Source organism: Notolabrus celidotus, chromosome 24 (genome assembly GCF_009762535.1).
Source record: "Notolabrus celidotus isolate fNotCel1 chromosome 24, fNotCel1.pri, whole genome shotgun sequence".
In the NCBI taxonomy this organism is placed as follows: domain Eukaryota; kingdom Metazoa; phylum Chordata; class Actinopteri; order Labriformes; family Labridae; genus Notolabrus; species Notolabrus celidotus.
Window position 1 is genome coordinate 6,103,652 of NC_048295.1, and position 105,348 is coordinate 6,208,999.

The 105,348-nt window shown below is 44.1% G+C and overlaps 15 protein-coding genes and 1 non-coding gene across 32 annotated transcripts in view; 10 read left to right on the top strand and 6 right to left on the bottom strand.

The window, feature by feature from the left end:
- The window catches only part of LOC117808239 (T-cell surface antigen CD2-like), a 4,786-nt gene extending 821 nt beyond the window's left edge, over nucleotides 1-3,965 (top strand). Inside the window, exons 2-8 of the mRNA XM_034677861.1 lie at nucleotides 1,630-1,914; nucleotides 2,082-2,155; nucleotides 2,253-2,424; nucleotides 2,528-2,590; nucleotides 2,701-2,778; nucleotides 2,990-3,282; nucleotides 3,555-3,965. Of these exons, the coding sequence (XP_034533752.1) occupies nucleotides 1,630-1,914; nucleotides 2,082-2,155; nucleotides 2,253-2,424; nucleotides 2,528-2,590; nucleotides 2,701-2,778; nucleotides 2,990-3,282; nucleotides 3,555-3,629 (1,040 nt within the window). The 3' untranslated portion in view covers nucleotides 3,630-3,965. The remainder of the gene's footprint in view (nucleotides 1-1,629; nucleotides 1,915-2,081; nucleotides 2,156-2,252; nucleotides 2,425-2,527; nucleotides 2,591-2,700; nucleotides 2,779-2,989; nucleotides 3,283-3,554) is intronic.
- Nucleotides 3,966-5,512: 1,547 nt separating this feature from the next.
- On the top strand, nucleotides 5,513-31,929 carry si:ch211-132g1.7 (prostaglandin F2 receptor negative regulator). The gene is made up of 15 exons (XM_034677588.1): nucleotides 5,513-5,986; nucleotides 8,744-8,856; nucleotides 9,007-9,262; nucleotides 13,137-13,544; nucleotides 14,255-14,692; nucleotides 18,739-18,885; nucleotides 18,966-19,126; nucleotides 19,226-19,346; nucleotides 19,894-20,113; nucleotides 20,202-20,389; nucleotides 22,420-22,527; nucleotides 27,529-27,715; nucleotides 27,804-27,922; nucleotides 28,931-28,981; nucleotides 29,179-31,929. Exons 1-15 carry the CDS (start codon nucleotides 5,944-5,946, stop codon nucleotides 29,289-29,291), a joined length of 2,673 nt encoding a protein of 890 aa, XP_034533479.1. The 5' UTR covers nucleotides 5,513-5,943; the 3' UTR covers nucleotides 29,292-31,929.
- A 5,226-nt stretch (nucleotides 31,930-37,155) lies between these two features.
- On the top strand, nucleotides 37,156-42,019 carry LOC117808400 (sodium/myo-inositol cotransporter-like). Its single transcript, XM_034678129.1, has 6 exons — nucleotides 37,156-37,232; nucleotides 38,403-39,157; nucleotides 39,250-39,445; nucleotides 39,575-39,702; nucleotides 39,968-41,196; nucleotides 41,455-42,019. Exons 2-5 carry the CDS (start codon nucleotides 38,524-38,526, stop codon nucleotides 41,146-41,148), a joined length of 2,139 nt encoding a protein of 712 aa, XP_034534020.1. The 5' UTR covers nucleotides 37,156-37,232; nucleotides 38,403-38,523; the 3' UTR covers nucleotides 41,149-41,196; nucleotides 41,455-42,019.
- Nucleotides 42,020-43,675: 1,656 nt separating this feature from the next.
- Nucleotides 43,676-58,217, top strand: LOC117808072 (ATP-dependent RNA helicase DDX3X-like). Of its 8 annotated transcripts, none has more exons than XM_034677520.1 (20): nucleotides 43,676-44,060; nucleotides 45,353-45,404; nucleotides 45,733-45,780; nucleotides 46,105-46,164; nucleotides 46,733-46,936; nucleotides 47,019-47,121; nucleotides 47,440-47,550; nucleotides 47,768-47,867; nucleotides 47,958-48,093; nucleotides 48,176-48,273; nucleotides 48,403-48,501; nucleotides 48,622-48,782; nucleotides 48,877-49,021; nucleotides 49,123-49,267; nucleotides 49,777-49,827; nucleotides 51,400-51,581; nucleotides 51,671-51,788; nucleotides 51,869-52,022; nucleotides 52,115-52,239; nucleotides 52,349-58,217. In XM_034677520.1, exons 1-20 carry the CDS (start codon nucleotides 44,016-44,018, stop codon nucleotides 52,426-52,428), a joined length of 2,217 nt encoding a protein of 738 aa, XP_034533411.1. In that variant the 5' UTR covers nucleotides 43,676-44,015; the 3' UTR covers nucleotides 52,429-58,217. The 8 variants fall into 8 exon arrangements, with proteins under 8 accessions (XP_034533411.1, XP_034533412.1, XP_034533413.1 ...); XM_034677521.1 differs by having other exon boundaries at nucleotides 46,108-46,164; XM_034677522.1 differs by lacking the exon at nucleotides 45,733-45,780 and having other exon boundaries at nucleotides 43,677-44,060.
- A 53-nt stretch (nucleotides 58,218-58,270) lies between these two features.
- Nucleotides 58,271-61,675, bottom strand: LOC117808074 (dTDP-D-glucose 4,6-dehydratase-like). The gene is made up of 12 exons (XM_034677531.1): nucleotides 61,374-61,675; nucleotides 60,474-60,540; nucleotides 60,285-60,353; nucleotides 60,090-60,180; nucleotides 59,825-59,973; nucleotides 59,657-59,755; nucleotides 59,495-59,554; nucleotides 59,324-59,367; nucleotides 59,065-59,230; nucleotides 58,925-58,980; nucleotides 58,747-58,844; nucleotides 58,271-58,626 (listed from the first exon to the last, which is right to left on the bottom strand). The coding sequence occupies exons 1-12, from the start codon at nucleotides 61,418-61,420 to the stop codon at nucleotides 58,538-58,540; spliced, it is 1,035 nt and encodes a 344-aa protein (XP_034533422.1). The 5' UTR covers nucleotides 61,421-61,675; the 3' UTR covers nucleotides 58,271-58,537.
- On the top strand, nucleotides 59,606-65,140 carry gpr180 (G protein-coupled receptor 180). Of its 2 annotated transcripts, XM_034677530.1 has the most exons (11): nucleotides 59,606-59,999; nucleotides 62,118-62,207; nucleotides 62,742-62,885; nucleotides 63,007-63,101; nucleotides 63,215-63,320; nucleotides 63,415-63,595; nucleotides 63,678-63,727; nucleotides 63,844-64,001; nucleotides 64,088-64,279; nucleotides 64,366-64,443; nucleotides 64,536-65,140. In XM_034677530.1, exons 2-11 carry the CDS (start codon nucleotides 62,198-62,200, stop codon nucleotides 64,689-64,691), a joined length of 1,170 nt encoding a protein of 389 aa, XP_034533421.1. In that variant the 5' UTR covers nucleotides 59,606-59,999; nucleotides 62,118-62,197; the 3' UTR covers nucleotides 64,692-65,140. The 2 variants fall into 2 exon arrangements, with proteins under 2 accessions (XP_034533421.1, XP_034533420.1); XM_034677529.1 differs by lacking the exon at nucleotides 59,606-59,999 and having other exon boundaries at nucleotides 61,968-62,207; nucleotides 64,536-65,135.
- Nucleotides 65,002-69,726, top strand: LOC117808077 (gamma-crystallin M2-like). The gene is made up of 4 exons (XM_034677539.1): nucleotides 65,002-65,068; nucleotides 68,189-68,267; nucleotides 68,367-68,609; nucleotides 69,369-69,726. The coding sequence occupies exons 2-4, from the start codon at nucleotides 68,259-68,261 to the stop codon at nucleotides 69,642-69,644; spliced, it is 528 nt and encodes a 175-aa protein (XP_034533430.1). The 5' UTR covers nucleotides 65,002-65,068; nucleotides 68,189-68,258; the 3' UTR covers nucleotides 69,645-69,726.
- On the bottom strand, nucleotides 65,293-65,374 carry trnas-cga. The gene has a single exon. It is a non-coding gene; the product is annotated as a tRNA-Ser (tRNA).
- A 217-nt stretch (nucleotides 69,727-69,943) lies between the features above and the next one.
- On the bottom strand, nucleotides 69,944-70,813 carry LOC117808079 (gamma-crystallin 2-like). Its single transcript, XM_034677541.1, has 3 exons — nucleotides 70,672-70,813; nucleotides 70,308-70,550; nucleotides 69,944-70,232 (listed from the first exon to the last, which is right to left on the bottom strand). Exons 1-3 carry the CDS (start codon nucleotides 70,678-70,680, stop codon nucleotides 69,963-69,965), a joined length of 522 nt encoding a protein of 173 aa, XP_034533432.1. The 5' UTR covers nucleotides 70,681-70,813; the 3' UTR covers nucleotides 69,944-69,962.
- Nucleotides 70,814-71,703: 890 nt separating this feature from the next.
- LOC117808076 (gamma-crystallin M3-like) lies at nucleotides 71,704-75,640 on the top strand. Of its 2 annotated transcripts, XM_034677538.1 has the most exons (4): nucleotides 71,704-71,713; nucleotides 71,914-71,978; nucleotides 74,439-74,687; nucleotides 75,323-75,640. In XM_034677538.1, exons 2-4 carry the CDS (start codon nucleotides 71,976-71,978, stop codon nucleotides 75,599-75,601), a joined length of 531 nt encoding a protein of 176 aa, XP_034533429.1. In that variant the 5' UTR covers nucleotides 71,704-71,713; nucleotides 71,914-71,975; the 3' UTR covers nucleotides 75,602-75,640. The 2 variants fall into 2 exon arrangements, with proteins under 2 accessions (XP_034533429.1, XP_034533428.1); XM_034677537.1 differs by lacking the exons at nucleotides 71,704-71,713; nucleotides 71,914-71,978 and adding an exon at nucleotides 73,442-74,350.
- On the bottom strand, nucleotides 72,973-76,390 carry LOC117808075 (gamma-crystallin M3-like). Of its 4 annotated transcripts, none has more exons than XM_034677533.1 (4): nucleotides 75,650-76,390; nucleotides 73,761-74,633; nucleotides 73,398-73,664; nucleotides 73,034-73,312 (listed from the first exon to the last, which is right to left on the bottom strand). In XM_034677533.1, exons 2-4 carry the CDS (start codon nucleotides 73,767-73,769, stop codon nucleotides 73,034-73,036), a joined length of 555 nt encoding a protein of 184 aa, XP_034533424.1. In that variant the 5' UTR covers nucleotides 73,770-74,633; nucleotides 75,650-76,390. The 4 variants fall into 4 exon arrangements, with proteins under 4 accessions (XP_034533425.1, XP_034533424.1, XP_034533423.1 ...); XM_034677532.1 differs by having other exon boundaries at nucleotides 73,761-73,854; nucleotides 74,510-76,390; XM_034677534.1 differs by having other exon boundaries at nucleotides 72,973-73,312; nucleotides 73,761-76,390.
- On the top strand, nucleotides 75,651-77,472 carry LOC117808078 (gamma-crystallin M2-like). Its single transcript, XM_034677540.1, has 3 exons — nucleotides 75,651-75,962; nucleotides 76,053-76,295; nucleotides 77,118-77,472. The coding sequence occupies exons 1-3, from the start codon at nucleotides 75,954-75,956 to the stop codon at nucleotides 77,391-77,393; spliced, it is 528 nt and encodes a 175-aa protein (XP_034533431.1). The 5' UTR covers nucleotides 75,651-75,953; the 3' UTR covers nucleotides 77,394-77,472.
- A 188-nt stretch (nucleotides 77,473-77,660) lies between these two features.
- On the bottom strand, nucleotides 77,661-79,682 carry LOC117808266 (acyl-CoA-binding domain-containing protein 7-like). The gene is made up of 4 exons (XM_034677904.1): nucleotides 79,553-79,682; nucleotides 79,201-79,318; nucleotides 78,113-78,178; nucleotides 77,661-77,928 (listed from the first exon to the last, which is right to left on the bottom strand). The coding sequence occupies exons 1-4, from the start codon at nucleotides 79,556-79,558 to the stop codon at nucleotides 77,861-77,863; spliced, it is 258 nt and encodes an 85-aa protein (XP_034533795.1). The 5' UTR covers nucleotides 79,559-79,682; the 3' UTR covers nucleotides 77,661-77,860.
- Nucleotides 79,683-80,301: 619 nt separating this feature from the next.
- On the bottom strand, nucleotides 80,302-83,991 carry LOC117808265 (metalloreductase STEAP3-like). 4 transcript variants are annotated; one of them, XM_034677901.1, is made up of 8 exons: nucleotides 83,902-83,990; nucleotides 83,715-83,794; nucleotides 83,044-83,096; nucleotides 82,714-82,955; nucleotides 82,257-82,523; nucleotides 81,599-82,126; nucleotides 81,353-81,517; nucleotides 80,302-80,767 (listed from the first exon to the last, which is right to left on the bottom strand). In XM_034677901.1, the coding sequence occupies exons 4-8, from the start codon at nucleotides 82,939-82,941 to the stop codon at nucleotides 80,480-80,482; spliced, it is 1,476 nt and encodes a 491-aa protein (XP_034533792.1). In that variant the 5' UTR covers nucleotides 82,942-82,955; nucleotides 83,044-83,096; nucleotides 83,715-83,794; nucleotides 83,902-83,990; the 3' UTR covers nucleotides 80,302-80,479. The 4 variants fall into 4 exon arrangements, with proteins under 4 accessions (XP_034533792.1, XP_034533791.1, XP_034533794.1 ...); XM_034677900.1 differs by having other exon boundaries at nucleotides 83,744-83,794; nucleotides 83,902-83,984; XM_034677903.1 differs by having other exon boundaries at nucleotides 80,480-80,767; nucleotides 83,729-83,794; nucleotides 83,902-83,991.
- A 4,526-nt stretch (nucleotides 83,992-88,517) lies between these two features.
- Nucleotides 88,518-90,856, top strand: LOC117808237 (complement C1q-like protein 2). The gene is made up of 2 exons (XM_034677859.1): nucleotides 88,518-89,448; nucleotides 89,811-90,856. Exons 1-2 carry the CDS (start codon nucleotides 88,858-88,860, stop codon nucleotides 89,988-89,990), a joined length of 771 nt encoding a protein of 256 aa, XP_034533750.1. The 5' UTR covers nucleotides 88,518-88,857; the 3' UTR covers nucleotides 89,991-90,856.
- An 8,573-nt stretch (nucleotides 90,857-99,429) lies between these two features.
- en1b (engrailed homeobox 1b) lies at nucleotides 99,430-103,763 on the top strand. 2 transcript variants are annotated; one of them, XM_034677763.1, is made up of 2 exons: nucleotides 99,430-100,325; nucleotides 103,029-103,763. In XM_034677763.1, the coding sequence occupies exons 1-2, from the start codon at nucleotides 99,767-99,769 to the stop codon at nucleotides 103,358-103,360; spliced, it is 891 nt and encodes a 296-aa protein (XP_034533654.1). In that variant the 5' UTR covers nucleotides 99,430-99,766; the 3' UTR covers nucleotides 103,361-103,763. The 2 variants fall into 2 exon arrangements, with proteins under 2 accessions (XP_034533654.1, XP_034533656.1); XM_034677765.1 differs by having other exon boundaries at nucleotides 99,432-100,325; nucleotides 103,041-103,763.
- Nucleotides 103,764-105,348: the final 1,585 nt, after the last annotated feature.

Here is a 105,348-nt window from a genome sequence, read left to right on the forward strand (position 1 = left end):
CTGCAGGCGCTTAAATCAAACACACCACCCTTTGTCTGATTATCAGGAGTTCAATATTCATATTTTATTTCATCTAAAGTTCTTGAAGGGATGTTTCATAAATTTAAGTGTGACTTATTTAAAGTTTGTGGATAACACATACTTTAAGAGACACTGTAAAGAAAAAAAGGATTAGAATAAGGAACACTTAGTAGAGGGAAGATGAGTTCTGGATGAATGAAAATTTGAGATCCAGGTGCAGAGATTTCATATGTTATGGTTAAGATATTGGGTTCTATTAAAGAAAAGTTTCAGATTGCAGAGAAACCAGAAACATATTTTTACCCTCAGACAAAAAAACTGATCATGCAACATGAGCTGTGAGCGGAAACCTCAGTCTGAATCCAGGTTAACAACCAGGAAGTTGCAAAACCCACATCAACACAGCAACTACACAATATCTACACAGAACAGCTTTCTACTGGTTCTCGAACTCTGTACTGGAGGTGACGGTGACGGTGAGAGAGAGTTGAAGGTCTTGAGAAGACTTCACTGAGCAGAGAGACGAAAACATGAACAGCTGTTCTCCTGAATGCAGAGACGGACCAAGAACTCAGAGGTGTGAGGATGAGTCTGCTGACATCCGTCTGCTGCTTCCTGGAACAAAACTCACTCTGCTGTGTGTGTGTGTGTGTTTGTGTGTGTGTGTGTGTGTGTGTGTGTGTGTGTGTGTGTGTGTGTGTGTGTGTGTGTGTGTGTGTGTGTGCGTGTGCGTGTGTGTGTGTTTGTGTAGGAATCAATAAAAAGCAATGTTATTCATTTAAATGTATAGATCAGATGAACCGACAAACAGACTATAATCTGGAGTACAGAGACTTTAATCCTCGCCCCCGTACGCTCACCATTTTATGGAAAATATGACTCACCGTGAGATTTCCTGTTTCGAACTAAGGGAAACTTTGATAAATGTTCTTATTCGAAAACATTCCAGCCTTCATAGAAACGTCTTAATGTGTGAAGTTTAGTTTAAATCGTAGAGTCAGCATCTTAAAACTGAAGACGCACTCTCTTGTGTGTGCATGTGTGCATGTGTGCATGCATGCGTGCATGCGTGGGTGACTTTCTGTGTGTGCGTGCATGTTAACAGGATATACCATACATGGGGGATGAGACCTCAGAGAGTGAGGTGTGAGATGGGCTGCAGGACGCTGCAGAGTTGAAACGTGTGAAAACGAAGCAGCAGGTTAAACAGGCCACCAGCAGGAAATGTGACTGAAATCAGCAAGACAGCAGAATAAAAAAAAAACATAATCTGAACAAGAACCCTCGAGAACAGGTCTCCTCTCAGTCAGACCACTGAGGACTTGTCTACTGGGGAATCTGTGTTCTGATCTTCTTTACCCAGCATGCACCTGCAGCAAATTCTTTCACCTTTAGAGTGTTCTTGAACCTTCAGGATCTTCTTTAACCTGCAGAATGGTCTTTAATCTGCAGGCTGTTCTTTAACCTGCAGAGTGTTCTTTATTTGAAGTATGTTTCTGTTGTTGCATACGATTTTAAATTTTGTTCCTCAGAGTGTTCCTCCTGTTTTGTGTTCAGTCCGTCACTATAAAGTGTTCTACTAGTCATTATGTCTGTCTCTCTCCACAGATCCTGCCTGTGACCTCTATGCCCTTGTAGGGGGCGACTTCACGCTGCCCCTGCAGCTCAAAGTGGATGGAAATGGAAGACTGAAGTGGAAACGTAACGAGGACGTCCTTTTCAACCGGGTGTCTGGAACTATTCGTTTCGGGAAAAAGGGGGATGTCGCTGAGGACGGATCTCTGAAGCTAAGAAAAGTGGAGAAAGTGAATGAGGGGATGTACAGCGCTGAGGTTCACGATGAAAGCGGAAAATCATCAGGAAAATTCAATCCTGTCAAATTATGTGTGCAGGGTACGTAACATTACAGTGACTGGATGTTTGTCAGATTCTTACAGTGCAAAGTCCTGAGACCAGAGAACAATAACATTATAAGAATAAGAGTTACTGTCAGATCTCTGCAGCTCTCTTCATTCATCATCACAGAGAGTTTATCATACAGGTTCTTCTTCTCCCTTCAGACCCCGTCCAGAAGCCCACTGTGTCAATTGAGTGTAAACTATTATCAGTCAAGTTTACCTGCACTGGTGCTAAGGTGAGCTGTTTTTATGTGCAGATGTGTGATCACATACTTGATAATGTCTCTGATAATGTTGATAACACTTGAATGTGTTTTATTTTGGCGGGGGCAGGCGAAGGATGTGACGGTTGAGTGGCAAAAGAATGGCAAAGTGATAAAAGAGAAAGGTGAGTCTGTGACCGATGTTGCTGAAGAGGTGCAGACAGACAGGTTCACCTGCATGGTGTTTAACAAAGTGAGCAACAAGACCAGTGAGGCCAAGACACAGAGCTGCTACACCCCAGGTGAGCTTCATTCACACCTGTGTTCACTTTAACTCCCATGTAAAGCCATATTCAAACATATTCAATCAGTCCCTCTTCCTCCTCCTCTTCTTCTTGGTTTCAGGGATTTCTTTCCCTGATGAGATCTTTGGAATAAACTCCTGGATTGTTGTGGGCACTGGAGGAGGTTTGTCTGCTCTCCATTTATCGATAAATTCAAACATTAGATTAGATGATGTAATCCCTGATTACAGCTAAATTAGGCGGATTATCTTTATGACACTTTGTTGTTTTCAGGAATCGTTCTGCTGTTGATGATCATCGTCATAGTTTGCTGCTTGAGGACCAAACGTAGAAAGCGCATGCATGTAAAGGGTAAGGTTCTTCTTCTGCTTTCTTGATAAAAAGCATCCTCTGGTGTTGATTGATGACGCTATCAATATAGTCCCTAAACCAGCAGTTCCTCCAGTGTCCACTAGGGTGTGTCCTGCAGTGAGTCAGTCCCCATAGAGCGTCATGTTAAAATGCTACAACAGAAATAAACATGTTTACAGCCTGCTAATCCTTTAATCGTTTCTTTGAACAGACGCGGAGGAGTTTCGTTTGGGCTGGACCAATCCTAACCAACAACAACAACAACAACAACAACAACAACAACAACATCAACATCATCATCGTCATCCTCCCAATCAACGACACCACCATCATCACCATGAACACCAGCAGCTGCAGCCACAGCAGCAGCAGCACCAGCACCAGAGGCAGCAGCCGGCCGGGCACACCGGACCCCGCCCACATCGCCCCAAACAGCAGCGTCACAAAGACCAGCCTGACCCGCCCGGCACTCACCCTCAGCCCAGCCCCCGTAGACCTGCACAGGTAAGAGGCTAGCAGCGACCTCAGGTGATACAACATGGGGAAGAAATCGCAGCTAAATGAAAGTGTAGACCTGCAGTTCCTCCAGTGTCCACTAGAGTGTGTCTCCTGCTGTGAGTCAGCCCCCATAGAGCCCCATGTTAAAATGTCACAGCTGAAATAAACATGTTTGCACCCTGGTCTAAAAAAGAGTTTGGGTCCTGGTGCAGGTGTGAAACAGTCCCAGTAGGTTCATGGTCTTCTCTCAGGTATGATTTCCTCTCTGTCCCCCTCAGGCCCCCCGACCAGCTGATGAAGAGCAGCCCCCTCCTCTTCCTCAGCCCAGGAAGAAGGCTCCTAAAAGAGTGTGACCTTCACTCCTTCATTCCTCCTCCCTGCTCCTCTCTTTCTGTTCGACTGAGGACGATAAAGATGAAGATCAGACTCCTCATCTGAGAGTTTGTTATTTAAACCTTTTATTTTGAACTCTTTAGGACACTTGATATCAGAGACCTCACGTGTTTTGGCCCAACTGAAGGCAGACCGGGTCATGTGATCACTGATTTCTTCGTTTAGTCTTAAAGGGAATGTAATGTGATGTTTTAATGTGACATATTGTTTGACCTCCCAGCTCAGGGACCTCAGATGTAATTTAGCAGCTGTGTTGTTCCTGTCTGATAAACAAATAAACTGAAGCTGTCTGTGAACTGATTGTAGAAAATGAATCTGCTAATGAGAGACTTCTGACTTCTGCACCCTGTCTCTCTGCTCTGTGGTTCAGTTTTGCTTCCTCTGAGTTTGTGTCACTGAATGAGCCAAAGACCTGAACAGGATTTTCAGTATGTAATGAGCCCTGTTGTCCAGCAGAGTGTACTGTAGCTCCATGCACTCAGAAACATACACTACTATATTGAATGGCAAGAGTTGTCTTCTTCTTTAGAGTGGGATCAATTAAGGTTAGTTGGATTGGAGGGACAAGTGTGTCTAAAGTGTAGGTGGGTCAGGGTTCGGGTTAGCCAGCAGGGGGCACCTAAGCCTGGCGTGTTGTCAGGTTTGAAGTGTGTGTGTGTGAGAAAGAGACAGACTTTGAACAGATGTGTGAGTAACAGATACTGCTGTGGGTCATGGACTCTTCTCTCTGCCCCTCACACACACACACACACACACACACACACACACACACACACACACACACACACACACACACACACACACACACACACTCACTGTATATATAGCTCAGTCAAATGTATCACAGCAGATCACCCAAGGAGCTGTGAACTTTGACCCTGCAGTTCTTCCTCTGAGCTGTGAACTTTGGCCTGCCTGGTGGCCCAGTGTAAATACACAGCATGACTATGACCTCAGACAGCCTGTAGACACACACACACACACACACACACACACACACACACACACACACACACAGACACACAAACACGCAAACACACACAGTGTACATTGATGTAACTGGGTCACATTTCAGTGATGAGTAATGAGTTTAAACCGTCTTAATATTTATACATTATATTTAAATTATAATGTATATATTCATATCATAAAGTATATACTTATATTACAATCTACATAATAATTTTATCTATAAATACATAACACATATATATATATATGTATGTATATATACTGTACATGCTTGGTATTTATATATTTATCAGTATATAGACATATATTCTATATATGTATGTATATATATACATATATATAAAAACACAGCATATTTATAGGAACATATATATTACTTTAATCTATATATTTATATTGTAATATCTATTTATCCTATAATTTATAGACTTATATTAAAATCTATGTTACTATTTCATTGTATATGTTTATATTATTATTTCAATATTTATATTAGCATTTACATTTCTAAATATTTAAACAGACATGTCTATATACTTATATAAATATATATACATATATGCTATGTATTCATATATATATAAAATGCTAATATAAATGTTACAATAATAATATAAACATATATGATTATATATATATTTATATATATATATATATATATATATATATATATCAAGGCATATTTATATTTATATTGAAGCAGCAGGACTACAGCTGATTGGACAGCATATGACGTCATATTATATAATTATCAGTAATATAACTTGACCAGTGACAGGTAAACATGTGAGTGTCTCCCTCCTCACCTGGGACCTCCCCTCCCACACTCCCCTCCTCCTCCTTCTCCTCCCCGACACCTAACTTCCGGCCAATCTATCCCTCCCTCTCCCTCCCTCCCTCCTTCCCTCTCTCTCTCTCTCTCTCTCTCTCTCTCTCTCTCATTCCCATACACACTCATACACACATGCACACACACACACCAAACCGGTTCAGTGTCAGTGAGATTGTGTGTGGACGCGTAAACGGGCTCCGGTTCTCTTGGATTTGGATCCTCGGTGTGTGTCGGTGTGTGTCAGTGTGTGTTCAGTGTGTGTCTCGGTTTGCTGCGCGGCTCCGCCCGGTGTGCGGGGTGTGCGTGTGTGTGTCAGTGTGTGTGGGGCTCCTCCAACATCTGAGAGTTTTCTTGGACTGCCCGGCAGAGAGCGGCGGGAGAAGCACCGCTGTGAGCCCGCACACAGGACAAAGAAGCCCGGGGGAAATTAAAGGTCTGATCCGGGGAGAGTGGAGGAAAAGCGGAGGAAGATGAACCGTCTCCTTGCTCTCGTGTCTGCTGTCTTCATGCTCGGTAAGATCCGATCTCTGATTCACTCTGATAGATAATTAACTCCCATACATGTCGGCGTCCTCCAGCGAGGGCAGCCAGATCCGGAACCCCGTTTGGAAACGTGCCAATTGAACCTCTACCTCCTCTCCTGCAAACACACACACCTTTAAAATAAATCTGTCTTCACATTCAGTGTGTGTGACATCTTCTGCATCATTCGGCTCATCCAACATGTTACCAGCACTTCATCTCAATGCAATCTGACCCTTTCACTGCTTTGCTCTGAAAGCTCATTAATGAAACAAATTCACCCCCCCCCCCCCCCCCCCCCCCCAAAAAAAAAGATGCAAGAAGTTGTGATTTAAGTTGAAAAGAGGAGTGCTTTGGTTTCTCACAGGGAGCCGAAATGTAGGGTGAGTCACAGTAAAATGAAAGAATGAAGTGAGCCACTTCCTCATAGAGGTGTGCATGTGGAGACAAGCAGAAAATGTGACAATGCTGTGTTGTTTAAGGGAGTCTGGCACCATGGTTTCTCCCTGGAGGGGGGGAAGTTGAGGCTCTGAGCAGCCTTTAAATCAATGTATGGGGACTTTAATGATCCCTGATCCCTGATTGGTGAATTAAGGGGACTTTAACGATCACTGATCACTGACTGGTGAATATATGGATTCATTTCTAAGAGAGGATCATGTTGCATTTTTAAGAAGCATAGTTATCTGAGTCTGATTAATGTGATTAAAATCAGTCTCAGTTTGGTGTGACTGCTCCTCCCTGAGGCCAGCCTGAGCTAACCCGCTCTGACAGAGTCCCATTAGTCCACCCACAGGTCAACCCCAGCTATTATCATGATTAGCCTGGTCTCCATACCCGAGTCCACCCAGGCTGACTAACAACCAGTCCGTGCTTAGTCATCCTCAAACCTGGAGCCGCTCTCCAGCCCAGCTCAGGGCCAAACCAGGCTAAACAGGGAGTGTGCCATATGTCTATCTATGTGTGTGTGTGTGTGTGTGTGTTCAGGGGACTTGGCTTAAATTAGTGCAGTGTAAGATGATCAAATGTCGCCAGCTCTCCTGTGGAGTGTGTTTCTGTCGCTGCGTGCGTGCGTGTGTGTGTGTGTACAGTATATTTCCCTCTCTGTTTATGGATCACTTGCTGAACTGAAACCGGTAACAGATGTATTTGGTATCTGCTCAGAGACCTCAGGTGTTCCCTGCTGGGTCTGCAGGCTCACTCACGTGGTTGTCTCAGTGAAGTTGAGTCTGACCACAGACAGTTTATTTGGTTTGGATGTTTACAGTTGACTGTGACGCTCAATGCTTTGTGGTCTCTTTGTTTTTAATTTAGAGGAAGTACATTTATCTTTCCAGTTCCCCAAACTCAAACATCACATAACAACAAGAGCTGATATAAAGACAACATGAATCGATGAAACTCAGGGACCCTAACACCCAACCCCAGGCTTTACCCAGACTTTACCCAGACCTTACCCAGACTATACCCAGACTGTACCCAGACTATACCCTCACTTTACCAAGACTATACCCAGACTTAACCTTCACTTTACCCAGGACCAATACACCTCCATAGTTTAGTATCCTGGAGATGCATCAGACGTGTTCTACAGACTGATCCAGGGTTCGGTTCTGACCGATTCTGATCCAGATCAGACATCAGACTTTGTTTAATGTCTCCTGTAGATCCTGGTCTTGATTCTGAAAGTCTGCTTGGTCAGCAGTTCTGTTCGGGAGGGACTGAAAAGATGAGTCAGCACTTTGACTGTTTCACTGTCTTATTTTACAGATGAATCAGCTGTCAAACACACACACACGCACGCACACACACACGCACACACACACAAGACTCTGTAGAGGACTCTGTAGAGGACTCTGCACAGGACTCTGTAGAGGATTCTGTGCAGGATTGAGGACCAGCTGAGGAGAGTTAGAACTGATCCAGGATCAGATCTGTGTCAGGAGGAGGAACACCTGCTTTAGTCTCTTTGTTCTGCTCTGTGAACAGTCCGGTTCTTTTTTTATTGAAGACTTAGAAAAGATCTGCGTTCCTTTATTGTTGCTAGGAAACAACAGATTCCCAGGTCCTAAATGAAGTCTCCAAAATCTGAGTCCAGCTCTGGTTCCCCTCCAGGCTAATCTAGAACAAGAACACTTCCTGTTTGTCCTCTGCTAGCTGTTAAACACCTATACTGAAGCCCTGCCTGATGGGTAAGACAGAGAACTGTGAGCACTGCCAACGTCTGACAGGGTCCACACACGTCTTGGTCTCGAGGAGTGGCTGTGATCAGGACGGAGGATCAGGTTTCTCTCTCTTCATGAAGTCTAAAATAAACACTCTGAGATCAGCTGCGGTTTGTGTTTCTCCACCCACTCTGCTGCAGCTCAGCTGATCTCAGGTCAGAGGTGAGAGCAGGAATGTCAACAGGAAGTACAGAGCGAGGAGAACACCTGGTCTGACCTGGGCTGAAACCACCTCAGACATCTCAGCTGCTCTCTGTACATCTGTTCATCTCACACACACATACACACACACACACACACACACACACACACACACACACACACACACACACACACACCCCATCACCATGAGTCCACTGTGCTCGGGTTGAGGCAGGCCCGGTCCTCAGGCTGGAATCTGTTGAGTTGTGAGACGTTCATGGTCAGTGTGAGAGTAGGAATATTCAGCTCTCACCTGTCAATGTAGGTGTTCATAATGTAATATTAAAGTTCTGACCTTTGAACCTTCTCTCTGTCCCTGCAGGAGGCAGCTCGGCCCGGGTGGTGAAGGTGTCTCCTGGCCCGTTGATCCGGGTGGAGGGTCAGCCTGTCTCCATCAGGTGTGACGTCAGTGAATATGAAGGACCCAGAGAGCAGGTGAGCCGCCCTCACTGGTATTTACCTGCAGGATTCAGGGTGTGTGTCCCTGTCCTGTCTAACACACTGCAGGTTTCCTTACCTTGTCCTCACTGTGAGGGCTGACCGGTCTGCAGTCAGACAGTGCGTAATGATGTCTTTCTCCTGCAGGACTTTGAATGGATGATCTCTCAGGAAGGTAGCTCCAGGACAAAGATCATCTCCTCGTTTGACCCGGGGTATTCCGCCGCGTCCCTGAGTAAGCGCGTGGCATCCGGCGACATCTCCGTGGTGCGTCTGCAGGACAATGAGGTGGAGCTTAAGGTCGCAGAGGTCAAGTCGACGGACGCCGGGTTCTACTGGTGCCAGACACCGAGCACGGACTCGGTGTTCAGCGGGAACTACGAGGAGAAGGTCCAACTCATCGGTAAGAGCCAGAGAGACGACTGCTGGTCTGAGATGATGCTGTAATGACATCATCACTGCTTTAATGACATCATCACTGCATTAAGGACATCACTGCTTTAATGACATCACTGCTTTAATGACTTCATCACTGCTTTAATGACGCCATTGCTACATTAATGACATCACTGCTTTAAAGACATCATTACTGCTTTAATGATGTCTTCACTGCATTAATGACATCACTGCTGTAATGATGTCATCACTACATTAATGATATCACTGCTTTAATGACATCTTCACTACTGTAATGACATCACTGCCGTAGTGACACCATCACTGCATTAATGACATCATCCCCGCTTTAATGACATCATCACTGCTTTAATGATGTCATAACTGTGAGTGTTGTGCAGACAGCGTTGGTGTGTTGACCCTGTTAAGACACTGTGAGCTTTGAGACTTCGTTCTTCACACTGCAGAAAGTTTAGTGTTTGTTTATTTGTTGTTGATGTTATTTAAACAGCACAATGGCTGCAGGACGTTATGTCTTCATGATGTTGTTTAAATTGAGTAGTGTTGACGTCAGTACGTTGTATTTAATGACTGCTCGGACGGGGGGAAGATGGCGATCAGGCTGCAGGATGTTGTTGCGTCATCTATTTGAAGTTGATTTAAATCTGAAAACTGTGATCTGAGTTAGAGGAGATAAACTGATCTCAGACACTCGGAGACATGACAGCAGAGTCAGATAAAAGAAGGAGCACACAGGATCAGAATCTGTCTTTAAATATAGGATTCAATAATAATCAGATGACATGTCAGAGCATTTTCACACAGTGACCCGCTGAAGGAGTCTCAGTGCTCTAACCTGGTTCACAGAGGTCTCCAGTGTGACTCATGTGAACAGATGACGGTGTAACGCTGGGGGCAGATGTGAAGTGGGAGTTGTTGGCTGCTGTCTGGCGAATGGTCTCCAGTATCAAACGCTCTTCTCCGTGAGTCACCAGCGTGTTGCTAATAATTGGTGTAATTCCTCATTAATCTGTGGGAGGACTCTGCGTGTCTGTATTTAGCTTTGTTCTGCAGAGCTGCAGGATCAGAGCTCTGCTGGGTGAACACCTGATCGGGGGGGGGGCACGCTGTCAGACGACGGTCTTCACACAGCACGCTCTGTCAGGGGAGTACAAACACGACAGATCTGTTAGTTTAACTCTGCGTGTGTTTCTTAAAACACAAAGTAACCTGTGAACACAATGAGGCGCATTACAGCCAGGAAGCACGCTCAGAGTGCCAGTCCTGTCTGCAGAAGGAGGGCGGCGGGTTTAATGGAGCTCTGCTTTATCGTGTCAGTGATGTGTTTTTCGGTGTGTGTAATGGTTTTCCCACAAGCTGCGTTCACACATGCTGCAAACTCCTGAAAATTCTGCCTGTGTGAACGCAAACAGCCGGCGCTTCACCCTGACGCTTCACCCCATATCTGTGTCCAGGTTTCTACTGTGATCAGTCAGGTGTGTGTGTGTGTGTCTTCACTCTGCTGGTTTCCCTGCACACTGTTTTTATTGGTGTGCACATTTTTAACACAGAAACTAAACGACACCATCAGCATTTTTTATTTCAGTTTAATGAGCTTTGTACTGCTCACACACACACAAACACACACTGTTTGTTTTAAATCTTAATGTAACTCACACACACACACACACACACACAGCAGGTTAGAGATGTCACACACAGGTACAGGTATGTCTTCGGAGTGTGTGACAGCAGGTGAGCGAGTGTGAACGCAGCCCCACGTCCCCAGACGGCTCGTTAAATTTAGAGCTGCGTTCACCAGCAGCACTGTTTGTCTGCAGCATATGTACCAGTGTTTGTTCTGTTTGAAGGCTGTTTGTGTCAGAGATAGGGAGATTACACACACACACACACACACACTCTCACACACACACACACTCCCTCTCTTTCTTTGGTTATGTAAGCAGCAGTGAAGTTCAGGTCGCTGAGGGTTTGAAACTCTTTCAGGCTGATTTTAATTGATGGAGCAAAACACAGATTATTGGTACTGCCTTCATTATCTCACACACACACACACACACACACACACACACACACACACACACACACACACACACACACACACACACACACACTGTCAGACGTCACACACTCTACAGTAGCGTGTGTCGTGAACGTAGCCTCTGTGACATCACTCATTGGTTCACCTGCAGCCTCATTGCTTGACCATATTTGGTCACTTCCGTCATACCGGTGCATTATTCATCAGCCGCCTGACTGTAGCTCCGCCCCCCTCGTCCATATACGGTCACTTCTGGCTCCAGAAAAGCGCCGCCGCAGCCTCCACGAAGACGCCGCAGCCCCGGACTTCAAAGATCCTCTGAGCGACATGTCAGTCAGATCTGTGAGCAGCTCTGAATATTTTACAGGCGTCGTTGTATTTCTGTTTGTTGAAGCGGAGCTGCAGCTTTGTGTTCTACCCTCACACTGTACATGGAGAGGAGTGTTTCCTGCTGGTTCACACAGCCTCTGCGTCTGTCCAACCTGCTGCAGGAATCACGTCCTGACTCGGAGGCGGTTAAATCTTTTACGTCTTCACCGATTCACACGCAGAATAGACATGATAAAGCTTTCAAACACATTCCTCCTTTATCTTCATGATTAACTTTTATTCCCAGTCTCTCACTGAGATAAACACTTTCTCCCTCCCAACATTTAGAAACTCATTTCTCCCACAGGACTTGAACGTGTCCAACCATCTGCTGCCTCCTGGACTCGTTTTAAACACGACGAGAGCAGAAAAAAAATCCCCTTTCATGTGAGGTATTCTGGGAGAAACTGGAGTCAGTTCAGAGCTGAGGTGTTTCTAACCAGATCAGTGATTGAATAACACTCTCACGCCCAGCGCTCACTTCCTGTTTCTGCAGCCATTTTGTGTTTTTAGGAGTTTAATGAAAACAGCAGCAGAGATCATTAACCCCCTGAGTCTGCGGCAGAGACACATCAGTCACAGCAGCGCACCATGCCTCTGTGAGGACCCGCACATTCTTCTTCTTCTTCTCCTCCTTTTCGGAGTTCAGAACAATCCCAGCAGGAAATCCATTTTTAATTTCCTCTTGCAGTGACTCAGCAGATTTTAGTCACGAGTCATGACGAGGAGAAGAGATGAGTTGTGTAACACCTGCTCGGTGTGTTTGCAGCGCTTCCTGATCAGATCAGACCGCAGAGAGAGAGAGAGAGAGAGTCACCTGAGCACGTCACACACCTGTACCAACACGGCCCTGGGTGTGTCTCTCTGCACATTAATCATTAGCAGTTTTATGTGTTTGTTCTTTAACGGTTTACCTGCAGCTTGACGTCCTACAGTCTGGTGGCTCAGGTGTGACACAGCCTTTGTTCTGATCATGTCTTCATGTGATCCCTCTCTGTCGTTCTGCTCCTCTCACCCTGTGAATCAGACGCTCCTCTCACTGCGGCCTTCATGTCTCTGGTTGATCTATGATTCAAGATGAATCTCACAGAAAGCTGTGATGAAGACAGGATGTTGAACTCCACAATAAAAGTGATCACTGTCATAGGGATGTTCAGGGTGTTGTATTTATCCTCCATGTTGATTAGCATGCTAACGTTTTTACCACAGTGTCAACAGGCAGAGGGGTCATGTGACCGACTCCTGTCTATGGTTGTTTAGGTGTGATCAGGTTGTTGTATTATTCACCGTAATTGACCAATCAGCATCAAGCATTTAAAACAGCCAATAATAATCTTTCGTGGCTCTTTAAGTTTTTGACTAAATCACGTTAAATAACTAACTCATCTTAACTTACTCATGTTAGTAACTCTGACTCATACACATGTTCTTTGTCTTTCTCTCATCCCAGTCATCCCAAATACCCTCCGAGTCGCCTCTCAGGCTCCGCCCCCTGTCGTCGCTGAAGGTAGTGACATCACACTGTCCTGTAACGTGACCCGGGAGCTGACCCAGCCCACCTACCTGTCTGTCACCTGGTCCGTGAAGAGGGGGACGTCCTCTGAGGAGATCCTGGCGTTTGGACCTCAGGGAGATGTTGTGGTGGGGTCAAAGTTCGTCCGGCGGTATGCCGACGGAGGAATCCGATTGGTCCCTGGGAGGAACGGTGTGTTTGAGCTGGTGGTAACCAGGGTGACGACGTCTGATGACGGGATATATGAGTGTAACGGGACGGAGTGGACGCACGAGGACGGAGGACGATGGGTTAAGATCGTGGAGAGCAAGAAGGAGATTGGGACGCTGTCTGTCACCCCGACAGGTGAGAGGATGTCAGCATGTTTGCATGTAGCTCAGAACACATCAGTACTAACAGTAACAGGCCTCCCCTCAGACTCCCCTCAGGGTCCACAGACTGGCTCCACAGACTATCTGTGATCAGAACTGAGATGAGGGAGGGATCGTCAGTCTGAAGCGGTCTTTGAGAGAGGGGGAGAGAGAGGGGTTGAGAGAGGGGGAGGACGTGGGAGAGGTCTCTGTCTCTCTGTTCTCTGCCTGTCTTTCCCTCGCCCTGTGACCCCCTCTGTCTGTCTGTCTGCTCTCACAGTCCGTCTGATTGCTGTAGTCCCTCTCTCTCTCTCTCTCTCTCTCCCTCTCCCTCCCCCTCCCTCCCCCTCCCTCTCCTCTGGGCCGTTTCTTTGTGTCTCTTCATATTGACTGTGTGCCTTCGGTAAAGAGGATGAGAGAAGTCAAACAGAGCAGGCTTTGTGTCTTTTGTCCTCTGTGAGACACCATCCACAGGGAGAGACGGCGTCCACAGGGAGGGACGGCGTCCACAGTGGGGTTGTTCCTGGAGACGGAGTGAAACCTGAGCTTTAATATAAACAGAGAGAGGGACAGTTTAGTAAACAGTCCTGCAGAGTCTCTCAGCTGGTTTTAAAGGTCAGGTTTAAGATGAACTGAGAGAACCCAGCCAATCAGAGTCCAGTACTCCCTCAGACTCTAACACCTGTTGTTTGTGTCTCTCCTCAGGTCAGTCCCTCAGTGTGAAGGTCTCCCCCTCCTCCCCTCTGGTCCTCATCCCCGGAAACACCCTCACCCTCCTCTGCTCCGTCTCCGCCGACAACCTACCCGCCCTCGCTCTGGAGGTCACCTGGCTGGCAGACGGTCGTGACATCATCACCATGGAGCGCAGCGGCGTGGTCATTTCCAACTCGTCTTCCTCCTCCTCCTCCTCCTCAAGTGGGGGAGGAGCACAGGGGAGGAAGGGGAAGGCGAGCCTGGAGCGGACCGGAGCAGGGGAGTACAGGCTGGGGGTGAGGGGGGTGAGCGGGGAGGACGGGGGAGCGTACACCTGCAGGGTCAGAGCCTTCGTGGAGAAAGGCGGGAGGAGCTCTGGAGGAGGGGGGAGGTGGCACATGGCGGCGGAGAAGACGTCGGCCGCGGTGACGGTGAAGGTGACGACGATCAGTGAGTACAAGTTTTTAACTGTTTTAGTCAGCGTTCAAACAGGAGTGATGTCAGCATCCAGGAGTTTAGATCTTAGGGGTGGAAACGTCTCTGCTCTCAGGTCCTGCAGACTGACCCCTCAGGTCCTGAATCCTCAATCTGCTGGTTTTGGAGTAGTGAGGGTGCGTTTGCTTTACTTTAATCCCTCATGCTGATAAAGCCTGCTGTGGGGATGGCGGCGGTGTCGTGTAAAGTTGAAAAACGCTTTAAAAAGTGTTAAAGCAGACGTGTCGCTGCTCTTCTTCTGTGGTTTCCTGCAATGTTGATATGTAACAGAGCGGCGGTGTCACAGCTGAATCTGAGTCTCAAAGAGAAACTCTGTAATCCTCTGCTCGGCCTGTCGACTCGTGCTGCGAGGACGATTGATTAGTAATGCCTGTCCTACCTCTGGCTCTGCTCTGAGTGTGTGTGTGTTTGGCTCTGAGTGTGTGTGTGTGTGTGTGTGTGTGTGTGTGTGTGTGTGTGTGTGTGTGTGTGTGTGTGTGTGTGTGTGTGTGTGTGTGTGTGTGTGTGTGTGTGTGTGTGTGTGTGTGTGTGTGTGTGTGTGTGTGTGTGTGTGTGTGTGTGTGTGTGTGTGTGTGTGCGCGTGTGTGTGTGAGAGAGATGTTGTGAATGTGTGTGTCTGTGTTTGGTGTGTGAAGCCTCTAAAGAGCAGAGCTGTCAAACACAGTTGACTCAGCGATCAGTTTGACATGGTGGGAGGTCTCTGTGTCCATCTGTCTCTTCTTCTCTCAGTCTCTGTCCCTCCCTCGCTGCTGTTTAAACTTGATATCATGTCTCTCTCTCTGTCTCATGGAGAGCAGCTTTCTCATAATCTGATGCACTGAGCGGGGATCTGATCTCGTTGTGTCCTGTCTTTACATCAGGATGCTCAGTGCTGCTTCTTCAGTCTGATGAGTCTGACCTGCTCTGATTTAATGTGCTTAAAGTCGGCTGATCCAATAATCCACATATTCCTACAGTGAACTCCCTCTGAGGTTTGATTTGAGCTAAAAGGCAGTTAAGATGGAGCAGACTGGTACAGGAGGTGAGCTGTGGTTCATCACACCATAGCTTCAGTGGATACACAACAAACAACAAGCTGCAGAGGTTTAAAAACAAGCTGCAGGTTTAAAACAAGCTGCAGGTTTAAAAACAAGCTGCAGGTTTATGTTTGAAAACAAGCTGCAGGTTTAAAACAAGCTCACAAGAACAGGGTCAAAGGTCATGGAGGTCCCTGTTTGACTGGCAGACTGTTATCGGCTCTCTACATCTCTGAGCTTTATTTTGGTGACTTTCTGTCACTTCCTGTCGTTGTGTTGGCAGTAACGTCCTGTCCTGTGTTCTCCGCACTGTGACAAAAATGTTCCTGGTTATTTTTAAAGTTCCTGGAACCAGAAAAACAACAACAGGACTCCTCAAATGATCTTAACGTGGAACACAAGTTAAGATTACACAAATATGAAAAGATGACCCTGACCCTGATCTGTGATCCTCTTTAATCCACCAACTGGAGGCGTCAATCTCAGAGGCTGACTAATCGATCCCTGATATCAGATCACTGATCAGAGATTCCCTGAAGGAGAATCTTTCACGCTGACATGGTTGTTTTAGAGATTGAAAGCATGTTTACTGCTCAGTGTGTGTGTGTGTGTGTAGGTGTGTGTTTGTGTGTCTTATAAGTGTGTGAGTGAAAGTAGGTTTGTCGAAGTCTTTCACCACAGGGACCAAAAGCTTCAAAAACTGTCTTTGTGTGTGTGTGTGTGTGTGTGTGTGTGTGTGTGTGTGTGTGTGTGTGTGTGTGTGTGTGTGTGTGTGTGTGTGTGTGTGTGTGTGTGTGTGTGTGTGTGAGAAGGAATGCGTATCCCCAGGCTAAACTGTAGGAGTTCCACAGTGAGAACAGCCTCATCCTCTCAGTATGTGGGACACACACACACACACACACACACACACACACACTTCAAATTGACTATAGCTCACATATTTCATCCTCCTTCAACTCCAGTATAAGCTTCAAATTTGTGTTTGGTGTGTGTGTGTGTGTCAGCTCCTATTGTATTGATGTGCGGCCTTGAGGTTGCCCGCTCTTCCCACGATGCTTTGCTACCAGCAGGAAGCACAAACAGAGTCCGAGAAAAAGTTGTTGTGGAGTTCTTCAAGGCAGGAACAGACACACACACACACACACACACACACACACGCACACACACACACACACACACACACACACACACACACACACACACACACACACACACACACACACACAAGTTCACTCTCGGCCAATCATACCCTGTGTGTGTGTGAGTGTGTGAGTTTGTCAGAGCTGGACTTGTTTCCGTGGAGACCTATCTCTCAAAGACTGGAACCAGGGAAAGCTAGCATGCTGAAGTGGTCTGGTCCTCCTATTTGATGGGGCTGGTTTTAGGGGCTTTTGGACTGCAAGAGCTACCCCCAGGAACCAGGGACCTTTTTGAAGAACCGAGTCCAGATTTAGTGCTGTCCCCTCTCCAGCCTGCATTGGCCTGCTGTTAGCATGTTTATGTCTCAGTCCTGCTGGACAGATTTGTCCACGTTGGCTTATTTTTCACTCTGACTCATACACACACTTGAACACACACACACACATGAACACACACATCCAAAGAGCTGCAGGGCTCTTATTTACTGTAGCATTGTGTATGTGTTTTGTTTCAGCTCAACGGTCCAACATATTGTGCTGCAGTCTTCAGAGACACACAGGGTGTTTACAGACACACACACACTCTCTCCTTGTGTGATGGGGGTCAGAGGATCACCTTCGTCTCTATCTGAGACACTCATGATGGTGATTTGAGCATTTAAGGACAAGGAGATCTGTGTGTCTGAACACACACTCTCTGATTAAGTGTGTGTTCATACACACTCTCTGTTGGTGTGTGAATGAACACATGCGGGCTGCAGATAAAAGCTTCTTGTTGTGTTTTTGACATTGACCTATTTTCTGCTCCTCTTTCTCCCGGAGCAACATAAACACACACACACACACACACACACACACACACACACACACTTCAGTTTCCAGCAGCTCACACACTTTGTGCTCTGATAAACTCTAAAGGAACAGAAACAGCCAGTGTGAGGTCAGCTGATCTCTCACACAGGGTCACCTGCTGAGATGAGGAGGAGGAGGGTTGAGATGAGAAGGAGGGTTGAGATGAGGAAGAGGAGGGCTGAGATGTGGAGGAAGGCTGAGATGAGGAGGGTTGAGATGAGGAGGAGGGCTGAGATGTGGATGTGGATCTCCCAGATGATGAACAGATCCTGCGAGAGAGATAGAGAGAGAGAAAGGAGTAACTGGCAGAGTCACTTCACACTCATCCATCAATGTGTGTGTGCGTGTGTGTGTGTGTGTATTTCACAACAGATGGTAACAGTGTATGAGTCAGTGTGTGTGTCTGTGTGTGCGCGCGTGTGTGTGTGTGTGACGTCCAAATGACATCACATCTCTGCCAAACACACGCAGGAACATTGTTCTGCATGTTAATGTATTTATAGTGTGTGTGTGTGTGTAGGTGTGTGTGTTGTAGTTTGACACGTCACACGTAAACAGGTGTAGGTCTTTGTGTGTTTGTCTGCTCACTGAGGCATAAAGGTGCAATCTGGAGATCTGACTGAGAGAGCGCATACATGCACGCACACACAACCACACACACACTCACACACACAGGTCTATTTCTGTGTCTGGCTTGTTCTCAGGTCTGTTCAGGATCAGTGTGTCCACTTACAGTTCTTCCTCCTGCAGTAGGTGTGTTCCTCCTGCAGTAGGTGTGTTCTTCCTGCAGCAGGTGTGTTCCTCCTGCAGCAGGTGTGTTCCCCCTGCAGCAGGTGTTGAAAATGCAGAGGTGTAGAGCTCATGAAGCCTGAGCAGAAGAGACGTCCTCCTGTCAGCTGATTGTTTCACATAGTCTGAGATTCCTTCACTGTATTGTCAAGCCTAATGTTGTAAATAAAGTTAAACGTTTTTTCACCTCTCTCTAACCCCACAGAGCCCAGCCTCAGTCTGACCCTTGACCCCGTCCTGACCCCCCAGATGACTGCTGACCCCTCAGAGCTTGCGTGTCACGTCACCAACATTACCCATCTGCCCCCAGGTGGCCGGCTTGCGGTCACATGGGAGCACGCCTCACTTCCTGGTACTTTATAAAACCTTTATTTAAACACTCTAGATGAACACCTTGTAGATAGTTCTTCTAAACATGTCCTCGTCCTGCAGGTGGAACTGATGGCCCGCCCACCTCTCAGCCCATTGGCTCTCTGGACGCCTACGGTAACCTGATACCTGTGCTGCCGTACTCTGACAGGATGAAGAGCGGAGAGTTGAGTCTGAGCAGGGTCCAGCCCAACACCTTCACCCTGAGAGTCCTGCACACACAGGTAAGACTAGTGAGACACTGTTCACTCTCCAAAACTCTATTCCCTGTGTGATCGCTGATGTGTTTATTTATTTGTGTGTTTGTGTGTGTGTGTGTACAGGAGAAGGACATGGGTCAGTACGTGTGCACTGTGTCGGCGTGGACTCTGGACAGTCAGGGAGACATGATGCAGAGCTCAGAGTTCAGGAGTTCGGCGCTGACCGTACGCTGGGACGCCAAACGTAAGAAAACACTCAAACAATAACAATGTCTCTCTGTCTGTGTCTGTCTCTGTGTCTCTAAAGTTCAGGAACTGTTCTTGTCTTTGAGTGAACCTGGTGAAAACACGCCATCACGTTCTTAAAGGAATGAAATGGGTTAGACGTTAAAGAAGCTCCTCTTTGATATTTTGTTATAACGCTGCTGCTGAGCTCAAACATCAACATTCATCAGCAGAGCTCACAGAAAAATAACAACAGATCCACTGTCTCTGAGACTACACACACACACACACACACACACACACACACACACACACACACACACACACACACACACTCAAACTCACACACACTCATAGTCTTTATCTCAGTCTGACACGCTGAAGTTTTTGCCCTCAATTTAGCTAATTGAGGGATGATGTAACCACATTACTCCCGGGCTATGTGTGAGTGTGTGTGTGTGAGTGTGTGTGTGTGAGAGTGTGTGTGTGAGAGTGTGTATCATGGTTCTCTCTCTGTCAGGGTTTCCTTCCCCTCTCTCTCTGACACTGATTGATGCTGCTCTCAGGGCCGACTCTGAACGCCGTGGCTAAGCAGAACCGGGAGGCGTCAGTGGGCGGGGCTACCTTCGAGATGAGCTGCACAGTGGCCACTGAGAACCTCGGCGAGGCCGGCTACTCTGTGCTCATCCAATCACAGGACAGCCTGCAGAGCACCGTGAGGACCATCATGACCCTGAGTCCGGACAACGTGGTGCAGCACGGAGGAGCCACGGACCCCAACAGGAGGTCACATGACCACATATTTAATTATAAGTGATCCGTGTCTGGATACTTTACATGTACTCAAACCGTTCCCTCCCTTCCCCCCACACAGGGACAGCCTAGTTTTGACTAAATCCGGTCCAGCAGAGTTCAGGTTCAGGCTGGCAGGGGTACAGCTGTCTGACCGAGGGTTCTACTGGTGTGACATCACAGCATGGACTAAACTGCAACCGGGTCAGACCTGGACCAGAGCCACGAGCGCAGAGTCCAACAAGATCCGGATCGACTTCCAGGAAAACGGTGAGTCCACGTCCGAGTCCACAAGTCTGACGCCTGATTTATCCGCCCTCTGATTGGTCCGCTGGGTAGCATCCTACTGAGCATGTGCAGAACGTCCCCTTGTCCTCTGTGTTCAGAAAATACGAGGCTGCAGTTTTTAGATTAATCTCTAAAACAATAAACACTTTAAACTCTTCTTCTGTGGTTTTTGTCAGGGTTGTTAATATCTGCAGTGGCTCATGGGTAATGTAGTTTAAGACACATGTTTAAAAGTTTCTCCTCACTCAACGATGCTGAGACTCGGGGAGTAACACCTATAAATAGAAATATGTAAGCAGCTTTGTTCTTTACATGTACACACACACACACACACACACACACACACACACACACACACACACACACACACACACACACACACACACACACACACACACACACACACACAGACACACACACACACACTTTAATCATCAAACCCACACACAGACACACGCAGTTTAATCATCACACACACTCCTCCACACAGTGATAATGATAACCAGCTCACAGTCACTAATAATGTGTAAATATAAAAACACACACTCACACCTTAAGCCCTCTGCCGCCCACACACACACATTCACACACACACACACAGACACGCACATGCACATGCACACATTGGCCTACTTTACTCTCCTTTGATCTGAGAAGGGAGGAAGAGGAGAGGAAGGAGGCAGGCGACAAGGAGCGGAGGAGGTGAAGTGGACGAAAGAGATGAAGAGGGCAAGGAGAGGCAAGGAAACAGGAGAGGCAAGATGGTGGGGAAGGAGAGGGCTGGTTAGAGGGAGGAGAGGATAGGAGAAAGGGAAGAGTGTAAAGCCCTTCGGCCAATCACTGATCTGCATCACTGCCTCTGAGTCTATGATTGTTCAAGTGTGTGTATCCGAGTAGAACATTTAGAGATGACCCCCCACATACAGACAAACACACACACACACACACACACACACACACACACACACACACACACACACACACACACACACACACACACACACAGAGTTCATTGGACTTCCGTCTCCTGAGGCGAGGATGAAGACAAACTGATTAGCAAGGAGCCGTGTGTTCACTTGTTTAAGTGTTTACATGTTCACGTGGTCACATATTTATGTGGTCATGTATGTTGGTCAGTTTAAACCTATCAGATGAACTATGCAGACACACCTGAGTACCTGGCATACCTGTCATTTGAAACCTTCAGAGCGTGAGCTCCTCACAGCTCACCTTCGCACTGCAGTGGTTTTTCAGGAACATAGAAGACATTAACCTCTGAGGTGTTTTTAAACGGAGCGACGCTGTCTCTTCAGTCCATCCTTCTTAAAGGGATGTTCTGCTGGACTCTCTGTCCCCACACTCAGAGAGCTGTGTTTTTAGGTGATTGTGAGTTGGACTTTAAAACTGACCATGGAACTGATAAGAATCGAACCCTGGACTTTGGGACTGCCAGTCCATCCTCTTAACCCCTGCACCACACTGACACACCTTTGAACATGAGCTCGGGCTACCTTTGTCATGGTGCTTTGGCTGTTGGACTTTAAAACTCACCATGGCACTGATAAGAATCGAACCCACAACCTTCAGACTGCCAGTCCTTTATCTTAACCACTGCACCACATCAACACACTTGTGAACATGAGCTTGCATTCACGGCAGTTTACAGTAAACATGATCCTGTTACAACAGAGAACAGACTGACACACACACACACACACACACTCCACAGCTTCCCCAATGTTTTACACAACAGCAAAGACACGTTCAAACCAGACAGGTGTTAGTGTACAGAGAGAGAAACCGTCATCAGGGCATCAGTGAGTCAGAGACAGGAAGTCCACCTGAGGGAGCAGCAGAGCGTCACTCTGACGACAGGTTTCAGTGGACACAGACGATGTCTCCTTCTTCAGGGCTCTCACCGCTCACACCAGACCTGACCTTTACCTGACGCAGCCTCACATCGTCCGCAGGTAAAAACATGTGACTCATCCAATCTCCTTCTCATGTTTCAGGCCCCTCCTTCTCCATCGATATCCAATCAGACACCAGCATTGTGTTTCCCTGGGAGACGGCCAAGATGGAGTGTTCACTGAGCGTGTCAGGATCCTCACCCAAGACTGGTACACACACTAACATATGCACTCTGTGGTCTCTACCTGTCTGTAGTCTCTACCTGTCTGTAGCCTCTACCTGTCTGTAGTCTCTACCTGTCTGTAGCCTCTACCTGTCTGTAGTCTCTACCTGTCTGTAGTCTCTACATGACTATATAGTCATTCATTTATGTTTCACTCTCTTTGTTTTTTATTCATGTTCTTCATTTTATCTCCTTCTCCTCCATCGCTCATTGATCTGATATTCATATTCCTCCTTCCCTTCATCCCTCATCTCTCTCTCTGTTTCTTCATCACATGACTTCATCACCTCCTCCCTCTCTCCATCTGTCCTCACCCTCCCCCTCTCTCTCTGTGCTGTTTAACATGTGTTTCCTATAAGATAATACACATACACAGACATGCTCCTCCATCAGAGCTCGTGTGTGCGTGTATGTGTGTGTGCAGTAGTGTATGATTTATACATGTTCCCTGGCAGCTGTGTGAGGCTGCAGGATGCAGTTTGGTGTGTACACTCTCAGTGTGATAAATATATAATTAATGAAATAAATCCTACCAGAGATCCTTTATTAACGCCACAGAGAAAGTCTTCACTCTGCTTCTTTTAGCTCTCACAGTATCAGTCAGGTTGTACTCTGATTCAAACCAGATTACTCAGGAATGTGGAGACATCAGTATACAGGTGTCTTTGAGTGTATGTGTGTGTGTGCGTGTGTGTGTGAACACTAAAGTACATGATGCTCACTCTGGTTGTGGTTGTTTGGTTGAGTTTGATCCTCCGCTCTGACATAGTGAACCATCAGAGGTGCAGCAGTCGCTCTGCGGGATGTGCAGAGTGTTTTGTTTTGATTATTTGTTGTTTGTATGAAGAGACGAAGGTCTGCAGATCAGCATTGAACTGTTTTATAGTCTGTTTATCTCGTCATTAGGCTGCTTCCTGCACTCCATCTGACTCATCTGCCTTCATGAAGTGTGTGTGTGTGTGTGTGTGTGAGAAGTGAGTGTGTGTGAGTGTGCACACTGTGTGGGTTGTCAGGTAAACAGTGTGTTTGGGTTAGGGTCTGTGACGTGTTTGTTGACGTTGTGTTTGTTGTTGTGTGTTGTTGTCGTTGTAGTGTGTTGTTGTTTTTGTTTGTAGTTGTTGTGACTTGTTGTGTGTTGTTCTTGTCGTTTTTGGTTGTTGTTGTCGATGTTGTTTTTGATCAATGGATCATAGATGAATGTTAAACAGAGAGAGTGTGAGGGCAGAGAACATGACCGTTCAGCTGAGTCAGAGCAAACAGGTTTCTATTAAACGTGTAAACAAAGGTGTGTAACTCTGTATGGACGACACACAGGTACAAAGGTGCTGTTTACTGTGTAATCGGCTGTTAGGTGTGCTTGGGCTAGGAGTGCTACGTTGGTGTGCGTGTGTGTGTGTGTACATTCCTCTCCTGTCTCAGCCTGTCTCTAAAACACTCAATGTGAAATATTTCTCTCTGTTCAGTCAGTTTCTGATCACAAGGCTGATTCACACCTTCATCACTGAGTTATTATGTGTGTGCGAGTGTGTGTGTGCGTGACCCTTGTGTCTATTATGTTAGCATGCTGTAGCGTGCACACAGACATCCTCTCTGTCCCAGGAATGACGGGTATGTTTTTGCAGTGTGTGTGTGTGTGTGTGTGTGTGTGTGTGTGTGTGTGTGTGTGTGTGTGTGTGTGTGTGTGTGTGTGTGTGTGTGTGTGTGTGTGTGTGTGTGTGTGTGTGTGTGTGTGTGTGTGTGTGTGGTTTAAAACGTGTAGAGATGTGGTAAGCATCAGACAGAGTTTCTCTGTGTTTGAAGCTCTGAATCTGTCACAGCTCGCTCTCTCTCTAACTCGTCTCAGCTTTTCCTTCTTTGTTGGAGTCGCTGAGAAATATTCTGTTTCTGCTGAGAGTACAGTCAGCTCTGAGACACACACACACTCACACTCTCACACACACACTCTTTCTAAACATGGAGTCAGCTGCAATGAAACAGAGAAATCAGGCTGAGACTGGACAGGTAGGACAAACAGGAGAAATACGGAGATACAGTGAAGCTGAGACTCAGAGGAGACAGGTGGAGATACAGTGAAGCTGAGACTCAGAGGAGACAGGTGGAGATACAGTGAAGCTGAGACTCAGAGGAGACAGGTGGAGATACAGTGAAGCTGAGACTCAGAGGAGACAGGTGGAGATACAGTGAAGCTGAGACTCAGAGGAGACAGGTGGAGATACAGCCAAATAAGTTCACTGAGTTGTATTTAGAAATGAGATTCAGAGCAGCAGACAGGTAAAACACCTGCTCCTGTAAAGCAACTAATGTGTGAGAAGCACAACCACCCCCCCTCCTCACCCCCCCCCCCCCCCCCCCTCCCTCTCTCTCTCCAAATTACCCAGCTGTCTTTGCAGCGCCGACAGGCAGCCATTAATTAGCCAATCTCACGCTCCGTTAGCCGGCCGCAGAGACAGAACGAGGTGGAGGAAGAATAGACGGAGAGAGAGGGAGAGACAGAGAGAGAGAGAGAGAGAGAGAAAGGGAGGAGTAAGACAGAGTGAAAGTAGAGAGAGGAACAGATTGTTAAAGTGAGAGAGGAAGAGGTTGAATAGACAACGAAGAGTAGCTCAAGAACAGCATGCAAGTGCTCCTCTCCACCTCCTCCTCCTCATCTCCCTCCTCCTCCTACTCCTCCTCTTTTACACACTCTATGCTACCTGTTAAGGTGAGTGATCTCTCGTCAGTGATTGGTCCTCAGGTAGACGACTGACTCAGGTTATTCTTCATCTTCAGTTACAGTCAGGAATCATCCTCACTTGGTCCTCCTGACTGCAGAGAGAACTCTCTTCACACTCTCACTGTTTCTGATGTTTGTGCTGGAGTAACACTGGAGCACACACACAGAGAGAGAGAGAGACACAGAGGAGAATAAAGACGAGACAGTTAGAGTAAATTGAAAACAGCAGAGCGCTGCCATCATCATCATCATCTTCACTCCATTAACTCCTCTTTCTCTGTCAAACACACACACACACACAGATTGAAAGGACACGGCGACAGATAAACACTCAGAGTTAAAACAGACACAGACTTAGAGTAATCTCACATAGAGGGATAGTTTCTTTAGATTAACTCATTTACATTTAAACAACTTTTCCTTAGATGTTTGTTGTGTTTCCTGTCTCATGGCTAACTGATACTCTACCTGTGAAAAGAGCAGAGTGTTCAGAGTTCACTCTCTACTCTCAGAGTGGCGGTGCTTCCATGTTTTACAGGGAGAGAGAGAGTGAGGGCTGCTTTATGAAGCTCACTGAACACACTCGTAGTTTCATTAAAAACACACACACACACTTTGATTAGCAGCTGTGTGAGTGTGTGAGTGTGTGTGTGTTTGTAAAACTCCTCTGGGATTAATCCAGTGAAATCCAATCAGACCGCTTCATTTCCACTGACGGCCATTTTGGTTTTATGAGCTCAGACAGGGTCTGGTTTCTATTAAAGACCTTCATCATCATCATCATCATCATCATCATCCCCCTCATCTTCCTCATCCTCTTCATTCTTCTCCTCTTCATCCTCCTTGGGAATGTCCTAACAAACAGTACAAATAAATAGATACGACTCTATTACACCTTTATCCTGGGTCAGTAGAAACAACTCTAACACACCTTTATCCTGAGTCAGTAGATATGACTCTATCACACCTTTATCCTGGGTCAGTAGATTCGACTCTAACACACCTTTATCCTGAGTAGTGTTGCCTTGCTTATATTTTGGCGTCTATGTTAACGAATGAGACCTTTCATTCTGTCCCACATCATTCTCAGGCTGTGTGTGTCCGATAAACAGAATAATCTTCTTGCTCACTAATATTTTCACACACACACACACACACACACACTGGCTGTGTCAGGAACAAAGAAATCAAAAATGGCGGCTCACAGTGAGTCTAATTTTGTCTGGTTCCTCCCGCTCTCTGCTCAGACGTGGAGCTGGGTTCAACGTCAGGCCTGCAGATTAATGCACACCGTGCCTTTGATCATGAGCAGAGGTGTCACACACACACACACACACACACACACACCTGCAGACAGTCAGCCAGCAGCTCTAACTGATGTGATTATGTGAGAAAATAAGGAAGATAAAGGGATTAAAACAGTTTTTCATCCTCTCATCACAAACATCTCTGCAGCTAAACATGTTTGTGGATTTTGTAAACTCAAGATCTCAGCTCTGAGGATCTCGAGGGTCTTTGCTGATGCTCTCCCTGCCTTTGGTTCTTATGTATGCACATTAAAGAGAGGGGAGGTGTGCTCTCCTCACCTCAGGCCAGTAGAAGGGCACGGAGTTCCTTGGGTTGAGTCATTGGGAGCTGTGATTCATTTCTCTCCTCTTCATTAGACTCACTCATTCTTCTCTTCACCATCATCGCTCTGCATCTTCATCTGTCTGTCTCTAGATATTGTCTGTGTGTGCGTGTGTGTGTGTCTGTGTGTGTGCGTGCGTGTGTGTATCTTAATGACACGCTGTGACTCACTTCTTATTGTGCTGTGAGGAGGAGGTGCATCGCTAATAGTCGTTCTCTCGCTGACACATTAATGACTAGTTTCTCGTTCTCCCTCTCTTTCTCACTCTCTCTTTCTCTCTCTCTCTCTCTCTCTCTCTTCTATTGGAAGTAATAATCTTACTCGTCCGTTACACAGATTACATTTCCTGTCGCTGTTTTTCTTTCTTTTCACGTCACATGTCCATATCTGTCTTTTTATCTCCCCTACTACAATAGAAAACTCTGAGTGTGTGTGTGTGTGTATGTGTGTGTGTGTTATTCTTCAGTGAAATCAGAGCGACTCTGAATCTAAAAATAACTCTGTGCTGTAGTTTTCAGTTTTCTCTGTTAACATCGGACTGCAGGTTTAGTCCATGATGTCATCCAAGAATGATGTCTGTAATTTCAGGGATTAGTCCACCTGATGTTCTCACCTGTCTCTCTCTCTCTCTCCTTCCCTCCCAGACGATCTGGTGTATGAGGTGCGTTGGTTTTTCACTCGTCTCCGTGGCGGTCAAGTGACCTCTCAGGTGGCGAGCGTCGACCGCTTTGGCGTGGTGAGGAAAGACGCCCGAAACTCGTCCAGCGACGTTTCAATCGAACGTAAAGACACACACACTTACCTGCTGAACATCCACGGCACACAGGACAGGTGAGAGTGTGACCCCCTGAGTGTGTTAACACCTTCATGCATCATGTTATGATTGTAACAACGTGTGTGTGTGTTTCTGTGTGTACAGTGACAGTGGAGAGTATCACTGCGTGGCCACGCCCTGGTACCTGTCTCCCTCCACAGGTGCATGGACTCAGGCTGCAGAGCTGATATCGAATAGAGTCTTCCTCACTGTCAAGTTTGCAGGTGAGTTTAACACAGGTCACACCCACAGGTGAGGTGCACACGTCAGGTGTGGATATGGTGGTTGATGGAGGATAGTTCAAACTAACAGAGAAGAGACACCTGTGTTTGTACCTGTTCTTTGTTTATCATCCTCTCATCTGTCCGTCCGTTTACAATACAAATAGTTCCAAGGGAATCTAAGAGTGCAAATGGTAGTAAGCATGTGCTTTAGTGATGGGAAGTTGAGCTCTTTTCAGAGAGCCGGCTCTTCATTCGGCTCCCAAAGAAGAGCTGGCTCTTTAGACTCCCGAACGGCTCTTTATTTAGGATCTTTTGTAGCCGTATGTTTTACCTTACCTTTGCAAAAACTAATGGTTTGTGTTGAAAACCCTTTAAGTACAGTGTTTTAATGAGAAGCCTTATAATTGCCAAATTTTGTGCATTTATTCTGTTACAAAGCCATTCTCACACTAATCCTAGGGTTAGGGTTAGGATTAGGGTTTAGGGTTGGGGTTAGGGTTAGGATTAGGGTTAGGGTTAGGGTTCAGATTAGGGTTAGGGTTACGGTTGGGATTAGGGTTAGGGTTAAGATTAGGGTTAGGATTAGGGTTAGGGTTAGGATTAGGGTTAGGATTAGGGTTAGAACCGAACCAGAATCGTACCAGAACCCAACCAGAACCGAACCAAACCAGAACCGAACAAGAAATGAACCCAAACCGAACCAGAACCAAACCAGCACCAGAACCAGACCAGAACCGAACCAGAACAATACCAGAACCAAACCGAACCAGAACCAGAACCGAACCAGAACCGAACTCAAGCAAACAGAACCGGAACCAGAACCAAACTCAAGCCAACAGAACCAGAGCCAACTCAAGTAAACAGACCTGTAACAGTTGTAACAGTTGTAACAGCTGTATACCTGTAACAGTTGTAACAAATGTATACCTGTAACAGCTGTATACCTGTAACACCTGTCACACCTGTGAGTTGAATGTGATCCTGATCTCCATGTTTCTCTCTCTACAGTGTGGGAGTCTCTGAAGTTACCTCTGTTGTATGGCGTGTCAGCGTCTATAGGTAAGGTAGCCTCTCTGATATTTAACCCTTTCACTTCCTGTGTTGATCACCATGAGTGACGTTAGCGTCTGTTAGCAAGCGTCGCTAGCTGGCTCAGCAGATTTATTAAGAAACAGCTGAGACACCTGACAGCTGCTCTGTAACCGTACCACACCACAAGACAGATGTCTGTCTCTAACCGTGTCCTGTGTCTGCAGGTGTGGGTCTGTTCTCTCTGGTCCTCGGGCTGGTGTGTGCTCAGTGCTGCTGCAGGAACACCACACACACTCCGCGCTCCCGGAACAAGCTGATGGACCTGGAGATGGACTGACACACACTCTCCCCTGCGCCCACACACTGCAGCGCGCACAGGAAGCATCACCACACACACCACAGACACACACACGCACACACGGACGATTACTGGGACACACAGCTGTTTGCAGGCGACGGACGCTGGGATTAAGAAGCTGTGGCTCACTGATCGGTCTGTGTGTGGTGTGTGTGTGAGGTGTTCAGGTGTCTGCAGTGTGGCAGCAGGGGGTGCTGCGATCAACCAATAGGAATAAGCCTTTGTGACTTCACTTCCTGCGTAGATCCTGAGAAATCTGTGGCTTCCAGACATTCTTACAGAAAAATAAAAACTTACGCACTGAGCTCAGAGTTTACGTGTGCTGTCTCTGAGACCACACTGCCACGGGTTACAGGTGCTCTGGACAGGTGTGAACCAGGTGTGCTCAGGCTGGACTACATGCTCGTTTTTATCCTCTGATGCCAAGAATCCCTAACATCAGTCGTCTGCGGATCATCCTGCAGTGTTTCCCTGAGGAGCAGCTCACCAGCGCACCCTGCAGGGTTGAATAGAGGAGCTCCTGAACGTGGCCCCCGTCTGAATCTGGTGCTTCACGGACGGAGATACCACAGATATGCAGTCAGTGTGTGTGTGTGTATGTGTGTGTGTGTGTGAGGATGTGCTGCTCGGCTCCTCTTGTCAGGTTTTATAGATATATATACGCTCCTGTATAATGTGTGTGTTTGTGTGTGAGTGCTGTGCGACTAAGAGATGCATGTTCTGTTTTTATAAGCACACACTGATGTCAGTCAGAGCAGCACACACACCGGATCCAGGTCGCATTTCACACACTGACAGGTCTGACACGTCAGGAGTCAGACTGCAGCGGGATCAGGAACCCAGGTTGAAGGAGACCGACAGACAAACACGACTCCTCTGTCGTCTGCGAGTCAGGCTCATTTCTGTGACACAGCCTGGATGTTTTTAGCATAGCTTAGCATAAAGACTGGAATCAGGTGGAAACTGTTAGCCTGTCTCTATTTCATCAACCCTGTTAATAACGTCTGTTTCCTGAAGCCTTATTCTCTCAGGAGCACTGTTACCTGAGGACCCGAGTGTTACCTGAGGACATCACAAATGTTTAGTACTCCTAATCCCTCCTTAATCTTCTTAATCTCAGTTTTTTTAAAGGGACAGCCCCCCCCCATGTTTCATCAAACACACCTGTAGGTGCCAAAATGACATGACACAACAAACACACACACACAGCTCTCTGTGCCAAATGCTCTAACCATGCACACACTTGTGACACACACACACACACACACACTAAAAACCCCCCTAGTGTGTGTCGTGATTTTTCTGATCTGAGTCTGACGATGTTTTTTAATAAATAGATTTGTAAGCTGTGTTTCTTTTTTAAATGATTTTTTTATATGTTGTGTTTTTATTCCTTGTTTTCAAGTTTTTATACGACACCATCAAAAAACAGTATGCAGTGATGTCATCTCCATCTCTAAAATACTTCCAAAACTTTACTGTGTCACTGAAACTTTACAAAGTTTACTTTACAGTGTCACAGAAACTTTACAAAGTTGACTTTACAATGTTTACTTTACAAAGTGTCACTGAAATGTACAAAGTCAAATGTAAAGTTTACTTTGTAAAGTTTCAGCAGGTATGTTAAAGTTTGAAGAGGAGGCACTGCAGCCTCTGTTTCATAGTGCTGTAAACGGCGGCGTTAAAGAAGTGAAATAAGCAATAAAAATGGACAGAATATTAAAATCCGACGTGGAGAAGAGGCTGATCAGCCATTTTTGAATTCATATGTTAGTACTTTTTTTTTACAGTGTAAGAGTTAATCTGACTCTGCTTCGTGATCAAACGTGTAACTTTAAACAAACTCCTAGTTAAACTCAGCTCACTGAAGATGTTAATGCTTTTTACAGAAACAAACACGCTTCCTGTTTGAGTTTCAAATTAAAAGCCTGATAGTGTTGCAGCTGACAGAACCTTTCATTGTTTATCAAGGCTTTTATTGTGAAGTATTAGCATTCATGAATGAAATATGTTTTATTTTTGACCTTGGTCGTTCAAACCGTGCACACCTTGACCTTTGACCTTCCTGTTTGAACACTGGCCTCAGTCTGCAGATCATCTGTCTGCGTGCTCGTCACGTCTTGACCGGGTGTGTTTGACAGTGAAGGATTCTGGGTCCTAGAGAAGTGCATGATGGTGTTTTCTGTCGTCTCAGTTTGGTTCGCCCTCAGTGACTCGTGGTTCACAAAAAGCACTTACCTTGCAGCTGCTGCCCCCTGCGGTGATGGTCTGTCACTACATATTACAGTGTGTTTGATATATTTAAATCCAGACAGCTGTAGAGACTGTAATCAGATTAACACTTGAGATTAGTAATCCAGAACAAAGTGTTTAGAAAGATTTTATTATTGTTTTTTACTAAAGTGATGTAATGTGAATTTTCTCGGATGGTGTGCACATTTTAAAGATGACTCTGTGTTTTCCTCTCAGCCTGGACTTCGGACCAGTTTTGATGTGTGTGTGTGATTGAGACCAGTTTTTTATTGTTTGGGACAGATGTGATGGATGTGCCTCTGAAGGGTTAATAAAGTCTGTTGAATTCATGATTAAAGACTAACATGCATTAAGTCAAACAGAATCAATTGAACCGCCTGTTTCTCCTTATTGGTGCACTCTGCAGCCTGTTGGGGGCGCCGCCTCCTCGTAAAGTCCGTTATTATCCTGATCGTTGACGGAAGTAGCGCCGCTCTTCTCACCCTGGTCACTCAGCGACACCCTCGTGTGGCCGTGGTCGACTTGCTGCTGCAGGTCATGGGATCAACGTGAGCCGTGGTTGAACCATCAATCCAGTTTCTCTGCTTCAGACTGAGCAGAGGAGATGTTTCCTGATTCAACCACTCTCTCTTTCTCTCTCTCTCTCTCTCTCTCTCTCTCTCTCTCTCTCTGACTCTCTCTCTCCCTCTCCCTCCCTCTCTCTCTCCATCTTCATGTGAGATGGTGTTGATTGGCTCTCTGGTTCTCTGAGGGTCCGTTTGACCCACTTTCGTCTCCCTCAGAGTTTCAGCCTCTTGTGGATCGTTTGTGGTTCTGTCACACTCCAGCCATTGTCTCCTCCAACTCGCTCTGTGTGTGTGTGTGTGTGTGTGTGTGTGTGTGTGCACGAAGAGTTTGTGTGTGTGCATGAAGACTGTGTGTGTGCACAAAGAGTTTGTGTGAAAGAAGAGTGTGAGTGCACAAAAAGTGTGTACATAAAGACTGTGCAGGAAGAGTTTGTGTGTGTGCATGAAGAGTGTGTATGTGTGTGTGTGTGTGTGCATGAAGAGTGTGTGTATGCTGACCCTGAACCTGATCCTAAACCTTATCCACTGACCCCAAACCTTAACCCCTGACCCTGACCCTAAACCTTATCCACTGACCCTTAACCTTATCCCCTGTCCCTGAACCTTAATTCTTGATCCTAAACCTTAACCCCTAACCCTGACCCTGAACCTAAACCTTAATCCCTGACCCTAAACCTTAATCTCTGACCCTGACCCTAGACCTTAATCCCTGATTTTGACCCTAAACCTTTATCCCTGACCTTGACCCCAAACCCTAAACCCTGATCCTGATGTTGTTGAATGACAGGTCGTTTCAGACAGAACTTCCTGTTCAGAGTCTGTCGGTGTTTGGTCTGTCTTTGTCCCCAGAGATTCTCTATCTCTCTCTATCTCTCTATCTCTCTATCTCTCTATCTCTCTATCTCTCTATCTCTCTATCTCTCTCTCTCTGCAGGTGAACTTGTGTTTCTTTTTCAGGTGAGCAGGAGTTCCCACGCTCCGCCGGAGGACGAGAGATGGACTTCTGGATTCTGGGCAAATATTAGACTGAGGGAGGGAAATGTCCCCGGAAAGTAAATGTTAGTCAGAGAGAGAGAGAGAGAGAGAGAGGGAGAGGGAGAGGGAGAGGGAGAGAGAGGGGGGGGGCATGCTCCCAGGGCTTGTCAACACCTTCTCTCGCCATGGAAACGATGTCAACACATGGAGGGGGATGTGCTGAGTGTGTGATTTATTATTAGGGAGGAGGAATCCGACCCCCTCTCTCTCTCTCTCTCTCTCTCTCTCTCTCTCTCTCTCTCTCTCTCTCTCTCTCTCTCTCTCTCTCTCTCTCTCTCTCTCTCTCTCTCTCTCTCTCTCTCTCTCTCTCTCTCTCTCTCTCTCTCTCACACACACACACAAACACACTCACACACACTGTCAGAGAAAATGGACTTCAGAGCAGTTAGATCGTTTTCAGAGTCACTTTCATCTTCTGTCGACTTTCACTCACTTCATTTATAAAACATTCACTCACACACTTCAACACACACTCACACTTCAACACACTCACACACTTTAACAGAAACCCACACTTAAGCACATACACACTTTAAAAGAAACACACACACACACTATCAGAAACACTCACACTGAAAGAAACAGGGTCAGATTGAGATACAGGAAGCAGACTATGAGCAGTGATGAAGATGATGCAGGTAGTTGTAGCTGTAGTTATTGTTTTAGGTGTGGTTGTTGTTGTTATTGTGTGAAGGTGAGATGTATAGCGTCCCCTCCGCTTGCTCCTCTTCTTCAGATGAAGGTTGAACTCGTCTTCATCCTGCAGCTCAGTTTAACACAGAGTCTAAAGTGTGTCAGAGATCTGCTGCAGACTCTGATCCTCCTGCAGGACCTGTCCTTGTATGGTGCTGAGTCTGAACATGGCTCACATCCAGGAGCAGGCCCACATCAGTGCAACACACACACACACACACACACACACACACACAGATATCTGTGGTGTGAGTGTGACTCCACATTGTCTCTCTCTCTGGTTGGATGCCAGCTAATATCTGAAGCTGGAAATAAACAGCTTCCATAGAAACACTCTGAGAGCGTGATGAAGACTGATGTGGTCTACTCAAAGACACAATTCTGCCCTCAGCATGTGAAAACTTAATTTAGTCTCTACTCTGGTCATCAGAGAGAGGATCATCCTGCTGGAGTCCAGGACCACAATAGAGTCCCTGTGACTAGCAGGCTTTGTATTTGGTATTTAGATGGCCTAAGAGTTTAAAGGTAGGCCTGTTTGTTGAGAACCAGAGCAGAAGCTATCAACCACTGTAGACAGGGTCAGCTCACGCCTCCTCAGATGATCCTGCAGCGACGCTCAGTCTGATTTTGTGTCAGCTCACCGCGTTCAGAGATGTGATGAGTTCACGTCCGCAGGCTGACCTGAGAGCAGCAGGTTGACCTGTGCAAAAAGGAAGCATCCAATAAGAAGCAGAGTTTGAACTGGTGAGGCGAGCAGAGCTGTTTGATGATGTTAGGAGAGTCTGAAGCGATGTCTGCTTGCAGGATTACAGGGTCGACTTCAGTTCTGACACAGAGTTTACTCTCAGTGTGCCCCTGAGGCTGCAGAGTCACGCTCTGTATTCTGCTTTTATTCTCAGATTAACTTTTCTATATGTGACGGGATTATAAATCATCCCACTACAAGTATCAGCTATTCACAGCTGTCACACCTCAGGGATCCACTCTGATCATTTTTATTAGATCTTTTAGGAAACAAGACATTTATTAAATAAATCGTCAAGTGAAGATCGTTTGTATTCAGAGCAGATGGTTTTATAGTCCTGACTGTTTTTATTAGCCTTTAAACCCTGACCTGAATCTAATCCTATGTTTGTGACTGTTATTGTAAATATTATTATTTACCTGCAGATTATTATTAACCTGAAATTATAATTTACATTTATTATTATTTACCTGTAAATAATTATTTAAATGTATTATTATTTACCTTTAAATTATCATGTACCTTTAGATAATGATTTACCTTTATTATTATCTACCTGTAAAAAAGTATTCACCTGTAAATTGTTATTATTTACCTGTATTATTATTTACCTGTAAATTATAATTTTCCTTTAAATCATTATTTACCTTTAAATTGTTCCTCCAGTAAGGATATCTGATCAGATTAAACAAACCTGAGATTCTGATCCAGTTTCTGGTTCCTGTGCTGAGACAGACTGTAGTGTTAAATCCCTGTTAGAGGAGAGAAAACCAGGTTTTTAACTGTAAGAAGTTCCTGTTTCATTCTCCTCATTAATTGTCCTCCTGTGTGAAACATCATTTATATTATTGTCTCATTATAATCCTGATAATGGGCCAGCATTAGTCTCCTGCAGAGTCTGTAATAAACAGTATAATACAGTCAGTGCTTTCCTGCAGAGCCTGAGCAGGAGGCTTCAGATCACACCTGCAGTCTGACTCTTTGCATGATTAAAGGTTTGATTTATGACCCATTCATCTGTTTGGAGTAAAAGGATGTCTGTGATTTGTACAAACGTGACAGAAAAACCATCTGACTTTAGATGTTTTCTGTAAATTGGCACAGATTAGACCTCGGGATTAAATATATGAATGACACTGAAGGAGTCCTCGTTTCTTCAGAGTCACTGAGATCAGTGGACGAGTAGAGCCACCTGCAGGCTGAGACCATAAACTGCACACACACACACACACAGTAGGAGAAATGGGTCTCTATTTGTCAGACTGAGATGTTTAGAGAGAAGAAAAGGAACACAGTAAACAAGTAAATTCAGATATTAATCCATTGTTTTCTAAAGTTCTTCTTTAATCTCACTGGATTAAATTAACAGTTCACACTTGCTGTCTCTCTAACAGTATCTTTCTGCACATTAGCTACATCTGGTGGCAGGCAGAGCAACAGCAGCATCCAGTAAGCACAATCAGGACTCCTCTCATGTAACAGGAACATCATTTTTTAAAGTACACCGTTAACATGTAACAGTGAGTCAGTTACTTTTTAAATGGAGGTCAGTGACTGAAACACTTTGTGTCTCAGGTTCACCTCGCTCCGATAAACATCTGTCCTCAAACACAAGATTTCATCCAATCAGCAGAATGCGTCATGACCTCTGACCTCTTGTACCTGCTCTCTTTCCTCCTCATCCTCACAGACACAGCAAAGTTTTAAAGTGTTTATATTTAAAGAACACATCTGTTTCATTTACCTGAATCTCACGTGAATGAAAACGGAAAGGTGGGACAGGTAGACAGGTGGGACAAGTGAGACAGATGAGACAGAGTACTGAGCTAAAATCTGATCATTCATAACTCTGTGAGTGTGTGTGTGTGTTGACAGTGAACTTGTTGTTCAGGTTTGATATAAGGAGACGTCTCAGAGGGCTGAGGTCACCAGGAAGTTCAAACAGGTTCAAACTTGTTATACAAAATGTATCACCTCCTCTTAGTTTCTTAATCAAACTACATTAAAAGTCTCAGTTTCACAGTTAGAGTCCCATACACTCCGACACACACTGTGAACAACATACATGATGCATAGTGCAGTAAGTCAATGTGTGTGTACAGTGTGTGTCAGAGAGACTCCATTCCTGTTCAGGTTGATGTCCTCTAGTTTCTGAAAAGTGCAAAATCACAGTGTGTGGGCAGAAAACAGTGCTGACATGTGAAGGTCACGCAGGGCCTCAGTAATGGGTAATAAGGTTTAAAAAGTCCGTCCACACACACACAAACACACACACACACACACACACACACACACACACACATACACACATATAGACACACACACACTGAGTTTTATAAAATCTGTCAAGTCAGATGGTGTTCACGTTCCCTTCACACACACTAAGAGTGAGCATGCAGGTAACTGCGTGTGTCATTATTGTCGTTATGATTGACAAAGGTGAATTTAAAACACTTGACCTGCTCCAGCGCGAGCTCTTTCCTCCTCCAGGTGATGATGATGAAGAAGGTGACGGTGGGTGGGGCTCGCGTTCCTGTTAAGAGCGCGAGGATCCTGCAGACAGCGGTAGTGTGACAGTGAACTCACCTGGGAGAGAGTGGAAGAGCGCACGCGGAGGAAAGCCTGCAGGTAAGTCTCGTGTTTTTCACTTTATAAAAAATCGCGCGAGACGATAGTGTTCACCTGAACGTTTATTATTTTTTTTTATTGTAAGCCTTTATTTTATAAAAAAAGAAAAAGAAACATTAAAGATAATTTTCCGGAAGTTTGAACGGGTCTCAGTTTGAGGATATGATTAAAAAGTTCACTCTCTGCATAGAGGACAGAGCAGACTGATGTATTTATATCACTAACAGAATGAAAGAGCTTCAGCTCCACAGACTCAGCAGGACTCTGCATAAGAACTCTTGAAAATATCAGTTTTTAAGAATAATCAGATTAAACTAAAGATTGAATCCTTATTAATGTCCTGAGACACAGAAGAAGTCTGAGGACAGGAGAGACAGGAGAGACCATATAACACAGGCCGGTCTCCAGAAACACATGGAGGTCTGCATTACAGCATGAGTCAAAGCTGCTCACCTAAGTTGTCCCAGCTCTCACTCTAATGACTCTCTGTTATATAATCTAAAGACCTCAGCACAAATTCTCCAAAATCAGGAAGTGACATCACACTCCACCTGACTACATTTGGCGAGTCAGTCTGTTGCAGCGCAGGTTCAGACAGTCCGGGTTCACACAGTCAGTCCAGGTTCAGTCGGTTCAGGTTCATGCACTCCAGGTTCAGACAGTTCAAGTTTAGACAGCCAGGCCAGGTTCACACAGTCAGTCCAGGTTCACACAGTCAGTCCAGGCTCAGACAGTCCAGGTTCATTCAGTCCAGGTTTATACAGTCAGTCCAGGTTCGGTTCAGACAGTACAGGTTCCATCAGTCCAGGTTCATACAGTCAGTCCAGGTTCACTTCAGACAGTCCAGGTTCAGACAGTGCCAGTTCAGTCAGTCCAGGTTCAGACAGTCCGGGTTCACACAGTCCGGGTCATACAGTCAGTCCAGGTTCAGACAGTCCAGGTTCAGACAGTCAAGGTTCAGTCAGTCAGTACAGGTTCAGCCGGTCCAGGTCAGACTGTCAAGGTTCAGACAGTCAGTCCAGGTTCAGACAGTACAGGTTCAGCCTGTCCAGGTCAGACAGTCAAGGTTCAGACAGTCAGTCCAGGTTCAGTCAGTCCAGGTCCCATCAGTCCAGGTTTAAGGTTGTTTGTAGCTTCAGTGTTAATTTTTCTCATGTTTGTGTTTTTTAGGATCCAGAGGTCTGATGTTTTCTGTCACTCTGTAAGCTGCCATACCACAACTCTGACTCCTGACCAGGATCAGAACAACCTTTAGAAAGTCATTTTCCCGGGACACCAGAGAACTACAAACATGGCGACCACCATGGAAGCTGCAGACATCGCCATAGTAGCGATCTACTTCGTCGTGGTGTTTGCGATCGGTTTCCTCGCCATGTGGAAAGCCAATCGCAGCACTGTCAGTGGGTACTTCCTCGCCGGTCGCTCCATGAACTGGGCGGCGATAGGTGCGTCTCTGTTCGTCAGTAACATAGGGAGCGAGCATTTCATCGGACTGGCTGGATCTGGTGCTGCTACCGGGCTCGGCGTGGCGGCGTGGGAGTTAAATGCTCTCATGCTGCTGCAGCTATTGGGCTGGGTGTTCATCCCGGTGTATATTCACTCAGGTGTGTACACCATGCCGGAGTACCTGTTCAAACGGTACGGCGGGAGGAGGCTGAAGGTGTACTTTGCTGTGTTATCCCTTGTCATGTACATCTTCACCAAGTTGTCTGTGGATCTCTACGCCGGAGCTTTGTTCATTCAAGAGTCACTGGGGTGGAACCTCTACCTGTCAATTATCCTCCTCATCGCCATGACAGCGCTGATGACGGTCACTGGAGGTCTGGTTGCTGTGATCTACACGGATACGGTCCAAGCTCTCCTCATGATCTCTGGAGCTCTGTGCCTCACAGGAATCAGCCTCTACAAAGTGGGAGGACTGGAAGGTCTGAGTCAGGTTTAACCCATCGACACCTTCAGATTAAAGAAAGGTACCTATTCGTTACAACGTAAACCATGTCCTACTGCGTCGTTTCAGGGGTCTGGACCAAGTACATGGAGGCGTCTCCAAACATCACCGCCATCTTACTGTCTTCACCCAACCTGACGTACTCTGAGTCCTGCCACGATCACCTCCACCCACGGCCTGATAGTCTGAAGATCCTCAGGGGCCCAAGGGACCCAGACCTGCCCTGGCCCGGTTTCTTATTGGGCCAGACTCCTGCCTCTATCTGGTGTGTGTCCAAGTCGGTCCACGTGGGCTTCTAATTGAGTTTTACCTCTATGTTGATCATGAGGACTGACACAGAGTGAGGTAACAGGTGAACTGTGTCTGACTCCACATGTCCTCCCTGTGTTTTCAGGTACTGGTGTGCAGATCAGGTGATTGTCCAGCGGGTTCTTGCTGCGAAGAACATTGCTCATGCCAAAGGTTCCACCATCATGGCCGGCTGCCTGAAGATCCTCCCCATGTTTATAATCGTCATTCCAGGTAAGACCATCAATGCAGGACCTGTGTTAGCATATTTGTTCTCTTTACTAATGGCTTTGAATTACTGAGTGGTGGTGGATGGAAGGTCCCCATCCTTTCAGAAAGAACCACTAGCTGGGACCCTTTAGTGGAAGTCCCAGGAACCTTAGATGCTGGCTCCCCTCAAGGAAACAGCACTGTCGGTAATCCCAGAGGATTGTACTGCTGTGGAAACTGTAAACTCCTGACTTTGGATTTAACAAAGTGTCTGACTTGATGTTTCCAGGCATGATTTCCAGGATCTTCTTCGCCGATGAGTTAGCGTGCATCAGTCCTGAACACTGCATGGAAGTGTGCGGTTCGGCGGCTGGCTGCAGTAACGTGGCGTACCCTCGACTCGTCATGTCAGTGATGCCGGTGGGTCTCCGCGGCCTCATGATGGCCGTCATGATCGCAGCCCTGATGAGTGACCTGGACTCCATCTTTAACTCGGCCAGCACCATCTTCACGCTGGATATTTACAAGATGCTCCGAAAGCAGGCGTCATCCCGGGAGCTGCTGATGGTCGGCAGGTTGTTCGTGTTGTTCACGGTGGTCGTCAGCATCGCCTGGGTGCCGGTCATCATCGAAATGCAGGGAGGACAGATGTTCTACTACATCCAGGAGGTCGTAGATTATCTGACTCCACCCATAGCCGCTCTCTTCCTGCTGAGCGTCCTATGGAAGCGCTGTAATGAAACCGGGGCATTCTGGGGCAGTGTAGTGGGATTTGTTCTAGGAGCTACGCGTCTGATTTTGGCTCTAGTGTACCGCGAGCCACTCTGCAACCAGCCAGATGAGCGTCCATCTTTCATCAAAGATATTCACTTCATGTACGTGGCGGCCATCTTGTTTTGGTTGTCGGCCTTAGTTACAATAGTTGTGAGTCTGTGCACTCCTCCTCCCAGAAAAGAACAGATACTAACCACGACTCTGTGGGGGTTAAACCGGAGGAAGAAGTGGAGAGAGACAGAAAAAGAGAGATCTGGAGAAGACATGAAGCCTCTGAATAACACAGTCCTCCAAGGGAACCTTAATGGAAAGTGTCAAGACCACCTGAGCCAGCCCAAAGACCCTGACACCAAGCCGAATGATGACCATCCAGCCCAGAATGGCAACCACCCTCAGATATCTGGGCCTGGTTTCGTAGAGAGGGGAGAGGACGCAGGAGTGAGGGATGTAAAGGAAGAGGAGGAGGGTTGTTTTGGGGGAGGAGTGATGCAGAGCATGAGGTGTGGGAAGGTTTTGGAGTGGTTCTGTGGTTTTAAAGAGAAGCCTACCGAAGTTCCCGTCCTGACAGTCCAGGAGCAGGAGAAGATGGTGGACAAGCTCCTTCATGAACCTCCTCAAACCCGAATCATCCTGAACGTGGGACTGCTGGTGATCTGCTCGGTCGGGGTCTTCCTCTTCATCTACTTCTCCGTATGAGCTCCATCAGAGAGCCACGACCATCCTCCAGGCAGGACAGGTATACAGGTGAGCGACCTTTCACCTTTTAAACTTTGGTTCTGAAAGAATAGGTCCTCTGTTCTAAGTCACCTATTCTAAGCCACCTGTTCTAAGTCCACTGTTCTAAGTCACCTGTCCTAAGTCCCCTGTCCTAAGTCACCTGTTCTAAGTCATCTTTTCTAAGTCACCTTTTCTTCATCACCTGTTCTAAGTCACCTGTTCTAAGTCACCTGTTCTAGGTCACCTGTTCTAAGTCACCTGTTTGTCTGTTTCATATTTTGACAGCACCTGGATGGATGGATCTGGGTTTTGATGGAGTCTGGAAATCCACATTAAGCTCTTACACAGCCCCCTGCGGACTTTACATACTTGGGTCTTTCAGGGTTTTATTGAAACTCTTCAACAACCAAAGAGTGTATCGTAAAAAACAAGGTGAGCCCCCCGAACGACTGTGTACAATTCCTCAGGTGTGTTTATTTTTCTTGTTGGTTTAACTGAAATTTGCTTTCTTAAATTTTACTGGCAGTGTTTGAATGACTGTTTTTTACTTGAGTCTTTTATATGTGGAGGTGCAGAGAGTAGCGTTTTCTTACATACCTGTTTGAAAGGTGAACACTTTCTTCAAGCTGCAAACCAAGATGTATTGATAACAAATCAGTGATTGAGATCTTTATGTATTTTATATTTCTGTATAAAACTCACCGGATGATTTGAATATATTTGAATATCTGTCATTGTGTTGTTTGTTAACCTGATGTAATAATAATGTACAGCCTGGTTTCAGAGAAAGGGTTTCTCCAGGGTTCAAGCTGTGGGTTTGTACACATTAAAGATTAATCCATGTATAACAGAGTCCTGTTCTTAATTACTGTCTGATCAAGTGCCCGGATCACGCTGATTATCTGCAGAGGAACCCACCTCTGTAATTTAGACTGATAAAACTCTGCTTACAGAAGTCTATATATACGCTATATATACACTCATAAGTACCTCACTCACTCTGTGTTCACCTCAGAGGTGTGAGGTGAGCCCTCACTTGTCTAACTGGTCGTTCTGGTCCAGGTAAGACGTCCCCAGGATCTGAACAGTAAGGTAAGTGTTTGTTTAGTGAATTTTTCTGCTGATAATGACTGTCATTTCATCACTCAAGCAGGTGTGTTTCCCCTGCAGCAGCTGTGTTCTTTCTACATTGGGTGTGTTCCTCCTGCATTTGGTGTGTTCTTCCTGCATTTGGTGTGTTCCTCCCGTATGCAGGTGTGTTCTTCCTGCAGTTAGTGAGTGAGAGAGACTCTGAGTCAGTCCCTCTACCTGGTTACACCTGACCTGATGTTGCTCTCTTTCTTGAATTAGAATACAGAATAATACTGTGTTTAAGTGTGTGTGTGTGTGTGTGTGTGTGTGTGTGTGTGTGTGTGTGTGTGTGTGTGTGTGTGTGTGTGTGTGTGTGTGTGTGTTCCAAAATGTAAGCTGTATGGGAAGAGTGTTGAAACCCTGAGACACACACCCACACACTCCCACGTACATACAGTGTCTTTAATTGCAGACATGCCTGCACTCATTCAACCTCCCTCCCTGGAAACTTACTGAGTGAAGTGGAAAGTTACCCACACACACTCTGTCTCACTCTCACTCACACAGGTGCTCTGTTAAACAACAACACACAGGTGGGGTCAGATCAGGTTGTTTTTCATGTTTTGTTAGTTTCTTCAAATCAATAATCCATCAGTAGTCCAACTTTAATCCTGCAGAGCTGATCTAACAGTGAAATGTCTGTCTTTCTACAGGAGACAGACTGAACACAGGTGAACATGCTTCTTATTAAAGGGACAATTCACTCTTACATATACATATATATTAAAGCTGCTGTTGGTAGTCGTGATATAAACATCAGTTCTGAGAGAGATTTGGAATGTTAACACTACCCCTCTGCTCTCTGCTGGCGTGACCCCTCCCACAAAAGATCATTGTGCGGGTTCTATGAGGAAGTAGTGGCTTCTCAGCCAATCAGAGCGACGTAGTGGGGCCACCACTCGACCAATCAGGACAGAGGGTTGGGGAGTAGCTCTAATTGGTCTGTGATAACGGGAACAAGGGGAATAATAACATTGCTTGATACAAAGGCATTTGGAAAACACAGAAGATTCACCATAATCTCAAATTACTTCACTTACAGATCAGGACTGATTGGTATTATGACCTTTTCTCCAAACCCAGCAGAATAAAAGTACAGTTTTTTACCCCATTCCTACCAACAGCTGTTTTAATAAATATATATATTTTTTAAGATAAATAACCTTTTACTTGAATATTTCCCACTATAACTCTATGTAAATGAACAACATGTATAAAGTGAGAGTTCAGTGGATAGCTCTTTAAATAATAACTCTTTCTAATAAGTTGTTATTTGTTTTTCTTTCTTTAACCGGATGTTTTCGTTCTGGTTTCCTCACTACATCCGTAGCTAAGCTGCAGAGTGAGCCGAGTTTACCCGAAGCTGACGTCAGCCGAGTTTACACGAAGCCGACGTCAGTCGAGTCTACACGAAGTCAACGTCAGTCGAGCTCACACGAGGCCGCCGTCAGCCGAGTTTACACGAAGCCCACGTCAGCCGAGCTTGCACGAAGTAGCAGCCTCGAAGCGCGAACAGAGGGATTCAGCATCACGCTAAATTCAACCTGAGCATTTTTCGAAGTTTGGTTTAAACCGTTGATTTAACAAAGTAACTGTCACCTGACGTCACCACGGCATCGGGACCGAGGCTGCGCAGAGCTAAAATCACATCAACACCCGGCAAACAAAGAGCTCCTTTTTTCAACGACATCATTTTCCCTCCATATTCTATCGTTATGAGTCATGTGGCCGTCGAAAATGTTCACGGTCTCGAGCAGCAGGTAAGCCTATAGTCGTGTTTCAGTGTGTTGGTGCGCTGTGAGGGGATGAAGAGTGCTATAACGACAGGGAGGAAGGTTAGCTTGCCGGCTAGCATGGCGCTAACGGGATGCTATAGTGCTAGCAGAGTGCTGGGTGCGCTTGGATGCTGCGTTCACGGACGCTCGGAGTTTTGGCAACGTTGACATGGTGGCGTTTTAAAAGTTTTAGTCCACGCGTGTCGAACAGCACGGACACTATATATAGCATGAGCGGTAGGTTATTGATGGGGAGCACTCTCAGTGAGACTGTGGGCACATTAGCTAACAGCAGAGTGCCTGATATTGTTTAATAAGTAACACCTCAAACTGCTCTGTCCATTTATTTAACCATGAAGTCAACATTAACTTTGACGTGTTATGCTGAAGCGGATTAGCTACATAATAAAACGTCCTCATATACTGTTCTCCAAGCGACTTGAGGAACTTTCACATGAACTCTTCAGTCGGGAACTGGTTTTTCCTATTTTTCCGACGTCACGTGGATGCAGCGTGATTCTCCAGTCACGTGATCAGCAGCAGACGCAGACGAGCGCAGAAACACAGTTTAGCTAACCTAGCTCTAGCAATGAGACTGAATGTGTTCATATATGCATGTTAATACATATATACAACCCCGAATAAAGCATACATAGTGAAATAGAACATGTCACATTAAATGTAGCCGAGTGTTCCGCTTAGAATATTCTGTATATACTGTCTCAGTTATAACAGAGCTGTATTGGTTCCGTCGGCTCTGCCATGTCAACAAATGGAACGCACCCTCTGTGCACTGCGTTTGTCCTGCAGAGACGAGAATAAGATGGAGCTGTGCGGGGATAGTTGGCGAACAGTGCGGGGTTTAGAGGGCTGACATGCAGACTGTAACAGATTAATGCAGCTTTGAGTTTTTAACCCTTCTCATCTGCGTCACCAGCAACGCAGTGTGTGTGTGTGTGTGTGTGTGTGTGTGTGTGTGTGTGTGTGTGTGTGTGTGTGTGTGTGTGTGTGTGTGTGTGTGTGTGTGTGTGCGTGCGTGCGTGCGTGCGTGCGTGCGTGCGTACGGTAACGGAGGGTACTGTATGTTCTCACAGTGTGTGTATACATAAGTGTTAAAATGATCATCAGCTTATGAAACATTAATAAAAGAGGGTCGTTTCCTGACTATCAAACATGTGTGTGTGTTTCTGATGTTGTGTTTCTAATGGTGTGTTGTTCTGATGGTGTGTGTTTCTGACGGTGTGTGTTTCTGACGGTGTGTGTGTTTCTTTGTGCAGCTTGCTGTCCTGGACTTGAGTGCAGCAGACGGACAGGGTGGAGGGACAAACCGTAAGCAGGTTTTATTAAGAGTGTTCATTTTGTCTGGTGAACACTCATACACACACACTCACACTCACACACACACACGCTCATAAAACACTGAACGTTAACTTCCAGGAGTCAGACAGAGGGTTTTAACACAGCTGCTCCCAACTCCCCATCAGTCTGTTTAATACACACTGTGTGTTCTCATGTGATCCGTATTTACCTTGTTGATCACAGATCAGTGAGTGTCGGTTCCCTGCAGGTGCTTCAATAGTTAAGATCACCTCAGACACAGTGGTTCTAGTTTGTCAGTGTTTACATGATGCTGGACTCTGTCTCTCTCTGTCTGCAGGACGATACATTCCTCCACATTTACGGAACAGCGACGCTCCCACAAATGGTGTGTAGCAGCATCAGTGTAAAGCTGTCCTGTGGAGTTTTCCTATAATAATGATAAGAATAACACAAGGCTAAGACTAGCAAACAGTCAGGGTGAGTCTGTAAACGGACTTTTTGAGTATCCACAGGTCTTTGTTTACGTCCATGTGAGACAGCCGGGATGAGCCTGCTGTCAGCTGGTGATCAGTACATGTGTGAGGGAGAGAGTGTAGAAACAAAACAAAGGTCCCTCATGGCGTGTGTCTGGATGTAAAACTCCACAGGGCACCTTTGTTACCTGCTCCTGTTGGAGATAGAACTGAACTGAAGGTGTGTTTCTGTTCAGCAGGAAACGCCTTTGCTGCGGGTCGACAGGGCGGCTACACCATCGCTCCAACGCCAACCTGTAAGTGTGTCTGTGATTGGACTGACCTCTACACTGTGATACATTCAGCATGTTTGAATCAGACTAATGCACACATCTAGGATCTGGGCGATAATTCGATAACAATAATTATGGTGATTAGGGATGGGCAATAATTCAATACATATTTAGATTTATTTAAACCTGTAGTTACACCCCCAACCACTGGAAAGGGAGGGGGCGCTAATGTGTCTTAAACGCTTGTTGCCACCCAGCATTAGTCAGAAGAAGAAGACGGCATTGAACAGCCAATCATGTCGCAGGGTGAGAGGTAGGCGGGGCTTAAAGATGTAAAGCAGAGTCGTTAGTCTGACACTGTGTAGACTCTGCGTTAAATATTAACTCAATACACTTCATCATGATAACATCTTATTCAGTATCGCCCAGCTCTACACTCGCCTCATGTTCACTACCATCTGACAGAGACAGAGAGACAAGGTTCCCTCCTATGGGACGCTGCCTCCCTCCATCTTTAGGAAGATGATCTGTCCCCGGTCTATCATTATCTAAGACCTGAATCTGACCTGTCAATCATTGTGCTGTCATGCAGACGGCTGGGATGGTGGACGAAACAACTTTGTCAATGGATACCATGACAACCGCATGGCGGGCGGGAACTCCTTCAGCCGCGGCCCGCCCAGAATGGAGCGGGGTCGAGGAAGCATAGGAGGAGGTTATCGCGGCAACAGAGGAGGGGCCTTCAACCCCATCAACCCTGCTCAGCCAATGGGATTCGCCGGCTACGAAAACAAAGGTGGGAACTTCTATTAGTCATTGAGAGCACTTTTTAAATTCCGTGTTTCCACCCTCTGATTGACCCGCTCCTCTGGAAACAGACGCAGGAGGCTGGAACACAAACAAAGACGCCTACAGCAGCTTCAGCAACAACAGAGGGAAATCTGCTTTCTTCAACGACAGAGGAAACAACAACAGAGGACGGTGAGACGGCACAAAGAGTTAATGTCAAACAGAGAACTCCTGACTGTGTGTGTGTGTGAGATGTGTTGGGTAAACTGAAGATTCATGTTGATTTATTGAACACCTGTGTTTTCAGTCAGTAAATTAGAGTACATTACAGACTTCACTTTTCCACTGATGTCAGGGGTCATTCACAAAGTACCAGAAGTCCACCAGGGACACAAATCCTGCGTGAAAACCTATAAAGCCTAACCTGTCTCTGTCTCTCTGTCTGTGTGTCTATCTCCATGTCTCTGTCTGCACCTCCGTCTCTCTGTCTCTGTCTCCGTGTGTCCTTAGGTTTGATCAAGGGGGATTTGGAGGAGGAGGAGGTAATAGCCGCTGGGTGGAGGAGCCCCGAGATGAAGGAGACTGGTCCAAACCGACTCCACGAAACGAACGACTTGAACAGTAAGGCTGGTATTATATGAACAAATTCAGACCATTTTAATCTGGTCCAGTCTGGTTTAATCTGACTGTCTCGGACTTCCTGTCTGTTCATGAAAAGTCTTTACACTGTTGGTTTAGAAAACAAAGAATTGAAAAATGTGTATTTTTATTGTTACAATTGTTATTATTTTTCTTCATAACAAAAACATCTGTGTGTGTGTGTGTGTTTGCTTTTCAGTGAGCTGTTCTCTGGCAGCAACACGGGGATCAACTTTGAGAAATATGATGACATTCCTGTAGAGGCCACAGGACAGAACTGTCCTCACCACATCGAGAGTGTGAGACAAGCATTCATTCTCACACACACAATCAAACACACGAGCATGCAGGACCTTTGAGGTTTTTCTAATGTGTGTGTTTGTGTGTAGTTCCAGGATGTGGACATGGGGGAGATCGTCATGGGGAACATTGCTCTGAGTCGTTACACCAGACCCACCCCTGTTCAGAAATACGCAATTCCTATCGTCAAATCAAAGAGAGACCTGATGGCTTGCGCTCAAACAGGTAACATTTTACAGCTGCACACTATCACCATGACAAAAAACCGTTACACATCGATCAGAATGACTGATGAGTGTCTTTGCAGGTTCTGGAAAGACTGCAGCGTTCCTCCTGCCCATCCTGAGTCAGATCTACACGACCGGACCAGGAGAGGCTCTGAACGCATCCAAAGCCACTGGACAGGTGAGCTATCGCCTGTTTAATCAGCCTATACAACATACTTCAACAGACCCTCGAAGTCCTCTGGTGACCTCTGCTGTCAGCTCTAATGTTCTGTCACTATTGTGCTGTTTTGTTCTGGTTGTGTTACAGGAGAATGGGAAGTATGGGCGACGTAAGCAGTACCCTATGGCTCTAGTGCTGGCTCCAACCAGAGAGCTGGCTCTGCAGATCTACGACGAGGCCAGGAAGGTACACTCTCACACCCAAACGCAGCACTGCTTCTACACACTGAAACGCACACACGCGCACACACAGCCTTTCCTCACACTGAACAACAGCTCCCTAACTCTCTCTGTGGTCTGTTGTCAGTTTTCGTATCGGTCCAGAGTCCGGCCCTGTGTGGTGTACGGTGGAGCAGACATTGGCCAGCAGATCAGAGACCTGGAGCGAGGCTGCCACCTGCTGGTTGCAACTCCTGGACGTCTGGTTGACATGATGGAGAGAGGAAAGATTGGACTAGACTACTGCAAGTAAGACACACACACGCAGGAGAAGAAACCGGTATGAACGGATCAATCTGAAATGTTTTTGTGTCTGATCTCATTTATGTGTGACCTCCTTTAGTTACCTGGTCCTGGATGAGGCAGATCGGATGTTGGACATGGGGTTCGAGCCTCAAATCAGACGTATCGTCGAACAGGACACCATGCCCCATAAAGGAATCAGACAGACCATGATGTTCAGTGCCACCTTCCCCAAAGAGATCCAGGTACATTAACACACACACACATCACCTGCAGGATGAGCGTCACAGGGCGTCAGTCTGAATCTGTTTGACCTCACCTTTTAAACTCCGTGTCCCCACCTCAGATCCTGGCCCGAGACTTCCTGGAGGAGTACATCTTCCTGGCGGTGGGCAGAGTGGGCTCCACCTCTGAGAACATCACCCAGAAGGTGGTGTGGGTGGAGGAAAGCGACAAGAGGTCCTTCCTGCTCGACCTGCTCAGCGCTACAGGTGAGGGGAGGGCAGAAATACCGGGGGGGGGGGTAATACCACGGAGTGAGCTCAGTAAACCCTGACTCTCTTTGAGTAAGCGGGCTCGACAGACCCCGAAGCTCTAGGTTTAATGAAGCCGGTTATGAACTTCCTCCTTTCGGCTTCACTGAGCGCGCTCACATGAAAGGGGGCATTAAGTGTGTCATTTGACGTTAGTGCTGTAGTCTGAATCCAGAAGATCCAGAGGAACCTACGGGACAAGGGAGCCCAGGGACTTCAGAAAGGTCTATGGTTAGTAACACTAATGGGACAGGAAGAGTTAAAGTAAGAGACAGACATAGAGAGAAGAGAGAGGGAAAGACAGGATCCCAGTGTGTCAGTTCCCCAGCTAGTTTAAGTCTATAGCAGTCTAAGCCTATAGCAGTCTAAGCCTGTATCAGTCTAAGCCTATAACATCATAACTATAGCACACACACATCCAGGTGTAGTGAAATGTTCACCTGTTGGTGGTCTGGTTTTATTTAAAGTCATCCCCAGTGAGGTTCAGGACTCTTCTGGAGACGCCGTAGAGAAACCCGGTAAGCTGGTCAGAGTATAAATACATCTATATTTTTATTATTCTGCCTGCTCTGTCGCACACACTCTTCATGTTTTTTGGGTGACTGTGATTCATTTTGAATGAAACGTGTTTTTTTTTTTTTATTTCATGGTTCAGGTTTGCCTGGCTGATCTCAGACCCGCCTGCCGTGATAACGTTTTTTCATTTACGTTCCGTTTTGTTGTCGTGGAAATGTTTTTATTGATTTGGATAGAAATCAGAGGATCGGACTCTGTTCGTCACAGCCGCCATTCTTTAGTTCAAGATTTCATCCACACGCTTCTGCTGCCTGCTGCTCGTCTTTGTTCACAGTAAAACATTGTCTTGGTTTGTGGATATTTAAAGTGCATGTTACTGTGTATCACACACACACACACACACACACACAAAAGACTAACAGCAGTGTTGATCAGGATGAATATCTGAATGAGCTGCTTTCATGATTTAACAGATTGGTTGAGCAAAAGAAAATTTACTCTTCACGGTTATTATTATTATTTTAATTGACAGTATTGTAATTATTTTTTAATTATTATTAAAGTTATCTTTATTATATGTATTGCTATTGTTATTATAGTTATTATCATATTTTTATTATGATTAGCATTATCATTGTTATTATAATGATATTGTATGTATTTTCTTTTTTAATTATTATATTTATTTTTTGCCATATTTATTATTATTATTTTAAAGGTCAGTATTATTATTTTGCTATTGTTATTATTATTGATTTAACTTTATCATTGTTTATTATTATATTAGTATAATTGATATTATTTTAATGGATAGTTCTTGTTATTGCTATTGTTATTTCTTTTCTTTTGTAATGGTCATTATTATTATTATTTTTATTAGCAGCATTCGATGGGAGAGCCCTGAAGGAACCCTTAGCTTTTTTACTTCTTTCTGTCTTCCTTTCCTTCCTTCTTGCTCCTAACGAATCACACATTTAGAGGCCTTGCATTTTCTTCCTAAATTTACCAAATTGGAAATTGAGGGTTGAGCGTCTGATTTCAGCGATATACAGGATGTATAGTTGGAAAAACTTGCCCGCTATACTAGCAATGAAGTGTATCCTCACTGTGATCAGGAGATGGGTCAGGTTTTTGAAGCTGATGTGAGGTGTGTGTGTTAACAGACATTTTATGTGATCAGCATGGCTGCTCAGATTCAGAAAATTCAAATCAAATCACAACAAGTGTCACCTTAAGTGTGCACTGTATTTTTAACATTTTCACAGCTGACAGCCTTCAGACAGCCAAACACAGTGAAATTATGTGTGTGTGTGCGTGTGTGTGTTTCATTCTTCTCATCTCAGTCACTTCCCCATCAGAGAGGAACAGAAGAGTTAAAAGCTGATCATCAAACCACACACGCCCTGTTGTGGAGTCTGATCTCAGCTGTAAGATAAAACGCTGCAGACTCAAAGTAAGGTGTGCTGTCTCTCTCTCTCTCTCTCTCGCTCTCGCTCTCGCTCTCGCTCTCTCTCTCTCTTGCTCTCTCTCTCTCTTGCTCTCTCTCTCTCTCTCTCTCTCTCTCCCCCCATCAGGTAAAGACTCTCTCACGCTGGTGTTTGTGGAGACTAAGAAAGGAGCGGATGCCCTTGAGGACTTCCTGTACCGCGAGGGTTACGCCTGCACCAGTATCCACGGGGACCGCTCCCAGAGGGACCGAGAGGAGGCGCTGAGCCAGTTCAGATCAGGGAAATGTCCAATTCTGGTCGCCACAGCGGTCAGTGAGCAAAGAAACTCCAAGACACATAAGTCAAATATATATACAGATCAGATGAGGTGTGTTTATACTCTGGCGTCTGTCTCCAGGTGGCAGCTCGAGGTCTGGACATCTCTAACGTCAAACACGTCATCAACTTTGATCTGCCCAGTGACATCGAAGAGTATGTCCACCGCATCGGACGTACAGGACGAGTGGGGAACCTAGGTGAGAGTGGAGCTAACGTTAAACCATTAGAAGTGTGTATTTCCTGCGTGTGTTCTAACAACTTTCTGATCCCCCCACAGGCTTGGCCACGTCCTTCTTCAACGATAAGAACGGGAACATCACCAAGGACCTGCTGGACATCCTGGTGGAGGCCAAACAAGAAGTGCCCTCATGGCTGGAGAGTCTGGCTTACGAGCACCAGCACAAGAGTACCAACAGAGGACGCTCCAAGAGGTACAGACACACACACACACGTTATGTTTCACATCACAGTCAACGGTTTAAACCTGCAGTGAAGTTAACTGTGTATTTATCTTCTCCTCCAGGTTCTCCGGTGGTTTCGGAGCCCGTGATTACCGTCAGACAGCCGCAGGAGGAAACGCTGGAGGATTTGGAGGACGTGGAGGTCGAAACCAGGCTGGACATGGGGGAAACCGAGGCTTTGGAGGAGGTAGGATTTAGGATGATAGTGCAGACGTAAACAGTGACACTCATAGAAGAACCAAAACTCCATCTACGACTTTGATTGGTCTAAATTCCCCCTGTTTCCCTCCTGTCAGGTGGTTTCAGCAACTTCTACACCAGTGACGGATACGGAGGAAACTACACACACTCTCAAGTTGACTGGTGGGGCAACTAGGGTCCTTCTCCCTCTCTCTCCTTCATCCTTCCATCTCTCCTTCATCTATCATGGTCTCTGTCTTCTCTCCTTGCCGGTCTGATTCTCTCCACTTCTCTCCTCACTGGTCTCCTTCTCTCCTCACTGGTCTCCTACTCTCCTCACTGGTCTCCTTCTCTCCTCCACATCAAGAACCCTGTGCATGTTATTAAAGTATTTATACCCATTTATATATCCCTTCTGTGCAGTCACACCTTTGTTTTACGTACTGTTTTTATTTCTTTCTTTGTAAATCTTGAACACGTTATGAGGTCATTCTTTGATTTTGTTATTTTTTAACACAAGCTTTAGATTAACTAGCTATCTTCAAACTAGCTCTACATTTTTCCTTCTTGGGGGGAGTGCTTAAAAAGAACCCAGATAAAACTGAATGTGTGTTTTTTTTTTTTTCTTTAACCCTAGAGGACCATATTTACAGAGCAGCCGTGAAGGAAACACACTTCTCTCCGTCACTTTTGAGTTTTAGCTCTTTGTGTTTTATTCTGGTTTTATGCAGAAGCTTCAAACGTCATGTTTCTCAGTAACACATCGCCATGTTAAAAATCACCAACCAACACTTTTCTAAAATATATCTCGGAGAAAATCTGACTAAAACATGTCTGAATATGATCTACAACACGTCTGAGGAGTTAGAACACGTCTGAGTTGAAATACATCTGAGTTAAAATACATCCGATGAGTTAAAAGAAGTCTGATGAGTCAAAACACATCCGAGTTAAAACACGTCTGATGAGTCAAAACATGTCTGAGTTAAAATACATCTGAGTAAAAATATGTCCGATGAGTTCAAACACATCTGAGGAGTTAAAACAAGTCTGATGACTGAAAACACATCTGTTAAAAAGTTAAAAACATCTGAGTTAAAACACGTCTGATGAGCTAAAACCTCTGTCGAGTTAAAACACATCTGATGTTAATCTGACTTACATTTCTCAGAGACTGAAACAAAACTTTTTTCATGTTTTTTAATTTGAAGACGGTTTGGGTAATGATTTTCTGATTTAATGGGACAGATGTCCACCAGAGAGTCTGAAGACAAACTAAACTCTGACGTTTGAGGATCATTCGTTTTTGTACTGTGCCTTTAACAATCTGAACTGTATTTTTGATTTTATGCCATAGCACATGCACATCTATCAGCCAACTGTGACTAAACACAATGTGTATTCAATGTCATTTATGAAGTCAACCATGTTTTCTTCATTTGGAAGGAATTAACTAAATCAAACCTTGGCAAAAAAAAAAAATCTGAACTCAATCTGCGATGAAGAAACTCGATTCTAAATCTTTGTAGTGAACTCAAACTCATCAGAGCGATGAGCTGATGAAGCATTTACCCACTGTGAGCACAGAGAGGCATTCAAATGAGATCATTTAACATCGTCCTCAGTCCTCTTTGAGAGGGCTGAGGGGGTTCAGCAGTGGTTAAATGCTTTCAAAGGATGAGGTCCAAAAAGCTCAGTCTGAGCATCCTAACACCCAGATCCACCACCAGACTCTAGATCTTAGACTACAGTCTAACTTTAGTCTGAGACCCAGACTATAGTCTGGTATCTTGACTTCAGACTGAGACCCAGACTACAGTCTGATGTCTTGACTTCAGACTGACATGCAGACCACAGTCTGATATCTTGACCTCAGACTGTCACGCAGACTACAGCCTGACATCCTGACTTCAGACTGAGACCCAGACTTCAGTCTGATATCTTGACTACAGTCTGATATCTTGACTACAGTCTGATATCTTGACTACAGTCTGATATCTTCACTTCAGTCTGATATCTTCACTTCAGACTGGATGTCATTATGTCTGGGTGTGTGGTGGTGCCGTGTTGCTCTGAGTGAACGGACTCCTCGTCCTGTTCAAACATCAAACTCTGGATCCAGAAATCGTCCTTAAAAGAAAAGCAGCTGAAGAGTTCAACATGTTGTGGCTCACTCTATCCTGGACGGTTTCATGAAGAGTCTGAACTGAAACCGGTCATCCAGTTATCTGTCAGGTGTTGAGATGAATGAAGGTCAGAAAGTTCAAAGGTCACAGCAGGATCAGATAGGTTAGGGAGGAGGTAAAGCCTCCTCTAACGCAGGTTCAGACCTGTGTTAGAGGAGCTGATCAGTCCCTCACCTCACTAAGTCTGGGTCTAACACGGGGCCATCAACTAAAGTTTGTTAGTAAACTAGTTATCTCAATAGTTACCTGGTTAGTTTGTTAGTTACCTGGTTAGTTCAGAGTCTTGGTCCTGATCTCATTATGCAGCTTTGATTCTTGTTTAGTCTTCTCATACCCATACTCAGATTAAACCACGCACACACACTCGTTCACACAGTGACGCCACTTCAGTGTTTGTGTTCTGAGTATCACCCCTCTGAATGCTTGTGACATGTTAGCAGTTAGCAACATGATTTATGGCGCCATTTTGAGTTTTCAACCCAGTCTCTGAACAGAAACTCAGATTTCGTGTCGGGACAAAGAGGGATCCGATTTTGAGTTAGTAAAAGTCAGACTGAAGCTTATCACTCAGATTTTGCTGGCATTGCTAAAGACACATAATTTAGCTTAGCACAGTGAGGTAGAGGACAGATTGTGAGGGCTAATGTAGGACTGTCAGCTGGTTGTGCTGTGAACCAGACTAGAGATAGAAGAGGAACCCCCCCATCACTGATTTTATCACCTAAGACATATTTTTATTAAACAGGAATGATCCCTGACCGACTTTGATGTGTCCTATAACCGTCTGAGTTTGAAGGTTGAAGATTATCCTGCACGACAATCACAGATTAGCATTTTATTTCTTTAAACATTAAACCACAACTTATAAAAGTCATAGCTTTACTCACCTGTAAAAGTATGTGTTATAGTTTTATGTCCCTCCCATATGTAGCACAGGGGCTAACTGCTAGCTAACAGTTTTACATCTGAATGAATGTGAATGACTATCCTCCGTAAGCCCCGCCCACACTTCCTGAGGTAGATCAACACCAACCTGACAGACTCTTAATTCAGTCTCGGTAAATGTTAATGTATAGAGTTTGGTATGATGTCACAGACGGCAGGACACAGTGACAGTCAGTATGGACACCATGTCTTGCCCTCTACTGACCACCAGGGGGCAGACACATAAAACATCAGCAGGAGATAGTTCCAGAGCTCAAACTGTGCAGTTTGTCTTTCCAAAACCTCTCCCTACATGCGTAACCTCTGTTTGCACGCTTGAGTGGAGGGTCCTCCAAAGCCTGAGAGACCCTCTGATAGCAAGTCTGCACCGATGCTGGATTCATGACCAGGTGTCAAGCCGTTCATCATGGGAGACGCGCCGCAAATTCAAGTTCTGTTTTGTAACGACGCCGACAGAAACCGCTTTTATAAAGATATAAATAACTCAGTCACAGATGTAAGAAACTAAAGGTTTTACATATAGGCTGTTTTGATTACGATGCGTTGTATTTTCACGAGTCAGCTGTTTGGTTACGATGCGTTTATTTAATTGCGATGCGTTTCATTTTCACGAGTCAGCTCTGAAGTAAGAGGCATTTGATTTTCACGAGTGAGCTATATGGTTACGATGCGTTTTATTTCGTAACGATGCGTTTTATTTTCACGAATCAACTGTTTGGTTACGAAAGCATTTTATTGTATTTTCACAAGTAGGCTGTTTTACTAACGATGCGTTTTATTTGGTTATGATGCGTTTTATATTCACGAGTTAGCTCTGAAGTTACGATGCGTTTTATTTAGTAACAATACATTTTATTTTCCCAAGTAGGCTGTTTTGGTTACGATGCGTTTTATTTTTACGATACAGCTGTTATAGTTACGATGTGTTTTCTGTTTTTACGAATCACTTGTGTAGTTACGATACGTTTATACTTCAGAGTAGGCTGTTTGGTTACGATTCGTTTCAGTTTCACGAAAATAAGCAGATTATAAACTTGAGGTGCGGCCAAAGAAGATGTTGTGTATTTCTCGTACTCTGGAGGGTTTTTTTTGAATCTGCTGAATGAATTTATGTGAACTATTTATTATTTGCGCGATAAGTTACCATCGTACATAAAGTTCCTGCCTCTGTAGTTCGAGGAGTGTGACTTGTAACAGAGTGCACTCGATATCTGAGTGGAAGCAGGGAGGGACTGTTTTGAGAAAGGGCCACACACACACACATATGCAAAATGTGTGTTTACATTCTTTATATACACACACTGATTTACCCGTTAGCTTTGATTATTATCGCTAACATACGAAGAACATTTAACTATCACTGTGCCTGATAAATAGAATTCGTCCAAAATGTTCGTGTCCAGAGTTATAGATTTATTTCGGGACGTTTTTTTAAAAGAGAACGTTTTTAATCATCCGCAAAGAGATGAAACCTGAGAGACTCGTTTCCATCGTCAGGTCGCTAGTCTGAAATATTACCACGTCAATGCTAAATACGACCTGCGATATAACACACAGGTGATCACGTCCCCTGTAGTTCCTCTATAATAAGTTAGCTCCGTTGTCACAATCAGCACTTTAGTTTTCAGGTCTTTGAACATTTTCAAAACCTTTCAATGCCTTAAATTCCAGGTGATACCCTGTGAAGTTATAGTCACCATGAGAACATGCTTGTATGGTTTGTGAACACTTCTTGGTGCTACACCAACATTGCTGCGTCAGAAAGACTACAAATCCCAGCATGCTTTACAGGAAGTTACTTTGTTTGTGTGTGAGCATGTCTGTGTGTGTAGGAGTTCTTCCAGGTGTGTGTTTATAGTTTATTTTAGGGGGCGGGGGGGGTATTTGATTATTTGTGTGTGTGTGTTTTTCAGCTGTTCGCACACAGGTGTGTGTGGTTGTGTAGTTTTCGGGAGGTAAAGTATTTATTTTTGTACCTGTAGAGTCGAACACAGCGCCCTCACTAACAGAAACACAGACAGTGTAGGGACGAACGTTGGTCTATTTTTCTGGGGTAGTGTGAGCTTTGAAATGTGAGAGACGGACGAGCTCGAGGTCTCTGCACCATGTCACAAAACACAGAGAGAGGGAAAGAGAGAGAGAGAGAGAGAGATTAAACCGCGCCACACAAAGATAAACGTCAACATTCAAACTGGTTTCTTCTTCTTCATCTGGTTTCATTGATCCTGAAGTCCTCCGAGGGAATCCGCCGGTGTTCCTGTGACATGTCGAGAGACGTCGTGCTCGTGTTTCCTTTAAACTCTCGTTGGACTCAGTCGCCAATAATCACTTACCGCCATCTTTAAAATCGGCAAACTCAATCTGAGACCATGATGCCAAGGTTTGGATTCAAATTTAAAAAAAAATGTTCTGATCTTTTATAAAAAAATAAAAACGTGCAGTACAAAAAAAATCAGATTCTCTCCAATCAGACTTTGATTTTTGATTTCCCTTCCTGAAACCCCCTCGCTGTGAACGTCTTAAGGTCTTTCTCACACAGACTGAACTGTGCTTATCGCTGTGTTGTCGTGATATTTTCAGGTTAGTGTGTCAGTGCTCAGGTGGGACACTCTGACCAATCAGGTGCCAGGTTATTTATGAACTTAATCTCGCAGCAGCAGCAGCAGCATCCGAAGAGAAGTGGAACTGGGCCCGTTGATTGGTCAGACCCCCCCGCAGCACACCTGCCTGTAGTTAGTATTTGCTTTCTGTATTAGTTTAGCTGCAGTTTGCACGAAGAGGAGCACTGCACGAAGAAGAAAAATAAACTGTGCATCTATTCTGATTTTACCACCAATAAAGTTTGGATCTGAAATGCTGACTTGATTTCCTTCTGTTGTGTTTGTGTGTCGGAAACCAACCGCTCTCTGTTGTTAAATCACTTTATTAAATAAACTCTGATCATATAAAAGTACAAATCTGAAATGAATGGATTGAAAATGTTTGTGCTTCAGTAATCCCCCTTTCATTTAGGAGACCTGTCCTTCGTGTGAGTCATGTGAGTCCAGCTGCAGGGTACGCTGAGCCCTCTATTTCGTTTGAGTCCTGGGAGTCCAGCTGCAGGGTACACCCCGCCCTCTACTTCGTTTGAGTCCTGTAAGTCCAGCCGCAGGGTACACTGAGCCTTCTTTATGTCTAGGTCAAGTGTTGAAGCTCTTCTGTGATTGGTTGATGGTCCCAATTTGTGTCCGACCAAAAGTCTGGGTTCTCCTGGTACCACTTCACTGTGAGACCAAACGCAGGGATAAAACATGTTAGGGCAAACATACTCTGTGTGTGTGTGTGTGTGTGTGTGTGTGTGTGTGAGAGAGAGAGTATGTGTGTGTGTGTGTGTGTGTGTGTACCTGTGTGTCTGATTCCCTCAGTCCAGGGGATTTGTGCTCTCCATCCCAGCTGCTGTAGTTTCTCACAGGTAATCGGGTACCTGAGCTCAACTCTCGGCCTGAAGAGGTCATAGGTCAAGGTCAGATATATAATTAGAGGGAATTCTCACCTGTTCATAAACTCAGGTCCTCTTCTTACCTGTCAGGTACAAACTCTAGCCAGTCGTTCACCTGAGAGTCTGGAACATTCTTCACCTGAACACACACAAACACACACTAATTGAATACACCTGTCACCTGTGCATGTTCTATTTATAGAATGACATCATGTGAGCTCACCATCTTTATGAGCTCTCTGCCCAGGAGCAGGATGGGTATCTCGCTGCTGGTGCCTACGTTGTAGATTTCTCCCACAATCCCTTTCTCCAGCACCAGCAGGAAAGCCTTGATGACGTCGTCGACAAACAGGAAGTGGCGAGATTTAGGGAGCGTTCCCTGAATGGTGCTGAGGGTAAGTGAGACAGAGAATAAAACAATGGTACGGTGTAACAGTCTGACAGTGTAACAGTCTGACAGTGTGACAGCGTGACCGTCGTACCATTTCTTGTTTTGCTGTAAGAGAGAGATGAACCTCGGGATGACCTGCAGAAACAAAGGAGGATTTAGACCATCATGAATACAATGATTGATATCTGACAGTGATGTTGAATCTTCTGTTTTCTCTTTAGTTCATATTCATATTTTTAAGTTTTAAAAATGTAAAAGTTACCTTCTCAGTGAACTGTCGAGGGCCATAGATGTTGTTACTCCGGGTGATGATGATGGGAAACTAATGGAATAGAAACACACCAAAGATAAAATCCATCCTCCACATACTGATTGTACACATGTGCCTGTCTGTGCCTGTGCGTGTGTGTGTCTGTTTGTGTACCTTGTTTTTCTCCCAGTAGGACAGCACCTGGATCTCTGCAGCAGCTTTGGTAGCAGAGTATGGATTGTCCGGTCTCAGAGGACTCGTCTCATCAAACACCTGCAGACAGAGAACAAATGTAAACTCCCAGAATCCTTCAGTGCATCTTGATTGAAAGAGCGTTTTTACCTCTCCACAGGCAGCTCCGTACACCTCGTCTGTGCTGACGTAGATGAAGCGTTGCAGCGGGTGTTGGGCGTGATGAGCGGCCGACAGTAGAACCCGAGTTCCCTCCACGTTCACTCGCTGGAAGCTGAGCGGGGACTCGAACGAGGACTCTGACAGACCACAGAGGGTTGAATAGGTATTACATCTGATCATTTATTCAATAAGGGTCATAATCAGAGTTCAGCCCTCATTCTTTCTTTCAGATAAATGAATTTAACTCTATTACCAACATGACTTTTCGCTGCCAGGTGAAAAACCACGTCAATGTTCTGTGTGTTAAAAATGTGGCTCACCAGCCGAGAGTTACACACGTCCCCCTGAACAGAAAGATTGCCAAGAGTTTATATGTAGTTAACATTACACATGTAGTATATTTCATATGTAAAAGGTTATCAAAAACGAATCTGATGTTTGTTCTCACCTTGATAAAGGTGTAGTTTTTCCTGCTTTCCACACTCTGCAAACTCCACCGGCTGCAGCAGTAATCCAGCTGACACACACAAACACACACACACACACACACACACACACACACACACACACAAAAATCAGACAAAACACACACCAGGTACAGCTATTTGTAGACAATATGAGCGCAGTGAACACCTACATTATCCAGGTTAATGATCCTCCAGTCTGGGTGTTTGCAGACTAGTGAGCAGACCAGGTGAGAGCCGCTGCAGAAAAACATCAGAAACATTTATTGATTAGTGATGTGCTGGATTAACAAGGTTATTCTGGATTCATGAGATAATTCTACATTAATGAGGACGTGCTGGATTTATAAGGTTATACTACATTACTTAGGTTATTCTGGATTAATGTGGTCATTCTAGATAAATGAGGTTATTCAGGATGAATGAGGGCATTCTATATTAATATGGTCATTCTACATTAATGAAGTCATTCTGGATTAACGAGACTATTCTAGATTAATGTGGTCATTCTTGATCAATGAGGTTATTCCAGTATAATGAAGTAATTCTGGATGATCGGTCAATCTGGATTAATGAGGTAATTCTTGGTTAATGAGATTATTCTGGATGAATGATGTTATTCTGGATTAATGCAGTCTTTTAGATAAATAAGGTTATTCTAGATTAATAAGGTTATTCTGGATAAGTAAAGCTGTTCTGGCTTAAATAGGTCATATTTAAGAATAAATGTATTCACGCTTTAAAAAGTTATTTTATGTTGATACAATTTATTCTGGATTAAAAACGTTTTTCTGAATATTTAAGAATAATCAGCTGCAGATATTTTTTGTGCTTTAGCTTCAGACATATTTTAATGTTAGAACCCGGATGTTGTCATGTCTTTAATTACCTGGTAATTAACAGTATAATTAAGATTTTTTAATCAGGTGTAAATCGTGTTTTAATCAGGTATTTAAATCATTTAATAAGTGTTATAAATCCTGTTTAAAGAGGTAATAAAAGATGTATATCGGGCACTGTTATAAGATTTAAATCAGGTACTTTAATCAGTTTGAGTTGAATATTGAACTCACATGAATCCGGAACCACCGGTCACCAGCACCGTCCTGTTAAAGTCCATCCTGGGTCCTGATTGTGACTCGATCAGGTCCCTAACAAACTCAACACTTTGATTTAAACAGCTTTATTCACCTGGGCGCTCACTAGCATGCTTACAGCATGATTAAAGTAAGCTAGAAGCTCCTTCTGATCAGTAGAGACACTCTGCGTCAGTCACAGCTTCTTTACGGCAGTGTTGACACGTTGAAAATGGGCGGGGACTGTCAGAGTGTATACGGGACTCTGCTTTCTAATTGGCTACAGTAAATGATGGGCTGTGATTCACGCCTCTGATTGGATGAACCACAGGTCGATCAAGCTGTCAACATTCCCGACCCGGAAACAAGCTAGCCACGACCAACATTCAACTTCTGGTTTACCTTTTCAAAATAAAAGTGCCTGGTTGAATTTAGCGTCAATTTCTTTTCTTTGCAGTTCAAAATACTTTTATATCGTCAGGTTTAATAGCGCTATCAATAAGAAAACATACTGAGCCATACTTTCTACCCCTCCCTTCAGTAAGACACACCTTAAGAGGTGAGATATAATGAGGATATCACTTGGTTTCCGGTTTCCTGGTTGAGTGTGGGTAACTTGAAGCAGACCCTGGCTAACTTCTGGCTTCGTGGCTCATTGAATTAACATGGGCTGGTTAATGAGTGAATTAAACATGTCGTGTTTGTTCACTGTGCCGTTTCTCCTCATGCTGCTCTGCTCAGGTGTTTCGGGGAAAACGGTTACCGGACAGTTTGAGAGCGGAGCCGCGCGGCAGCTGAGTGGACAGTTCATCGCTACATTCATGTTCAGAGGTAACGATGCTCTCTCTCTCTGTCTCTCTCTCTCTGTCTCTCTCTCTCTCTCTGTCTCTCTGTTGATCACTTCATGTCTGCTCTGAATCACTTTAAATAACCCTCCGCTACCTGTTAGTTTATATTAGGGGTCTATTTCTTGCAGATGCATCACATTCCCTGTGATCCTTGTGATCCAGAAAGGTGAGGTGTGTTTGAAACCTACAGAGCATCCTGCTGTGTGAGCAGTCTGGCTCAGGAGCACTTCAGCAGAGTGGATTCATTTCACAGAGCAGAAGTCATGACGTCAGAAAATGCATATGGTGTGCACCCCAATGTCTGACATCCAGCGCCCCGGGCATCAGTCCTTTACAGCTCTGATGTAGACTGCAGGAGGAGCACACCTACTGCAGGAAGAACACACTTAATGCAGGAAGAACACACTAGCTGCAGGAGGAACACACTTTGACTTGTGAAGAGAAGCAGCCTGGAATGTCTTTGTTTTATCTTTCTATAATATTAAAAGCATGTATGTGTGTGTGTGTGTGTGCACAGGTGAAAACGGGCTGGTGGTGTGTCGGCTGGAGAACTCTGCCCTGGCAGTAGAGAAGGAGTCCAAGCTGCTGCTGTATCAGGACTCGGATTCGGACTTGGATAACCTGAGCTGCGCTGAGAGGCTGACTCGAGCTCATGTCAGCGGTAAGAACCTTACATATAAACTCTGACATCCTCCTCCTCCACCTGACTCCCCCCCCCCCCCCCCCTATGAAGTCATCATCCATACAGGTGATCATTGACTCCGCCTCCTCTTCTTCCTCAGTCCTCTTCACTCAGGATGAGCACAACCTGACCATCCCCCGTCAGTCATCTCCCACAGCATGGAGGGCTTTGTACGCAGACAGGTACACCTGCCAGGTACACACACACACACACACACACACACACACACACACACACACACACACACAGTAAAGTATGTGTCTCCATGAATGTATCCTGACCTTTTCACTTCCTGTTTGTCTCCCTAGGAGGACTCAGTGATCCCAGCTCACTCTGCCCTTACCTTCACCGTCCTGATGTTAAACCCTGACTCTGATGGGAACCCTCTGGACCACTTCAGTGCAGAGCAGGCCGGTCAGACCACCAAGTCCCCTCCTACCTATCACTCTCATCATCATCTGACTTTCCTCTTGCAGTCTGATCATTCTGCTCTCTTTTTCTGTCTCAGGTCTGATCAGTTTTTACTTCATGCTGCTCCTGTCGTACTTCGTTGCTGGCTGTATCTACGTCCAGCCTCTGTTTCAGGCTCTGAGGAAAGGGGGTCCTATGCATACGGCCCTTAAAGTGTTGACCACAGCGCTTGCCTTGCAGGGATGCTCCGCCCTCTGCAACTACATCCACATGGCCAGGTTACAATGACAGAAAGGGACTCTTATCTTATCTAACCTTATCTATAAGTACAGAACTGACACCCTGAATTCTGTCTTGCAGGTACTCCAGAGATGGGATAGGTATTCCTGTGATCGGCAGCCTGGCAGAGTGTAAGTTCCTCTTTGGTTCCTCTCACAAATCTGGAGGTTTGGACCTGTCGCCCCCTAGAGGCTGGGACATGGTGTCTCAGGTGTTTGTAGTTCTGACTCTCTGTCGCCCCCTGCAGGCTTGGACATGGTGACTCAGGTGTCCATGCTGTACCTGTTGCTCAGTCTGTGTCTTGGGTGGACTCTGAATCGGGGCAGGAAACCTCAATCTGGACCCCTGCAGTGGGAACGTTCACCACTATCCACCACTGTGGCTCTAGGTGGAGTCATTACACTGGTATGGTTCTTTAGCGCCACCTTCGGGTCAGGGCTGGTACTCCTTATAGCCCTGACCTGGCGTTAAGGTGTGGTTCTGGTTTGCAGGGCGTGCTGCTGCTGTGGGAGCAGTTTTCGGACTCGGATCATCACAGTTTTCACGGTCAGCAGAGCGCCGCCGGTCTGCTGCTTCTCGCTCTGAGGGTCATCCTCAGCCTGCTGCTCGCCTCCGTCCTCTACACCATCACCTCCAACGAGAGGAGCACGCTCAAACGAGACTTCTACCTCTGCTTCACCAAGGTAAGAAAATATTGATGACACCATGACACAAAAACCAAAATCATCAATAACAACGATAGACCTGAAGGTGTCCTCTGTCTTCTCAGGGCTGCGTCCTCTGGTTCCTCTGTCATCCTGTCCTCTTCCTCATGTCGGCCATTTTTAATGAGCACCAGAGAGAGAAGGTTTGAACTCTGCAACCTTTGACCTCTCCAATATTCCTCTGCACTCTGATTGGCTGTGATCCTCTTCATCCTCCTCATCTTCCTCCCTACAGGTGGTGACCATAGGTGTGATCCTGTGTCAGTCCATCGCCATGGTGATCCTGTACCAGCTCTTCCTGTCTCGCTCGCTCTACTGGGAGGTGTCCTCTCTCTCCTCGGGGTCCCTGCCCCTCACCATGTCCAGGAGCAGCCACAGGGGGCGCTACTGAGGTCATCATTGCCGTCAATGTGACAGATAAAGGTTCAGGGAGGACTCGCGTGTTTAGAGGAAGACCTCCTGAGCTGCTCCTCAGGGTCTGAAGGACTGATCAGCAGAAACAGACGTTCACTGAGAAGAAAGTGGACGGAGTTTATCGTCTGCTGATGAAGATTTCAGGGACACGCCTCCTGCTGTGAATATTGCCTGCGCCTGGTTCTGAAGGTACAGAATATAAAGCTCAACAGTGTGTACGGTTTTACTCAGGCAGTCCGTCTTCTTTATTTATTTATTCCTCCTGAACTTTTCTGTTTACCAAACTGAGGTCCAGTCATTCTGACGTGTTTCTTTTCTGTTCAGCCTGTGGGAACTGTGATTATTACAACTGTGGTAAGTTTATTTATGTAAACACTTCATGTTGTTCAATTGCTTTATTATTAAATAACGGTATCTGACATTTAAGTTTACTGTCTGTACTATAAATATGTTGCTCCACCAATAATAATAATAATAATAATAATAATAGTATAAAATGAGATGCAAAGCTTACATGTTTATTTTCCGTTCAGGCTTAAGAAACTAAATTAAATGCATCACCTTAAATTAAAATCACACGTCACGAACAGGATTCGAACCTGTGCGGGGAAACCCCATTGGATTTCGAGTCCAACGCCTTAACCTCTCGGCCACCGTGACTACGCATGACCGGATCGAGGTCCACGTCATACTTATTGTCTGTCATATATGACAGTTGAGCGTTGTGTTCAGTGTTAAAATCGAATTTAATCGAATGAAACAGACACAATTAGCGTCTCTTCTCTGGAGTGCTTTTATTTTGATGGGTACACTTCTTCTTCGTTGGTATTTTATTTCACGTTGGCAAACATCACTGCCACCTCCAGACTGTATCAGGACGTTATTACAGCTACTTCTTCTACTACTAATAATAACAATAATAATGAAAACAATAATACATAAGGTTCAAATTATATATAATATGATATATAAATAGAGTATTGGCTCTGGTATGCTGGCTATAATGATGCATTCAAGTTTAAAGGAAATACTCACATGTAAATACCACAATGTATTCAAAAACCTTTTATTAAAATAAATTAACAACAAAAAATACAGAGCCACCTTCCCCTTTTGCTATGAACTCTACTCTATCACAGCTCAATGTATTTCTATTCAAATATATTTGGCTTTTAATTAACGTTTAACCGGGAGCACTTTAGTAAAACTGCATTATCCCATGATCTTGAATGCAACACTGCTGCGTCAACCAGAAGAAGCATTCTGATTGGTTGTTCACGGGAAGCCCCTCCTCCAGGATATCAGTCGTACTCACAGTTGACACCGATTGAGCAAACTTCACTACAGCAGAAGCAAAAATGATCAACTGGAAGGTATTTAACAGCTTATTTCTGTGTTTTTGTCGTCTTTAATCCACTTAATATCTAGATGTAGAATATTATGTCAGAAAATCTCATTTTAAGCGTGTTTATTTTAGCAAAATGCCAGTGTGAGTCTCGTTTAGTCTCTTGAGAAGTCAAAATTAGAGTTAAAGCGTGTGTGTGTGCTGCTTGTGTCTGTGTGTAGCTGTGATTTAGAAGCTTTGAAATTCATTTAAGAAGTCTACCTATGCAGTGTGTAGGAAAGCTTCTTCTCACGTGGTGATCTGACTCCTGTAGTTCTGGTTAGCACATTGCTGCTGCTGCTGCAGCTGCTCCTCTCCTTCAAAGTCTGATGCTATATTAACCCTCCTCAGTGTGTCCTCTGTCAGTCTCTCAATATGTCCTCTGTCTGTTTCTCAGTTTTTATATTTGCTGTCTCCACTTCCTCCCCAGGCCCTCGACAATGTCCCCGTCCTGCTCTACATCCTGGCCCTGAAGACCCTGCTGCTGTGTCTGGCCTTCGCAGGGGTGAAGATCTACCAGAGTAAGAAGGCAGACCAGGTCCTGAAGAAGCAGCAGGAGGACAGGAGGAGGCTCGCCCAGCTGACACAGGAGCTCATCGACAGCAAGAAGGACGACTGAGACAGGCAGGGACACACCACACCACACAACAACAACAACACAAAACAACAACAACACAATAAAACAACAAGAATATATCAGTAATCAGCATTATTGTGGTTTATCTCTCCACGATCATTTACGTCAGCTGACATTGAGCACAACTTTCAGCTGAACGCGAACACGCTGTGACGATTCTAAAAAGACAATAATAAAGTATGTATGAACGCATCACGCTGCCATGTTAATCAATGCAATTCTTCATGTCATGTTTGATCTCTCTTCGTTTTGTAGGAACCTGTTTCTCACCTGAGCAGAAAAAGACTTTCTTCAAACAAGAGCTGGACTGTCTCCTGTTTCCTGTCACATCAGCTGGAGTGTTCACCTGTATATTTGTGTGTTTCTGTCACCTTCTCTCCACTGTCTTTACTTTCACTGAAAAGAGTGCCTGTCTTTTATCGGTCTCTCTGAAAAACGAGTGTGTGATTTTTCATTCAGTTCACTGCTTGTAAATTGTGAACGTGTGTGTTTTCAGATTTTTGTACTTAAATAAAATTATTCATCATGTCGACTGTGCGTTGAGCTTCTTTATTTCTCAGACTCATTCACTAACACGCAGCAGGTTTTTCAAAAACTGCAAACAGACCCACTTGAGGTGCACCTCCTCAGTCCACCAAGAGAGGGCGGACTGCTGGGTTCTGAAGTCACAGATTTAAGAGAAACTATCAACTTAAACCATCAGACTACTTGGAGGACCTTGGTTGGGAGGGGGGCTGGCTAACTGCTTGGAAGGTCTTTGTTGGGAATCTGACTGCTTGGTGGGAGCTGATGTTTTAACAGTGTTGCATTGCAGAGCTGTGGCCACTAGAGGGCAGCAGAGCATGTGTGTACTGCAGGATTAACACTGATGGGCTGAAGGGAATCTGCAGACACTGGAGCTCTCAAAAGAGTCCTGCTGGTTTTAAAGGCCAGGTCATGTTAGTCTTGAATGGAGCGCATAGTGGAGAGAACGAGTCTGTCAGCTGGTCTTGCCTCTCTTTATTCTGCATTCAAAGATCACACCACATTGTTTCTGGTCTTTTCTAACACGGGGGGTTTGAACCTGCTCCTGATGAATCAGGGTTTTCATGTTTGAATAGATCTGGACCAAAGGACAACATTTTAGAATCACTTCTGACGATAGATGTGTTCAGGATCTGAAATCTAGTTCACAGTGATAAACTGAGTGTAGCTCCTTCAGTGTTGTTAACACAGTCCTTTAAAGGAGGGGGGTGGGGTTTGGATGACGGGACAGATAGTGGCTGTTGTTTTGCTGATTCCCTCTCTGACCTCAGGTCACGTACATACACCCCGAGCTGTTTTGATCAATAGTGATGAACATGTGAAAAGTGCACAACAATAAGTCATCACACTGTACAGTGAGGAGGGGGGGCGCTATACATAACCGGATCTGTGTCATAATGACAATACTTTGTGCTGTGCCATCACACAGCTACTTAATATAAAAGGCCAGCGGCACAGAGAGCGTCTATGGAGCGACAGTCTGCCCCCGCCAATGAACAATGGGAAAGGTGAGCGAACATGTTTCTGAATAAAACACTAATATTTAAAATAAATGAACCTCCATCGCTGCATCTTCAATTCAAAGCTTCTCTGATCCGTATTTCCAGATCATATTCTACGAGGACAGGAACTTCCAGGGTCGGCACCATGAGTGCATCAGCGACTGTGCTGACCTCCATCCGTACTTTAACCGCTGTAACTCCATCCGTGTGGAGAGCGGCTGCTTCATGGTGTACGAGAGACCGCACTACCTGGGTCATCAGTACTTCCTCCGCCGGGGGGAGTACTCCGACAACCAGCGCATGATCGGCATCAACGACTGCATCCGCTCCTGCCGCATGATCCCCATGGTGAGTATGATGTCATGAATGATTGAATCAGAAATGATCTTAAATGAATTAGTCCAGATCCAGCAGACCTCGTGGTGAGACCTCTCTCTGCTGGACCAGTAGACCTCTGGGTGATACCTGTGTCTGCTTGGCCAGCGGACATCCGGTGACACCTGATTCTCCTGGACCAGCAAACCTTGGGTATTACCTGTCTGCGGTATTCCAGAAGACATCAGGGTATGACCTGTCTCTGCTGGACCGGCAGATCTCAGGTATTAGACCTGTCTCTGTTGAACTAGCAGACATCGGGTTGATACCTGTCTCTGCTGGATCAGCAGACATTGGGGTGATACTTGTCTTTGCTGGACCAGTAGACCTCGAGTGAGACCTGTCTCTGTTGAACCAGCAAACATCTGGGTATGACCTCTCTCTGCTGGAGGTCCGTTTAAGTACAGACACATTCTGTGTTGGAACACTGTTTAGATCTTCAGTCAGGATGACAGAAGAAGAAGAGTAAGCAGGTCTTGTTAGATTAAAGTCAAACAGGGATGCTAACCTATGGTAGCTTAGCTTTCTCTCATCAGGATGGTGAACTGTTAAGCTCTGCCCCTCTGGTCTTGGGTGCAGATGAGCTCTGGGTTGTTGAAAAGCTCCAGACTGCTTTAGAAACAGCTGATGGTGTCACTGCTCCCTCTGCTCTGATCTTGTGTGCTGCTGTTTGGACCTTAAATGTGTATTTCATGTCACACCAGTCTGACTCTTCCATGTGGTCTCCCGCAGCACCGTGGCTCCTACAAAATAAGACTGTATGAGCGTCCGGACATGGGCGGACAGATGCAGGAGGTAAGCGACGACTGTCCCAACGTGCAGGACCGCCTGCGGATGTCTGATATTAACTCGTGCAATGTTGTGGACGGCCACTGGCTTCTGTACGACCAGCCGAACTACAGGGGCAGAACCTACTACCTGAGGCCCGGCGAGTACCGCAGGTACAGCGACTGGGGCGGAGCCAGTCCAAGGATCGGCTCTCTCAGGCGAATCACTGACTTCAACTAGAAGCTTGTGAACTTTCTTCTTCCTCTTCTTCTTCCTTCTCTGATTCTTCTTCTCTGTTCTCAATAAACTTGCTTGGCTTAAATGCTGTTTCTGTTTCTGTTTCTTAAAGACGCAGGTTCCTTTGTTTCTTTTTCACGCTCTTGTTTTGGTTCTTTTAATGACACGGTTTGGAACAACTGAGCCGAAGTAAAGGTCACCAATGAAACCCCAACACAACAAACCTTTGACCCCACCAAGCCCCTTAAACTCAGCCCCCCCTAAAGACAGAACCAGCGCACAGAGGAGTGTTAAAGTGAAGTTTTATTGACAGAACACCTCTCACATAGAGATACGTTTGATGGATCCCACTCTGGGACTGTTGCCTCCCCACTCGTTGAACCTCCTGTACTGACCAGGATGCAGCAGATACTGCCGTCCCCTGTAGTGAGGGTGCTCGTAAAGGATCCAGTTTCCATCCATCACGTTGCAGGAGTTGATGTCGCTGTTATGGAAGCGCTCGTTCAGAGAAGGGCAGTCGTCGGTCAGCTCCATCATCTGTCCTCCGAGCTCTGGGCGCTCGTAGATCATCATCCTGTGGGATCCTTGATGCTGAGGGGAGTCAAGGTGGTTAGTGATCCAAACAGACTCTTAAATTAAAGTGGAACCACTGACGCCGAATCTTACCGAAGGGATCATCTTGCAGGACCGCACGCAGTCGTTGAATCCCATCCAGCGCTGGTAGTCTGAGTACTCCCCCCTCCTCAGGTAGTACTGGTACCCCATGTAGTTTGGTCTCTCATAGACCATCCAGTTCCCACTGTCCACCTTGATGGAGTTACAGCGGCTGAAGTGAGAGTGCAGGTCAGAGCACTCACCGCTGCACTCATAGGTGCGACCCTGAAAGTTCCTGTCCTCGTAGAAGGTGATCTGTGGACATTCAAGACGTGTTTTTTCAAAATGGAAAACATTGATAGTGGATATAAAATCGCCTCTGGCTCTGCTTCCTGCTGAATAATCATGCAATCACACAAAAGATGAGCAGCCTTACCTTCCCCATTGTGTCTGCTGAGCGTGGTCACACTGCAGCTGTGAGCTCCACACTCCATTTATAACCCTCAGATGACCCGCGTCTTTGTGATCGCAACAAAGACTGAGCTCGTCAGCTCTTTCTACACAACAGTGTGTCCAACAAGCCAATCAGGTGACACCTTTGGGAAGAGGTGCACTTTTAATCATAACTGGGCCTGAACAACACTCGTGAAACACCTTTTTATTCAATGTGTAAATGTACACAGACATACTCATGATGTGGATGATTGTTCTGCTTTATTGTACATCAATGAATATCTGACACGTTCCCCTGACATGAATACGAGCGCTCTGGGTCCTCTGAGCTCAGCACCAGCTTTTATAAGATTCCCTATCAGACAGAGTTATGTTCTCCATGTCAGCATCACTCGTCCTACGATCACTCGTTCATTCAGTTCACCTTTGTTTTCCCTCATCCCTCACATTGTGAACCTTTTCTATAGACCGAGATCCAGAGTGTGTTTCAGTAAATACTGAACGTTAAACAAAGAGCTGACTTGACCGCAAACAAAGAGGAGTCAGGATGTCATTTCACAGTCACAGTGCGTTACAAACAAGCTGTAACCTCCAGCTGTGAGAATTGAAGCCAATGCGGAAGTGTTAAAAACTGCAGTTCCTCAAGTGTCCACTTGAGGCTGGCTCCAGACGTACCGGAAACCACATCCACACCCATTCGAAAAAGACAAGCTTTTACAGCAGAAATAAACATGTTTACAGCCTGGTACAAAAAACAAGTTTAATATTTGTTAGATTTAAGGGTCCTTCAGAGGGCACTTGTTTATGTTTTATATGTTTTAGGGGCCTTCAGAGGTTACTCTTTAATGTTTTTTACATTTAAGGAGCCTTCAGAGGATACTTGTTTATGTTTTATACGTTTTATGGGCCTTCAGAGGGTACTCTTTAGTGTGTTTTACATTTCAGGGGCATCTAGATGTTGGATGTCTTGACTGTATCAACGTTAACAAGCTGAAATCATGAAGCAGGACCTGAGGGAGCTGAATGTGAGTATGACAACATTATAATGAGCTTCATCCTGTTAGCTCTGATTTAAGTCTGTGTGAGTGATCACATCATTCTCAGTGGGCAGAGTTTCTCTCCTGCTGGCCTCAGTCATGTGTTGATGTATTTACGTACTGTTACTATTGTTGATACATTAGTTTAAGTTATATCTTTGTGCATTTCACCTTTATTGACAGGACAGCTTAAGAGGGACAGGAAATGTGGAGAAAGGGTCGAGGCACCTGAGGACTACAGCATCTGTACATGGTACGCACCCTTAAACCAAGAGGCCAACAGCGTCCCACTATTGTTCAATGTTTATCTCTTTGTAAATACTTGCTGCTCCTTCAGAGTGAGAAATAAAAATGAAGGAGTGGAGATGTTGACATCGAATGCTTTGTGTACTCTGTTGAACAAACCATGCAACAAACAAACAAACCATGAGGGTCAGTCTGGATCTGGAAGGCAGACACCCTCTCTACTTTTAAGAGTAGGCTTCAAACTTTCCTTTTTGATAAAGTTTACAGTTAGAGCTGGATCAGGCTTGGACCAGCTCTTAGTTATGCTGCTATAGGCTTAGACTGCCAGGGGAACTGACACACTGGGATCCTATCTCACCCCCCTCCCCCTATCACTTACTTTAACTCTCCCTGTCCCTAACCATAGACCTTTCTGGAGTCCCTGAGCTCCCTTGTCTCGTAGGCTCCTACTAGATGATTCCAAAAGAGAGGGGCTTGATAACTGAAAGTTCTACCTCCCATACTACTTTTAGAGACTTAGTGGTATAAAATAACGTGTTGTGGTAAAGTCTACCACCATGTTTCAGGAGCAGTGACAGCTGCCGTGTGTTGGCCTTCTGTGTCACGCTCTCTGACTTGTTCTGGTCAGTGGCGCGTTGCTTTTTATGATCATGTGACCTTAAAAGCCCAACATTGTACAGAATGTCACAGTCAGCACGTCTGCCAACACACTCTGTGATACAGTGTGGAGGTTTCTCACAAACAAAGAACTGTAGCTGTTGCATTATTGCAGTGTTTTGGTGTCATTGTGTCCGCTGGATGCTGTCTGACGGGACAGAAAACAGAGCTGTTGTAAATATGATTATGTGAAATACTGAGTCGTTTTAATAATGTGTTAGACCTGAACTGCATAATTAAGATAATATATATGTATTTAATATCTTAATTTGTTGTTAAAAGCGATGATGTCATGGCAGTCAGATCCCAGAACGTCATTTTTACTCAATAAATCAAAGAACAGATATTTCAAAATATGAATTTTATTATTGATCCACAGATTCTCAGTGACACAGATAGAGACAATCAGCACATGTCCATGATGCGTCTGATGGAGCTGATGTTGGACATGCTGCTCATGCTCATGTCGCGCAGGTTCCTGTACTCTCCTGGTCTCACGTACATCATGCGGCCTCTGAATCCTGGCTGCTCGAACATCAGCCAGTGTCCGTCCATCACGTTGCAGGACTGGCAGTCAGACATGAGGTAGCGATCCTGCAGAGACTCACAGTCGTCCATCAGCTCCTGCATCTTTCCACCAAAGTTCTCCCTCTCGTAGATCCTCATCCTGAACTGACCCCTGTGCTGTTAGAGGAACACATAAACCACATCAGACCATTAGAAGCAGATCTTGGGTCGTTATTCTGACAAGACTATGTGACTATCTTACCATGGGGATCATGCGGCAGGAGCGGATGTTGTCCATCAGGGACATTCCCATCATGCCCATCATGCTTCCCATGCGCTGCAGGTCAGAGTACTCGCCCCTCTTCAGGAACACCTGGTTCCCCATGAAGTTGGGGCGGTCGTACACCACAAAGCAGCCATTGTCCACCCTGCAGGAGTTGCAGCGGTTCAAGTGCATGTGGATGTCGGAGCAGTCGCTGCTGCACTCGTAGGAGCGACCCTGGAAGTTCTTGTCCTCGTAGAGAATGATCTGAAAATGGAAGCAAGAGGAGGAAACATGAAGTCAATCTGTAGAGAGAGAGAGAGAGAGCATCTACAACAGGAAACCAATGCGTGTGCACAGTACCCGGCCCATGATGACGGTTCTGGTCTTTTTCGCTCCTGCTGCCAGCTCAGGTCCACTTTTATAAGGAGGATTGCCCGCAGACCACCTGTCCTACCTTTTGTGTGAAACATCATGACTCATCACCAGAATTCACGTGGTCTGCATTCATTTTAAACACACCTGAATTCTTCTTATTGTATGGCGAATGTAGTGTATAGAGGTCATCAAAGGTCATCACAGAAGCAAAACCTCATCACATTTAACAAACTTCACATTTCGTCTTAACTCTGAAAAGCGACAAGACCACATGTATGTGTCTGTTTATTGATTTGTACCGTTGCATCATTCATTCACATCCTTATGAATCAGTGAATGGCATCCAGCATTAAAGCCATATATTCAAACAACAGTAACTGCAGCAGATTCCAACATACAGTGAGGTCTGCTATCCTATAGAGCTGCACGCTTACACAATGTAGACTGATGACTCAAAGGTTTCAGCACAAGCCATGTGGAAATGCTAAGGCTGTGTAATGTATAAAAAGGGACAACGGTGGATGTCAAAGCTGTACATCTGAGATTAGCTCCCAAGTATCATGACCATGGGGAGGGTAAGGGAGCGATTATCTCCTTTTGGTTTCACCACATCCTCTTTGCAAAGAGAACTCACTGACCGATGTTTCTCACACTCTCTTTCAGATTATCTTCTACGAGGACAGGAACTTCCAGGGCCGTTCCTATGAGACCAGCAGCGACTGCCCTGAGCTCACCTCTTTCCTGAGCAGGTGTAACTCCTGCCGGGTGGAGAGCGGCCTCTTCATGGTCTACGAGAAGCCCAACTTCATGGGCCACCAGATGCTGGTGAGGAGGGGCGAGTACCCTGATAACCAGAGACTGATGGGCATGAGTATGAGCGACTGCATCCGGTCCAGCCGCATGATCCCCCAGGTATGTACACACCAGAGATTAGATGATACACACCAGGGATTAGAAGTACAGATTATATTAAAACAGAGAATAGATTGCCAGAGAGATTGAAGATTAGCTCAAATAGATTAGCCAGAGGTGACAGAGAAACGCACAGATTACACTTTCAGACTAGACATTAGATTAGAAACTACAGAGATTACATAAAATACACCAAATATCAGACAGTCCAAAGCAGTGTTCAGTTGTTTCAGCAGAGATTAGCTGAGATTACGTGACATTCGAAACACCACAGATTTGATTAGATTATGTGACATTAGAAAGACTAGAGATTAGCTCAGATTATGAAATTAGAAACACAGAATATTAAATTAGATTACTCAACATTAGAAACACCAGAGATTAGATTAGATTAGGTCAGATTACATAACATTAGACAGAAATTACTTAGATAAAATAATTGCAGGTAACTAAACCAGAGATTAGATTACAGTAATCCAGCCTAGATTATGGACATAATTTGAGACTAGGATGTGTCTGATGTTTTTAAATGTGGTGAAGGTGAAAAGAGGCGTTTTTATCCTCCTCCTCGTCCTTTATTTAGAAGTCTCTATGTCTTAATGATCAATGTGTGGTCACGGTTCCCCCCCTCACAGCACCGTGGGCCATTCAAGACCAAGATCTACGAGCGCGAGAACTTCGGGGGCCAGATGCACGAGCTGATCGACGACTGCGACAGCATGATGGACCGTCTCCGCATGTCTGACTGTCAGTCCTGCAACGTGATGGACGGACACTGGCTGATGTTCGAGCAGCCCGGATTCAGAGGCCGCATGCTGTACCTGAGACCAGGCGAGTACAGGAGCCTGAGGGAGATGGGCCTGAACAACATGACCAGGTTCAGCTCCATCAGACGCATCACAGACTCATGTTAAACGACATGTTTAGGGGATCAATAAAGCTGAATTAAAAGATTCTGCTACCTGTTTTTTTTTCTTTATTCCACACAACAATCAAATAGTTTCTGCGTCCGCGTGCCAAAATGTGCCAAAATGTTCCATCAGTGTGTGGAAAATCTTTCTTTCTATGCGGTCTCTGTTCCAGCAGCTGCTTGATTCACTCTGATCATCAAACTGGAACAAAAGCAAATCAAACAGCTCACACGCATTCTGCTGAAATGTAAATCTGCCTCATTTGAGTATGAAAGAGCTGCTGCACTCTGCACATTTTATTTATCGATAAATACTTTGATGGAGCAGCAGGAGACCAGGACTGCAGAGCACCACCATGGGGAAGGTGAGATGAAGCCTGAGACTCAAACCTGATCCTTTCACTCCATTTGTTTTCACATCTTTCAGGTCTCTCGTGATTCTCTCCTCTCCACAGATCACTTTCTACGAGGAGAAGAAGTTTCAGGGTCGCTGCTACACCTGCAGCAGCGACTGCGCCGACCTGCAGTCGTTCTTCGGACGCTGCAGCTCCATCCGGGTGGAGAGCGGCGTCTGGGTGGTCTACGAGAGGGCCACCTACAAGGGCTTCCAGTACGTCCTGTGTCCTGGAGAGTACAGCGACAACCAGCAGTGGATGGCCTTCAGCGACAGCGTCAAGTCCTGCCGCACCGTCAAGAGCGTAAGAGACCCTGATCTGGTATCTGGACCCTGGGCTCCTCTTCAGCACTGAATAGAGAGAAGAGGAGGAGTAGGAGGAGGAGGGGGAGAGGGAGAGGGAGAGGAGGAGAGGAAGAGGAGGAGGAGGGGGAGGAGGGGGAGAGGAGGAGAGGAAGAGGAGGAGAAAGAGGAGAAGAGGAAACGCAGATCCTCCTTCCTTCCTCCTCCTATCCTCCTATCCTCCTCCACTTCCTCTTCCTGTTCCTCACCACCTCTTCCTCCTCTCCTCCAGCTGTCCTTACCTCCACCTCTCCTCCTCCTCTTTTCCTCCTCCTCTCCTCCTCTTCCTCACCACCTCCTCCTCCTCTCCTCCAGCTGTCCTTTCCTCCCCCTCTCTTCCACCTCTCCTCCTCCTCCTTTCCTCCTCCTATCATCCTCCTTTCCTCTCTCCTCTCCTCTTCTCCCCTCCTCTCTACTGTGCTGAAGAGGAACTGAGGGGTTATCCTCCTCCTCTTCTCCTTCTCTCATCTTCTCCTTCTGTCCTCCTCTCCTTCTCTCCACCTCTCCTCTCTTCATCTCCTCCTCCACCCCACCTCCTTTCCTTCCCCTCCTCATCCTTCTCTCCTCCTCTCCCCCTGTCCTCCTCTCTTCCTCCCCCTGTACTCCTCCTCTCCTTCTCTCCTCCTCTCTCTCTGCAGTGCTGAAGAGGTACCTAGGGTTTATCCTCCTCCCCCTGTCCTCCACCTCTCCTTCTCTCCTCCTCTTTCATCAGACACAGCTCAAATATCTGGTACCTGTTATATGAAGTGTATATTTTATATTTAATATTCTGGTGGTCCTGCAGGTCTACGGCAGCTCCTGGAGGCTGAGGCTGTACGAGAGGCCAGATTTCGGAGGTCAGATGGTGGAGTGCTCTGACGACTGTCCGTCAGTGTTCGATACCTACAAGTTCCGAGAGGCGTACTCGTGCGTGGTGACCGATGGCGCCTGGGTGTTCTACGACCTCCCGAACTACAGGGGGCACCAGTTCCTGCTGGAGCGAGGGGAGTACAGACAGCATGGGGACTGGGGCGCGTCCTCTCCGGGGATCGGCTCTTTCCGCAGAATCACCGAGTTTTAACTCCGCCCCGTGTGATACCAAGTATTTGACTGATGTGAGCTTTAAACCAGAGCATCAATAAAAACAAGCAAAGCGTGAACGCTCTCCTGTGTTTCCTCACTAAAGACATACACTCAAGTTTCAACGCAGAAGCTTCAAGCGGCAATTTCCGGCCACGAGAATTGAAGCCAGTGCGGAAGTGTTAAAAACTGCAGTTCCTTGAGTGTCCACTAGGGACACTTCTCAGTGTTCTTTGTGTGACTTTTTTTAATGAGTGAAATTCCAGAATTGTTGTATTTGTATTTATTCCAGGCTTGTTAGTTTGTTCAGTGGTTATCGTAGTGTACATCTTTTCAGTTATTGGCAAACACATCAGAGTTAGGATTAATATTAGCTCTTCTCCCCGAGACAGAAAGAAAGAAAGAAGTTATTTTAGGTAACTTCAGGATTTCAAAGTTAAGTTTGACTTCATTAGTAAGACTCCAGATTCAGGATTCTTTCTTCAGCTTCTCCACCAGATCCACATACTGAGTCATTGCTTCGTCTTTGGTTATACCTGTTGTTGTATAAAATGAAACAAAGAAGACATTTTTAATAGACGACAAAAACACAATCCATGTAGATAGAAAAATCCGGACATATACTTGTATCTATATTTTGTGGTAAGTAGGTTGTATGTTATATATAGTTATTTTTGTACTTGTTTTATTATCTATTTAACATTTCTGTAAAAAAGGTACCTTTCTTGGCGTTCCACGCTTTCCACTTATGGTTTCCTGCAAAGTCCATTAACAACATCGGACATGCTGTGGATGTAAAAGAGACAATCATTAACAAAAAATTAACATTAACACAAATACAAATGATCTTTAATATGTTGCAGAATTAAAGAGCACTGGTTTTATAAAGACTTGCTTAAGATCTCTGTTAGAATAAACAAGAACACAGCTGAGGCAGATGTGTGTCTAACATGAGTCTGGTCCTGCTGGAGGTTTCTGCCTGTTAAAGGAAGTTTGTCCTTGCCACTGTAACTTGCTAAATGCTGCAAAGTGCTCTGCTCATGGTGGATTAAGATGAGATCAGACTGAGTCCTGTCTGGAAGATGGATTGATTGATTTAACATCTCCATTTGAAATTAGAATTGATAGTAGCTGGTGGGTTTACACCACATAGAACCTACTAATACTAATATTACTATTATTAATAATAAGAATTTAAAAATAGTAAAATATACATACATGTGTGTATGTATATATATATATTTTATTAACCCCCAGAAATTAAGTTATGTAAACTGTCAATCAGCCAACTCTACTACATTTTGTTTAAACATTAACTGTTGTTGCTGTTTTTTTCCATTTTTATTATTTGTATTATTATTACTTGTTGTCTTACAGTTCTTTATGTTGTTCCTAGTCACGCCTTGTTTATTTGTTATCTGTTTACCTGTCACTAGGCCACCCCCTTCTTGTAAGGTACATTCCTTGCCCAGTAACAAAGAGAACACAATAAGCTGGAACATACTAATAATTGATCAATCATGTTGCGGTTTAAGACAGTTAATCTATAACATGAGCTTCTGAAACTCACGTTTGAATCATTTTTACATTATTTTTTATAGTTGCCGACTCTCTGTCTTTAAACCAGCAAAAGAAAAGAGCTTTGTAAACAGAAAATATCAGTTTCAGCATCTTTCACAAAAAACCTGTCAGACTTCATTGCTTTCAACCCCACCCAGGTGGAAGTCTCAACTTGCCTACTTATGGAATAACTTAAGGTAAATGCTTGTGGACAGGTGATCAGATAATAAAAAACCTGTTTCACTCACCTATGTTAACGTCACCGACAGTGGCTTGCTTGTACAAGCCATACAAATCTGCTAGGTCGCTGTTTTTTGGCCTATTTTTCAGAACCAACACATCCTCGGCAGCTTTTTCAAATGATTCCTGTAAGAACATAGAGCATAGTTATCTGAAGACTCACTTGTGCTTGACTCATTCTTCATTGACAGGACATTGTCACCTCGTTTTTAACACAAGACTGTACATGTAGTTAAGTTTCTGCTCTGTAACATCCTCTTTAATGTGGCTATACATTTGGAAAAGTCAACAACATGACAGAAAATGCACAAGGTAACACACAGCTTACATTTCAAAGAATTACAATGAAGCAGTACTTACACACATGACGGTTTCGGAGAGACTGACACACCTTGCTGTTGAACACACCTCCCAGTAGCAACTAATGCCAGTTCAACCTGTCCTGGACTACTTGTGGTTGGTCACAGCTGAGATTTGCTGATTGATGTAAAGTGGGTGGTGGTTATTCTGATTTAAACAGGAGCAGTATGTTTATTATTATTAAGATAAAGTATTCAATAGATATGTTCTTTTTTTAAGTAATGCACCAGATAATGTAAAATATATATATATTATATCTTATTAAGTTTAGTTTTCTATGACAATCTGCATGACAGGCTTTCTCCAGTGCTTATAACGACCAGCTACAGTTTATATATCCACCACTAGATGGCAGCATCCATACACAATAGGCAACACAGACATTGTAGAAAGAGTACACTTAAAGTAAGATCATTTTCAAAATGTTTCCAAAAACATTTTTTTACAACTGAAGTTGGGTGAGTAAAAATAACATTATTAATTAGAGTTATCTTAAAAAATGAAACTTCATTAAAAATGTATATTAAAAAGAAATTTAGAGAATAGTAAAAAGTACTATATAATAGTAACATGGTCAGTTGTAATGAATAATAAAAATGTAATATAACAAAATATAATATGGTATAATATTAATAATAATAATAGTTATAGTAATAATGATAATAATCTGTACTGATATGTACATATCTTTATATCTGGCACCTTGCTTCTATGTCAAGATACGGCTTCAACTCCAGGTCATAACAATGTTGTTTTATTTCAATTTATTTAAAACAATCACAAAACAGAGAGTTGTCTTTGGCAAGAACACATATAACTCAAGACAAAAACAAAATACGAATTGGAAATACACTGGAAAACGATATTATTGGCAGTGCATTGTGCAACAGTATTATTAGATTCCACATGTCTCTAACGGTGTGTTCATCAAACATGACTGACATCCTCTACTCCATTACGGCAGTTGTCTTCCGGCAGGATGAAGCGGATGTGTCTGCTCTTCTCCCAGCCACGGCGGATCTGTCTGAGCCGCCCGGCCACACAGGGCACAAACAGAGCCAGGCGACCCAGCAGAACTGTGATGGGAAGAATCAGGACCAGCATAAATGTAGGAGGCAGATTGAAGCGGTACTGGCCGGGGTCAAAGGCGCGGTTCCAACCGAAGAGGAGTGTGTGGAGGGTGGCCATGGACAAGGTGCAGTAACCTAGAGTGGACTGCAGAGAGGAGAATGAAGGTGTCAGGTTAGAGGTTTGAGGATTTGGAACTTCACTGTCTTCCACTGCATGATCAAGTTGTTGAAAACGCAAGGCAATATTGTATGCTCATTGGTTAACTCTTTAATTCAAGGTTACAGCAGACCTTTAGAAACACAATTTTCAAAAATGTTAAATTTAACAAAAAAATAAAATTTGATAAAAATGGTGTATTAAGATGAGATTAGTCTGAGTCGTGTCTGTAAGCGGGGGCTGGATCTTATCCTGTCTTAATGCTGGGTCAGAAAGTTGCCTTTCATCACCCTGGCTGTCGGCACGTGACTAATCTTAAAGCCACCGGATTAGCGTTAACAGAAATATGAAAGGAAAATGTCAGCAAAGACAGGTCACAAGTCCTAGAGAATCTAAGGTCCTGGTTGGGGAATTCAAGAACAAGGGGGAGTGGAAGAAGTGTGTGTACTGAGTCACACCACCTCTAATGGCTTTGTCATAGTCTGGGGCATTTTTGAGAAGTGCAAACACTTGTGTTCGTACAGTCATAGCAGTGGACAGAGTCTGCATGTGTGTGTGTGTGTGTGTGTGTACCTGTATGAAGCTGAACTCTCTCCAGTTAACAGTGTTCGACACAGTGGGCAGCGAAGTGACGGCCAGCAGAGAGAGCAGACCCAGGGCCATGATGCCTGCTGAGAGGTACAGCTCCATCCTCCAGACGTCCTCTTCCACCCATGAGACCTCCACCTGGTCTTTCACCTGCAGAAAACACACAACAATGATATTCACCGATACGCTGATGGCACATTGATTTCAACTTCCTCAAAGTAACCCTCTCACCTGTTTGAAAGCAAGGTTGAGCAGTTTGTAGCGGGCTGACTTCCTCATGGGGAGACACAGACTGTAGATCGCATGCAGCACTGCGCACATGAAGCTACACAGCCCAAACTGCTTCCTCCCAGTGAGCCATCGGTCCAGCCAACAGGGGAAGCGTTTGTACTTGGTGCCCCACCACAGCTGCAGGAACGCGGCCAATAAACCCGGCAGATACACCAGCGCCATCATCACCAAGGCCACACATGGAAGAGTGACATTAACAGTCTCTATCGGCATTTTGTAGAAAACGCTCTTCCTTGCTGTGACGTAGGGCTGCAGAATATCCCGGAGGAAGTTGTACAAGTAGAAGAATAGGAACAGGGAGAGAGTGCAGATAACTGGGATGCGCCAGGAGGGGAATAAATACAGAGGGAGGTTTTCAATCTCCAGAGAAGACGAGAGGAGACCCATGTCCACAGGGATGAAGCCCATTCTGCGACAGAGCTGCATCACTGGACTCTTGGCCTTGCTGCTGTTGCTGCACAGGAACACCTTGATGAGAAGGCAAAGTAAAGTTAAGAGATTCACATTATTTCAACCTTCTAAATGTCTTTTAAAATTCAAAAGTCTCACTGCACCTCTTTAACATCTAAAACTACAAGGGCCAGCTGATGTATCCCACCTGCCTGCTTCCATCCCGAGGTCCCATCTGGAGTGTCCAGGCTGATATGGTGTTGAATCCTTTCACCACAGAACTCTCCGGGAACATGTCAGCTAGCCGTTCGGCATTCGAGGGCCCGTCTCGGTTGACTCTCAAACCATTGCTGACGTCCACAAGTGTCTTCCCAGCCAGCGCCGGCTTCAGCTGCACCAGTGTGGAATGGTGCTCAGGGAACACAGCAACAAAGACCAGATCGGCCTGACTGGCTGCCTCTAACTGGGTTGTCACCTGAAAAGTAACACACAAATGAAAGCAGTGAATGGTTGCACGACATTCTGTCAATAAATGGGAGATAATAACAACAGTGATTATGGTGAGCCGACTAAGTCGGGTGATGTGTAATTATCTCCTTAAAGGGGATAAACCAAAACATCTCTTACACTGTGGGTGTTAGTGTCTCTGTGTATGTGTGTGTTACCTCAGCCTCTTCAGGGAATAGAGCCACAGAGCGTTTTGGGGTTCGACTTCCCACCACCACCTGGTAGCCAGAGGCCACCAACCTTGTTGCCAGTGAGCGGGAGAAATCCCCCGTCCCCAGAATGCCAACGACCGGAGCACCAAGTTCAGACATGGAGGCTTCAAAATTTCGGGAGCCCGCTCCTTCCCCTCTTTCTCGGATTAGGGGCCTCGCCATTTCATCAGGCATGTTGCACCGACAAACTATTAAGAAGAGTCATGCATCATCATCAAGTAGAGGTTTGTGTTTACTTATCAACTTTAAACAGGATACATGCTACTTCATACTTACAGTGATAGTCAGGTATAAACCTTATGAAGCCTCCTTTTCATCCAGCATGGGTCCTACAACAAAAGTAATTGAAAGTGATAAAAAATGTTAAAAATACAGATTAAGGCCAGTTTTTTTTTGTGTGTGTGCATATATGCATGTGTGTGCATATATGCATGAATGTGTATATATATATGTATGTGTGTATATACATATGTGCGTATATATACATATGTGTGTATATGCATGTATGTGTGTGTATGCATGTATGTATGTGTCTATATATACATGTATGGTTATGTATGTATATACAGTATGTTTGTATACATACGCATGCACACATTTATATAAACACACAAATATATCACAGATATACATATACAGTGTATACACATACATATACTTATATATTTACATATACATATATACAAATGTATAAATATGTATATATACATAAACACATTTACATTTACACATAAAAATATATACATATACACATAAAATATATGTTTACATATTTACATACACAAACATGTTAATACATATAGTTGTCATTTGCGTCATCATCCTACTGTTAGGCTGTGTTGATATGTGCATTGCATACGAGTAATCAGATGTTGTTTAAAGCGTGTCTGTTTTAGTTATTAAAGTAAACCACTTTCCAATATCACATTAAAATGCAGAAAACCTACGGTAAAAGAAGCACCTGAAGCCCTCTTACTTGTTGTCCTTGGCTGAACTCATGGAAACTTTTCCTCCGCACGAGACTCTCCTACTTTCCACACAGGGCAGAGACAGACAGATGAAATGATCAGTTAAAGGAAAGGTAGTTCATGTTCAATAAAGACACTTTCTTCAAACTTTCAGCAGTACTTTTACCTCTTCAGATCACGCACCCACACTGCGTCCCCTCGCTCTTTGGGGCAGTTGCGTCTCTTCCTGATAAGATGACGCACTTGCCAAAAGTCCCGCCCTGGCCACGCCCCCATATGTGTGGAGAAGATAATCAAGAGTACCCTACTGCAGGCAAGATGGCGCCGCCACAACATCCACACCGGAAGTCCATACCGGAAGTCCATACCGGAAGTTACAAAGCTAAAAACGTTGCAATAACACCCACACCGGAAGTCCATACCGAAAGTTACAAAAATAAAAGCCTTGAAAAACAGGAACGTGAACGCAAAATAAAAGCCTTCAAAAACACGTAGGTTTACGCGTAATTCTATGAACTTTTTTGCACTTACATTTTAATCGTATCAGTATTATTGACTAGTTGATTGACTCCAAAAGTGTATAGGCTGTTGAGAATTTACTGTTTTGAGAAGTTACTTAGAAGCCTGCACGAATCACTAAGTTATAGTGTTAACGTCTCAGCCATGCACAGCCTTTTGTTCCGAGTGTGTGTTGAAATACTTAAAGCTGATTATGATGCTGCCGTGATGACATCTGCATATGCCTCTCTTGTTTTGTCTGGGTCATATGCTATTTTATGTTGTGTTAGCCTGACTGTACCTCAGTACAGTTTGCTGTAGTGTTTGTTCCAAATTACCTTGCATGCTGTCTGCCTATGTGATCACATGTATAGATTAATGAATGAATGAAATACAGATCCAGAGTAGATCCACAGTCACGAGAGAAGAGCAGAATGTTATCTATGGTGCAGGGGCGAGTGGAGGAGGAAAATGTAGAGGTGTGTGGTGACTGTTTCTTTTTTAACATAATTTGTAACACGTTACAATGACACAGTGACAGGGGTGTTCATTAACCACAAGAACAAACGGAGGGAATGGTTTCTCCTTCTATTTTGAGACATTAGATGGGCGTAAACACTCTGAGCTTGTCAAACAGTTTTATTCAGATTGAATGCTTGATGCATGTACACCAATGTCTTAACAAGATCACTTTATTTGGCGTCCATGAAAACATTGAAGTTGGAACCTTCAATTAGAATGACTAGAAAAACTGCAAATGTATACATAGCTACTGTTTCTTTCCATCCAACCCCTACTTGAAATGTAGAATTATACTTTATTTTATGTTCTTTTAATGTTATATGTATGATGTCTTAACCCTTTTGTATTGATAATGTTGTACTTGAAAAAGAACAATACACTTTTGCTATTACAAACTCCAAATCAACATAAAATATTAGGACTAAAATATTTCAACTTGAGGCACCACTGTCAGCCACTGATGATAGATGTACAGTACACATTTCTGGGGAGCCTCTGTTGTTTTTGTGGTGAATATAGATCTCTGTGTACAGCTTGAGTGTATTTTCCCTCTTACTTACAGTCTTTTCCTTCTCATCCCCTCCCCCCACACACACTAACACTCTACATTATTCTGTTCTTCATACACAGCGGGATCTCTCTCACTCACTCTCTCTATCACAATTAGCTTTCTGCTAATTGATTTAGCAGCGACAGACTAATGCAATCAATACGCTACACGAAGAAGAAACTTCCAGTTCGAAGCATCCGGCATTGGGTAGAGAGGGGGTTAAAGAATCACTTCCGGTATGGACTTCCGGTATGGACTTCCGGTGTGGATGTTGTGGCGGCGCCATCTTGCCTGCAGTAGGGTGCCTCTCAAGATAATACAGAAAAGAGAGCACTGGGTTTATCAAGACTAACGTACTTCCAGATATGAATTTGGAAGCCTAATAATAATAATAATAATAATAATAATAATAATAATAATGATATAATAATACATATAATTTAAAAGCGCCTTTCAGAGCACTCAAGGTCCCTGACAGGACAGAGTTTAATATGATTTATTTATTGTATGTGCAATAAAGAACTATTATTTCACATTGTTTGAAAAAGATTAATTCTTAATTTTTATTTTCTTTAAATTTTCCTTTTACAACATAGTGTAAATAGGCTCTTGTATTTCCCCTCTTTTACTCCCTCTTCTGATTTTAAACTTGTATATTTGATTAGTATATAAAACCATGTCAACATTTTTTTTTAAAGATATCTGACCAGAGGTTAGTCACTGTCAGAATGACTCCATCAAGTCTGCCTTTGCCACTTGCAAAAGGTTGAATCCCCCTTGCTCGCAGCACTGCAGCAGTTCCACCATCACACAAACATATACACTCTCTCTTTCACCCTCTTATGTCCATGGCCTTTTCAGAGTTTTACACTGCTCTTCAGGCCACAGTCCTTGACATACATTTGTGATTTGGAGATTTCGGTATCAGTTACGAATGTCTCCAAGTGTGGTGAACCACTAAACTCGCAGGTCAAAACAATAGCGCCTTTACACGAGCACCCAGCAGAAGAATTCAGGTGTCACTTTTAGTGTTCGGTGAAATAATTCAGCGGAAAATGTAATGTGAGAAGGATGTTTATTCTACAACTTTTAACAGGCAGAAACCTCAAGCAGAACCAGACTCGTGTTAAACATCCATCTGCTGAGACCGTGTTGGGATTGGAATAGAAGTTGGGCCTGAAAACTGAAGGCTCTACCTCCCATAATACTTAAAGAGACTTTAGGTACGACCAGCAGGCCTGCATGCTGGGAGCGTAGTGTTCAGAAGGGCAATAGGAAGATGTGTGTCTAACATGAGTCTGGTTCTGCTTGAGGTTTCTGCCTGTTAAAGGAAGTTTGTCCTTGCAGCTGTAACTAGCTTAATGCTGCAAAGTGCTCTGCTCATGGTGGCTTAAGATGAGATCAGACTGAGTCCTGTCTTGATGTTAGGTCTTTGTTAATGATTATCTAACTGTATGTATGTTTCAGCATTTACAGTAAGAGATCTGATGGCAGCTCATGACAGACTGATTCACTTGTACAATCCTATGGGTCGTGTGTATGACACAGCAGCAGTCTGTGGATATGCAGTGTTTGTACGAGTATGTTCAGGACTGCAGGGCGGGATAATCTCAGCAACTGCAGTGCACAATGTGGACAATGTGTCGTGCATGGCTCATAATAGCCCGGAGATACTGTTTAAAGTACTAATCCCGAGTAAAGGTCATTCCTGCAGTGATGTAGTCAGAGAGCGAGATGTTTTGCAAATGCCTTTAGATGTATTCCAGGTTTTTATTTAAATTGCATTGCCACACATTCAAATTCCATACATCTTAGCATCGTCACATCCTCCAAATTCAACCTCAATTTCACGTTGGACCCACTGCACATTCTGCTCTCTCTCACCTTCAGACATGAGCACCCCGGCTGAAATCATGTCCTCTGTAGTTAAAAGCTGAGCTGAGCACAACTTGAAATTGCCTGTAGTTGTTTTGGATGTGTGTGTGGGTTTTTGTGTGTGTGTGTGCAAGAGAGTGTGTGTGTGGGAGGGAGGAAATCTTCAGCGTGTTTGACCATCAGGCTTCAGTTAAGCCTCATCTCTGGCCTCTGAAGATTTCTCAACATCACCTTGAGCTCTAAAGCCTCTGTTGTGGATGTGGGACCTGTGCTCCAATTCCAGGTGCTCGGTTCCCAACCGACAAGGTTCATCAGGGGAATTTGTGCTCCAGAAAAAATAAGAAATTGATAGAGGCTTTTATTTTCAGTGAGAAAAAGCTTAGAACGAATGGGGAAAAAAAGGCTAAAGAGGCACTTAAGACAAATCTGTATGCATTAGAGTAATGAATGTCTCCACATGGGCAGAATTTAAATGAATGGAAGTATCGAAATTCAAGACCCGTGGCTCTCCGCCTTCTGAAACAAGACATCAAATATGTCCCTGCAGCCGGGGAGCTTAGAGCACAAGGTGTCGACAGCAGTCAGACATCTCTGGTCCATTTCCTGAATACATTATCCTCTTTCTCCCCCTCAGTCTGTTTTTCATCTTCCCTCTCTGTCTGGATTTGTGTGTTTGTAGAATGACCATGCTGTTGGTCATATAATGTGACCATAGTGAACTTGCCTTCAGCTACTGGTTCTGACTTTGAAAAGACCCCTCATAGTCTGGTGATGTAGTTAGGCTAAGCTGTTGTTTTCAAAAGTTCTAGCCTGAGGTAGAAGATTACGTCTCTCAAGGTGGTTTTTCCACTTTAGTTTAAAATATAAATCACTGACATTTTACTTCTTGACATTTGTTGTTATCAACCTTTTATTATGGCTTTGTTGTTGTGTGAGATGCTTGATTCTGATTGACAATGGTTATTAACTTTCACTGACATGAGAAACGCCAGAGGCAAACTGATCACACGTCAATATCTTCTGTAAATTTAACATCAGTTTTCATTGCTATGTGGATGACACCCAGCTCTACCTGTCAACCAAACCCACTTCCTCCCATGTCCAAATTAGAATAATAAAATATTAATGTAAACCACTGATTCAAAATCAGATTATGCAGATGGTTTAAAGGATTTACACAGGCCTAAATGACTCCATATTGTTGAGATCTACTGGAATAAATTATCAATTATGTCAATTGAAGCTCTGATAATATTAAACAAAGCTTATTTACTTTCTTATATATGTTTTTGTGTTTGCAAACGCAGGACATTTGGAACTTTCGGTTTTATTTTGAAAACCACACTCCATCTTCCGGTCTTCTCTGCGCCTACTTTGGACAGCTGACTGGACCTAGACCACAGCTGCCCGTGCGCACACATCCATCTACCCACACACCCAGCCGCTTCTCTGTCATCCCCCTGCCCCTTTACTCAGGGGGTTCGGATCCACTAAAGACTGCAGCTAGAGGAGGAATGTGTCTTTCATTAACTTCATCCCTCTCTTTTTGGGTCCTGTGAGCGCGCATCCTCTGTCACAATTCCTCTGCGTAAAGGCTCCTCTGATCTCCTGCAGTCCGCTGCTCCCCGAACCGCGCGCAGGAAGAGGTCTGTGATCTTTGCAGTGGCTGCCATCGTGATGACTCTCCTGGTTCTGGCCGTTGTGGTCCCGTTACTCCTGATCCGGACCTCCAAAACCTCCGCTCACTACTACGAGATGATGGGCACCTGTCGGATGGTGTGTGACCCGTACACCCCCAAACCTGGAGGTGCCACCGCCATGGAGGTGATCCAGAATATGAATGGTGTCGAACCGCAGCCTCCTATGGCGCAAGGGAGCCGTGGGGAGACCGGGCGGCCGGGTAAACCAGGACCAAGAGGTCCACGGGGAGAACCTGGACCCCCAGGTCCGAGGGGGCCACCAGGTGGGCGCGGTGACGGTAAACTCTCCTTCCCTGCAGTAACAGGAGCTGAGAACGCGGACACAGACGGGGTGAATACCACAGCAAACAGTTTCAGGATCGCCTTCTATGTGGGTCTGAAGAATCCACATGAGGGGTACGAGGTGTTGAAGTTTGACGACGTGATCACAAACTTGGGGAACCACTATGACGCCAACACAGGGAAGTTCACGTGTCATGTGTCAGGGATCTACTTCTTCACCTACCATGTGTTGATGCGAGGAGGGGATGGGACCAGCATGTGGGCCGACCTGTGCAAGAACGGACAGGTAGCCTTGTTGTATTAAAGTTGACCCTGCAGGAACATCAGTAGCTGGCAGGTAGATTAGAAAACAAATGGCTACCCTCATGTGACACTTCTTATTTCCAGTCAACACGAATTATGAGGGCATAACTTTATTTAATTACATTTTGAAAAATACTTTTGAAATCACATTTAGATTTAGATTTAAAAAGATCACACATATTGCTCTAAATGTGATTAAAAAAGTGACTTTTAAATATTCACACTACATTTTTATGATGTATGATCACTGAACATTTATTCTAGGCAATATTAAACTAACTTTACTCAGTCCTTTTTCTGCTGTGTCTTCAGTACAGGAAGTCATGTCCTTCTTTATACCCCCAGGTTCGTGCCAGTGCCATTGCCCAGGATGCTGACCAGAACTACGATTATGCCAGCAACAGTGCTGTGCTCCACTTGGACTCTGGAGATGAGATTTACGTCAAGCTGGACGGGGGGAAAGCTCATGGAGGGAACAACAACAAGTACAGCACCTTCTCTGGTTTCATCTTATACCCGGACTGAACACACTGTGACAGCTCCATGGACAGAAACACTTTCTGATGATTTGATTTGATTACACAGTCTGATATGTTTCTCCTCTGTTCAACACAGCTTTAACTTTAGTGAGTTTGGACTTCTTTTTGTGTATTTATTTAACTTAAACTCAGCAGAGTAGAGTAACCTGTAGAGACCACAAACATAACCCCCTAAGCCTCTAAGTTCCTTGAACTGTGGGGGACATATTTCCAAGATGTTATGAGGGTAAAGGCCTCACTGTCTTTTAAGGCTTCCAGACAGCAAAAGAAGAATCAATTATTGATTATAGCTATTTGATTTCCAGATTTAAACTTTGAGGAATACGTTTTCAGTTTTCCTGCCTTTAAAAAAACAGCACTGTACACTAAAGGACCAACTATTGCTTCTATGTTACCGGGCTACTAGTAAATCAGCAGTTAGCTTGCCAATCATAATAGCCGACTAAATGGTCACTCTGTTGTCAAATTACTGCAAATGAACATTTTGCAAAGAAAGGCAGATGTGCTACCTCCTGTTTCTTGCTTGGTTTGAAAATGAACACACATTCTGTGGATGTATTTATTTCTCCTGTCGCTTAAAAAGCAAGTACAGATTTAATCAGGCATACTGTACCTTTACTTGATAACTGACCTGTTGCAATGGTGTGCCAAAGTCGACAGACTTCATATTCCAAATGCGTTGAAAAATACATAATCTAACAATCTTAATTGCCAAAAAAATGTTAAATTGTGGTGCTTTTTAGTAGTGGTCAGTTTCACAAAATACTAAAACATGACACATAAGCCTACAAAGGATGTCCTAACCTGAAAATAAATGTTTGATTTTGTTCTCATATATGCAAATAAATATTGTTTGACAAACTATTTAGTTTTGGTCTTTCTTAATCAATGGAAATTTGCCAGTGTGCCAGTTCTCCCACCAGTATAAGCTTAAAGCAGCATAACTAAGACCTGGTCCAAGTCTGAGCCAGCTTCAACTTTAAGCTTTATCAAAAAGGAACGTTTTTGAGAGAGGGTTTCTGCCTCCCGGACCCTGACTGGTAGATGATTCCAAAGGTTATTAAGGTTGTCTAGAGGTCAAATTTGCAGAACTGAAGGCCTCCAGCATCTGATCTGTGTGCTCTGTATTGCACCATACTTTGAATCACACTCTCTTTTTTTTGGGTCCCCACACTTCTATCTCTATCTTCTATTCCAACATCAAAGTAGGAGGCTGTCACCCCTTGTGTTTCTCTTCTGATTTACTTGTATGTTGATTTGTGAAGGCTTGACCAGGCTAAAACACTGCTGTAAAACTTCATTAAGATTCTGTCTTTTTTTTATGTGTTTGATTCTTTTTAATTCCATCCCCTCAGGGACACACACCATCCAGCTGTTCACACACTCCACTCCTGTCAATTTAAATGGAAATCCTAGAAAAATCAATATTAGCATGTCTGGTTGGATCAACCTCTATTTAGGTGCTGGCTTATTATTGCACTCTACAAATATATTATGTTCTCCTCAGATGGGATTGTTGTCTTCTTGGAGCTGCTTATAGAAGGAGATATTAATAGTTGTCTCTGAAATGTGATGATGTAGACAGTACAGCTTTTTACAAACATGGAGAAAACACTGTTCGAACGTGTAAGCTTTCACTGTCACTTTAAAACATTCGTTTTTTAGAGTTGGAGCTGGCTCAGGCTTGGACCAGCTCTTAGTTATTCTGCTATAGGCTTAGACTGCCGGGGGAACTGGCACACTGACACACTGGGATCCTATCTCACCCTGTCCCATCAAAGTTACTAACCATAGACTTTTCTGGACTCCCTGAGCTCCCTTGTCTCGTAGGTTCCTCTGAGTCGCTGCCATAGATGTCCTGCTGATACGGACGTGCTGGACTCCAGTGGTAACAGGTACTTCTACTACTTCTATCTGTCTCTCTCTCTCTCTTATTCTCCTCTATCCATCTTTCCAAGCCCAACTCGGTTGAGGCAGATGGCGGTCTAACATGAGTCTGGTTCTGCTTGAGGTTTCTGCCTGTTAAAAGGATGTTTTTCCTTACCGCTCTAACTAGCTAAAGTGAAAGTTGCATTTATTCTTACATTTTTTTCCTTTTGTGTTAAACTATCTTAAGATCGATGCATTTGGCCTTGTGACGACTCTGATCCCCCACTGCAGACACATTTAGGATTAACAACGAAGCTGCTGACACCAACAGAGACATCAACAGCAGGAAGTGTCACCAACGATTGAGTAATGCTTGCACACACACACACTTACACACATACTATTTCTTTAACAACACCAGACATGATCAGACTGCTCCACTCCCCCAGACTAGGTGACAATGAGGAATTGCTGGATGACACATATAAGAGGGGAGTTCTCTGATGGATGATAGAAGTAGGACGAGGCCACAATCACACAGACTGTGGTCAGACTTGAAGTGTATGTTGTTTGTCGTACATGCCAACCCCATGAGAGATACTTCTGATTTTTAAACATATAAGAGTTAACAATATTAGGACGTACTGGGCTGTGTCTTCATTGAGGAAGAGCTGGCTGCCTCAGTTGATATAAGCGTCTGATTGATGGATCAACAATGAGAACCCGCCGCTCAAGCAGCCATCCATTGGGACATTTTTAAAACCTCTCCTCATTCTTTCACTCTGCTGATTTCCTCCTTTCAATGATTGATTCATAAGCATGTCAGTGATGCAAATGCCACCCTGCCAGGAGTGAAATACAAAGAGGAGTATCTGAAAAGACTTGCAAAGAAGGGAACTGAGAATTGTCTCTATAACAGACAACGAAAACCTCCTGCTTATGCCTCTCTTTCAGCCTTAGGCTATGTCGCAGTGGTCGCAGGTTCGACTCCCGGCCATGGCCATTTGCTGCATGTCCTCCCCCACTCTCTGCTCCCCACATTCCCTATCTCTATCCACATGCCCCCCAAAAATAAATAAATAAAACTTTAAAGGTAGAGAAGGTGTTTGCCTCCCAGACCCTTACTGGAAAATGTTTCCAAACAGAGAGAGGCCTCATACCTGATTGCTCTACCTCCCATACTACTTGTAGATATCTAAAGCTAAACTAGAGTTCTTGATACTCAAGGTACTTGGGTTGGCATACCTCTGCAATCCTGTTTATATAAAAAAATTATCTTTTTTTAACATTTCTGTCTTTATATCAAAGTCCCAGAGGGCAAATGCAAAGAATGAGACACAGCCACTGATATCAAATTTGCTTCAGTGGGATTTCTTCTCAGTCCCACATATGCTAGATACTGATTCAGCCAAACACTGACTCATCTGTCAGTCTGCAGTTTGAAAATTACATATCTTTTCAGGTTTAATCGGCCAAATGAGGGATAGTGGAGGTAAACAGAGAGAGGGGAACGGAAGGAACACAGGAGCACAACAATAAACCATCCTTTTGCTCATACAGGCAAATTAAACTGACAAATGAAGAGAAATATACACATATTGCAGATTTGAACTCAGGTTAAGGCTTGTTAGGCTGTGGGTGGCTTTGCAGAGACAGTATGCTACAGGGTTCATCCATTCTCATGCAGCAGGACTGCAGTCTTGCAAAAGTAAAATGTATCTAATTTTGGTTTGATAAAGAGATCCAAGTCTAAGCATCTGCATTTTTGAACATGTATTTGTTGATGAAAGAAGGCCTGACTTGAGGAGTTATCATTTCTTGGATTTTACTTTGCTTCAAGTACCAGTTAGCTAACTTTCTAATGGATGACTGTTATAAACATTACCTGTTAAATATGTATATTTATGGATGTCTTCATTTTGTCATTATCATTTAGTTCAAAGGAATGCTTTTCCTTATCTAATTGGCTGTTAGGTCTTTGTCTTTGCAGGTTGTTGCAGGAACTTTCAAGTTTTCATCCCGAGTCATCTTGTGGCCATTTGGGTAAGCGATTTCATATTTTAACAGACATTTCTTCAATATTAATATTAAAATACTATTTCTTAAGTATTCTAAGGATACTCAGACTGTGTAGAATTGACAGTCATCTGTCTGTCTTCAACTCTGTGACATATCCAAGGTTTAATTGATTGAAACCCATGTCTTAAAGGAAGTTTTTGTTGAGCTGTCTCATGCAATCTGTCACTTTTTAAACATAGAAGAATAAAGGTTAAGTAACAGGCAGCTTTATTGTAACAAAGCCAATGACGACTATATCTTTCATCTCTTTTGATGACAGTGACAGGCCCGGTCTGCGAGATACGAGAGATGATCCTCTGAGAGTCTTCTGAAAGGTTAGAGTGGCCCCAAGCAGCATGGCTGATGAGGGGACACACACACTCACACTCACACTCACACAGACACTTCTATCATGCCTACATTTGGTGCTCCAATTAAATGAGCCCTAACATACTTACTGTGCCATAGGAAACAGCTTAAAATGTAGTGTAATGCTGTGTAAGATGCTTGATTCTGATTGGTCAAAACCTTTTGACTACATTTATTAACTTTCACTCACATGAGCAACACAACAAAAGGGTTCCGGCACATTTTGCTTCTGCTTGTTGACATTTTCCGTTTGCATCAAAACAATGTGTTTAAAGTCGTCCATATGCAGCAGCACACTGGCCAAGACTCCTCTTGAAACAGCACCCCTACTTGCAGTGTCAAACTGTCAACTGGGCTTATGAGTCAGCTAATGTTAGCAGGGGTTGACCACTCTTGGACAGTAGCAACAAGTACTTGCTAACAAGTACTGACAACATGACCTAGGGATGTCACTCCCATCAGCAGTCGATAGTTTGTAGGATGCTGCTTCTTGATTTGTGTGCTGAACAATGCTCAGAGACAGATCTTTGCCGTTTGCAGTACGTACAATGTAAAACACACCACTCTCCAGGCTTTAAATGTCAAAATTTAACGTTAGCAGCCGCTTACTTGTTGATATATTTGAGTTTTGTCCGAATTGTTTGATGAACTGAAACAATCCTGCATTGATTTAATTTGCAAATTACAAGATGAGGCCTATTTGTCATCACCTGAAGCTTCCAGAAAACCTCTCAGCAAGATATAAGACATAATAAGACAGAATCTGTGAATCTGTCACAGTCTTCTCATTAGGACTTTTAGCTGTCCCCATAAGCTTAATTATTTATCTGCTTTAATAGACCTATCCATTCAATTATAAATGATAGCTGAGTGTGGGTGTGTGTGCGTTTGTGTGTTCAGGCCAAAGATCAACCTTCCTTTACCTCAGCCTTCCTACTTCTCTCCCTCGTCCTATTAATGGAGGAGTGAGAGGAGCCCTTCATGTATTATTACTGGAGAGAGCCTGGACCTCAGAGAGAGGGAGAGAGAGAGAGAAAGGCAGACGGAGAGAGAGAGGGGAAAAGTCTGAGAGAGAGGAAACTCTGTGAATGATAATCGACGTTTTGTATGCGAACACGGCCCTCGCTGGCATTTCAATATTTGAAGGGGCATGTATGGCAGAGAGTAAGGGGCTGTGGTGTCACGCAATTAATAATTCCCCCTCGCTCTTTAAAATGTATCACACATCACCAGAAATCTGAGCTGTCAGACACCTGTGGCACTAATGTCATTCAATTAAAAGTGGAAAACAACCAATTATTTAATCACTATTTTGAGATTGAAAGCCAAGGTGTTAGTTCTAGAAGTTTAGAACTATGGGGACTTTGACAGGGGGTTCCTAAACTTTTCAGACCCCCAAAATAAAGGTGCCAAAGAGGTTTTGTCATTAATCCTGATTGCCATTAATCCCAATAATTGCCTCTTTAATGACCCCCTTAGATCTCTATGTATCCCTCTTCGATTTTAATAGTCAGGACAGTGAGTCAATTTACAGCAGTGTCTTTCTGTCAGCTGTGTGATGCTGACACCTGGTGGTCATATATAGTATTGCAGGGACATTTTCAGAATGAATGTTGTCATAATCAATCATTTAAAAAAATAATAATACATTTTAAAAATGTCTTTTTTCTAAATATAGTGGATTGATTGTCACTGCTGTGAAACAATTGATATAAGTTTATTATTGAAAAATGTTAAATGTTAAATTTTTACTTAGATTTATGTGGATCCCTTGTTCCTTAGTGTCTTTTTATTGAATTTCAGTGCTGTCTATTTTGCAAAATTTGAAATGTTACTATCTTATTGTTGTCCGCTTGTGTTTCATTTAACATTATTTTACAGCATTTGATCAGATTTGTCATTTTTATTGAAATTTTAATTGCAGTCAAATGTATTCACTGGCACTTTGAATGGCAGCTGTGTGTGGATGGTGCTGTATGATAGATACACTTCTTGAAATAACACAGGACATACTTGTTGGTTGAATAATATTTGTGTGCTTAACTTACACTTACATGTTGTGTCCTCTTTATTTACAGTCTATGGTTGTCCAATGTGACTTGCCACTTCCAAATCAGAGCCACTAGAGAGCAGCAAAGTCATATCCTTGCCGCTGACTTTTGGGATTCCATACATTGAGGTTTCACCACAGTCCCAAAAGTGTCCCAAAAATACACATACATTTTCAATTTTCAGACCAAACAGGAATTCAAAGGAGTTTAGGAATTTAGACAGAGACCAAACACTAATGTTCCCCATGAGAAAGCAATCAGCACAGTATGATGTTTGACATTATTTCCTTTTATTCATTGGTGTTTTTTATCCTTTTATATTGGTTATATATTTGTTTTATCTTTGGTATAGTCTTAATAATAATAATTATAATAATAATAATAATAATAATAATAATAATAACAACAACACAGCCTAACTTAGCTGACCATTTTGCCATTAAAACTAAAAAAGGAAGGAAAAAAAAACATGGCTGACCCATTTCACAGAACACTTCCCTTCTTCCTCCACTATGTGACAGCATGAGCACACATTTGCAGCACTTTGACACACTTGATATCTTAAATTGCCCTGCTTTCCTCTAACCAAGCCTTTCCAATTATTATTATTATTTTGTTATTTGGAACCCTAAATGTCACCAACAAACATTTACCCAGACAAAATAAACATGCACGAGCCAAGAAATGAAGTAGCCTACAGTTTGTTGGTTTAAATATGTTGCCTGACTGTGAGAGATCACTTATTAAGAGGGATGTATCCTTGCTTTAAATAGAAATCCTATTAGGTCGCTTACTAGAAGAAAAAAAAGAGATGAATACAAGTTGTTGATGGTTAAAGGGAAGAAGTAGTGCATTGCATACCAGTAAAGTACAGAAGAGCCAACCTGAAATAATGTGCCCCATGTAAAAAAATACCACTTAACTCCTGCAAATGCTCTTAAATATTTCTGGGGCCTCAAAATCGTCCGAATTTGTGTGAGCCCACTAATGCATGTTTCAAAAGACAGAAAATGGTGAAATTTAGAGTAATGTAGGATTTGTTTACAGGATGTATTTCCAGGTTGGGAGCAAGACTTAGAGAAAAATAATCAAGATTGCAGTTTGCAGTGATTGGTCTTGTTTTGGAATTGGATGCATGTATTAATCCTCAAAACAGGAAGATAGAAATATAGTGACTGACCTGCTTCAGTCTATGCAGACAAACTGTCCTGTGTGTGTGTGTGTGTGTGTGTGTGTGTGTGTGTGTGTGTGTGTGTGTGTGTGTGTGTGTCTGTGAGAGAGAGAGAGAGAGAGAGAGAGAGAGAGGGTGTGTGTATGTGTGTGTGTGTTCCGCTGAAACACCTCCAGTATATAGGCTACTCAATAAAACCTGGGCTGGGACCCGTCAGTGCATTTATCATCCTATTACAGCGAACAATTCGGCAACCAATACATGAAAGGTAAAATGAATCACCAACGTTAAACCGTCAATAAAGTCATTTCTGCAAATGGTGTCTCCGAGGGCCCCCGCCATTATTCAACAAGCTTTATCAGCACCTTGGAAATTACGCGGCTTGTAGCGCGGCCCCTGCTTCACTTTGATTAAGGGCCCTGCCAGGGACCGGTGACAGCGCTTTTGACTCGGGGTTGCATTCAGCCCCGCTCCCCGTGATGAACGCGGGGCTGATCGGGCAGAATGAAGACTAATTAAAAGCTATAAATTATCTCTCGCAGCCCCTCTCAAGCAGCCTCTCTTTGCGGCGCCAGATAAGAGCAGACTGAGTGCTCATTTACGCACAGTGCTGCTACTGCGGCTAAACAGCATATTGATACTGTCCTAATTGGAATTTAATTAAGTAGCAATGGCATCTGGCCTGTGGGATAAAGATTTTACTAAGGCGGTGTTAAACATCAACACGTGCCCACCACCATGATGTTGCTTATATAGCCTAATTATTAATATCATTATTTCATATCGCCAATTAGAGCGAAATCACGTGTTTCATCGCGACACTTCCCTGCTTTGTGCTTCTAAAAACTTAATATTCATATCTGTGGGTACAAATGTTGAGTTTTATTCTTTCTTTTTGTACTTTATTCTTTATTTAAGGGATGTGTTGTCCAAAATGATGTTCTATAAGAGATAAACAGTGGCTATAATACAAAAAAGATGAGAAAATATCACTGGTGATAGACACAGGTCAAACAAATGTTAAAAAAAAGAAATTGAGTACATGTTTGTGAGCATATTTTTTTAAGACATTTTTTATCTAACATTTTAATCCCCCCAAAATCAATTATTGTGTTAGAATAAATACCACGCCTAGAGGTTATGTTTAGGAACCTTTCATGATGGGTTTTAACATTTGCTATCCAACAAAGATAAAGTTAAATCATTTCCATCTTACCAAATGAATTAAGATTTTAAGTTTTTTTTAACATTCTTACCCTCCCTCACACAAAAAAACAGTTATTGTGTTAGAATGAATTCCACGTTTAAAGGTCATCTTTAAGAACCTTTCATTATGGGGTTTAATATTTTGTTAGCCCCCAAAGAACAGTTAAAACATTTCCACCTCACCATATGAATACATATTCAATTGTTTTTCAGAGGCTACAACATGGGGGCTCTTTAAATTGCCTTAGCTCTGTATGGAAATATTTTTTAAATAATAATTTGACTTACTTTCCCTGATTTTTCTGACTGGGTTGATAATTTTCAAAGTGATGATAAGTCTGGAATTAATCTTGGAAAAAAACTAATTACTCCAATTAAGTCAAATCAGTTAATTAAAAAGCATCCTAATTTCGTTATGGTATATAATAGTAGGGGCCTGTATACTATGATATAAAAATGTTAACCTTAAAGAAAAAAACACTCTCTTATGTGTGTCATTCTGTGTAAAATTATCACTCTCTCCATCCCTCCGTTGTTTTTGTTTTGCTCTGATTTCATGCGTATGCACGTGCGCTCCCTCCAAATCGATCGAACTACGCGCTGGCTCTGTGTGCGCGTGCTTGCTCCTGCGTCCTAATTGGACATCGTCAATTGTGACAGGGACGATCCGCGCAACCCATTGGTCCACTACGCGTGTGCACGCGCACACGTGCTTCCGGCTGGGTGTAAGAGAAAGAAAAAAACACACGGGGGGGAGATAACGGTGCAGGAGAGTTTAGGAAGCGCAAATACACAGATATTATGCTGCACCGGGGAGAGACTGGGACACTGGTTGTAACGCGCAGCTGTTCCATATGCCAAGTCTCAGAGAGTTAGAAGAAGACGGCATGATACTTTAGGTTATTCTCCAAATTACGCATGTGTTTATTCGTTTGGTTTTAGCATACACGCTTGTTTTTACATGCAGTGCGTCTAAACTGGATACCAAAGGGGGGCGGGAGAGCGAGCAACAAGTGGAGTTTGGCGTGGAGAGGCCGAATGTTCTCACCATCACCCGCTATGGAAGAGCAAAAGGAGCCTAAGAGCGCACGGGACTCGACCGAGGAGGAAAGCATGTCCCTTTCGCCGAATCTTCCATCCCCCGCCATGATTATACCCCACCAGGCTGCCCAGCAAAACCACAGGACCACGAACTTTTTCATTGACAACATCCTCCGGCCGGACTTCGGCTGCAGGAAGGAGCCGAGCCACCGAGACCGGAGCCAGACGCACGGCAGAGAAAACGTCAATCCGCTGGGAGCGAGGCCACCGCACACCGGCAGCTTGTGTCTGGACTCCAACTGCAGCAGTGATAGCACCTCCTCGTCTCCTTCTTCCTCCTCGTCGTCCACGTCCTCGTCGCCTTCGTCAAAGCAGAACTCGTCAAAACAGGGCGAAGGCGCCAGCAACGGGGCTGGAGGATATGCAGATAGCCCTTCGTCTATTATGGTTATGAGTGGCAGCAATGGAGGATCCCCGCCCACATCGAAAGACAACCAGGGGATGTTGTGGCCCGCTTGGGTTTACTGTACTCGGTACTCGGACCGGCCCTCATCTGGTAAGGCGCTAATATAGTCCCCGAATTGTTCTGTGTGGGGTGTTTGGGTGCTGGGGAACTTTGTAGACTTGTCTGTCTTCCTCCTTTACTTGCAGCAGGGTCCTCTGTCATATATGGGAGTTAATTCAAGGTTTATGTAATTGAAATGTTTGTTCTCACAACAATACAAATAATAATGATAATAATTGTAGGTTTGTTATTAAATAAACGACTATTATTATTATTATTATATTTATTATTATTGAAAAGCAAGTTCGTCAGAAAAATAAAGAAGAAATAAAAATATGAAAAAGTATTTTAAAAAATGTAGAGGGAAAGCATGAAGTCAGAAAAACACGTTAATTAATTAAAGTACTACATTTTGTTTCCTATTTTACATAGAAATAAAAAGAAAAACTGACTTTGCTTTTTACACTGTTTATTTTTTATTATTTTCTTCTCACTAAAACAGACTTTTTAATGCAATCCAAAGTCAGATCTCATCCCATAATGATGCATTAAATAAAACCCTGATAAATGTGACACCAGGCCTCCATGTCTGGTCCAGATCTTGCCCACTCTGCTTTTTGTCCACTCTCTGCAAGCATGTGAGGCATATCTTTGCAAACATGGAGATTTTTTTTCATAACACCCTTTGTGTTTGCTTCTAAATTCGGCCTTTGGCAGTTTTATCAGTCAGGAGTTTTTAAATATAAACAGTGTGCATTTGCGTAATACCGTTTAAATGCGCCACATTCAGGAGCCTTAATGCTTCAAGAATTTCCAGGTGCAAAAGAAAAAAACCATTATTCTCCAGAATAATATTTATCACCTGATTTCATATATTTTTCTCTCTGTTCTTTGGTTTAAACAGCCCCCATCATGACAATTCTTAATATCAAACACTAGTTTAGTAGTCTCATGTTTTCTCTCTTACTCTTAAACTTGCCCTTTAACCTTAAATCTGTTCCTCTTCATGGTAACTATTGATGCTGAAGATGCATTCAATGTCTGGTGACACAGTTGGAAGAATTACAATGCTGCATAATGTGTTAGACGATTCAACATTTTGGTGATTATTAAAATAAAGGCCTACCTACACACTACAGGACATTTTAACATGGACACAGGACATCATGATTAATAAGTTGCCCAGATGTAGTCTTGTGTTATTTTGCTAACCTAATCAATCAGGGGCAATGTTTTTCCATTATTGTTTTCTTTATGTTTCTTTGTGTTCCTGAGAGTGAGGAAGGTTCCTGTGCTCAGTGTGGTGTAAAAGGGAGATAGATGTGGAGGTCAAAGGTTTCCTTTACTGTTAAATGAGTTTCTTTGTTTCTTGTTTTGAATATAAGTGAGAGATAGCAGAATAACACCTAACCGATTAGTCGTTATTTATGAGTTGTGATTCTGAAGTGAGTACAATTGAAAGTAAACTTATGGCATTCGCAAATCAACACTTGTGCTTCACAGATAGCCTACTGACAGTTTCCCTGCGACACGTCATGGCAGCTTGTGCTATTCAGCACCGTGACCGAATAATATCTGTGCTGAGCTTTTATCTGATGCTTGCATCCAGTCCAGATTCAGCCACACGTCAACACAGCCCTGCAGGAATATATTTACATGATGCTGTAATCACGGGCCTGATCGGCTCCAAAGTTTTTCTCAGTGTATAGAAGTGTGATAATAATAAAGGCAGTGAGACTTCTCAATGGGAACTCATTAAACCCGCTTGCTTTTGGGCCTGTAATAGACACAAAGGAGCTCTTGCATCCACACCTCCATTCACTTGATCCCCACATATGAAAACATTCACAGGCTAATTATTATCACACAATTCTGACTCACATCTCTGCTAAATTCACTCCATAACAGACTTCTTATTACGCATGTGGTCCCAGGAAATACATTCATTTTGGCTTCACTTTTTGGACATTGCCCATAAAAGGCATGGGTCTCCTTTTCTCATTCATGCCACAAAGTTGTGACCTAGAGAGGAGGAGTGTTAAGTAATGGCTCCACAACCTTAATGAGAGTCAAAACTAAGGCAGATCCCTGTCCAACATAACTCCTTCTTTTCTAATAAGTCATCAAATGTTTTTCAAGTGTGTCAAACATTTTGATGAATAGAAGAAACATATATTCCCAGTTGAGGCAGATGGCTGTCTAACATGAGTCTGGTTCTGCTCGAGGTTTCTGCCTGTTAAAAGGATGTTTTTGAAGAATGCTAAATACTGAGGTGCAATGCTCGTGGTGGATTAAGATCAGACCGAGTCCTGTATCCTGTCTTGATGTTGGGTCTTTGTTTATAATTGAACATTGTGCAGTTTAGACCTGCTGTGCTTTTAAAAGTGTTTTGAGATGTGTGTTGTTATTTGGTGTTATACATATAAAGATTGATCAATTAATTGATTGAATTTTGATTTATTTAAAGTATCTCTAAATGTCTCATATTTCATGTTTTCATTATTTATACTGTCACTCAATGAAAACTGAATGCACATGTCAGTAGTAAAGAGCGTGCACGTGAAGTGGACGATTGTGCATTAATTTCAGAATTCCAATTTTCTGCACAGAGGTCAAAAACAGAGATGATAGTTTGGTTATAATTTAGATTATGGTGATGATGTGGGGTAAAAAGGTTAAGCTATAGAGGAAGACCTCGTGCGTAAAATTGTGTTCATGGTCCATCCGTAAATTAATATTTTATTTCCACTATTGTTTCCACACTAGGCCCAAGGACACGCAAACTGAAAAAGAAGAAGAGTACCAAAGAGGACAAGCGGCCCAGGACAGCGTTCACGGCCGAGCAGCTGCAGAGACTGAAAAACGAATTCCAGGCCAACCGGTACATAACGGAGCAGCGGAGACAGTCTCTGGCGACGGAACTCAACCTGAATGAGTCTCAGATTAAAATCTGGTTCCAGAATAAGAGGGCTAAGATTAAAAAGGCCACCGGGTACAAGAACGGGTTGGCTCTGCAGCTCATGGCTCAAGGACTGTACAACCACTCCACGACCACCGTGCAGGAGGAGAAGGAGGACAGCGAATAAAGGGCCCGGACGTTTCCCTGTTAGGGGCCTCTGCCTGACTTCTTCTTCTTCTTCTGGCTTTTGGAGATAATGAAAAACTGAACTGCAAGTGGAAACGCTATTTAAAAACACAGATTTCTGTTATTGGTAACAGTATATAATTATATGAATAAACGTTATTAAAGTTTATATAGCCAAACAGCTACCATGTTGTATACGTATGTTTAATTTCAGCCTCATATCACATCCGGGATCTTTCGGTCTAATATCATCGTTTTTAGGATGTCTTTTTATTTTAATTTGTGGTCCCCTCCCCTTCATTTTTTTCGCCACATTTCCCCTCCACACATCAGTCCACAGACTCAAACAAGCCAAAGATTTTAATATGTTCACGTGTAGTCTGAAATAAAGGAAGTAAAGGGTAGATGAATGGACTAAAGCTTGCTTTCTTTTATTCATATGGTAAGATGGATATGTTTAAACGTATACAAATATTAAAAACCCCATCATGAAAGTTCTCAAAGGTAACCTTTAAAGGTGGAATTTATTCTAACACTAGAAGGGATTATTTAAGGGGTACGAATTTGACTATCAATTTGACATTTTTACTTCAAATGCTAAATTTATTGTCAATTTTTAATAGAAAATTATATTGTTGGCAAATTTCTTTATTATTGCTTATAATTAACCTTCAAATAACTCGATTATGGGCGATTATTTGCTTTTTATGTCAAATGTGAACCTTTAATACTCGATACTTATAATTCTCCTTAAAAATAAGAGGGCAGTGATTGCGAAAATGTAACACACACACTCTCTCTCACACACACACTCAGGGACCTCGACAGATCTGGTTTTACAGCTCATCTTCACTGTAATCGAAAACCGCTTGTTTAACGGATAACCGATCGAATGTCACTCATCGAACTAATTTTAGTTTTCACAAGTTTTAACATCCCTGATGCATTTCCACTCTGAGAAGTAGAGCCTTAATGAAATGTTGTAGTTGTTCCACTACATGGAATTCGTTTTGCTGTTTGGCCTCGTGTGACCTCTTTTTCAGGTTTGATGGAGCCTGGCTGTGAACTCAGTGACGTGGCGTGTGTGTGTGTGTGTGTGTGTGCGCGCGTATACCTTATGCTGATTGTTTCAACAAGGTCTGTGACCTTATTCCTTTTTCATTATTTTTTTGTAACCTTCATTTATTATTGTAATCACTGGAAGTTGAAACAGTGCGCAGTCACAAGCAAAAATTCATTTGTACTAATCTTAATTATGGGACATCAGGGAGGAGGCTGACAATAAGTTTGTTTATGCTGAAATCTATAACTGCAAATTAGATGAGGGCGTTACAAGGGGAAAAAAAGGAATGATTTTAGCTACAAATAATTTTTTTTTTTTTTTTTAAATGTTAAAACAGCAGGTTTTTTTCTGATTTGAAATGTATTAGTTTTTACTTACAGTCAAGACTCACAAATGAGGACAATACAAAATATAAGAGAAGGAAAACAGACAAAAATTAAACGAAACAAAATTGAATTAAATATTGTAAAAAATCTAAAATATATATTTCTTTATACTTATTATTATTTTACTAAAACAGCACGCTATTTAGACAAATAGCCTAGTTCAGTGCTCACTCCACAAATGCAATCCAACAATTTTCAGACATCCATGAAGTCCTGCTCCTTTAATGTCCCTACCTGCACATTATTGTGAAGTGAAATAGATAGAGAAAGATCTGCTGTATATTTGTCTTCATACTGGAATATAATCTTTATTCCCAAAACAAATACTCTAATATTTTTCATCCACATTCTGACAGAAGTTGGACGTCAGCAGCTGACGCACCTCACCTTGGACGCAAACTCTTTTGACAAGCATGACTGTACGCTCCCTAAACCAGCAACAGGCACGGCTGTGGTTTTATCTAACTTGTTTGTTACACCGCTGAGGCTATATACAAGCGATCACGGATCGGAGTATTTAATTAAGAGATAACAAGCCTG

Bases quoted from the DNA above. Each gene is read 5' to 3' on its own strand.
- LOC117808075 (XM_034677534.1), bottom strand. The intron at 73,313-73,397 runs GTAAGATAGTCA...TTCCTCTAACAG, and splicing joins CCTGCCGCATGATCCCCATG to CACAGGGGTCAGTTCAGGAT.
- LOC117808072 (XM_034677520.1), top strand. From the start codon at position 44,016: ATGAGTCATGTGGCCGTCGAAAATGTTCACGGTCTCGAGCAGCAG. The intron at 46,165-46,732 runs GTAAGTGTGTCT...GCTGTCATGCAG, and splicing joins CATCGCTCCAACGCCAACCT to ACGGCTGGGATGGTGGACGA. The intron at 47,551-47,767 runs GTAAGGCTGGTA...TTTGCTTTTCAG, and splicing joins CGAAACGAACGACTTGAACA to TGAGCTGTTCTCTGGCAGCA.
- LOC117808265 (XM_034677901.1), bottom strand. From the start codon at position 82,941: ATGCCTGATGAAATGGCGAGGCCCCTAATCCGAGAAAGAGGGGAAGGA. The intron at 82,524-82,713 runs GTAACACACACA...GTTACTTTTCAG, and splicing joins TATTCCCTGAAGAGGCTGAG to GTGACAACCCAGTTAGAGGC. The intron at 80,768-81,352 runs GTACACACACAC...TCCTCTCTGCAG, and splicing joins GAGAGTTCAGCTTCATACAG to TCCACTCTAGGTTACTGCAC.
- LOC117808400 (XM_034678129.1), top strand. From the start codon at position 38,524: ATGGCGACCACCATGGAAGCTGCAGACATCGCCATAGTAGCGATCTAC. The intron at 39,158-39,249 runs GTCTGAGTCAGG...GCGTCGTTTCAG, and splicing joins CAAAGTGGGAGGACTGGAAG to GGGTCTGGACCAAGTACATG. The intron at 39,703-39,967 runs GTAAGACCATCA...TGATGTTTCCAG, and splicing joins GTTTATAATCGTCATTCCAG to GCATGATTTCCAGGATCTTC.
- LOC117808266 (XM_034677904.1), bottom strand. The intron at 78,179-79,200 runs GTGAGTGAAACA...TTACATCCACAG, and splicing joins TGTCGGTGACGTTAACATAG to CATGTCCGATGTTGTTAATG. The intron at 77,929-78,112 runs GTACCTTTTTTA...ATACAACAACAG, and splicing joins AGCGTGGAACGCCAAGAAAG to GTATAACCAAAGACGAAGCA.
- LOC117808077 (XM_034677539.1), top strand. The intron at 68,610-69,368 runs GTGAGTATGATG...GGTCTCCCGCAG, and splicing joins CCTGCCGCATGATCCCCATG to CACCGTGGCTCCTACAAAAT.
- LOC117808237 (XM_034677859.1), top strand. From the start codon at position 88,858: ATGACTCTCCTGGTTCTGGCCGTTGTGGTCCCGTTACTCCTGATCCGG. The intron at 89,449-89,810 runs GTAGCCTTGTTG...TTATACCCCCAG, and splicing joins ACCTGTGCAAGAACGGACAG to GTTCGTGCCAGTGCCATTGC.
- si:ch211-132g1.7 (XM_034677588.1), top strand. From the start codon at position 5,944: ATGAACCGTCTCCTTGCTCTCGTGTCTGCTGTCTTCATGCTCG. The intron at 19,347-19,893 runs GTAAGAAAACAC...TGCTGCTCTCAG, and splicing joins CGTACGCTGGGACGCCAAAC to GGCCGACTCTGAACGCCGTG. The intron at 20,114-20,201 runs GTCACATGACCA...CCCCCCACACAG, and splicing joins GCCACGGACCCCAACAGGAG to GGACAGCCTAGTTTTGACTA.
- LOC117808074 (XM_034677531.1), bottom strand. From the start codon at position 61,420: ATGGACTTTAACAGGACGGTGCTGGTGACCGGTGGTTCCGGATTCAT. The intron at 59,231-59,323 runs GTACGACGGTCA...ACTTACCCTCAG, and splicing joins TTACAGCAAAACAAGAAATG to CACCATTCAGGGAACGCTCC. The intron at 58,627-58,746 runs GTACACACACAC...TTGGTCTCACAG, and splicing joins TGAGGGAATCAGACACACAG to TGAAGTGGTACCAGGAGAAC.
- en1b (XM_034677763.1), top strand. From the start codon at position 99,767: ATGTTCTCACCATCACCCGCTATGGAAGAGCAAAAGGAGCCTAAGAGC. The intron at 100,326-103,028 runs GTAAGGCGCTAA...TTTCCACTATTG, and splicing joins CTCGGACCGGCCCTCATCTG to TTTCCACACTAGGCCCAAGG.
- LOC117808079 (XM_034677541.1), bottom strand. The intron at 70,233-70,307 runs GTAAGATTCGGC...GACTCCCCTCAG, and splicing joins CCTGCAAGATGATCCCTTCG to CATCAAGGATCCCACAGGAT.
- LOC117808078 (XM_034677540.1), top strand. The intron at 76,296-77,117 runs GTAAGAGACCCT...GTGGTCCTGCAG, and splicing joins CCTGCCGCACCGTCAAGAGC to GTCTACGGCAGCTCCTGGAG.
- LOC117808076 (XM_034677537.1), top strand. The intron at 74,688-75,322 runs GTATGTACACAC...CCCCCCTCACAG, and splicing joins CCAGCCGCATGATCCCCCAG to CACCGTGGGCCATTCAAGAC.
- gpr180 (XM_034677529.1), top strand. From the start codon at position 62,042: ATGGGCTGGTTAATGAGTGAATTAAACATGTCGTGTTTGTTCACTGTG. The intron at 63,102-63,214 runs GTACACACACAC...TTGTCTCCCTAG, and splicing joins CAGACAGGTACACCTGCCAG to GAGGACTCAGTGATCCCAGC. The intron at 63,728-63,843 runs GTAAGTTCCTCT...CGCCCCCTGCAG, and splicing joins GATCGGCAGCCTGGCAGAGT to GCTTGGACATGGTGACTCAG.